General features: G+C 42.3%; 1 protein-coding gene across 2 annotated transcripts; it reads left to right on the top strand.

Moving 5' to 3' along the window:
* Positions 1 to 39,614: 39,614 nt before the first annotated feature.
* Positions 39,615 to 120,264, top strand: GNB1L (G protein subunit beta 1 like). Of its 2 annotated transcripts, none has more exons than XM_075832448.1 (7): positions 39,615 to 39,684; positions 43,143 to 43,267; positions 52,327 to 52,452; positions 59,797 to 59,953; positions 96,436 to 96,534; positions 118,542 to 118,625; positions 119,730 to 120,264. In XM_075832448.1, exons 2-7 carry the CDS (start codon positions 43,152 to 43,154, stop codon positions 119,994 to 119,996), a joined length of 849 nt encoding a protein of 282 aa, XP_075688563.1. In that variant the 5' UTR covers positions 39,615 to 39,684; positions 43,143 to 43,151; the 3' UTR covers positions 119,997 to 120,264. The 2 variants fall into 2 exon arrangements, with proteins under 2 accessions (XP_075688563.1, XP_075688555.1); XM_075832440.1 differs by having other exon boundaries at positions 118,542 to 118,757.
* Positions 120,265 to 144,179: the final 23,915 nt, after the last annotated feature.

Here is a 144,179-nt window from a genome sequence, read left to right as displayed (position 1 = left end):
GCTGTATCATGTTGGGAATAAATAGACAGAATATTTTAAATTAAAGACGTTGTCCAGGATTATAAAAAAAAAAGGGTCTAATAATTTTCCAAAAAGAGCAGCACCCTTGTCTATGGGCGGTCTTTTGTATGGCAGGATATTGGTAGTACTAAATAATTGGAAGTGTTATACCTGGTGTACACCACCAAAAGTCATACAAATTGTGTGAGGAGGGGGGAAAGAGAGGATAGCTGGTATAACAGTAAATTAAAATATAACCTTTATTGGTAACCCTGGGGAGTATAGGTTGGGTACCCCCTATTTTTTAGCCAACCTAAAGAGTAAATTATTGGGATCAGACTACTTATTCTGATAAACGTTGCCCTAATGTGATTCACTTAAGTGAGTCAGTTGACGGGGGGGAAAAAAGGGACATAAGGGCAGGAAGTGTGAGATCAGTTGATGTGAAATTAGCCCGGCTGTAAAGGTATATTATACCATGGAGGGATAGGGTGAGCAGTCCCTTAAGAACACCCTATATATTAAGATACATCCCACTAGACAACTAGAGTTCCAATATTGGAAGGAACTATATTTGAAATTAGTCGAGTGGGATTTGGGGGATATAGACAAACATAATTAAGCGCTCAGTGGTATAACGTATCAGTATTGTGCTGTAATTGTCGACAGTAAAAGTGTACTAAATGCTCCAGTTAGAGAGCACGCTGTTAGATGGCTGTGCAACAACACAGCTGGCTAGATGTTAGCGTGCTTCCTATCAGCTGTGTGATTGCACAGCCAACAGATATGTATATCGTAGCTCAATGTGAGTGGTGTACGATACTACCGCCTCACTGAGTTAAACTACAGGTCCGGTCACTGTATTCAATAAACCGGATGGGGGAGACGCTGACAGAGGGGGTGAATAGTCCAGTGTAAGCGGCTGGAGTTAATGCTGCTCCACTGGGCTGCACTGTCAGTCCGGTCACTGAATTCAGTGGACCGGATAAGGAGCGGAGTCTAAAGTGTCCCTCAATAAAAACTGTCCCTACCGAACAGCCGATCTCGTTCGGACACGCGTTTCGCCGAGTGTATCGGCTTCCTCTAGAGGGCTTAAGTAAATCACATTAGGGCAACGTTTATCAGAAGAAGTGGTCTGATCCCAATAATTTACTCTTTAGGTTGGCTAAAAAATAGGGGGTACCCAACCTACACTCCCCAGGGTTACCAATTTATCCCTATGTACTCTTTTATATACATACTCAATAAAGGTTATATTTTGATTTAATGTTATACCAGCTATCCTCTCTTTCTCCCCTCCCCACACAATTTGTCTTTTATATGGCAGCTCATCCCCATTCAAGTGGAGGCAAAACACAACCCATGGACAAGAGTGGCGCTGTTTCTGGAAAAAAAAAATAGCCACTTTTTTCTAATCCTGGACAACCCAGATATTGCTTATAGAATGCAAAATGTTACCGTGATTTGGCTGCTATCAATGTTCGCGGTTGACTTAACGAAGCAGTTCTAGTAAATATAACTATTGCTTCCATGGAAAACCTTCAAGGTCTTCAACACGGATTTCAATGCCCCAGGGTTCCCCATTGAAGTCAATTGGGGACAAAAACATAGCATAAAGTAGAGTGAATGCTATGGGTTTAAAAAAGCGTGAGTATGCCCTGAAATCTGTATACTTATCTGACACATTGTGAGTGCAAGATGTTTAAAACCCGTTCACTAGAATGTAACTTGCTGCTGTAGATTACTAGATCACAAACACAAAATCATATGTCAACTGTTTATTATAGGAATGTTTTGTTCTCCGAAAAAATAAAGCATCATTTATTACTGCTCATTGCATAAAATACAGAAATGCATAAGTATTCAAAGAAGTTACTTTATATCTATCAAAGTCACTGGAATATCTCCAGAACATAGCACATATAAAGGGCAGGATTTTAATTCTACTATATGAATGGTCAGTGTGTACTGTAAATATTATATTTCCAACTTTTTTCACAAGGTGACGTTAAACTTGCAGAACCAATCATAGAGAATAACAAAACTAAATCTAATACCAGTCAAAAACTATATCTAATATTACACTGGATGTCATGAAACCATAATGCAATGCAAACACCAATCCAATGGTTATGAGTCTAAGGGCTCATATACACATTATTGTTACATATAACCTCCGAGTTGTACAAATTCGTGATACAGCATCCATACAAGTGTATGGCCCTTAGTGTACCTCCCCTTGCTCTTGCCTATTTTTCCCGCTTTTAACACATCAACTTCAAGAATTTACTATTTACTCGCTGCCTAATATATCCCACCCCCCCCCCCATTGACAGGTACCATTGTATTAAGATAAACCACGTCATTAATTTCACCGGTCAGTGGTTTTAATGTTATGGCTGATCAGTGTATATTTTCTTCCATTACAGATTAGTAATAAAGATCATTACTCAAAATCCCTTCATGTGAAAAAAAATTAATAAAAAATTAAATAAAATGAAAAACAAAAATTGAAAAACGAAGCACTTTTTGATCCCTCAATAAATAAAATAAAATAAAATAAATTCAATAAATGTTGTCACCAAATAATATAAACATATTTAGTGTCTCCTTACCCATAAGGGGTAGTTCACACTAAGTTTCTTTGTAGGCCAAAAAAAATCTGTCTCAAAATTTCTTTAGGAATTCCTTTTGAACTGCCAGCTTAGTTTAACGCTTCCTTTTTCACAGTGTTCGACCGTTAAAGCTAATGTAAGGCCCACAAGTAAAAAACGCTGTAAAAAACACCCAGAAAAAAAGTGGCGCAGGTTTTTTTATCTGCCTTATATTGATTTCAACAGTAGGTCAGAGGCAGAACCGTGAACAGAATAAAATGCAGCTTTTTGACCCGCGTGCGACCAAAAGTCACCCGCGGGAAAAAAAATGGCTAGACTTAAATTTTGTTCCTAAACAGCACTTCACTTTAAAAAAAAAAAAATGAATTCTTTATTTATGAACGAGTCAAAAGCCCCAATGAAGGCTCAGGCCCCTGCAATAGTCAAGACAACATAACATAACATGAAACAATGAAAAGACAGGACTTCATTTTAAGGATACTTTCACATGTAATTTTTACCGTGGTTTAGTTGCTATCAATGTTTGCGGTTCACTTAAGGAAGCAGTTCTGATTTCATACAGAGTATCAAACCGAAAAAAAATGGTGCCATGCTCCATACGTACAGAGATATTCTACCCTAGAAGCATTACCTCTTGGGGAGAATATGTCTGTATTTACAGCCGCACACAGGGCATATAAGGCAGCACACTGAGGCAGTGCAGATTCATACGAAGGAGCCATACGACCTCCGTGCACTGCCGTCAATGCTCCGAGAACACGGTTCTGACATGTGCATGATTCCTAAAAAGATTATATGTACAGCCAACCCATCTCAGTTTGTGAGTAAGCTTGAGAGATAAGCTGAGGAAGTCAGTGTAAATACTAATTTAATCCAATGGCTCCAGCTAATAGAGGGGGGCCTGGTTTACCAGACCCTCTTCTATTCAGCCTAACATGACCTATAACATAAATAATTATATATATTCCACTGATTTATCTTAATACAAAGCCTAGAACAGTGGTCCTCAACTAGTAGTTGGGGAGCCTCGTGACCTCCAGTTGCGTGGCTCACGATAGGATACCTGAGTTATGACCATATGCATTGACTACAATAAGAGTCGCAAATTGACTATATTTAAGACATATCCTAACCTCTGAACCGTGCCAATTTAGATGGTATAAAACATATTTTCTTCTGTATATATCACTTAAAACATGCAATACCACTTGTACCACTTTCTTGATCTCCGCCACATGTTTCTCCATGTTTAGACTGGCTCGCCACCATCACTCCACGTTTAATGTGGCTCACAAGATCCAAAAGGTTGGGGACCTCTGGCCTAGAATTACCTCAAATGCAAATCAAATGGGCTACCCTCATGAACACAGCGGACTCTAAGCAACACGACTGCTGTATTCTTTATTAAGCTCTATTAGCCAAATGGCACAATATTTTTTTGTGCCATTTGGACTAATAGTAGAGCGGACCTGTCCTAGTAATATGCTGCTTTTACGTAGGGCTGCATAGTATGATGACAGATCCGCTTTAATGTGTTTCAAGAGAACATTCCCCACATTATTACACCCCCCCATTAGTCTCAACTGTTATGAGTTAACACTCTCCAAAAATGGTACAACTGTTTGATAAATCGGACACTCGTCACCTGTGACCAGGGCCTCAAGGGGCTCCTTTGCGGTGTCTCACACACAGCAATAGAACTGTATGCATTGTAGATATTGGCGAAGATTTTACCTATGTAATACTGTAATTAGTACTGCTGAATTTGATGATTAAGGGTAGTAACACATTAGATGAATGTGGGCCGAACCTGCCCATTTTGGCAGGACTGGCTGATCATCTAACATGTATGACTTTGTCCCGACGGCAGACGTTGGGAGAAAGTGATTCAACACGCAGACCCTTCTGTTTGCACTGGAGATATAATTTGCTCCCCAGTCCAAAGAAAGAAAACAACATATATAACACATGACAGGCTTAGATACAGTGCCTCAGCAGTACACTGTCCCTGGATATACTTAATATGAAAATCAGCACTGTGGAGCCAACAAATAATTTGTGGCCCCTATAGCCTCCACACAGTAAGTATCACTTTTAGTTCCCCAACACAGTAATAATGCACATGTGCTCCTCTTAGTGCCCCAAACAGCAATCGTGCCCCCTTTGTGCCCCCCACTAAATAATGTCCTCTTGTATGCCCCAAATCAGTAATAATGCCACTTTTACACCCCTATACAGTATTAGGGTATGTTCACATGCAAAACGAAAAACGGCTGTAAAATACTGAGCTGTTTTCAAGGGCAAACAGCCCCTGATTTTCAGCTGTTTTTGAAACCACAAACGCTTTTTGCAGCCGTTTTTAGAGCTGTTTTTCTATTGACACAATGAAAACGGCTCCAAAAACGGCTCAAGAACTGACATGCACTTCTTTTTACGGGGTGTTTTTTTTACCCGCCATTTTTTCAAACGGCCTTGTAAAAAAACGCTCCGTTGGATGAAACGCCGTTTTTCCCATTGAAATCAATGGGCAGATGTTTGGGCGCGTTCAGCTTCAGTTTTTTCAGCTGTTTACGCCCCGAAAACGTCGTGTCAACATACCCTAAAGGCGCCCTTTTATGCCCTCTCAGTAATAATTACCCCTTTTATGCCCGCACTCAGTAATAATGCACCCACTCAGTGATAATGCCCCTTTATATGCTCCCTCTCAGTAATAATGCCCCCATTTCTGCCCCCACTCCTTTGATTTTTGCTGCTGTTTGCTCTAATAGCGCATATGAGCTGTACATAAATACCTGGACAGCCCATACAAATAGGAGACTTCCAGTGTTGTAAAAAAAATTAATTGATGCTTCTGTGATTTTTTTTTAAGCTAGAGGAGCTTGTGTAGGCTATTATAAAATGTATATTATGTCATTATTATCATTTTACAGTTCACAGTAAGTTCTGGAAATGTGTTCATACCAGTATTTTGAATTATAGATATACTGTATGTTACTTATCTTCATGATTCATTTTAGTTTTCCGATTTTTACATAAATTTTTTTTGTCTGTTTGTGATTTTCTAATACGTTTTAAGAAAAAAATAAAATCTGTTGGCAACCCAGAAACAACTTCACTAAAAACTCAGTATATCTTATCAAACTATGTATATCTTTATAACATAAAATATGTTCATACTGCCTAAATTAGGAAGATGGCTGTGTACATTCCATAATGTACCCCAAAGTCCATAATTACAGGTGAGGATTGTCATTTCCAAGGCACACTTGACACTTCCCCCTTTTTTTTTTACATAGAATTGTTTTGAGACAGGTGCACAATATTCTCTGATGAATTTTCTGAGTAATTGGATTGGTTAATATAATGTACCGCCAGATGCAAAACTCGCGCTCTGCCCCATTCCTCTGTATCACTCTAAACAGTCCCTTACACTCCTAAATCTAAGGGTTTTGTGTCTCTCCTTTTTCATTTTCCATGCCACATCATCACACAACGCCTAGAAACTCACCTCTTTCCACTTCCAACCTGTACTAAGGTCTACGCCAAGTGCTGTTCCAATATTGCTGCCCCCTGACAAGGTTACAAGAGCTTATTCAGTCTCCCACCTCAAAGATATAAGGGGTGGGAGACTGAATAAGCTGTAGTAACCTTGTTATATATACCCCTTATTTGTTATAGACTGTAAACTTCAAGTTTATACTGCATTTGTATTTGTTCTGTTATACTATAAAGTGTTTATTGGTTTTATTTATGTTTGTTACGAATATGTTACATGTAAATGTTTTACAATCTACAGGTACCATATTAATAATAATTGGCAAAACACACACAATATAAGTTACTATATAATTGTACATTTTCCAGTATTTTAGTTCCTGGAGGTAGTAAAGCTACTATTGCAATGCTGTATTCATTATACTTTGTCAATTTTAGAATACATATAACTTCAAAATTCTACTTTCGTCTCTATACGTTAAATTATTTGATTATTGATACATTACTGTAAAGATATTATTATTTTGATAATATTTACTACTGCATTTCCTATATGTATTCCTAAATTATGACTTTATTTTTTACCTCTGTAAACTTTATAGAGTCCGTATAAAGTGATGACCAACAATAAGTGCCTGGTGAAAACATTCTGTGTATGGTGGAAAACTACTTAAACAATGCTGAGAACTTTTGCGCCGTTGTTATGTGATGAGTTTGCTTTTTCAATGCATCACTGGAATTCCATCCTAGGATCCGCATCTTTGAAGCCGACACTAAAATTACTGCCCAGTCTCTTCCAAAGTCAGATACTGATAGAAGATTCAATGAAATCGAAGGTCGCCAGACTAGGTGAGTGTTGAAAGATACCTGGCCTATGATACTATTTCTGATTTAATAATGCGAATAGGAGGCTAGGCCTTTGTAATAATTAGGACTAATTACTGAAGAGGTGTTGACAGATTGCCTAAGAGGAAACAAACTGCCTTTATCCACTGGCTTAGAGTCAGATTACTAGTCTTGTCTTATCTGTTTCCCAGAGAGTAGAAGCCTCAATCAGTGACTATGTCTTCAAAGGGGAAAAGATCCTGACAATATACAGGATTTAGGATGGGGCTATGAGAAGTAGCTTTTACTCTGTGTTGTTAAATTAATTCTCTTCCCCCCCAATTATTGTGCTCCCTGATACAAAAGGTTGAGTTACCAGTGAGGGATTTTTCATTTTAATTCTTTCACAAATTGTAATGTCTTCTGTGATTCTTTCTCATGTTAGGCTGGTAAGAACAGAATTACCTTATTCTTCTAAGGAAAGAGTCTGTTCTTAAAGGAAACTTTCTATCTGTAAATACTGTCCGTAAAAGGTCCATATTTCAGCCGTATATATGGATCCGTAAAGGGAGGCTGTAAATGATGTCACCAACATGTTGCCTAGCAACGCTTCAGTAAATACGGACGGTTTACGGATGCACATCCGTAGGCGTCCGTATTTACGGAAGCTCCCATAGACTTCTATGGGAGTGTCTGTGCCGTAATTACTGACAAGAATAGGACGGGTTCTATAATTTTTTCAGTACGGACACCCATTTTTAAATATACTGAAAGATGTCCGTGGCCAATGGAAATGAATGGGTCCGTAATTACTGTCCATAATTATTGACGAAAAATACGGTCGTGTGCATGGGGCCTCAGATGTAATTTCTAGACTTAACTTGTCTATTACAGTGTTGAATCTAATGATAATATTATTACTGATGTAAAACAATATTTCCCTTTCTGTGTTGGCTGTGTTGGAGATACACACACACACACACACACACACACACACACACACACACACACACACACACATCTATATCTATCTATCTATCTATCTATCTATCTATCTATCTATATATATATATATATATATATATATATATCTCTACATATATATATATATATATATATATATATATATATATATAAATATATATTAATATATATATACACTGTTTGGTGTCAATTCTCATGTCCTGTAACCTAATGACACCAGAATACTGTCTCTGTTTGAATAGCTTTCAGTGAGTGCAGTCTAAACACAGAAAATTCATAAATTTAGCGAGATCCATTCTTGCAGAACATACATTGCATGAAACATAAATTTGTTAGAAAGTTGTCTCTTGGAGGCTATAAATAGCGGTGACAAATTGTCCTGAATCATCTATTCTGTAGTTAGATATAGAGCAGAAAATTATGCTTTTTTTTACGAGCCTCTATTTTTGTGTTGTTAGTAAGACTATGGAGAAGAATAAAGCACTATGTGAAGTGGGAAATATATTATCTGTATATATTGTAATAAGGGCATAGCAAACTATTAACCACCTAGGCAATTGTGCTGTCCTTTTTATGAGACTATAACCACAAAAATGTACCTCCATGATGTTCACATTAACTTCCAGGATTATACAGGACTTCCATTCAGAAAGTGACAAGTGTATGTTTTCCATGATATATTTCTGTTCAGAAGCATAGATCACATAAACTAGTTCAGTTCACTTTTCAAGTGATTTACTTTACTGTTTTATAAGGTATTACAAGCTGTCTGACCTCTTTAGGAAAAAAAATACCCCCAGAAATAGATCTGAAATGCTCAGAAAGTATACAAACACATTTAGGCTCAAGCTAGAAAAACTATAATAATATTGTAACTTACAAATACAGATTTTTATATAAAAGAATAAATAGAAACTAATAGTCAACATTGTGCCTACATCGGACAACGTGATTGGTGCACCTTAGAACTAGTTTATGGGTGCCATTGTAACACTCTGCAGCCACCCCCCCCCCCATCCAAGAGAAGTAGAGGTGTATGTGACTCATTGTCAGTGTGGTGAAACCTGTCTTGTCTCTTGAGACCTAGTTCGATACAGTGACTTGCTTGCTTAATTAATTATTTTAGTTTATTACGGTATGACTGGAAGTGGCAAAATATAAAGAAATTAAGGGGATTAATTAAAATACTTCTAGCTCTAAATCAATAGATTATTGTTGAGTGGTGAAATATATCCAACTTAAAAAATATTCTGTCTAGAAGTAGAGAATTATAACATTATAAATATTTTATATTGTTGCACACTATAATAAAAGAAAGATAACTGCATCTAAACTACAAGAACAAAAAACACAGAACAAAAATAACCCTCATTTATGTACTGGTCACTGCTATCCTCAGTTATTGATATCTCTGCTCTCAGGTCCTGTCCTGCCACAGTCCTGTGTTGGCTAATAAATGCAAACAGTCTGCAGTACTGCCACTATCTTGTGTACGCCAGAAGGGAGAAACGTTATAATTTTTTTAAGCAGCCAGTGTATGTCAAACACAGGAAGAACACACAAACTCAATGCAGATGCTGCTCTTGGTCAGATTCAAACCCAGGACTTCAGCGTTGCAAGGCAACAGTACTAACCACTGAGCCACCATGGATTATGAGTTGATTCTGCGCCTCTTCCATAACCTTAATCTTTATGAGATTTATTGTTCTAATTATCTCTAGACTGTGATTCCATTACTTGCCTTGTTTTCTATACATAGAAATAATTTCGGATATCATGCCACCATTATGTTTTAGCTGAAAACGTATTCAATTATGTTAAATATTTTTTTCAGATGAGTTATATTACAATATTGATAATTAGAATAAAAATAAAGGGGAATAAAATAAATTATGTTGACAAAACAACCAAACATAATTTCAGTGTATTACATGTTTTAATAAACATACTAGAATGTAGCTGGCGAGCATTTGGGCTCAAGGTTCTAGTGAAAAGTTGTACTAATGAAAATGGTCCGAGCATGTCGTAATCAGCTCATCTAATGACAGACTGACAAGTCCGTTGCTGCCAATTTCTTGCACAATAGCGGGCTGTTTAGCTGTTCTGGAAAATGGAAAGGTAAATCAATTCAGCTCCATAGATCGCTGAAATCAAAAATAGCGTGACAAAGTTATGGAGTTCGTCTTTTAAAAGCTGCCTGAAGCTTTACAATAGAATGACACTTGTACTGTAAGGGTATGGTTTAGAAAATAATAAAATGCTCACCATGCTCAAATAGTATTTTATTTACTGAAAATGTATATATACCTCAAAAGGGTATCTCCAACTTTGAACACCATTTGACAGTTTATATTTAGAATTATTGTACATCAAAAGTGGAGTAAGGCAACATTCAAACAGCAGGACCTTTGTCAGTATTTTGCAAACCAAAACTAGGAGGTGGTCCAAAACACGGAAGTGTTGCAAATCTTTCCATTATAGTTTATCTCTGTTATGTTCCATTTCTGGTTTTGCCTCTAAAACACTGTAGTAAAATACTGCTGTGTGAATGTGCTCTTACTTTGTAAAAAAAAAAATGCCATTGGATGTCATCAAATACAACCCTGGGGCAGTTATACCAGGGCACAGACTGTAGCGAAGCGCCAGAACAGAAGCTAAAGTGGAACTGGAGTAAGATCAGAAAAAAAAAATACTGATTGCAGAAATCCATTTCACTTTTATCACCTAAGGAGTTAATCCCATATTATATTTATAGGATTCCCAGCGTCGCCCAGTGCGTTGAAAAAGATTGAGGCTATAGATAGACAGATTATATGATTTCTAGAACATCAACGAGCACTTACCCTATTACTAAATAAACATTATTTAATATACATATCTGTCACTTTCCTGCCCTATAATGTTTTCTTCTGAAACAATCTTTATGTAGTTAAGTAAGAAAACAAACATGCTTTTTCCAGTTTGAAACTTCTATTTTTCTTCATCAAAACCCACGGGATGTCGTGGAGGGGATAATGCTCGAGCCAGAAAAGAATAGAAAAAAAAAAAAAAGGAAAACTTGTAATTGACAAGTGTATAAACACGGCCTTATAAATGGAAATCCAGATTCTGCTCTTACTCAACATGACTGCAGGCAAGTCACAGGCTTGACTGGACAAATGTCAGAAAGATATATATCACAGAATTATACAAGACTAAATGAATAATGGGGTCATTAGGAATGCATAAATTAGCTTAACAGTAATAAACTAGGAAAAGCATCATGGTTCAAATATGCGCACGGCATCATTTCGTTTGCGAATAATCTTGTTTATATAAATTGCTTGGTTATGATAAATCGCTGACAAATAATGTCATCCTTTGGCTATAAAAAGCCGTTAGCACTTCTTTACTTTTTACTGCTTATATTCTTATAGGTATATTAACAATTTACAGGCAATGAAACTCTACATAGTCTCCTTGCCCTGATTACATGACATACTTTAGGATAATTCGTAGTTTTTTTTATACCGCATAACCACATCTGCTAATGTTAAAGTGGATGTCTTATCACAGACAGCCCCTTTAATAGTCGAGCCGGCTCCTGAGACACCGACAAAATCAATTGTTTGTGGCTGTTGCAGACTACTCCTTTGCAGGGGCTGATGTAGGATAAATGTAGTATTACATAGCGGCAATTCAGATGAATGACCATTCGTGTATAATAGTCCGCCAGAGTTGGAGCCACTGCTTGTTAATGTTATAATGGGGCCCCCTCCTCTATGACATCATGATACCCTAATATGGACAGAGGTTGTTCTGATGGGACAATCACTTTAAGTAGCAAGTACACACTCACAGAAACATATAATATTACCAATAAAGGGGCAGATTATGCTCCAATCAGTATGATAAAGATTTCATCATTGAGCCACAGTGACCACTGAAGCATTATAAATAAAACACTATTGTTATGTAAAAAATGTATAACGCATAAACCTCGACATATACAATTATATGCCATAAAGTTGCAGATGTCATCCATGGGCTGCAATGTTAAAAAAAAATGTATATTGTGTAGTATATGTTGTTTTTTTTGCAGTAGCCAACTGTATAGGAAACCAGGCTGTCCTTTCCTATATAGTAAAAAAAAAGTAGAACTGCCCGACGGATGACGAAAGGACACTCTTTTGGCATCTGTCAGGTCTATAGGGGTATGGACCCATTCAGTGTATACGCCAGGAGTATTTCCAAGCACATACGCTGAATGTACACCCCAAATGTGGTGTGAATAGAACCTTATATACTAGTTTGGGAATACTTTCAATCACACTGACAGACTAAAGCCGCCATCAAGACTGTAATTGTAAAGAGAAGAGCTCCATAGTTTAAAGGGCTTGTCTTGTTTAGAAAACCCATTTTTAAATAATCTATTAAGAAATTCTGAGTTAATAGAGGGGAGTCTCCTATTAAGGACCCTCATCTATTAGGAAAAAAAAGAAAGTGGCTACAAGGAGCGTCTTTCTCTCTTTGGTGGACTCAGTGTGTCCATGCATTACATGGACAGTACATCGATTTGAATGGGCACTGAGTAGTGCTTAATTTCCCCTGTGGTGGCGCTGCAGCGGAACTGAATCCTTGCTTACAGGTATAGGGCTCTTTCACGCTAATGTTTCACAGGTTTGTCTCCTCTTCTTTTCCTCTTTTTCTTTTTATTCTGAATTGTCAGGTCGATTTTCCCTCCCATTTCTTTAGCTAAAAATGGGAATGTATCCCAACCGTTCAAAGAACAAAAACATTCCTGAATACAATATATTTTCTGCTTTTAAAGGATAAATGCGCTGAGAATGAAAACATCCCATTAATGGCACTAAGCTTATCAATGTTCTGTTCGATTGCAATGTTATGGAGCATAGAACCCTAAGCTCAGGCAGAAGTTAAGTACTTTTTGTTATTATGAGACACTCCAGCTATGTTTTCCAAAATATTTGTTTTTAGACTTTTCTTTTTGCTGAATTTGTACTGGATGGTGCACGTGTCCTCAGTGTCTGCTGCTTATTAGGAAATAATGCTGTTAAAGACTTTACACATACACTATACACATGAATTTAATTCTAACGTTTCCATGCACTGTGTGACAATATGCATTTAAGGGTGCCTGCCTTGTGCTAAGTGCATGACATATATGTTCCCAGAGACATAACTTGAAACCCCTAGGCTCCAATGCAAAATCTGTATCAGGCCCCCAAAATATCAACCGTCATTTATTATGCTGGTCTCCTTCAGGCTCCAGGGCTCGGGTGCAAACGCAAATACTGCACTCATATAGGGAACATAATTATGCCCCAGTATGTTCCCTAAAAAATGTAGTTTAATACATGATTGGTAGGAGCTGAAATTTTAAAGCAACCCAACCAACAAAGCCAAATACCTAAGTTTCCATACAAACTACAGAGCTGTGTGCACAGTGTGTACAGAGGCACACGGAGTCACTGTAGCTCCATACTACAAAGCCATAGGCACTGTGCCGCCTTATGGTGCCTCCGTACAGCAACGCATAACAGGGTTATTCTCCCCTAAAATGGAAATACTTCTGAGGAAGAATACCTCTGTAATAAGTTCTCCGATGGAGCATGCCTTGATGCTGCATTCATACAGAATCCACCAGGAATACACTCTGTATGCATTCAGATGAAATTGGAGAGGCATTACAGAGGTACAGTACGGTCACATAGACTGTGGGGCCGTAATATGTAGGCCATGATCACACGGAATGTTTTTACAAGTATTTTCTTACAAGGCTTATGATTTGCAAAGAAAATTGATTTAAAAAGAAAATACGCAGCGTAGATCATACGAGGCATTTTATTACGCTGCTGAATTCCTCATATGATCTACATAGCATATTTCCTTTTGAAATAAATTTTGTTTGCAGGCGTATTTCAAGGCGTAACACAAGCGATTTATGCTCAGAAATACGCCTGAAAATATAGAGTTTACATATTAATTTATAAACTTAATGTTCTTACATTTGAATTCTATAAATTCACACATTTAAAAAAAATATTCTTTAGATTAGGGTATATTACAGTTGTGTTCTACAGATGAGGCATGTTATGCCAATGTGTACAAAACAGCCCACTGCATATGATCATAAGTAGACTAATAAATACCAATAAGCAGGACATTTTATTCTATCCGTATATTGTTATTGGATCAGTCCGTTTTTTGTAACACAATGTAACTTGTGGGCAGTTTTAATACAAGTGTTAATAGTCCTCAGTATTTCCCAGTGTGTGATAATTGTTCTTAATAAACTGGCTATGTAAATTATAACTTTCATTTCACATGCGACGAATGCGAATGATACTTAATATCCATATGCAAGATGATATTTATGTTTTCTTCTGGCACATGTTAGCCCGAACGACAAACATATTGGCATCCCATTTATTGAAAGAAGGATGTTGACTAAACTCAGATTCGTGTCTTAAGTTATATTACATGCTTGTGTGATAAAATACAGTTCTATAATCATTTTTTCTTTTATTGCTAAATATTTATCACCAAAATAATCATATGGGAGGTATTGACGTTATTTTCTATTTGACACATCAGAGCTGTGTATAGGACAGAGTCCCTGCAACTCCGTGCTACAGAGCCAAAGGTACTCCACGTGCTGCCATATAGTACTCTACACAGGATTCTCTCAAAGAATATCTTCGTAATGCAGCATACGAGAAAGCATGGCAAGATTTTTTTTCTGAATTCAAAAACATTTGTGGGCCCCAGTATCAAATTGGAGGCATATTTAGGAACAGTAGGGCCCAATAGAAGTCTATGGGTGTGTTACTACAACTAGGAGGTAGTACGATGCTGTATTTCGGCCATGTGTATGAGGCTTTGTATGGTGATATGCGGCTTTCTTTCTATCACTACATGTAAATGGTAGAAAGTGACATACAGTAGATTATGCACGACCTGGGACACAAAACTCTGGCAAGCAACTTGACCTTGAAGAAGTCTTGCCGAAAGGTAATACCCCATTAACGGGTCTAATTGATGAAAACTAGTGCAGACAAGCCTGCAACAAGATTCTAACAAGATACCAATTTTTTTTAGCGCAGTGATCTATTTGGGTGCTATGGGCAACTCCTGGTTTTATTTGCAAGGACTAATGTTTTTAGTGACATGTCTCTGAGTGACCTGGTTTTAATATAACTTCTACTGCCATACCTGGCTGCCAAATAATAAGATATGTGTTGTGGTGTTTCCTCATCCTGACTAATGTGTCATGACAGGGTTAATAATAACCTCTAAAGCCATAAAGAAACCACATGGTCCCCTCCAAAATATCTTGAATGAAGTTTTCACAGGAGAGAATGTTTTTCAAAGTGAGGAATAGTCAGTTAACTGGAAGTCAAAAGGTAGAAATGACAGACAAAAACACTGATTAATAAAAAGAATTGCTGCCTGACACATATGGGCTAAGAATGATGAATGTTTATGTTAATGCATGGCTTTTACATATTAGAATGATTAATGCTTATGTTAATTTATGACTTTTACATATTGATTAATTGCATTTGTTTTACTGGCTGAAGCAGTACAAGTGGCAATGAGATCCATATGTTTGCTGGCAAACTCCCTTGAAAAATCATTCTAATGGCTTTACATTTGTATTCTGACTAGATCAGTGGCTGCTATGTCCACAGTACCCAGACTGGAAAAGGGAAAGAAAAACAAGTTTCCAAAGTGTTCTGCACGGAAAGTACTATTGTTCTGGGGCCTTGTGAAACAAAAGACTTTCATGTATTGGCGTTCGTTCCTATCTGCCGCCATTGACTTGTTGCTCTTTCTCCATCTCATTGACCATACTAGTATTACTTTGCCAGATAAAGCAAACAAATGGCTTCATTCCCCTGAGATTTGTGTAACAAGTTTCATAGGTTCTTCAGTTACATGTACTTTTAAAAAAATACAGAAAAATACATAGAATACTTTAAGGGTATGTGCACACACAAACTCAAAAACGTCTGCAAATACGAAGCTGTTCTCAAGGGAAAACAGCTCCTGATTTTCAGATGTTATTTAAGCCACTCGCGGTTTTTACGGCCATTTTTGGAGCTGTTTTTCTATAGAGTCTATGGAAAAACGGCACCAAAAAACGACTGAAGAAGTGACATGTACTTATTTTTCGCTGCCATTTTTTTTCTTTTTCAAAACGACCGCGTAAAAAACGGCCCGTCAGTACAGAACGCAACTTTCCCATTGCAATCAATGGGCAGATGTTTGGACGCGTTCTGCTTCCAATTTTTCGCCCGTTTACGGCTTGAAAAAAATCCGAAAATAAGCCGTGTGAACATACCCTTATTGGTCTCAATGTCTACTTATGATCCTATAGATATGGCAGGGATGCTTTACCATGAAGTAAATAAGATGGATAGATGCAGGTATGAGTTATCCTACTACAAAAAATAATTCCCATTAATATTCTAAATGAAAGGGAACCTGTCACATCAAGCGTTCTGTTCACTCTCTAGGCAGTATGTTGTAGAGCGGGAGGTAAGCAGAATGATATAAAGTTTAGGGGGAAAGGATCAGGATTAGGCTCCCTGCACACGGCCGTAGCCGTAAGCCCGGATCACGATTAAGGCTACGGCCGCGGACAGTCACCCGCATTTGCGGGCCGTGCTCCCATTAAAAAGTATTGGAGCACGGTCCTAGAAAATAGGACATGTCCTATTATCTGCAGATCCTTTCTACGGCCCGGACACCTTCCCATAAATATACGGGAAGGTGCGGTGGGCAATAGTAATGAATGGGTCCGTACTTTGATCCGCAATAACGGTTCATAATTGTGGATCAAAATTACTGCCATGTGCATGGGGCCTAACCTGTAATTTATTGATTTATATTCCTGCTCACTGTGGGCTTAACCCCTTCCCACCACAGAATTTTTTCTTTTCGATTTTTACGTTTGTTTTTTCCTCCCCACCTTCCAAAAGCCATAACTTTTTTATTTTTCCGTCGATATAGCCTTATGAGGGCTTGTTTTTTGCGGGACGAGTTTAAGATTTCCACGGCACCATTTATTGTACCACATAATGTAGTGGGAAACTGGGAAAAAATTCTTTATGGGGTGGAATAGCAAAAACAGCGATTCCTCAATTTTTTGGTGGGGGGGGTTTAGTTTTTACGGTGCTCACTGTGCATTAAAATGGCATGTAAACTTTATTCTGCGTGTCAATACGATTACGTCGGTACCAAATTTATACCGTTTTTTTTATGTTTTACTACTTTCACAAGAAAAAAACTGATGTTAAAAATAAAATATGAGTTTTGTTGCCATATTCGGAATCATAATTATTATATTTTTCGTAGATTATGTGACATGAGGGCTTATTTTTTGTGGAGCTAGCTGTAGTTTCTATTGGTACAATTTTGGGTTACGTGAGACTTTTTGTTACATTTTTTGTGTGAGATGAAGTGACCAAAAGTCAGCGATTCTGGCGGTGAATTTTTTTTACGGCGTTCACCATGCGGGCTAAATAATGATATATTGTAATAGTTCTGACTTTTACGGACGCGGCGGTGCCAGTTATGTAAATTTTTTTTACATTGCGCTTGGAGGGAAATGGGAAAAAGTTTTTTTTTAAACTTTTAATATATATATTAACCCCTTCACGACTGCCATACGGCTATATACGTTCCAGCTGCCAATGCCCTGTGCAGTTGTCACGTATATAGATGTTTACGGCATGGAACGGGTTTAATAAGTGAAGTGCTGCTTCAGTGTGAGCAGCGCTGCACTCTCATGTTGGCCGGGTCTTTGAGAGCCCTGGAATACACCCCCCACTGTAGATGGTGCCACCCACAACCCCCTGTAGGTAATGCAAAGCCCTCTGTAGATAGCGCCACCTAATCTCCTACCAGCATCGGAATCCCTGGTCAGTGCTCTGGCCGAGGATTCCCCTCCTTCTCTCCATCCCTGCTGTAGATAGTGCCACCCACCTGCAGATAGCAACATCCCGCGGTAGATAGCATCGCACCCCCACTGTAGATAGCGAGCGCCACCCTCTAGGAATCTCTGGTGTCAGATCGCAATGGCCGGGGATTCCGCTTCTAGAGAGAGCCCCTGATGTCACTGTCCATTTGGACAGTGACATTAGTGGCTCTCTCTAGGAGCAGAATCCCCGGCCGACACTCTGGCTGGATTCCGCTACTGGAGAAGCCCCTGGTGTCACTATCCATATATAGACAGTGACGTCAGGGGCTACTCCTGGAGCAGAATCCCCGCTCTGGCAGGGGATTCTACTTTTAGAGTTAACCCCTGACGTCACTCACCCATATATGGACAGAGACATTAGGGGCTCCCTGTAGGAGCGGAATCCCCGGCCAGAGCAATTTCGCTCCTACAGGGAGATACAGTGGTGCTAGTTACAGGAAGGGGGTGCCACTAAAGGGGGGGGGGTGGCGCTATTTGCAGGGGAATGTTTATAAATACAGGAGGGCGGCGCTATTTGCAGGGGGTGGCACTATATACAGGGGGTGTGGTGCTATCCACAGGGGAGTGCTATATACAGGGGGTGTGGCACTATCTACATAGGCACTGTGGCATTATACTGGCACTACCTACAGGGGACACTGTGGCGATATCTACATGAGCACTGTGTGTGGCACTATGTGTGCACTATCTACAGGGAGAACTGTGGCACTATGTGGGCACTGTGGCACTATTTACAGTGGGCTCTATGTGGGCACTGGCACTATGTGGGCAATGTGGCACTATCTACAGTGGTGTTGCATCACTATCTACATGGGCACTGTGGTGTTTTCAGGTGGTTGGGACAAAAAAAAAACTAACGATTAAAATTCATCCATTTTTTTAATATCCATGAAAAAGGGATGGCAAATCGCAGTTAAAAACGGTCAGACAGCCGGGAAATGGATTCAAATTTTGAGACTTTTTGATGCAAAAATAGTCATAAAAAACTGACAGTTGATCCGTTGTTGACTGCCATTTTTATTTTGTTGTGTGTATATAGCGCTCTTCACTCTCCCCTCCTGGGTGACGGTGAGAGAAGAGGACTAATTGTTACAGAGTTGTACAGTGTATGTATGTATATATATATATATATATATATATATATATATATATATATATATATATATATATATATTATAAATAAATATATATATATATAAAAAAATTACAAAAGTGTTATTTTTCACAGTGATTTGTCTGCTTGCATCAATGGTTGAGACCGCCTACTGGACAGTGAGCTGGAATAAAAAAATAAAATAAATTACAGGTTACTCTGAACCTTTCCACTCAAAAAATATTTATCAATCTGTTCAGCTCTTCCTGCCCAACAACATATTGCCTGCAGATTAGGCAGCATGCCTGACGTGACAGGTTCCCTTTAATGATGAAAAAGTTATTCCATCACTCAGCCAATCCGAGCATGCATGTTTAACCCCTTCACGCTCAGTGACGTACTATTTCGTCATGGTAACCACATCATTCGCGCTCCATGGCGGAATAGTACGTCACGGGAGGAACAGCCATTTCGGCCGTTTTCTCAACACATACAAGAGCTGTGACAGCTGCTGTCTCGTACAGCAGTTGCCACAGCTCCTATAGCGGGGACCGATCGCTGTGTCCCCGTTGATTAACCCCTTAGAATCCACGTTCAAAAGCGATCACGGCTTCTTAGGGGTTAAACCACCATCGACGGCCCGCTATATGATAGCAGGCAGCGATGGTTTCTATGGCAACCGGACGCCTAATAATGGCGTCCGGCTATGCCATCCACGGAAGCCTAGTTGTTCCTGACAAAGTCAGGACCCACTATGCTTGCTGTCAGTGAGTAGCTGACAGCTCTAATACACTGCACTACGCATCTAGTGCAGTGTATTAGAATTGTGATCAGGGCCTCCTGCCCTCAAGTCCTCTAGTGGGACAAAGTAATAAAGTAAAAAAAAAAGTTTAAAAAGTTGTGTAAAAATTAAGAAAATAAAAGTTTTAAAAAGTAATAAAAGTAAAAATCCCCCCTTTTCCCTTATCAGTCCTTATTAATAAAAATAAACAAATAAACGATACATAATTGGTATCGCCGCGTCTGTAACGGCCTGAACTACAAAATGATTTTGTTATTTATCCCGTGCGGTGAACGCTATAAAAGAAAATAATAATAAAGCCTACCAGAATCACAATTGTTTGGTCACTTCACCTCCCAAAAAATTGAATAAAAAGAGATCAAAAAGTCGCATGTACCTAAAAATGGTAATGTTCGAAACTACAGTTCGTTACGCAAAAAACTAGTCCTCACACGGCATTCTTGATGGAAAAATAAAAAAGTTATGGCTCTTAGAATATGGCAACACAAAAAGAAAATTATTTTTTACAAAAAGTATTTTATTGTGCAAACGCCATAAGACATAAAAAAACGATAAACATCTGGTATCGCCGTAATCGTATCGCCCCGCAGAATAAAGTGAATATGTCATTTATAGCGCACGGTGAACACTGTAAAAAAAATAGAATAAAAAAACAATAGTAGAATTGCTGTTTTTTAGTCACCACGCAACTTAAAAATAGAATAAAAACTGATCAAAAAGCCGCATGCACCCCAAGAAAACTACAATGAATTCCTCAAGGGGTCTAGTTTCCAAAATAGGGTCACTTTTGGGGGGTTTCTACTGTTTTGGCACCACAAGACCTCTTTAAACCGGACATGGTGCCTAATAAATAGGAGGCCTCAAAATTCACTACGTGCTCCTTTGCTTCTGAGGTCGGTGCTTCAGTCCATTAGTGCACTAGGGCCACATGTGGGATATTTCTCAAAACTGTAGAATCTGGGCAATAGATATCGAGTTGCGTTTCTCTGGTAAAACCTTCTGTTTTACAGAAAAAATTGAATAAAAAGGATTTTCTGACAAAAAAAAAAGAAATTTCACATCTACTTCACTTTAAATTCCTGTGAAACACCTAAAGGGTTAATAAACTTTCCAACTGCTGTTGTGAATACTTTGAGGGGTCTAGTTTCTAAAATCGGGTGTTTGATAGGGGTTTCTAATATATAGGCCCTTCAAAGCAACTTCAGAACTGAACTGAAACCTAAAGAAAAAAAAAATGAGGCAATACTTTGCTTCTTAAATTATACTGATAATGAGCAGTGCCCACCCCGAGATGACCCCAGTTTTTACCGTTTGTATAAACGGAGACCCCTATTAGACAGTTTGAGTGCCCGGTTTTCCCAAGCATACACCCCCGAGAAGTGTATTTCTATTGATGAGTCCTTGGTAGATTTTAAAGGGAGGGTTCAATTCCGCGAGTACCTGCCGGGTAAGAGGGCAAGGTATGTCGTGAAAATGTATAAGCTCTGCGAGAGTGCATCAGGGTATACGTACAAATTTAGGATACATGAAGGGAAGAACACCAGTATTCAGCCCCCAGAATGCACCCCACTTACTGGGAGTTAATGCAAAAATTGAGTGGGATTTGGTGCACCCACTGCTGGACCAGGATTACCACCTCTACCTGGATAATTTTTATACCAGCATCCCACTCTTCAAGTCAAGTGCCCCGCTTCCAGAAGTCCTGCGGCATGCGGCACTGCTAGAAGAAATCTGAGAGGCCTCCCTAAGACTCTGCTTGGGCAAACACTCAGAAGGGATGAGAGCAGGGCACATTCTAGCAGCAAAATATTGTGTGTCAAGTACAAGACAAGAGGGATGTCCTTGTATTGACAACAATACATAGCCACACCAGTACCCACGTACCTGTATGAGGTACCAGTACAGAGACCCCCAAACCAGACTGCATCCTGGACTACAATAGGTACATGGGAGGGGTGGACTTGTCAGATCAAGTCCTGAAGCCCTACAGCGCCATGCGGTGTGGCATAAGAAATTGTCCGTGCACATCATACAGATGGCATTGAACAATGCGCACATGCTACGTCGATGTGCAGGCCAGAGGGGAATTTTCCTGGAATTTCAATTTTTAGGGACCAAGAAGGGGGGCTCCCAGTGCGTCTGGTAGCGAGGCCACACGCATCGTACCAGGGCAACACTTTCCAGAAGTTCTCCAAACTGGCAAGAAGGGAAAAAGTCAAGAGGTGCAAAGTCTGCTATAAGAGGGGTATAAGGAAGGACACAATATACCAATGTGACACATGTCCCGAATAACCAGGGCTCTGTATGAAAGTGTTTTCAAATTTATCATACATCCCTTGATTTTTAATCTACCCCAGTTTTACTTACTTACAGCTTATCCCCCTCATCTTTCCCTTCTGAGCCCTGCTGTGTGCCCAGGCAGCTGTTAACAGCTACATGTAGGGTATTACCTTACCCGGGAGAACCCACATTACAGTTTATGGGGTGTATGTCTCCGGTGGCACATGCTGAGCACAATATATCGGACACTGAATTGGCATATACAGTGGAGGAAATAAGTATTTGATCCCTTGCTGATTTTGTAAGTTTGCCCACTGTCAAAGACATGAACAGTCTAGAATTTTTAGGCTAGGTTAATTTTACCAGTGAGAGATAGATTATATTTAAAAAAAAACAGAAAATCACATTGTCAAAATTATATATATTTATTTGCATTTTGCACAGAGAAATAAGTATTTTGATCCCTTTGGCAAACAAGACTTAATACTTGGTGGCAAAACCCTTGTTGGCAAGCAGAGCAGTCAGACGTTTTTTGTAGTTGATGATGAGGTTTGCACACATGTTAGATGGAATTTTGGCCCACTCCTCTTTGCAGATCATCTGTAAATCATTAAGATTTCGAGGCTGTCGCTTGGCAACTCGGATCCTCAGCTCCCTCCATAAGTTTTCGATGGGATTAAGGTCTGGAGACTGGCTAGACCACTCCATGACCTTAATGTGCTTCTTTTTGAGCCACTCCTTTGTTGCCTTGGCTGTATGTTTCGGGTCAATGTCGTGCTGGAAGACCCAGCCACGAGCCATTTTTAATGTCCTGGTGGAGGGAAGGAGGTTGTCACTCAGGATTTGACGGTACATGGCTCCATCCATTCTCCCATTGATGCAGTGAAGTAGTCCTGTGCCCTTAGCAGAGAAACACCCCCAAAACATAGTGTTTCCACCTCCATGCTTGACAGTGGGGACGGTGTTCTTTGGGTCATAGGCAGCATTTCTCTTCCTCCAAACACGGCGAGTTGAGTTAATGCCAAAGAGCTCAATTTTAGTCTCATCTGACCACAGCACCTTCTCCCAATCACTCTCAGAATCATCCAGATGTTCATTTGCAAACTTCAGACGGGCCTGTACATGTGCCTTCTTGAGCAGGGGGACCTTGCGGGCACTGCAGGATTTTAATCCATTACGGCGTAATGTGTTACCAATGGTTTACTTGGTGACTGTGGTCCCAGCTGCCTTGAGATCATTAACAAGTTCCCCCCGTGTAGTTTTCGGCTGAGCTCTCACCTTCCTCAGGATCAAGGATACCCCACGAGGTGAGATTTTGCATGGAGCCCCAGATCGATGTCGATTGACAGTCATTTTGTAGGTCTTCCATTTTCTTACTATTGCACCAACAGTTGTCTCCTTCTCACCCAGCATCTTACTTATGGTTTTGTAGCCCATTCCAGCCTTGTGCAGGTCTATGATCTTGTCCCTGACATCCTTAGAAAACTCTTTGGTCTTGCCCATATTGTAGAGGATAGAGTCAGACTGATTAATTGAGTCTGTGGACAGGAGTCTTTTATACAGGTGACCATTTAAGACAGCTGTCTTTAATGCAGGCACCAAGTTGATTTGGAGCGTGTAACTGGTCTGGAGGAGGCTGAACTCTTAATGGTTGGTAGGGGATCAAATACTTATTTCTCTATGCAAAATGCAAATAAATATATATAATTTTGACTATGTGATTTTCTTCTTTTTTTTTAATGTAATCTATCTCTCACTGGTAAAATTAACCTAGCCTAAAAATTCTAGACTGTTCATGACTTTGACAGTGGGCAAACTTACAAAATCAGCAAGGGATCAAATACTTATTTCCTTCACTGTATGTATAGAAAATTGCAAATCTCACTCTGCACCATCTGCTGCGCATTATCTTTTACACAATACTTGTGGGGTCAAAATGCTCACTACACCTCTAGATGAATGCCTTAAGGGGTGTAGTTTATAAAACAGGGTCACTTCTTGGGGGTTTCAACTGTACTGGTACCTCAGGGGCTTCTGCATACATGATTTAGCACCACAAAAATCCCCAGTAGGCTAAATGGTGGTCCTTTCCTTCTGAGCGCTCCCATGAGCCCAAACAGCAGTTTATCACAAATGGGGTATTGCCGCACTCAGGACAAATTGGGCAACAAAATGGGGTATTTTAGTTTTTGTAAAAATAAGACATTTTGAGCCAAAACTACGTCTTATCTGAAAAAAAATGTAATTTTTTTTTTAAATTCACAGCCCAATTCAAATAAATTCTGTGAAAAAACTGTGGGGTCTAAATGGTCACAACACCCATAAATTAATTCCTTGAGAGGTGTAGTTTCCAAAATGGGGTCACTTCTGGTGGGTTTCCATTGCTTTGATACCTCTGGGGCTCTGCAAATGCGACATAGCACCCGAAAACCAATCCAGCAAAATCTGAACTCCAAAGAACACAAAGCCCTCCTTCCCTTCTGAGGCCTCCCATGGGCCCAAATGGCAGTTTATCACCACAAATCAGGTATTGCCGCACTCAGGAGGAATTGGGCAACAAACTGCAGTATTTTGTTCCCTGTGAAAATAAGAAATTTTGATCAAAAATGACATCTTATTGGAAAAAATGACATTTTTTAAATTTCACAGCCCAATTCAAGTACGTGCTGTGAAAAAACTGTGGGATCAAAATGGTAACAACAACCATAAATGAATTCCTTGAGGGGTGTAGTTTCCAAAATAGGGTCACTTCTGGTGGGTTTCCATTGCTTTGATACATCAACACCTCTTCAAACCTGGCATGCTGCCTAAAATATGTTCTAATAAAAAAGAGGCCCCAAAATACACTAGGTGCTTCTTTGCTTCTGGGGCTTGTGTTTTAGTCCACGAGCGCAGTAGGGCCACATGTTGGACATTTCTAAAAACTGCAGAATCTGGACAATACATATTTAGTAGTGTTTCTCTGGTAAAACCTTCTGTGTTACAGAAAAAAATTGAATACCATTGAAATTCAGCAAGAAAATTAAAATTTGCAAATTTCACCTCCACATTGCTTTAATTCCTGTGAAATGCCTAAAGGATTAAAGAAAACTTTCTAAATGCTGTTTTGAATACTTTGAGGAATCTAGTTTTTAAAATGGGCGGTTTTATGGGGGTTTCTAATACATAGGCCCCTCAAAACCACTTCAGAACTGAACAGGTACCTTAAAAAAAAGGTTTTTGAAATTTTCTTAAAAATATGAGAAATTGCTGTTTATGTTCTAAGCCGTGTAACGTCCAAAAAAAATAAAATAATGTTCAAAAAACTATGCCAATCTAAAAGTAGACATATGGGAAATATGAACTAGTAACGATTTTGGGAGGTATAACCATCTGTTTTACAAGCAGATGCATTTAAATTTAGGAAAATGCTATTTTTTCTAAATTGTCTAAAAATTTGGCAATTTTTCACAAATAAACACTGAATATATCGACCACATTTTACCACTATAATAAAGCCCAATGTCTCACGAGAAAACAATGAGCCTTAAAGGTCACCAGCATTTCACCTATTGAACTTTACTTATCCCTCACTGGCCACTGCAATCAAAAGTTCATTGCCGTTATCCCCTCTCCTAAACTCCTCCGACTGTAAATAACGGTCTGTAAACATTTTGCGCCTTTTATCGTAATAATCCGGTGTCCCTTTGTGCGCACACACCACAAGAGGACATCAATGCACAAACCCTGGATTTTGTGTGCTGGGGGAAGGAGAGGAGCTGTCAATCAAAAGTAAGGAGGCGGGATTAACTCGGAAAGACTAGAGGAATGAAGATTTGACTCTTTTCAAACGAAGATATGACTCTTTTATGCTCATTTGCACACGGTGTGGGAACACTAAAAACGGAATACTAAAGCTACAGAGCCGACTAAGAAGACAATTATAGGTTATATCGAAATGATTTTTCACCCCCTACCACCAGGTATTGCTGGTTATTAGGTGGAATGCTGGTGACAGGTTGCCTTTAAGGCCAAACAAGGCTGCGTCCTTAAAGAGGCTCTGTCACCAGATTATTAGTGCCCTATCTCCTACATAATCTGATCGGTAGATAACAACCGTGGTTTTTATTTTGAAAAACGATAATTTTTGAGCAAGTTATGAACAATTTTAGATTTATGCTAATTAGTTTCTTAATAGACAACTGGGCGTTGTGAAAGAAGCTGGGCTGGAACAATGAGAAGTGTATGACGCTAATTGGTCACTGATTGGTCAGCGTCATATACTCCTCTTCTACAACGCCCATTGGTAAAAAGTAAAAACACGCCCAGTTGTCTATTAAGAAACAAAATAAATCTAAAATTGTTCATAACTTAGTCAAAAATGATCGTTTTTCAAAATAAAAACCACTGTTGTTATCTACATTACAGCGCCAATCAGGTTATGTAGGAGATAGGCCACTTATAATCTGGTGACAGAGCCTCTTTAAAGGGTTAAAGGAGAGTTGGGAGAGCAAGCTGTTGGCTGAATGAGCACTTGGCCAATAGCTGTCTCATGTTCATGGCCAAGTAAGGCTCTCTTCACATCAGGTTAGAGCCCCACGTTCGATGTATGCAATAGGAAAGCTCCCCTCTCAGGGTATGTTCACAAGACAACGCCAAATACGTCTGAAATTACGGAGCTGTTTTCAGGAGAAAACCGCTCCAGAATTTCAAACGTTTTTACAAGTGCACGCGTTTTGCTCGGTGTCTTTTACGGACGTAATTGGAGCTGTTTTTCATTGGAGTCAATGAAAAACGGCTCCAATTACGTCCCAAGAAGTGTCCTGCACCTCTTTGACGCGGCCGTAATTTTACGCGCCGTCTTTTGACAGCGACGCGTAACATGACAGCTTGTCTGCACAGAACATCATAAGACCCATTGCAAGCAATGGGCAGATGTTTGCCGACGTATTGGAGCCGTCTATTCAGGCGTAATTCGAGGCGTAAAACGCCTCGATTACGTCTGAAAAGAGGTCGTATGCGCATACCCTCATACACCAAACATATCCATAGGCCTCCATTCACTTTAGTGTCTTCTGGCATACAACGGGCCGGTATACGTTGATTTACCTTGTTTTTTTGCTGTATAGAATAGCGTACTAAACTACGCTATTCTACACAGATGGATACAGTAAAAAGTAAAGTATACTGCACTGTACCATTTTTTTTACATATCTATTAGCACCATATCTTTCTGCCTAAACAGTGTGATAAGTCACAGGGAATATGACGGGAGATCCTACCCAATGCATAGCTTGACGTAGGGGTCTTACAAAATGTAAACAGAGCCTAAGGTCACCTACCTGCCATTTTTACACAGTTTTGCTTATGTTTGCAAAAAGCCGTTTATATATATTAGAGATCAGCAGTTAGGATTTGGTTTCATCCAACGGGATGGGACATCCCAATCTGAACTGGGAATCAAGTTGTCACTGTTATGGTGGTCCTTTGACTGTCCGGCAACTGTCACATACTGGTACAAAATGTATATAAAACAGCCCATATATACTGTGTGTTACATTCTTGGAAAACTTTTATATATATATATATATTAATAATGATTATTGTAAATGTTTGCGTAGATAACATACATAAAAAACAAATCATAAATTTTGATAAGAATGCAAGATCCTAGTGGGTTTAAAGGGAATGCGTCGCTAGAAAAATATATATATATTTTTTTAGTTAAACTGTTAGTATATAAATGATTACACATTGTTCTAATTTTTTTAATTTTTTCACAAGTCAGGAAATATTATTAAATTTCCATGTGCTGGTCACTAGAGGGAGTAATTCCCAAAATTGCAGCATTGGCATGTGGTAAAGCAACCTCATTGCTTTATGCTGCAAAATTGGAGAAGACACACTCGCTCTAGTGTGCTCAAACAACCCCCCTCCTTTATCCTGGCTAGTGCCTCCTTCAAGCCACCATTTTTTGAGCGAATGCACAGTGTAGGAGGATTAGATACAGTGGTAATCAGACAGTATAACACGAACATACACACACATCACATACACAAACATAATTTACCTGCTCCTGCCTCCGCTTCTAGTTCTTGCTTCTGAACATATGGATGGAAGCCGAGACCGGGAGTAGACATCTTACTGTCCGGCCGCGGATTCCGGTCCACATGAAAATGGCGCCGGATGTCGCTCAGCCGAAAACCTTCCTTTTGGACTGTGTGGGAGCAGCGCATGCTCCGTTCCCACACAGACAGCGTACACTATAGTGAATGGAATGTCTCCCGTATTCCATCTCTGTATGTGTCGTTAATCGACGCATACAGAGATGAAAAAAAAATGGCAGCCCCCATAGAGAAGTAAAAGAAAGAAAAAAGAAAATAGTACAACACAAAAACACAAATAAATTAAAAAAAAATCTGCTTCCTCTGCTGTAACTACCACAGAAACAGTAACGAAGTGCAGAGATTGTGAATAGACATCCCGTGGATTGTCTATTCACTGTCTAAACACTTGAGTATTGTTAATGTGTTAGTATAAGACAGCACATAGCGATCTAACAGGATCCCTATGTGCTGACTAAATGAATGGAGAGGAGTGTATGATGCTGATTGGTCACTGATTGGTCAGCGTCATACACTCCTCTGTACAACGCCCACTTGGTCTAAAGTAAAAACACGCCCACTTGGGCATTAAGAAACTCATTAGCATAAATCTAAAATCGCTAATAAAGTGGTAAAAATAGATAGTTTTTCTAAATAAAAAGCATTACTGTCACCTACATTACAGCGCCAATCTCCTTATGTAGGAGACAGGGCACTTATAATGTGGTGACAGAGCCTCTTTAATTTTAATATTTGATCAAAATTTCCAATAGCATGTCTTTAAGCCCTTGGTGCTGCAGCCGATTTTTGTTTTTTTTGCTCCCCGCCTTCATTTTTCCTTCGACATAGGTTTATGAGAGATTGTTTTTCTGCGGGACGAGTTGCATTTTTTAATGGCACAATTTATTGTACTATACAGTATAATGTATTTAGAAACTTTTTGAAAATGTTTTGTGGGGTTGAATTGAAAAAATGTGCAATTCAGACATAGTTTTTTGGGTTTAATTTTTCCAGCTTTGACAGTGCGGTAAAAGTTACATTAGCTTTATTCTGCAAGTGAGTACAATTACAACAATGCCAAATTCATATAGGTTTTTTTTATGTTTTACTACTTTTAACAAATAAAAAATGTGTTAAAAAAAATTGTTCTGTGTCATATTCTAAAAGCCATAACGGTTGTATTTTTTTGTCGATAGAGGTGTATGAGGGCTGTTTTTTTGCAAGGCGAGCTGTAGTTTTTATTGGTACTATTTTGGCGTACATACAACTTTTTGATCACTTTTTATTAAATTTTTTGGGCGCTCCTACCGTGACCAAAAAACAGCAATTCTGACTTTTCTTAATTTTTTTTATCTAACGGTGTTTAACCCTGTGGGTCAAATAATGTTAAATTGTAAGGGTATATGCACACATAGTGTTTTCAGGCGTATTTTGGGGTGTTTACGCCTCGAAAAAGCCTGAAAAAACGGAAGCAGAACGACTACAAACATCTGCCCATTGATTTCAATGGGAAATACGGCGTTCTGTTTAGACTGGGTGTTTTTTTATGCCTCATTGTCGACAAAAAGGCACGTAAAAAGACGCCCGCGAAAAAGAAGTGCATTCATGTTTTTTGAAGCCGTTTTTCATTGACTATATAGAAAAACCGCTCCAAAAATGGCCGTAAAAAACGCACGTTTGCTTAAAAAACGGCTGAAAATCAGGAGCTGTTTTCCCTGGAAAACAGCTCCGTATTTTCAGACCTTTTTGATTTTGTGTGTGCACGTACCCTTAGGGTATGTTCACACGAGGGCGTCCGTTACGGCTGAAATTACAGGGATGTTTCAGCCTGAAAACATCCCCGTAATTTCAGCCGTACCGGCATGTGCAGGCGCTTGAACGCCGCGTCAATTACGGCCGTAATTAGCGCTGCTATTCATTGTAGTCAATGAATAACGGCTCTAATTACGGCCAAAGAAGTGACAGGTCACTTCTTTGACGCGGGCGTCTATTTACGCGCCGTCTTTTGACAGCGACGCGTAAATATACGCCTCGTGTGAACAGACAAACGTCTGCCCATTGCTTTCAATGGGCAGATGTTTGTCAGCGCTATTGAGGCGCTATTTTCGGGCGTAATTCGGGGCAAAAACGCCCGATTTACGTCCGTAAATAGGCCGTGTGAACATACCCTAATAGTTTTTGACTTTTATGGACCTGGCGATACCGATTATGTTTAATTTTCTGTTCTTTAAATCATTTTATGTAAAAATGGGAAAAGGTGTTTTATTTTAAAAGAGGATTCATTCTAACGATATTACTTTTACTGAAGTTTTCAAGTAAACAAAATAGCAAATGTCACACTGTATAATCCGTTATTACAGGTTGTGTTCTGTAAAGTATGACAGGATAAATGAGGAGCCTAATATCTAGTTTCGTTTTTAACAGGACTTTAGAGAAGTAGTGATGTGAGTTTTAGATTGTAAAGCTGGATGCCATCTTTGTCATTTTTATTTGCTGCGCCATAAGAGCACCGGGACGTCGCAGTGTGTTTCTGCTGCGTCCTGATGCTGGGGCAGGGCTTACCTTATAAAATGCTCCTGTTTTCACCAGTGTGCAGACAAAGCCCTTGAGAACAAACTGAAGTGCGTGACAAGCTGCTGCTGGTGGGGGCGTCAGGAGTCGATGTGTCGTGTGTGGGTGACGGGCAGGAGCCTCCGCAAGTGCGAGTGGGGCCGAGAGTATGCTGCCAGTTGAGGCCTAGTCCTAGGCCAGAGACCTGTTCAGGACATACTCCTGTATCAGGGAGGGGTACTGTAAAGGATCTGCCAGACACAACTTCTGTGTCGACGCCCATAGGTAATCAGTCTGCACCTGCTTCTATGTCTGTGAGACTGATTCCATCTTCCACCACCCAGGATGGCAGACTTAGGAGTGGGAGAGCCTATCACAGCCTGGCCAGACGGAGCTAGCTCCCGCCCTCTGTCTATTTATACCTGCCTTTCCTGTTCCTCCTTTGCTTCTGATTCTTCTCTGTTTGTTTCCTGGCCCTGCTGCAGCTTCTTGAACTACTGATGTTATGGCAGGAAGGAGGTGAAAGGAACAAGTGAGCCCTAATCTACCCACCGCCCTGTCCCTGCCTACTTGCAACGACCCGCCCTAGGCGACGGGGTACAACTTGGCGGCGGTCCCTACGCTGTCTAAGTGCAAGGGAATACAAACAGGGAACAAGCAAGGGAAGGGGCAGTAGCCCACGGAACGCCGCGAGGAAACGGAGCGGTGAATGAGCCAGTCGGGATCAGGATGTAGTGGAGTATACAAACGGGAGCACGTAGCAAGCCAGGGGCAGAGTGAAGCAGGATAAACGGAACTGAAGCAAGGCAGAAGCACGGCAGAAGCAGGCTGGAGCAAGGCAGCAGTGGGGCCAGGAATCCAAGAAGAATAACAAGCAAAGAGGAAGAGAAAACGGCAGGTATAAATGGACAGGGGGCGGAGCTAACTCCGACTGACCAGGCCGCGATAGGCTCTCCCACTCCTGAGCCTGCCACCCTGATTGGTGGGAGCCGGTGTCAGTCTCAGAGGTCTGGCCTCAGGTGTCGACTGATTAATCCTGGGAGTATACCCAGACGTAGTGCCTGGCAGATCCTTTACAACTGATCCTCTGCTTGTGATTGACCTTGGCTTTTCTGACCACTCTTCTGCTCTGCGTTTTTGTACCTCGCTCATCTCCTGGTTTGACTCGGCTCCTTCACCCCGCTTGTTGCTCACGGTGTTCCCATGGGCAACTTCCCCATTTCCCTGGCTTCTGTGTACCCTTGTCTGTTGTGCACCTATTGAGTGTAGGGACCGTCGCCCAGTTGTACCCCGTCGCCTAGGGCGGGTCGCTGCAAGTAGGCAGGGACTGAGTGGCGGGTAGATTAGGGCTCACTTGTCTGTTTCCCTACCCCGACATTACATAATCACAAGCCCATATACCTAGTCTACCCTGGTCCCTGACACTACTATGGACCCCCTTGAGACCCTGGCTCAGCAAATGTAGGTCCTCTCCCTACAGGTCCAGGCCCTGGCTCAGAGGGACAGCCAGCCTGATGCTACCTTGGTAGTGCCCCTCACCTCACCTCTTGAACCCCACCTCAAGTTGCCTGACCGGTTCTCAGGGGACCGGAAGACTTTTTTCTCCTTTCGGGAGAGTTGTAGGCTCTATTTTCGCTTAAAGCCCCACTCCTCTGGTTCTGAGAGCCAGCGGGTGGGTATAATGTCCCGGCTCCAGGACGGGCCCCAAGAATGGGCCTTCTCCTTGGCTCCTGATGCCCCTGAACTTTCCTCCGTTGATCTTTTCTTTTCTGTTCTCAGGCTCATTTATGACGAGACTGACAAGACTGCCTTTGCCGAGAGTCAGCTGGTGACCTTACGTCAGGGTAAGAGACCTGTTGAGGAGTATTGTTCTGACTTTAGGAAGTGGTGCGTAGCTTCTCGGTGGAATGACCCTGCCTTAAGGTGCCAGTTTAGATTGAGTCTGTCGAACGGCCTGAAAGACCTGCTAGTTAGCTATCCCTCTTCTGACTCCCTAGATCAGGTTATGGCTTTAGCGGTACGACTTGACCGACGTCTCAGGGAACGACGACTTGAACGTGTTTCTGTTTTCTCCTCTGACTCCCCCATGATGCCTCCCGAGGTTCCGTTGCTTCGTTCTTCCACGGAAGACTCGGAGGTACCTATGCAACTCGGGGCCTCCGTGTCCCCCCCAACAGCGTAGAGAGTTCCGCAGGAAGAATGGTCTCTGCTTCTACTGTGGGGATGACAAACATCAAGTGAACAACTGTCCTAGGCGTAAGAATAAGCAGCCGGAAGAACTTCCGCGCCTAAGTGACCATCGAGGAGGTCACTTGGGCGCACAGGTATTTCCCGTAAATATGAAACGTAATAAAATCTTGCTTCCCTTTCAGGTCTCTTTTGGTGGTAGGTCTGCTACCGGCAGTGCCTTCGTGGATTCAGGGTCTTCTGCTAATATCATGTCTGTGGAATTTGCTATGTCTCTAGCTATGCCATTGATTGATTTGCCTAAACCTGTCCCGGTAGTGGGTATCGACTCCACTCCTCTTGCTAATGGTTATTTTACACAGCATACCCCTGTTTTTGAACTCCTTGTTGGCTCCATGCATTTGGAGCAGTGCTCTGTACTGGTGATGCAGGGATTATCGTCCGATTTGGTTTTAGGCCTTCCCTGGTTGCAGTTGCATAATCCCACTTTTGACTGGAATACTGGGGATCTTACCAAATGGGGTAATGAATGCATGACGTCATGTTTTCCTGTTAATTCTATTTCTCTCCCTGAGGAGGTGAACACGCTACCTGAGTTTGTTCAGGACTTCACTGATGTTTTCTCTAAAGAGGCCTCCGATGTGTTACCACCTCATAGAGAATATGATTGCGCAATTGAATTGGTACCAGGAGCTAAGCTCCCTAAGGGTAGGATATTTAATCTCTCTTGTCCCGAACGTGAAGCCATGAGAGAGTATATCCAGGAATGCCTGGCCAAGGGTTACATTCGCCCCTCTACTTCTCCGGTAGGTGCTGGCTTCTTCTTCGTAGGGAAGAAGGATGGTGGTCTTAGGCCATGCATTGACTACCGAAACTTGAATAAGGTCACTGTAAGGAACCAGTATCCCCTTCCTTTGATTCCTGATCTCTTCAATCAGGTTCAGGGGGCCCAATGGTTCTCTAAGTTTGATCTACAGGGGGCTTATAACCTTATCCGCATCAAAGAGGGGGAAGAGTGGAAGACTGCGTTTAACACGACCGAAGGTCATTTCGAATACCTCGTCATGCCCTTTGGGTTGTGTAATGCTCCCGCGGTCTTCCAGAATTTCATAAATGAGGTTTTAAGAGACTACCTGGGGGTATTTCTTGTAGTGTACCTTGATGACATACTTGTGTTTTCCAAGGACTGGTCCTCCCACATTGAGCATGTCAGGAAGGTGCTCCAGGCCCTTCGGGAAAACAAACTGTTTGCTAAAACCGAAAAAAGTGTGTTTGGGGTGCAGGAGATACCGTTTTTGGGTCAAATCCTCACTCCTCATGAATTCTGCATGGACCCCGCCAAGGTCCAGGTTGTGGCGGAATGGGTACAAAACCTGCCTCCCTGAAGGCGTTACAGTGCTTCCTGGGGTTCGCTAATTATTACAGGAGATTTATTGCTAACTTCTCAGTCATCGCTAAGCCTCTTACGGATCTCACTCGCAAAGGTGCTGATCTCCTCCACTGGCCTCCTGAGGCTGTCCAGGCTTTTGAGGTCCTTAAGAAGTGCTTTATCTCGGCCCCAGTGCTGGTTCAGCCTAACCAAATGGAGCCATTTATCGTGGAGGTTGACGCGTCCGAGGTGGGAGTGGGGGCTGTCTTGTCCCAGGGTACCAGGTCCCACCACCATCTCCGCCCCTGTGCCTACTTCACCAGGAAGTTTTCGCACACTGAGAGTAACTATGATATTGGCAACCGCGAACTCTTAGCCATTAAATGGGCATTTGAAGAGTGGCGCCACTTCCTGGAGGGGGCTAGGCACCAGGTTACGGTCCTTACCGACCACAAGAATCTCTTTTTCCTAGAATCTGCCCGGAGGCTAAACCCGAGACAAGCTCCATGGGCGTTATTTTTTACCAGATTCAACTTTTTGGTCACCTATAGGGCTGGGTCTAAAAATATTAAGGCTGATGAACTGTCGCGTAGCTTCATGGCCAGTTGTCCTTCGGAGGAAGATCCTGCTTGTGTTTTGCCTCCAGGTATAATCATTTCCTCTATTGATTCTGATTTAGTCTCTGAAATTGCGGCTGATCAAGGTTCAGCTCCTGGGAACCTTCCTGAGAACAAGCTGTTTGTTCCCCTGCAATTCCGGCTAAGGGTGCTTAGGGAAAATCATGACTCTGCACTATCTGGCCATCCAGGCATCCTGGGTACCAAGCACCTCATTGCCAGGAACTATTGGTGGCCTGGGTTGCTCAAAGACGTTAAGGCCTACGTCGCCGCTTGTGAAGTTTGTGCTAGGTCCAAGACTCCCAGGTGTCGACCAGCGAGCTTACTATGTTCTTTGCCCGTTCCCCAGAGACCTTGGACCCATATCTCCATGGATTTCATCACCGATTTGCCTCCATCTCAAGGCAAGTCGGTGGTGTGGGTTGTAGTAGACCGCTTCAGTAAGATGTGCCACTTTGTGCCCCTCAAGAAACTACCCAATGCTAAGACGTTAGCTACCTTGTTTGTCAAACACATCCTGCGTCTCCATGGGGTCCCTGTCAATATTGTTTCTGACAGAGGGGTACAATTTGTTTCATTGTTTTGGAGAGCCTTCTGTAAAAAGTTGGAGATTGATCTGTCCTTCTCCTCTGTCTTCCATCCTGAAACTAATGGCCAAACTGAGAGGACTAATCAGTCTCTAGAACAATATTTAACCCCTTAGTGACCAGCCCATTTTAGGCCCTAATGACCAAGCTATTTTATTCGTTTTTCTATAGTCGCATTCAAAGAGCTATAACGTTTTTATTTTTTCGTCTACATAGCTGTATGAGGACTTGTTTTTTGCGGGATTAGTTGTGCTTTTTAATAGCACCATTTTTGGGTACATATAATTTTTATATTAACTTTTGTTAACCTTTTTGGGGGGGATTATAAAAAAACCCTGAAATTCCGCCATTGTTCTATGCGTTTTTAAATTGACGCCGTTCACTATGCGACGTAAATAACATGTTACCTTTATTCTATGGGTCGGTACGATTACGCCGATACCACATATGTAGAGGTTTTTTTATGTTTTACGACTTTTGCACAATAAAAACACTTTTGAACTAAAATTATTTGCTTTTGCATCGTCGCTTTCCAAGAGCCGTAATTTTTTTATTTTTCCATCAATGTAGTGATTTTTTGGGCTTGTTTTCTGCGGGACAAGACGTAGTTTTGAATGGTACTGTTTTGGGGTACATGAGACTTATTGATTCATTTTTATTATGACTTTTTTGGGGGGCAATGGAAAAAAATTGCAATTTCGCCATGGTTTTTTGCGTTTTTTTTTTACGGTGTTCACTTTGCGGTTTAAATTACCTATTAACTTTATTAATGGAGTCATTACGGTCGCAGCGATACCACATATGTGTACTTTTTTTTATTTTTTACACTTTTACTAAATAAAACCACTTTTTATGGAAAAAAATGATTTTATTTATTTTTTTACTGTACTTTTTATTAATAATCTTTATTTCACTTTGATGACTTATTTTATTAGTCCCACTAGGGGACTTTACTGTGCGATGTTCCGATCGCTGCTATAATGCTTTGGTATATTTCGTATACCAGAGCATTATTGCCTGTCAGTGTAAATCTGACAGGCAATCTATTAGGACGTGCCTCCGGCGCGTCCTAACAGGAATATGTCCAGGGCAGACCTGGGGGCTTTTATCAGTCCCCCGGCTGCCATGACACCCCATCGGAGACCCGCGAATTCATTCGCGGGCCGCCGATGGGTGACAGAGGGAGCGCACTCCCTCTGTAAACAAAGTTAAATGCCGCGGTCGCTATTGACGGCGGCATTTAACGGGTTAAACGGCCGCGATCGAAGTAAACTTCGATCGCGGGCGTTGGAGCAGGAGCTCAGCTGTCATCAGACAGCAGAGCCCCGGCTCCTGCCTGCACGGGAGACCCGTGCAGGACTTAGACTAGGCTGACGTGAAAAGGCGTCAGCCTAGCCTAAAGCCCATTAGTGACCGACGTAAAAAGGCGTATTAGTGGTCACTAAGGGGTTAAGGTGTTTTATCTCTGACTGTCAATATGATTGGGTCTCAATGCACTTGCAATTCATTCCCCTCGCCGAATTTTCCCTTAATAACCGGGTCAGTAACTCGTCAGGGGTCTCCCCCTTTTTCTGTAATTTTGGGTTTAATCCACGGTTCTCCTCCGTTTCACCTGGTAGTTCCAACAATCCCGAGGTAGATGTCGTTCATCGGGAACTGTGCACAGTCTTGGCCCAGGTTCAGAAGAACCTAGAGGAGTCCCAGAGCATACAAAAAACTCAGGCAGATAGAAGACGTTCTGCTAACCCCTTGTTTGTGGTCGGGGATCTGGTGGTGGCTATCGTCAAAGAATTTGCACCTTAAAGTCCCGTCCAAGAAGTTTGCTCCCCGGTTTATAGGGCCATACAAGGTCATTGAAGTCCTTAACCCTGTCTCCTTCCGACTGGAGTTGCCCCCGTCTTTTCGAGTACACGACGTGTTTCATGCCTCCCTCCTTAAACGCTACTCCCCGTCCCTGGCTCCCTCGAGGAAACCTCCGGTCCCTGTTCTCACCCCTGAGGGGGTAGAATTCGAGGTGGCCAAGATTGTGGACAGCAGGATGGTCCAAGGCTCCCTCCAGTACCTGGTCCATTGGAGGGGATACGGGCCTGAGGAGAGGACTTGGGTACCTGCCCGGGATGTTCACGCTGGGGTATTGCTCAGGAGGTTCCACCTTCATTTCCCCAATAAACCAGGTCCACCTAGAAAGGGTCCGGTGGCCCCTCATAAAAGGGGGGGGTACTGTAAAGGATCTGCCAGACACAACTTCTGTGTCGACGCCCATAGGTAATCAGTCTGCACCTGCTTCTATGTCTGTGAGACTGACTCCATCTTCCACCACCCAGGATGGCAGGCTTAGGAGTGGGAGAGCCTATCACAACCTGGCCAGACGGAGCTAGCTCCCGCCCTCTGTCTATTTATACCTGCCTTTCCTGTTCCTCCTTTGCTTGTGATTCTTCTCTGTTGGTTTCCTGGCCCTGCTGCAGCTTCTTGAACTACTGATCCTCTGCTTGTGATTGACCTTGGCTTTTCTGACCACTCTTCTGCTCTGCGTTTTTGTACCTCGCTCATCTCCTGGTTTGACTCGGCTCGTTCGCCTCGCTTGTTGCTCACGGTGTTCCCGTGGGCAACTTCCCCATTTCCCTGGCTTCTGTGTACCCTTGTCTGTTTGTCTGTCGTGCACCTATTGAGTGTAGGGACCGTCGCCCAGTTGTACCCCGTCGCCTAGGGTGGGTCGTTGCAAGTAGGCAGGGACTGAGTGGCGGGTAGATTAGGGCTCACTTGTCTGTTTCCCTACCCCGACATTACAGGTACCATTGGAAGTGAGAGCAAGCCATTATTCCCCTGCCTGAACTGATAATACTGTACTAAGACTGTGCTTATCAAGTCTGAAAAGTGTAAGGGTGTATTCAGACACTGCAATTGTGGTGCAGTTCTTGCCATCTGTCCAAATATGGAACGTTTACATGGACGTCAAAACCGCATCAAACAGGTGAAGCGCATGGTTTCAATGTACTTTATCTGTACATGTCACACGGTCAAAAGTAACAAACCCTAATTCCTGTTTCTATAGTCTGGTGTGCGCAACACTGTAAAGATTAAAGTAAAGCTAAAGCCAGAGTAAAGATTTTGTTTTGCCACCACTCTTGGTCTCCATACCAGCTGTTGCCTGGCAAACCTATCGGGGCCGTACACCACCTTGGCCCACATTACAATCTCACGACAAGAAGTCTAGCCCTTCTTTGAAATCCTAATTTTACAATAATAAAAATGACATATGTATATAATATATATAACTAAAATTTTGCTGCATGCATATTACAGCTTTTGCTGTGTTCACAATACTGACACAAAGTTGCTCTGCTGCATTTTCATGACACAGGTAGACACAGCTCTGCTACATATGCAGATTATATACCCGCACACACGTTTCTACTACATATGCAGGTTATAAACCCACACACACAGCTCTGCTACATATGCAGATTATAAACCCACGCACACAGCACTGCTACATATGCAGGTTATATACTCGCACACAGCACTGCTACATATGCAGGTTATATACTCGCACACAGCTCTGCTACATATGCAGATTATAAACCCACGCACACAGCACTGCTACATATGCAGGTTATATACTCGCACACAGCTGCAACATCTGCAGATTATATTCCTGTACACACAGCTGTGCTACATATGCAGATTATATTCACACACACATAGCTCCACTACATATACAGGTTATATACCCGCACACAGAGCTCCGAAACATATGCAGGTTATATTTCCACACACAGCTCTGCTACATATGCAGATTATATACCCGAATACACAGCTCTGCTACATATGCAGATTATATTCCCGCGCACACACCTGTGCTATATATGCAGATTACATACCCGCACACACAGCTCTGCTACATATGCAGATTATATACCGGAGCACACATCTCTGCTGCTGACATTTTACATCTACATAGTGGTTATACATTTATCTAATGATAATAATCTCTGCACACAGGATCCCACCATAACTACAGAGGATCATGAAGAATCCAACATGTTCAATCTGCTCATGTGGTTATACCAGAGCCTGACTCCTCCCAGACATGTGACTGATCACATGGTCATGACATCACCAAAGGTCCTTTATCCAGTAGTACATAGACTGCTTAGTTAGTATCACGGGCTGGAAGGATGCCGGTGACAGGACTGGCATAATCTAGTGGTCAGTAGATGATGTAGCAGCAGTACCTCACACTTCTCCGTGCCCTAGGAATGTAGGGAGATGGAAACTATCACTCATATAGGAGCATGTGTGTGTATGTATATATATATATATATATATATATATATATATATATATATATATATATGATACATAACTGCTCGTGTGTATAGGGACATTTCGTGGCTCCATGTTTCGGCAGATGTCTCACCTCAGACCAGGTCACTGGCCACGCACTGAGCCTTTGGTGCATAGAATGGTGGCTACTCTGATATACGTGTTACATTAGGGATGGTTCACCCACTGGTATTGGTCACATCCTTTGATAAGCACTGCATGTAGATGACCTGTAGCCACCGCTTTCAATTGACTTGACATAAAAAGGTCTTTGCACTTATTAATACACCTCTGCTGTAATTCTCACAGGTTTTCATGATGTGCAGAGCTGCTGGAGGCTTGTAAGGCTAGGGCTACATGGAGACTTTGGCCGTGACACAGGTACTGTAAGCGAATGGGGCTGCGTTTCGATCAGCAAGTCGCCATGACCGTCGCAAGACATCAAGATTTGAAGGCTTTCTTGTGACTGTCTAGTTACGGTCACCACAACTTGTGGGTTGCAACGCAGCCACAAACACAATACTGTGATGCGCGCCGTGGTTTCACAGCAATCTTTGGCCACGTAACCCGTTTTGTGGCAATAGTCACCATGTAGCCTTATCGGTTGCAGCTGAAATGCCGCTAGATTCACAGCTTCCCCGCTAGCGCACATACATAAGGAAGCGCTTGTGCAGAACAGTTTGTATAATCGCTTCTACATATGTGTGCATGCGCTTACGGGAAAGCTATGGATTAAGCGGACACGTGATTAATGACTGCTCCTTCTATGATGTGAAATAAACCCTACTTCGTGTAACTGATTTATTTTTCTCCAGTTATGAGTGCGCCATTTACGTGTTATTGGAATATTGCTACATATAAATATACTGATCGATCCGGATTGCAGAGAAAAGTCACGTGTGAGGGCAGACACTGCGCCAATTTAAAATATCCAAAACCCTTAACATAAATGATCACGTTTGTAAAATTGTTTCATTGTACTTTTGATAAATATTTAGGGCCAGATTACTTAGAGTGGTATTTCATAAGCCCGTAAGAGTAAGATGGGAGTTAAAAAGCGCACGCCTCTTAATAAATCCGTTGCATTTTACGCTGTCCGTGCATCTGAAAGTCAGACCGGAGCTGCCATGGATTTCCGCTATAATATACACCAGATTCTGTCTTAAATTATAGTAAATCTATTGGGTTGTGGTGGCCCCACACCTTTTACTAAGTCCCAAGAGCCTCTGGAAAAGTGCATAAAGGTTAAAAAAGTCGCAAACACAGCCGTATGCCAAATTTATAACTTTTTTGCACTACGAAAGTGGTGCAAATCCCTTGATAAATGAGGGCCTTAGGGCTTATTCAGACGAACATATAATACGTCCGTGAAACGCGCGTCGCACGGACCTATGTTAGTGAATGGGGCCGTTCAGACTGTCAGTGATTTTCACGCAGCGTGTATCCGCTGCGTGAAACTCACGACATGTCCTATATTTGCCAGTTTTTCACGCATCACGCACCCATTGAAGTCAATGGGTGCGTGAAAACCGCGCACGGCACACGGACGCACTTCCGTGTGCCGTGCGTGATGCGCGCTACAGTAGTCAAAACTATGAATGAAAACAGAAAAGCACCACATGCTTATCTGTTTACAAACATAAAAACAGAGTGTTATAATGATGGCGGCTGCGTGAAAATCACGCAGCCACGCATCATACGCTGCTGACACATGGAGCATTTATGGACCTTTTGCGCGCGCAAAACGCACACGCTCGTGTGAATCCGGCCTTAATGTTTTGAAGGAGGTGTTGTCTCATCTGCAGAATTACTTTTTCTAATGAAGTCGGCCTGACGATCAATGATCGCTGCAGGTCAAGATCCCGGAACGCCAGTGATCAGCTGATATTACTGGGTAGTTTCATCTGGCCACGCATTTGTCTTGGTGCGTCCACTTCAGAGGGACAGAATACACGATAATAAGCCTTGGTTCAAACTGATGTCAAAGATTTTCATTTACAGCAGCCATGACGGATCCTTTGTGATCTGTTTTGTAATGCATCCTGTTGGATCCCATTGACTTCTAAGGAGTCTGTTTCCCTATTAGGGTATGTTCACACGGGCTATTTTCGGCCGTTTTTCGGGCCATAAACAGCCGAGAAATCGGAAGCAGGCAAAGTTTTTCAAAACGGCCGCGTAAAAAAACGGCCACGAAAAAAGTGCAGGTCACTTCTTGGGACGTTTTTGGAGCAGTTTTTCATAGACTCTATTGAAAACAGCTCCAAAATCGTCTGTAAAAAACGCAGCGAAAATCGCGAGTGGCTTAAAGAGGCTCTGTCACCAGATTTTGCAACCCCTATCTCCTATTGCAGCAGATCGGCGCTGCAATGTAGATTACAGTAACGTTTGTTTTTTTTTTTTAAAACGAGCATTTTTGGCCAAGTTATGACCATTTTTATATTGATGCAAATGGGGCTTGCAAAAGTACAACTGGGCGTGTTTAAAGTAAAAGTACAAGTGGGCGTGTATTGTGTTCGTTACATCTGGGCGTTTTTACTTCTTTTACTAGCTGGGCGTTGTGAATAGAAGTGTATGATGCTGACGAATCAGCATCATCCACTTCTCTTCAGAACGCCCAGCTTCTGGCAGTGCAGACACAGCGTGTTCTCGAGAGATCACGCTGTGACGTCACTCACTTCCTGCCCCAGGTCCTGCATCGTGTTGGACGAGCGAGGACACATCGGCACCAGAGGCTACAGTTGATTCTGCAGCAGCATCGGCGTTTGCAGGTAAGTCGATGTAGCTACTTACCTGCAAACACCGATGCTGCTGCAGAATCAACTGTAGCCTCTGGTGCCGATGTGTCCTCGCTCGTCCGACACGATGCAGGACCTGGGGCAGGAAGTGACGTCACAGCGTGATCTCTCGAGAACACGATGTGTGTCTGTGCACTGCCAGAAGCTGGGCGTTGTGAAGAGAAGTGGATGATGCCGATTCGTCAGCATCATACACTTCTATACACAACGCCCAGCTAGTAAAAGTAGTAAACACGCCCAGATGTACATACACAATACACGCCCAGTTGTACTTTAGCAAGCCTCATTTGCATAAATATAAAAATGGTCATAACTTGGCCAAAAATGCTCGTTTTAAAAAAAACAAAAACGTTACTCTTATCTCCATTGCAGCGCCGATCTGCTGCAATAGGAGATAGGGGTTGCAAAATCTGGTGACAGAGCCTCTTTAAAAAACGTCTGAAAATCAGGAGCTGTTTTCCCTTGAAAACCGCTCCGTATTTTCAGACATTTTTGAGTTTGCGTGTGAACATACCCATATAGTGACTTTATATTCTTTCTTGTTAGATACTGAAGATGGCTCTTCCGCCCCCGGATCCGAAATTTGATCTTAGAGGTGTTAGCGCAGAAGTCAACTGCTTGCACTTCAGTTGTAACGCTCACAAGCCATGTCCATCGCTTCTTTTTTCTGGGTGAGTAGTGATGAAGAGGTTCTTCACTTAATTTTTTTTTCAGATGTTCTGATGAATACCTCAATCTTAGATAGGGAATTGCACAAAGCTTGTATGCTTATTCTCTGCTTTTAGCATGTGAGACCGGCTGCTAGAAATACATTTCCTAACATCCACAATCTTTAAGAACTTACATAACTTTTCAGAATAAGCTGTCATATGTGGGTACATTAGGAATAACACTATTTCTGACCATTATAGGACTTGTATTCTGCATTATTTAAAAGTTTTCCCCTCTGCAGACCCGATTTCTAATTGGCACTTGTCTCTGACCTAGTGGGTGGAGCCTAACCGCTATCATGTCTTCTTTACACTGCACACAGAATAGGAGAATCCTGCTCTCCTATCTCATATATATATATAGGGGATTATACAGCAGCATTATCCAGCACTGGGTGACATAACTCTCACCAGCAGCTTATTTCTCCTCCTGCTCCCTCCTCTTCATAGACTTCTAAGGTGTGTGCTGGCGTGCGTACACTCCTTACTTCCTTCCCTATTGGCAGGCAGTGAAGAGAATATAGGAAGGGAGACGCCTAGTGGCAGCAACTTCACACAGAACATAAGGCTGACACATGCTGAGTGTGGAGCCGCCTCAGCCCGTGAGCCTGCTCCATACGCCTCCTTACCACCCTGACGTACAGTTACATCATCGGTCGTCAAGAGATTAAGGAAAAAACATTTGTAAAATGCTACATGAACACGTCCTAAAAGTATTTAAGGGGTTTTCCAGTCCCTTAAAAATTGATGGCCTATCCTCAGGATAGGCCATCAATAGCTGATAGGTCGGGGACTGACTCCCAGGACACCTGCCGGTCAGCTGTTTCCATCATTTCTACTGCTCACTGTGAATCGACATGTAGCGGGGATTCATAGGTATTGCAGCCTTCTACTCCCATTCACTTCAATGGGAGAAGGCTTTGAGTAATGTAACTGAGGATAGGTGATTTTTTTTGCACCCTTTGCTTCATCACTTTGCCGTCCTCTGTGAGTTTGTGTGATCTACTGCTTTGTGATCACTGATCTGTTGTTACTCTTAGATACTTACACTTCACAGTTATGTCGCTTAGAATTGACCAGGGCAGATCAGAAATGTCACAAACTAAATGTAGCACTGTCATAGGATGCCACCTTTGCCATAAGTTAAAGTCACTGAGCTCTTTAGAACGACCCATACTACTACTATCAATGTTTGTCTATTGAGATTACATGACTGTGTGCTTGATTTTATACTTCAGCTTGCGATGTGCGTGGCTGAAACACAGTAACCTTAATAATGTGGAGTGTTCACATACTCTTGGCTATATAGTTTATATTAACCCATTCTCGGCCAAGGATGTATCTCATAGTTATTTCTTATCTCGGTTGTTGCTGTGGGAGGCCGGATGTCAATAACGGCTTTTGCGCCTGCGTTATCACTTTGCCGTATATTCACGGTGCTGGTCCTTAACAGCAGGCTTTTTAGTGCTGTCGATGTATAGTGTGGTCAAAAGGGCTTATGAGGGACACTTTGCTGTCGCTATTTATAATGGGGGGGGGGGGGGTTAATTAACAAAATGTATTCTAAGCCCTTCGTCTGCCGGCTGCCTGTGTACTATGCAGAGGAAAGCGCTCACTGGTTAATGCAGGGTCCTGTCACACAGGCATGTATTAACCAATGAGCGCTTTCCTCTGCAGTAAAGTACCAGGAGTGCACACAGAAATCAAAAGGCCCCATAGCAAAAGTAAGAATTGCACACACCCTAAAAAAAAAACAACCCATATACCGTAATTGTTGCTAATAAGCTAATCGGAACATAATGAATGTGTGGACCTAAAAAAAAGTCATGTACATACACATATAATATGAGGCCACAGGGCTCTTTACACATATTTCCCCTCATAAGTTCCATGCACCAATAGTGCTAGTGACAGTATGTCCCATTTACTAATAGATGTTCCCCTCACAGTGCCAGCCACACTAAATTGACATGCTGCGGATTAAAAAAAAAAAACCACACCGCAAGTCAATTTATGAACGGTTTCTCTGCAGATCTTTTTCGCAATGTGTGGGTGAGATTTGTTAAAATCTCACCCACACTGCTGCCACTCTAATACGCTGCAGATTTTCCGCAATGAAACCGTTGTGGAAAATCTGCAGTGTTTACGCTGTGTGTGTCTTTACCCTTAGTGTTTGTTGAGGGGGATGGGAAATTATATACATTTTATAATCCCCAATTTAATTTGCGTGCAGAAATCGGTTGGTGCATTCCTGCGGTTTTGACGTTTGTTTAACCCCTTCCCGCTTTATTAGGTCATAGTAAGTGCTTAGTTCGGACTCCATGACATAATAGTACGTCACGGGAGGATCGGCCATTTCGGCCGTCCTCCCGGCACATACAGGAGCTGTGACGACTGCTGTTTTGTACAGCAGTTGCCACAGCTCCTTCAGTGGGGACCGATCGCGGTGTCCCCGCTGATTAACCCCTTAGAAGCCGCGTTCAATAGCGATCGCAGCTTCTTAGGGTTTAAAACACCATTGATGTCCCGCTACATGACAGCGACAGCGAGAGCGGGCAGCGATGGTTGCTATGGCAACCAGAGGCCTAACAATGGCCTCCGGCTATGCCACCTACGGAAGCCTAGATAAGTCAAAGTCAGGACCCACTATGCTTGCTTTCAGTGAGTAGCTGACAGCTCTAATACACTGCAGTACGCATGAAGTGCAGTGTATTAGAATAGCGATCAGGGCCTCCTGCCCTCAAGTCCCCCAGTGGGACAAAATAAAAAAGTTGTGTAAAAATAAAAGTTTTACAGTAATAAAAGTAAAAATCCCCCTTTTTCCCTTATCAGTCCCTTATTATTAAAAATAGAAACAAACTATACATAATTTGTATCGCCGCGTCCGTAACGGCCTGAACTGCAAAAGTATTTTGTTATATATCCCGCGCGGTGAACGCCATAAAAGAAAATAATAATAAACCGCACCAGAATCACAATTGTTTGGTCACTTCACCTCGCATAAAATGGAATAAAAAGTGATCAAAAAGTCGCATGTACCTAAAAAACAAGTCCTCACACAGCTTTCTTGATGGAAAAATAAAAACGTCATGGCTCTTAGATTATGGCAACACAAAAAGTAAATGATTTTTTATAAAAAGTATTTTATTATGCAAACGCCATAAGACATAAAAAAACGATAAACATAGGGTATCGCCGTAATCGTATCGCCCCGCAGAATAAAGTGAATATGTCATTTATAGCGCACGGTGAACGCTGTAAAAGAAGGAATAAAAAACTATAGTAGAATTGCTGTTTTTTAGTCACCGCGCCACCTAAAAATAGAATAAAATACCTTTTATCGGAAAAATGGGATTTTCAATTGCACAGACTAATTCCACAAAATGCAGCAAAAAAAACCTGTGGGGTCTAAATGCTGACTTTACCCCTCGATAAGTTCCTTGAGGGGTGTAGTTTGCAAAATAGGGTCACTTTTGGGGGGTTTCCAGTGTTTTGGCACCACAAGACCTCTTCAAACCGGACATCGTGCCTAATAAAAAGGAGGCCTCAAAATCCCCTAGGTGCTTCTTTGCTTCGAGGGGCCGGTGCTTCAGTCCTTTACGACACTAGGGCCACACGTGGGATATTTCTAAAAACTGTAGAATCTGGGCAATAAGTATTGAGTTGCGTTTCTCTGGTAAAACCTTCTATCTTACATTAAAAAAATTGAATATAAAGGATTTTCTGACAAAAAAAGAAATTTGTAAATTTCACCTCTACTTTGCTTTAAATTCCTGTGAAATACCTAAAGTGTTAATACACTTTCTAAATGCTGTTTTGAATACTTTGAAGGGTCTAGTTTCTAAAATGGGGTATTTTATGGGGGTTTCTAATATATAAGCTCCTCAAAGCCACTTCAGAACTGAATTGTACCTAAAAAAATAGGCGTTTGAAATGTTATTCAAAATAGAAGAAATTGCTGCTTATGTTCTAAGCAGTGTAACGTCCTAGAAACATAAAAGAATGTTCAAAAAATGATGCCAACATATAGCAGACAATGGGAAATGTGAACTTGTAACTATTTTGGGTGGTATAACCATCTGTTTTACAAGCAGCTGCATTTAAATTTAGAAAAATGCTTTTTTTCCCACATTTTGTCTACATTTTGATATTTTTCACAAATAAAAACTGAACATATCGACCAAATTTTACCACTAACATAAAGCCCAATGTGTCAAGAGAAAACACTCTCAGATTTGCTTGGGTAGGTATAAGCATTCCAGAGTTATTACCATATAAAGTGAAATATATCAGATTTGAAAAATGGGCTCGGAACCTTAAGGCCAAAACTAGGCTGCGTTCTTAAGGGGTTAACAAACATGACAGTGTATGTAGACATGTGTTGTATTTTTGAACTCCCCACATCTTAGTTTTTTACAGAGTACATTTTTTTGCATAAGGGGTCTGCTTGAGTATGCATTTTAGTCCCAAAGTTTCATTTTCATACATTTTTTGCTTATGATCTCTGATGCAAATTTGCGAGAAGGTGATTGTGTGTATTAATTATTAAGTTGTATTTTTGTACACGATATGCAGTGCGCTCCCAAGAAAATGTAAATTTTGGCAGTATAGTAGATGTCTGCCATATGCAGTATATATTTTTTAACACGTTTGTTAATGATGGTGAAATAATGCATGATCTCTATTTCAGCGTTTTTGAGAGCACAGGCTTTTGTTGAAGGAGACATATGTGGCATATATAAACTTTGCACACCTTAAACCAGGGGTCTCAAGCACGCGGCCCGCGGGCCGCATGCGGCCCCTGGGACTGTCATCTGTGGCCCGCGGAACACAGAGCCGCTAGTGTCGGCTCTGCTCCGAGACTCTGGAATTCCCTGACATCGCTGTCCACATATGAACAGCGATGTCTGGAGCTTCCCCAGAGCTGGAGTCCCGGGCAGAGCGCTAGTACAGGCTCTGCTCCGGGACTCTGTGGAATTCCCTGACATCGCTGCCCATATATGGACAGTGTGTCAGGGTCTTCCCCAGAGCGGAGTCCCGGGCAGAGCGCTAGTATCGGCTCTGCTCCGGGACGCTGCGGAATTCCCTGACATCGCTGCCCATATATGGACAGTGTGTCAGGGTCTTCCCCAGAGCGGAGTCCCGGGCAGAGCGCTACTGTCGGCTCTGCTCTAGGACGCTGTGGAATTCCCTGACATCGCTGCCCATACATCAACAATGATGTCAGGGGCTTCCCCAGAGCAGGAGTTCCAGTGATGTCAGGAGCACAGCTGGAGTCTCAGTCTACAGGGGGCACCGCTGTGGCGGCATCTACAGAGGGCACCGCTGTGGCAGCATCTACAGAGGGCACCGCTGTGGCAGCATCTACAGAGGGCACCGCTGTGGCAGCATCTACAGAGGGCACCGCTGTGGCAGCATCTACAGAGGGCACCGCTGTGGCAGCATCTACAGAGGGCACCGCTGTGGCAGCATCTACAGAGGGCACCGCTGTGGCAGCATCTACAGAGGGCACCGCTGTGGCAGCATCTACAGAGGGCACCGCTGTGGCAGCATCTACAGAGGGCACCGCTGTGGCAGCATCTACAGAGGGCACCGCTGTGGCAGCATCTACAGAGGGCACCGCTGTGGCAGCATCTACAGAGGGCACCGCTGTGGCAGCATCTACAGAGGGCACCGCTGTGGCAGCATCTACAGAGGGCACCGCTGTGGCAGCATCTACAGAGGGCACCGCTGTGGCAGCATCTACAGAGGGCACCGCTGTGGCAGCATCTACAGAGGGCACCGCTGTGGCAGCATCTACAGAGGGCACCGCTGTGGCAGCATCTACAGAGGGCACCGCTGTGGCAGCATCTACAGAGGGCACCGCTGTGGCAGCATCTACAGAGGGCACCGCTGTGGCAGCATCTACAGAGGGCACCGCTGTGGCAGCATCTACAGAGGGCACCGCTGTGGCAGCATCTACAGAGGGCACCGCTGTGGCAGCATCTACAGAGGGCACCGCTGTGGCAGCATCTACAGAGGGCACCGCTGTGGCAGCATCCACAGAGGGCACCGCTGTGGCAGCATCCACAGAGGGCACCGCTGTGGCAGCATCCACAGAGGGCACCGCTGTGGCAGCATCCACAGAGGGCACCGCTGTGGCAGCATCCACAGAGGGCACCGCTGTGGCAGCATCCACAGAGGGCACCGCTGTGGCAGCATCCACAGAGGGCACCGCTGTGGCAGCATCCACAGAGGGCACCGCTGTGGCAGCATCCGCACGGGGCACCGCTGTGGCAGCATCCGCACGGGGCACCGCTGTGGCAGCATCCGCACGGGGCACCGCTGTGGCAGCATCCGCACGGGGCACCGCTGTGGCAGCATCCGCACGGGGCACCGCTGTGGCAGCATCCGCACGGGGCACCGCTGTGGCAGCATCCGCACGGGGCACCGCTGTGGCAGCATCCACAGAGGGCACCGCTGTGGCAGCATCCACAGAGGGCACCGCTGTGAAAGCATCTACAGGGGGCACCGCTGTGAAAGCATCTACAGGGGGCACCGCTGTGACAGCATCTACAGGGGGCACCGCTGTGAAAGCATCTGCACGGGGCACCGCTGTGGCAGCATCTGCACGGGGCACCGCTGTGGCAGCATCTGCACGGGGCACCGCTGTGGCAGCATCTGCACGGGGCACCGCTGTGGCAGCATCTGCACGGGGCACCGCTGTGGCAGCATCTGCACGGGGCACCGCTGTGGCAGCATCTGCACGGGGCACCGCTGTGGCAGCATCTGCACGGGGCACCGCAGTGGCAGCATCTGCACGGGGCACCGCTGTGGCAGCATCTACAGAGGGCACCGCTGTGGCAGCATCTACAGGGGGCACCGCTGTGAAAGCATCTACAGGGGGCACCGCTGTGAAAGCATCTACAGAGGGCACCGCTGTGACAGCATCTACAGGGGGCACCGCTGTGGCAGCATCTACACGGGGCACCGCTGTGGCAGCATCTACACGGGGCACCGCTGTGGCAGCATCTACACGGGGCACCGCTTTGGCAGCATCTACACAGGGCTCTGCGGCAGCATCCACCGAGGGCACTGTGGCACTATCTAAAAAGGGGCTGCCCAATCTTGACATGTGTGCTAACTGAGCCGCCGGACTGCCTTTAGTGACACTTAAACTGGAAAACTGGATTGTTGAAATAAGCACGTGGAGAAATCTCTCAAATTTTAAACCTAGCGGTATTATTAGAGTAATATAGTGTTATAGTAGTTCAAATAACTAATTGATTAACAATAATTTTGTATCGTACCAAATTTGAAATTCATTCGGCCCGACCACTTCACATTTTTTGGCAGCATCTACAGAGGGCACCGCTGTGGCAGCATCCGCAGAGGGCACCGCCGTGGCAGCATCCGCAGAGGGCACCGCCGTGGCAGCATCCGCAGAGGGCACCGCCGTGGCAGCATCCGCAGAGGGCACCGCCGTGGCAGCATCCGCAGAGGGCACCGCTGTGGCAGCATCCGCAGAGGGCACCGCTGTGGCAGCATCCGCAGAGGGCACCGCTGTGGCAGCATCCGCAGAGGGCACCGCTGTGGCAGCATCCGCAGAGGGCACCGCTGTGGCAGCATCCGCAGAGGGCACCGCTGTGGCAGCATCCGCAGAGGGCACCGCTGTGGCAGCATCCGCAGAGGGCACCGCTGTGGCAGCATCCGCAGAGGGCACCGCTGTGGCAGCATCCGCAGAGGGCACCGCTGTGGCAGCATCCGCAGAGGGCACCGCTGTGGCAGCATCCGCAGGGGGCACCGCTGTGGCAGCATCCGCAGAGGGCACCGCTGTGGCAGCATCCGCAGGGGGCACCGCTGTGGCAGCATCCGCAGGGGGCACCGCTGTGGCAGCATCCGCAGGGGGCACCGCTGTGGCAGCATCCGCAGGGGGCACCGCTGTGGCAGCATCCGCAGGGGGCACCGCTGTGGCAGCATCCGCAGGGGGCACCGCTGTGGCAGCATCCGCAGGGGGCACCGCTGTGGCAGCATCCGCAGGGGGTACCGCTGTGGCAGCATCCGCAGGGGGCACCGCGGTGAAAGCATCCACAGGGGGCACCGCGGTGACAGCATCCACAAGGGGCACCGCGGTGACAGCATCCACACGGGGCACCGCGGTGGCAGCATCCACACGGGGCACCGCGGTGGCAGCATCCACACGGGGCACCGCTTTGGCAGCATCTACACGGGGCTCTGCGGCAGCATCCACCGAGGGCACTGTGGCACTATCTAAAAAGGGGCTGCCCAATCTTGACATGTGTGCTAACTGAGCCGCCGGACTGCATTTAGTGACACTTAAACTGGAAAACTGGATTGTTGAAATAAGCACGTGGAGAAATCTCTCAAATTTTAAACCTAGCGGTATTATTAGAGTAATATAGTGTTATAGTAGTTCAAATAACTAATTGATTAACAATAATTTTGTATCGTACCAAATTTGAAATTCATTCGGCCCGACCACTTCACATTTTTTCTATATGCGGCCCACTTACCCGGCTGAGTTTGAGACCCTTGCCTTAAAATATTAGTTTTACATTGTTTTTGTGTGTAAACCTGTTTTTATGTGATTTTTAAGCGCAAATGTATGTTCTGGTGATTTTATGAATCTATGTGCATAGAGACTTAGGCATAAATGATATGCATAAACTCTGCACATATCAAAGTTTTAATTTTAGGATGTGTGGTACATCTAATTTTCTGCTTGGGTCATACATTCAGCCACAAATATCAATTTGTAAATATTTTTTTTAATGAAAAATTGCACTATGACTAAAATTACATGACGGTTCCGTTCTGTGTGAGGTGTCTACATTCAGAAAATATTCAGGTATAGGGGTCTAGTATGGGTTTATGTCATTTAGGTTTGTGAAAGTGTGAAAATTGTTGTTTCTACCAGAGGAGCAAAATGTCCAAAAAACCCCTGGCAGTGAAAGGGTTGATATGTTTAGATACATAAATTAATATATCTTAATTTTTTTCCCCTGTCCTAATATGTTAAGGTCATCCAGTGGACAGATTCATGTTTGGAATCTAAGTACGAGGAGAGCAGAGGCTGTGTTAAATGGACATGGTGGCAGATCTGTCGTCTGGATCCATACCCTTTCTGATAGAGACAGAATAATGAGGTAAACAAGTTAGATGAAAGAATTAGAAGTATGAGTCTTCACACTTTTCCTCCTTTTAGGTTCCACTTCTGGCCAACAAAAAATGCCCCAAACGGTGTGAACCTGGCCTTTGGGTGATGGTTTTAGGCTCATTTGTAAGGCTGTACAGCAGATGACTAACTGGTAACTATTTTTAAGGACACTGAGACAGATTTAAAATAGCATTTAGTATAAACCTCAAATTTATCGAGCCACTTTGTCCATCACGTGACTTTCATGTCATATTCCTGATGTTGTTCAGTAGCTTGCCCCGTGTTCCTTAACTCGTTTCCGGCCTCCCACTGTCTTTTGACGGTGGGCGGTGCAGGTTGTAGAAAAGGCTTATGAGCGCTCATGCTCTTCTAAGCAGGAGCTATTACTAACAGCTCATGTACTGAGAGCAGCCTGAATACAGCTGGGATTGGAGGAAACTCTTATCCCAGCTCTTGAACCGTTTGCAATCCGTGACCGCGGCATGATCAAAGGGGTCTCACTACTTCGATCGTGTCACCAGAAATCCGATGACACAATGGTTGACTGAGGGAACACTCTGCGTTCAGACCTGGGGACCTAGAAAGGAACCCAAGGATGTCTACTGTAAGCCTGCTGTTAAGGCTCACTATGTGTTGCCCTAACAGCAGCATGTGTCCTAGAGACACAGTATAAAGTATTAGCATACAGGAGTATGCAAATACATTAGAAGTATCAAATAAAGTTGTTAAAAAGTTATTCCTTCATGGGATTAAAAAAAATTATAATAAAGAAATGTAACATAAAATATATTTTATTGCCCATACATTATATAAAAACCAAAAAATCTACAGATATTAAAGGGAGTCTGTCACCAGATGTCCGTATTGAACTACCAACAGGCTATTATAGATTAGGCTTACCTGATTCTGACGTGCATTATGTCTTTCCACAGAGTGCCTCCTTTGAAGAGAAAAAGCTTTTATTACATTTATGCAAATTAACATTTTGGAGCAACGAGGGCGTCACCGTTGCTCCAAAATGTTCTCTCGTCATTCCCCAGTTCAGCCCTCCTCCCTGCTTCCTTTGATTGACAGGGGCCAGGCAGCGTACTAGGCGAGTTCACGCCTGGCCCCGTATCTTAGTGAACGCACGCGCGTCCCTACATGCAAATCGGCGCATGCGCAGTAGTGCCGATTAGAGTGTTGACTTAAAGGATGTACTGAGCGTGCGCTGCATCCTAATCGGCGGACGCGCAGTGTAATCTTTATGCTCATCGTTCTAATTGTCACTACTGCTCATGAGCCGATTAGGATGTAGGGACACGCGTGAATTCACAACACTACGGTGCCAGGCGTGAGCTTGCCTAGTACGCTGCCTGTCAATTAAATGAAGCAGGGACACCACACTGTTCTAGGTGGTCCAATGCTGGGAGATGGTGACATCTCTTCTGAAAAACGCAGCAATTCAGTCCACTTTCTGCAGCAGGAATTTACATGCTGCGGTACGAAAAATACGCACCACAGGTCAATATCTAGTCTGAATTTTTTTACGCAGCGTGTGGGTAAGATTTGTTAAATCTCACCCACTTTGCTGCTACTGTATTCTGCGTATTTTCTGACCGCAATTTCAGACGGAAAATACGCAGCTATTTCGCTACGTGTGGCCAAGCCCTTTTGTAGGAAACCCCCCCCCCTATATGTGACAATAAGAGAGCACGTATCCTCCCTTATTGGTAAGGGCGGTTATAACGTGCAAAAGTTTGTTTCACCTGCCTAGGATCACTCGAAGGCGTTCCAAATGGAGATATGACAGTAAGGGTGCCTATACACATTAGAGGAAAGTCGTCCCAACCTGCCAATTTCAGTGGGCTGGATGACTGTAATGTGTATGGGGATGTCCCAACCCTTTCCCAACAGCAGATGTTGGGGGAAAGAAGGATTGGGCATGTTGTAATTTAACATGCTTGATCATTTGTTCTCGCGGGAGACAAGCTGCTGCCAGAGGGATCTGCCAATGGATCATTCTCCTCTCCCCATTGAAAACACATGAAATTAAGTAATACTTTTCAACCTATTCCCGACTTTAAACAAGTGTTGCCAGAGCTATGATCCCAGTATAATTTTGAAAGCTAAGATTCTGGGCATACCAAGAAGCTCTAGTTCTTATATTCTACCCGAGCATAGTGTTTTAATTTCATGACGTATAACATACATCATTGGCAGTGAAAGGGTTCATTCTTTTGATTGATTCACGTACCATATTTACAGTGTATGTAATCTGCCACTAAATTATTAGATATGTATTGACTTGTATTGTAATGTATTGACTTAATGTATACTGTACTTGGATTTGCTTCTCTGTCAATGCCTACTTATCCAGTGTATTTGATTGTAGATGTTTTTGAAGTGTATATTATAATAAGCACAGTACTAATAAAAAATTAAAGTTGCTACTGAGGGACTAATATTCCTTTGAAGAGGCAGAGCCAAGACATTTAGCTGTTAATCAAAATAATATTCCATTTGTAATATCCCCTAGTTTAAAGAGGCATTCTCACCTTAGACATTTATGCCATAAATGTCTGATAGATGCGGGCCCCAGCTCTAAGACCCGCACCTATCTTGAGAACGGGGGTCTCCCGAACCCAGTCCTGTCTGGTGAGTCGGCCTCGGGATGAATGTAGGGGTGGCCGTGCTTGTACGTGGCTTTTTTCATTGATTCATATGGGCGTTACAGAACTGCCTCACCAGGCGAGTCGGGTGACCCTCTTTCTCGACATAGGTGTGGGTCCCAAAGCTGGGACCTGCATCTATCAGACATTTATGGCATATCCCGTGGATATGCCATAAATGTCTATGGTGGGAATAACCCTTTTATGATCCAAGAGGCAACAACAATGTCACTTTTTGTACATGGAGTCTTCTCTGAACCAGACGAACTTAACAGTATTACACCTTAGAGTATCGGAGCTTGGTATTATGGAATTTAGAAAACAATGTTTCAAGCAACCACAAGACAGTATGAAGTTACCCTTTACAGTTTTGTACAAGTAATTTTTCTCGTTTGTATTTTTGGGGTCACAGAGATCAACATGGGTACAGCTGATGCCTTAGGAGGTGGACACTAAGTAAAAAATGTGTTAGTCCTCCAACTAGCTATATCCCTCCTGCAGGCACTGAGCTAAATTATGCCGGGAATACAGGGCTGACTAGATATCTCTGTTCCCCCCAAACAGAAAAGGAAAACAGTGTGGCCTAACCTCACTGTTGTCTGTCCTGTCTCGAGAAAGCAAGACACTCTAATCCTCTGTTGCCCACCAGCGTAGGGTCACTCAGGGGCCGCATCACTTTTAATCAAAGTGTTTCCTCACTCCAAGGAGATGTAGGCTGCAGGAGTGACCCAGCTGGACATCTAGGATCTGGCACTATCTAGAGAGGTATGTAGTAGTAGATATGGGTAAGCCCTCACCCCCCTCAGACCTCCCATTTTCAAACAGGCCTTTCAGGTCTCCTCTGCTCACATCCTCCGTTTTTTTGGCACACAGTTTGTGTCTCCTTCGGAGGCTTCCCAACTGCCATTTTCTTTCCATAGTGGGCACCTTTTTGCTTGGACACCCCCTCCTGCTTTTTCCTTTCCTTTTTCTGCCTTGGCGCTATTTCGGCAGATCGCCAAACTCTGTGGCGCTCCACAACAGGCACCAATTATTTAGCACCTGGCTTCTGGCCTCGCTAGGCCGTGGGTGGGGTTTTATTCAACAGGAGGGAGGATGCTGCTCCCATGGGGCGCACTCTTTCCAGTGGTTCTCATTGGCAGGTGGCCTTTTTAGGGGCAGTTCCTTTTTTGGCGGCAGCTCTTCCTTTCTCTCACTGACTGCAGTACCAGAACAGACACCACTCTCTGCACTTCTAAGGATCTTGTAGGCTCTGCCCTTGCCATTTTTCTCCTCCAATATTCCATCCTGCAGCCCGTTGGTCCCATCATTTATTCCTAGTCAGTAGCTGTACAATTTTCTAAGCAGTAGCTCTCATCCCCCACTATTCTCTGCATACCGGGATGTAGCGGTGTGTGGCCACCATGTCTGAACCCAGATTTGAAAGCCCCTAAGCTGGAAACGGTTGCCCATTTTGCCTGTTTTCAATGTAATAACAAATTTTAGTGTGGTCAATCTGAACCCCTCCGCTCCAACTTCTTGAGGCCTAGACAGCTCGTCAGTGAACCAATTCCCACATTGCCCCCCACCGTGTCCCAAATCAGAGTGGGTGTGCTCTCTGTCTATGTCCATATTAGAACTTTCCAAGGCATCTAAGTCCATTATTGGTATGTTGGGAAAACTGTCACCATAAGCCCAGGCTGGTCCATCACCGTAGGATTCTTCCTCCGCTGACCTACTACGCAGCAGACCATTCAAACGAGCAAGAACTGCCGGTCTCGTCAGCATTCAATTTCCTCAACCTCAGCTGCCTTCCCTTCACCAAAAGGCCTGGGCTCTGATTTTTCCTTAAAAGAAGTGGATCGATCTGAGTACAAGGTCTTTGACTCAGATTCAGCACTCGATGAGGTACAGCCATCAAAACCTTCCTTAGTGCTGGCGATAGACGTTCATTCCGTGGGTCCAATTCCAGTTCCTGTACATCTTTCCTTTTCTTCCTCGAATCATTAACCAGGTCAAATTGGAGGGAGTACCGGTATTCTACTCGTCCCTGATTTGCCCCGTAAGGCCTGGTACACAGACAGGTCACTCTCAAAGCTGATACAATCTGGCGTCTGCCCTGTGACACGATCTACTCTCTCAAGGTCCACCCTTCCACCGGAATTTAGTTATGCTTCGTTTACCGTCGTGGCTATTGAAGCCGCTGTACTGAGAGTTTGTGGTTTGTCTGAGCGGGTCATCCTAGCAATTCTGGAAGATAGGAAACCTTTGTCATCTCAAAATTACCACATGCTTTTTTCCACTAGTGTGAAGAGAAACCGTTCCAACCGATGCAGTTCTCCCTCGCTCGTTTGCTCACTTTTAAGGATTTTGCCTTATCGGGTATCTTTCCTGGTAGCAAAATTGGTTGTTCAGTTTTTTGTTTTTTTTTGTAGGGAGTGGCACATGTTTCCTTCCTACCACCATCTGGTTCCTTGGGACCTTAATCTGGTCCTTTTGGGTGCTGCAGTCTTCCCCTTTTTAGACTCTCGACAGCATTTATTTTTGTTTTCTGTCTTGAAAAGTGGCCTTTCTGGTGGCCATCACCTCCATTTGGTGTGTCTCTGAATTGGCGGCCTTATCTTGCCAGTCTCCTTTTTAGGCTTTATATACCAAGACAAGGTGTTTCTTTGCCCAGTTCCCTCCTTCCTGCTGAAAGTGGTATCCGCATTCCACCTTAAAGGAACAGTGTCATCACAAATTATTTTTTTATATGTTAAAGATGTTAGTGCTTTATTAAAAACGTTTATATTCATTTGTGTGTTTGTGTTTTACTTTTTCTTATTTTTACACTTTTTCTTCCCTATGGGGGCTGCCATTTTTTGTTCCATTTCTGTGTGTGTCGATTAACGACACATACAGACATGGAATACGGCAGCCACAGTCCCATAGGGACTGCGAACGGCTCCCGTCCCATTGACTGCAGTGTACGGCGTCTGTGTGGGAACTGCGCATGCGCCGCTCCCACACAGTCCTATTCGAAATTGGCGCCGTCCGGCGCCATTTTCCTGTGGACCGGAAGTCGCGGCCGGACAGTAATATTACTACTTCCGGTCGCGGCTTCCGGATTTGTGCACTTGCACCAGCGGCAGCAAACGGAGCGGACGGGCCGGAGGGAGCCGCGGCGGCAGGAGCAGGTAAGAGATTTCAATGTATGTTCGTGTTTGTGTGTGTTTACTACTGTATGTAAACCTACTACACTGTGGGTTAGCTCAAAAAATGGCGACACACAGTGTAGGAGGTTACACCGTTCAAACCCCTCGTTTATCCCGGCACTAGCCAGGATAAAGGAGGGGGGGATGCTGAGAGCTCACTAGAGCGAGGGCTTTTAACCCAATGTTGCAATGCTGCAATTTTGGGAACAGCTCCATCTAGTGACCAAAAATGGGTAGTATTATAAATTAGAAATAATTTATAATATTTCCTGGACTCGTGCAAAAAAATAAAAAAAATTTGAACAATGTTTAATCACCCACACACTAAATGTTTAATTTTTAAAAAAAAAACATGTTTTTCTGGCAACACATTCCCTTTAACGAGGACATAGTTGTGCCTTCTTTTTTTCTCTCTCCTTCACATCCAAGGGATAGGACTTTTGTCAAGCTTTACCTGGTTCGCACCTTGTGCATCTATCTGGCACATACAACTTTTTTACATCGCTTTCACTCACTTATCATTCCAGAGGTCCGGAAGCAGGGAATGGCAGCTTCCAAAACCACCATATTCTGATGGATTCAGTCAGCGATTGGTGAGCCATACCTTCCTATAGGCTAAATAACTGCCTTTCCAGATAACTACTTGGTCTTCTCTTCACACCTTTTTTCATTTGTTACAGGGTACATACTTTTGCATCCTCTGACGTCTCTTGGTCACCGGGTACTGCAGACAGCAGTGCATTGAGCAAACTTGTTGTTTCTGTTATTGGCCCACCCCTGTGCATTGCTTGGAAATGTCCCACACTTATGTCTGTGTCCCCCCCCCCAATGACATGGACGAGAAAATGGGATTTTTGTTCACCATAAAATCCTTTCTGATCACGTACGGTGTAGAACACAGCACCCATCCATTTTGGTTCTCTTTCGGTAGTATGGCCGTTTTGTCCTCACAGGTGTTTTTTCCCTCGGGTTCTCACATAGTTTTTCCTGTTTATGATTGTTCTTATTGTTGCATTAGTGTTTGCACTCTCTGCTTCTCCTAATGCTCTTGTATAAAACCGGTTTAGCTCTGCGCCTTCAGCAGGAATATAGCTGGTAGGGGGAGCTCACTCTTTTTCACTTAGTGTCCGCCTCCGAGTGGCAGCAGTTATACCCACAGTCATCCCTGTGTCCTCCAATGTACTGTACGTGAAATGAAAAGGATTTTACGGTGATTAACAAACATCCAATTATTTGGTTGGTGGATTACTATAGAGAATATATTGGCATGCCTTGGCACTGCATCTTCCAAGGAATGTAACTAGACCCAGACTTTAGTCACAAGAAATATAATTACAAGGCATAAGTTATATAACATCTTTAATAATGTCTTCATACTGTCAATTAAAAAACCCAAAAATAAAACAGAGAACAAAGCTTTTGTTATTCTCCAGGCAGTTATTGGTAGCTAGGAAATAATTATCAATAATCTGCCAGAATTAATATGGATGTTCACTCTCTCCTTCACAGTCAGGGTAGAGATCTACAGATATGTACATGGAATTTAGCGGAAGGAAGGAACGAAGTGATGGGGTCTATACCTGTAGATAATCTTGGTTTCTGTAAATGTTCTCTATTGAATACTGAACGCTGTCTACTAGCAATGCCAGGAACAGAAAGCTCCCAGGTAGGAAGTACTGATTTTTAGTTGTCTACTTTATATTAAACTAACTTAAAGGTAATGTGTTGTCAGAGATTAACCTATGCTTTAAATCAAGTGTTTAAACATATTTTTTAAGAATTTTTGGTTATGTTTTTTCTTTAATTTTATATATATATATATATATATATATATATATATATATATAATTTATTTATTTTTTAAATCCTAAAATATTGCAGTCTTTAATTCTGGCCACTGAGCCTTCTAATAGACTGACACTTCCTGTTCTGCAATGAGCACTTTTCAGAAGTCATCTCATTATCATCACAGACAGGAGTACAATGACGGACAGGATAGCTGCTAAAGTGTCCTTTTGGCATAGTGTAAACCGCTGCCAAGGTAGGAACTGGAATGTGCGCAAAACAAAGTGTCACCTGAAGAATATTTAAAGGTTCAGTGTCCAACACCGTATATATGGATAGTAAAGGACCACCAATCCTCAAAGTATTGTCAGCTTTACCAGAAGTACTGTCGGTTTTCAGAGGTCAGTGAAAAACCGGAATATAACCATCTAGAGTTCATACTCGTACTGATCCTGAACAGCTTAAATTCCTCAAAAAAAAAAAAGCACAATGCCCATATCACCAGTTATGAGAATGAATATTCCAGCTGTATATGGCAGATCACGGTCATAATAACAGGCAAATACAGACAAAAATATAAAAAAAAATCAGTTTATCAAAAGATATGATAATTATTAACTTGTGAAGGTTTTCATCTAGGAGTGTAATAAGACTTTTGAAAGCTCAATATAACAATTGTTGTTTTTTACAGATGTGTGAGCTAGTTCAATTTTTTTGCAGTAGGTAGCAATCTAGAAACACACCTGTTACGCTTTTTTCTGTAGTACAGAAATATTCCATATGTTTTATTAATTTAGGGATATAATGGGAATTTTTAGTTTTGTTTTAGTTATTTTGTGTTCCAGTTTGTAATGGGGCAATAAAGCAAGTAATATGTGGGTAAATTCATCAAATTAAAAGGCAAAAGTATCAGTAAATAAATGTGAAAAATTTAATAAATAAACAAAATTATTAATCTATACAGGAGTGGAAGTTTTTAACCCCTTCCCACACCTTGCCTTTAATGCACGTCAATGTGTGCAGTTCGTTCGCGCACCTTGACGTGCAGTTACGTCTGCACTTTATAAGTTAACCGCCGCACGGCGCAACACCGCAGCGGCGGTTAACTTTACAGTCTGTCTGCCCTGATTTACGGGCAGACTACAAGGGACCAATGAAAGCGGTCCCTTGCTGCAGATTGCTCTGATTGGTTAGTCTGTTCAGACGTTCCAATCAGAGCTTAGTACCTTAGAAGAACAACGTCACAGGCTCTGATTTCCTGTTGGAGTCAGGAAGTTAAGGAGATCGGAGCCTGTGGACGTCGTGTGAAGAAGAAGTGAAAACCCCCCCCCCCCAAAACACACATTAACCCCTTGATCACAGCCTTTAACTGTGATCAACCCCTCCTTTGCTCTCCCAGTCTATAAGGGAGCTTTAAAAAAAAAAAAAAAAAATATATATCATAAAGCTCTAGAAAAAAGTTTAGTCAGTGTTAGTCAGCGTCAATTTAGTCAGTGTTAGTCAGCGTCAATTTAGTCAGTGTTAGTCAGCGTCAATTTAGTCAGTGTTAGTCAGCGTCAATTTAGTCAGTGTAAGACCGTCTGTTGGTCAGCGTCGGACCGTCTGTTAGTGTCAGACCGCCTGTTTGTCAATTAATCAGCGTCAGTTAGTCATCGTCTTTTTGTCAGTGTAGTTTAGTCACCGTTAGCCAGTTTTAGTGTCAGAAAATAAAATTAGCATACGTTCGTGTTAGGTCAGTGCGTCAGTCAGTGTGATTGTCAGTCAGCGTCAGTCTTTTTGTCAGTGTTAGTGAGAGTTTTAGTGTCATAAGATAATATATATATATATATATATATATTAGTGTACATTAGTGTTAGTATTTAGTGTTTTATGTAAAAAAAAGTTATTATACATTTGTTGTATACAGCACTTTAGTATACAAGTCCACATATACAGTTAGTAAAAATGATAGAAAAATGGCCCGCAAAACCTTTACTGCAGAGGTGGCATATGATATGCTCGCTTCAGACACAGATACTGCGAGTGATGCTGGGTCCGCTTTTGTTCTGTCCTCCTCAAGCGACACCGAAGAACCTCCTCGCAGTCGCAGGAGGGTTAGTGTTCAGGTTACACCTGCACCTGAACCCAATTGGTTGCCCCCAACCTCCTACACCCCCCAAGTACCGGACTTTACTGCTGCTGCAGGGGTCCAAGTTCAGACAGCAGGGCTGTCCGAAATTGAATTTTTCAAGCTCTTTTTTTCAGACAGCCTTGTGGACAAAATTTTTGAGCAAACAAACCTTTGCGCTCAACAATTTATTGCTGTCATCCCCGAAAGTTTTTATGCCAGGCCATACAGGTGGCATCCCACCGACAAAGCAGAAATGCTGCAGTACTGAGGATTGGTCCTAAACATGGGCCTAACGAAGAAGCCATCGATGAGGGCCTATTGGTCTACGGATATTTTCTACCACTGCCCCTTATACCGCACCACAATGCCCAGGGCTCGTTTTGAGGCAATCCAAAAATTCTTACATTTCAATGATAATTCCCAGTGCCCCCCCCCCCCCAGAATGGCCCAAATTTCGATCGACTCTACAAAATTAGACTTCTTATTTCCCATTTGGCCCAAACATTTTCGTCGTCCCATACCCCAGGAAGAGAAATTGCCATTGACGAGTCCCTGGTGCATTTCAAGGGAAGGGTGAAGTTCAGGCAGTATTTGCCCAACAAACGTGCCAGGTATGGCATCAAGATCTATAAGTTGTGTGAGTCGGAGTCGGGCTACACACATACTTTTAGAATATATGAGGGAAGGGACAGTCAGATTGAGCCCCCAAACTGTCCACCTGTCCTGACCACAACTGGGAAGATTATCTGGGACCTCCTGCACCCACTGTTTAATCAGGGGTACCACTTGTATATAGACAACTGGTACACAAGTGTACCCCTGTTCAAATGCCTGGCGGAGCAAAAAACAGTGGCGTGTGGGACTGTCCGCAAAAAACTGAGAACAGCTCCCAAAAACACTTCTAGGCCAACCCCTGCAGCGTGGGGAGAGCAGGGTGCTCCATAGCGAAGGGGTCCTTTTTAAAAAATTCAGGGACAAGAAGGATGTCCTAATGCTGACATCCATTCATGACGCCACCTGCTCCCTTGCAACACCCACCACCACGTTACGGCCTGTCTGCATCCAGGCCTATAACAAATACATGGGGGGGGGGGTGGACTTTTCTGACCAGATGCTCAAGCCGTAGAATGCCATGCGGAAATCAAAAATGTGGTACAAAAAATTGGCGGTGTACTTTGTCAAAATGGCATTGTACAACTCCTTTATAATATACAGGAGCACTGGTCAGGAGGAGACTAACCTGGAGTACCAGGAGAAGGTAATCAAATTCCTTCTCTTTGGGAATGTGGCAGAGGTAGGGGAAAGTTCTACCTCTTCAAGTAGTGATGTCCCCAGGATAGTTCCAGGGCAGCACTTTCCTGGTGAAGTGCCGTCCACAGAAAAAAAAAAAGCGCCCCCAGAAAATCGGTCGTTTCTGTGCCAAAAGAGGCACGACATACCAGTGTAACACCTGTCCCACCCACCCTGGACTATGTATAAAGGAGTTCTTCCAACTATATCACACCTCTCTGGAGTTATAAATTAAATTTGTATCTGCCCCTTTCAATTATAATTATCGTCCCTTTCATGTAATGGCAGGAAGGAGGTGAAGGCAAAGTGAGCCCTAATCTACCCACCGCCCTGTCCCTGCCTACTTGCAACGACCCGCCCTAGGCGACGAGGTACAACTGGGCGGCGGTCCCTACGCTGGCTAAGTGCACAGGAAGACAAACAGGGAACACGCAAGGGAAGGGGCAGTAGCCACGGAACGCCACGAGGAAACGGGGCGGCGAACGAACAGTCAGGACCAGGACGAAGTGAGTACACCCGAGCAGGCACGGAGACAGAAGCAAGCCAGGGCAAGCAAGCAGGTCAAGCAGAACTGCAGCAAGGCAGAAGCACGGCAGAAGCAGGCTGGAGCAAGCAGCAGTGGGGCCAGGAATCCAAAAGAATTACAAGCACTGAGGGAGAGCACAGGGCAGGGGGCGGAGCTAACTCCGAGAGACCAGGCCGTGATAGGCTCTCCCACTCCTGAGCCTGCCACCCTGGTTGGTGGGAGATGGTGTCAGTCGAGCAGGTCTGGCCTCAGGTGTGGATTGATTAATCCCAGGAGTATAGCTAGATGAAGTACCTGGCAGATCCCTAACAGTACTCCCCCTTTTATGAGGGGCCACCGGACCCTTACTAAGGGGACCCGGTTTAGTGGGGAAGAGGAGGTGGAACCTCCTGATCAATACCCCAGCGTGAACATCACGGGCAGGTACCCAAGTCCTCTCCTCCGGCCCGTATCCTCTCCAATGGACCAGGTACTGGAGGGAGCCCTGGACCATCCTACTGTCCATAATCTTGGCCACCTCGAATTCCACCCCCTCAGGGGTGAGAACGGGAACAGGAGGTATCCTCGAGGGGGACCAGGACGGGGAGCAGCGTTTAAGGAGGGAGGCATGGAAGACGTCATGTATGCGAAAGGATGGGGGGAGCTCCAGACGGAAGGATACAGGGTTGAGGACTTCAATGATCTTATAAGGTCCAATAAATCGGGGAGCAAACTTCCTGGACGGGACCTTAAGGCGCAAGTTCCTGGACGACAACCAGACCAAATCCCCGACGACAAACCGGGGGTTAGCAGAACGTCTACTATCCGCCTGAATCTTTTGTGCGCTCTGGGACGCCTCTAGGTTCTTCTGAACCTGGGCCCAGACAGTGCACAGTTCCCGATGAACCTCCTCTACCTCAGGATTATTGGAACAACCAGGGGAGACGGAGGAGAACCTTGGGTTAAACCCGAAATTACAGAAAAACGGGGAGACCCCTGACGAGTTACTGACCCGGTTATTCAGGGAAAATTCAGCAAGGGGAAGGAATGAGACCCAATCGAATTGACAGTCAGAGATGAAACACCTTAAATACTGTTCCAGGGATTGGTTGGTCCTTTCTGTTTGGCCGTTAGTTTCGGGATGGAAGGCGGAGGAGAAGGACAGATCAATCTCCAACTTTTTACAAAAAGCTCTCCAAAATAAGGAAACAAATTGTACCCCTCTGTCAGAAACGATATTGACTGGGGCCCCATGGAGACGCAGGATGTGTTTCACAAACAAAGAAGCTAACGTCTTGGCGTTAGGTAGCTTCTTAAGGGGCACAAAGTGGCACATCTTGCTGAAGCGGTCGACTACCACCCACACCACCGACTTGCCCTGAGATGGAGGCAAATCGGTGATAAAATCCATGGAGATATGGGTCCAAGGTCTCTGGGGAATGGGCAAGGAACGTAGTAGGCCCGCAGGTCGGGACCTAGGGGTTTTGGACCTAGGGCAAACCTCACAAGCGGCGACGTAAGCCCTAACATCTTTAGGCAACCCAGGCCACCAATAGTTTCTGGTAATGAGGTGTTTGGTGCCCAAGATGCCAGGATGACCAGATAGAGCGGAGTCATGGTTTTCCCTGAGTACCCTCAGCCGGTATTGCAGGGGAACAAACAGTTTGTCCCCAGGGACGTTCCCGGGAGCTGCACCCTGATCAGCCGCGATATCAGAAGCTAAATCAGAATCCGTGGCAGAGACGATTATACCAGGGGGTAAAATACAAGCGGGATCCTTCTCGGAAGGAGGATTGGCCATGAAACTACGTGACAGAGCGTCAGCCTTAATATTCTTGGACCCAGCCCTATAGGTAACCAAGAAATTAAATCTGGTAAAGAATAGTGCCCACCGAGCTTGTCTAGGATTAAGCCTCCGGGCCGATTCTAGGAAAACCAGATTCTTGTGATCCGTAAGGACCGTTACCTGGTGTCTGGCCCCCTCCAGGAAGTGCCGCCACTCCTCAAAAGCCCATTTAATGGCTAGAAGTTCGCGGTTACCAATATCATAGTTACTCTCCGTGGGCGAAAACTTCCTAGAGAAGTAAGCACAGGGGCGGAGATGGGTGAGGGAGCTGGTACCCTGGGACAAGACGGCCCCCACTCCCACCTCGGAAGCGTCAACCTCCACAATAAATGGCTCCTCTTGGTTGGGCTGAATCAGCACGGGGGCCGAGATAAAGCACTTCTTGAGAGTCTCAAAGGCCTGGACGGCCTCAGGGGGCCAATGGAGGACATCGGCACCCTTGCGGGTAAGGTCCGTAAGAGGCTTAGCGACGACCGAGAAGTTGGCAATAAATCTCCTGTAATAGTTGGCGAACCCTAAAAAACACTGTAACGCCTTAAGGGAGGCAGGTTGGACCCATTCCGCCACAGCTTGAACCTTGGCAGGGTCCATGCGGAATTCATGAGGAGTGAGGATTTGCCCTAAAAATGGTATCTACTGTACCCCAAAGACACATTTTTCAGTCTTCGCAAACAGATTATTCTCCCGAAGGACCTGGAGCACCTTCCTGACATGCTCCACGTGGGAGGACCAGTCCTTGGAAAACACCAGTATGTCATCAAGGTATACAACAAGAAAATTACCCAGGTACTCTCTCAGGATTTCATTAATAAAATTCTGGAAGACAGCAGGGGCATTACACAACCCAAAGGGCATGACCAGGTATTCGAAATGACCCTCGGGTGTGTTGAACGCAGTTTTCCACTCATCCCCCTCTTTGATGCGGATAAGGTTATATGCCCCCCGTAGATCGAACTTAGAAAACCATTGGGCTCCCTGAACCTGATTAAAAAGATCCGGAATCAAAGGAAGTGGGTACTGGTTCCTTACGGTGACCTTATTCAGGTTACGATAATCAATGCACGGCCTAAGACCACCATCCTTCTTCCCCACGAAGAAGAAGCCAGCACCTACAGGAGAAGTCGAGGGGCGAATGAAACCCTTGGCCAGGCATTCTTGGATATACACCCTCATCGCTTCACGTTCAGGACATGAAAGATTAAATATCCTACCCTTAGGAAGCTTGGCACCAGGCACCAAATCGATAGCGCAATCGTAATCTCTATGGGGGGGCAACACCTCGGAGGCCTCCTTAGAAAACACATCGGCGAAGTCCTGAACAAACTCAGGAAGCGTGTTTACCTCCTCCCGGGGAGAAATAGAGTTAACAGAAAGACATGACATAAGACATTCATTACCCCATTTGGTGAGATCCCCAGTATTCCAATCAAACGTGGGATTATGCAACTGCAACCAGGGAAGACCTAATACCAGATCAGACGATAATCCCTGCATCACCAGTACAGAGCACTGCTCCAAATGCATGGAGCCAACCAGGAGTTCAAAAACAGGAGTATGCTGAGTAAAATAACCATTAGCAAGGGGGGTTGAGTCGATTCCTACTACAGGGATGGGATAAGGTAAATCAATACAAGGCATCTTTAGAGACATAGCAAAATCCACAGACATGATATTAGCAGATGAGCCAGAATCCACAAAAGCACTGCCGGTGGCAGACCGGCCAGCAAACAAGACCTGAAAGGGAAGCAAAATTTTATTGCGTTTCACATTAACGGGAAATACCTGTGCGCCCAAGTGACCTCCCCGATGATCACTTAGGCGCGGAAGTTTTCCGGCTTCTTATTCTTGCGCCTGGGACAGGTGTTCAGTAGATGCTTGTCGTCCCCACAGTAGAAGCAGAGACCATTCATTCTGCGAAACTCCCTACGTTGTCGAGGGGACATGGAGGCCCCGAGTTGCATAGGTACCTCCGAGTCCTCCGTGGAGGGGCGAGGAGACGGGACCTCGGGGGGAATCGCAGAAAAGTCAGAGGGGAGCACACTGAAGCGTTCTAGCTGACGTTCCCTGAGACGTCGGTCAAGTCGTACTGCTAGGGCCATAACCTGGTCAAGGGAGTCAGGCGAGGGGTAGCTAACCAGCAGATCCTTCAGGGCGTCAGATAATCCTAACCTAAACTGGCACCTTAGGGCCGGATCGTTCCACTGAGAAGCTACGCACCACTTCCTAAAATCAGAACAGTATTCCTCAACCGGTCTCCTACCCTGACGTAAGGTCACCAGCTGACTCTCGGCTAAAGCAGTCCTGTCAGTCTCGTCGTAAATGAGTCCGAGGGCAGAGAAAAAACGATCAACAGAGGAAAGTTCAGGGGCGTCAGGAGCCAAGGAGAAGGCCCACTCTTGGGGCCCTTCCTGGAGTCGGGATATGATGATACCCACCCGCTGGTTCTCGGAACCTGAGGAGTGGGGCTTTAGGCGGAAATACAGTCTGCAACTCTCCCGGAAGGAGAGAAACGTCTTACGGTCCCCTGAAAACCGGTCAGGTAACTTGAGGTCGGGTTCTAGAGGTGAGGTGAGGGGTACTACTAAAGCAGCGTCACCCTGATTGACCCTTTGGGCCAGGGCCTGGACCTGTAGGGAGAGGCCCTGCATCTGCTGGGTCAGGGTCTCAAGGGGGTCCATGATAGCGTCAGCGTAGGAGAAATGGTAGACTAGGTAAGGGCTTGTAATTATGTAATGGCAGGAAGGAGGTGAAGGCAAAGTGAGCCCTAATCTACCCACCGCCCTGTCCCTGCCTACTTGCAACGACCCGCCCTAGGCGACGAGGTACAACTGGGCGGCGGTCCCTACGCTGGCTAAGTGCACAGGAAGACAAACAGGGAACACGCAAGGGAAGGGGCAGTAGCCACGGAACGCCACGAAGAAACGGGGCGGCGAACGAACAGTCAAGACCAGGACGAAGTGAGTACACCCGAGCAGGCACGGAGACAGAAGCAAGCCAGGGCAAGCAAGCAGGTCAAGCAGAACTGCAGCAAGGCAGAAGCACGGCAGAAGCAGGCTGGAGCAAGCAGCAGTGGGGCCAGGAATCCAAAAGAATTACAAGCACTGAGGGAGAGCACAGGGCAGGTAATAAAGGGCAGGGGGCGGAGCTAACTCCGAGAGACCAGGCCGCGATAGGCTCTCCCACTCCTGAGCCTGCCACCCTGGTTGGTGGGAGATGGTGTCAGTCGAGCAGGTCTGGCCTCAGGTGTGGATTGATTAATCCCAGGAGTATAGCTAGATGAAGTACCTGGCAGATCCCTAACATTTCATTTACAATTACAGCCCCTTACCATAACCATTTCTCCATTTAAAAATTGAACATCCCCTCCACAACAAAACTAAAAATACCCATTATACCCCTAGATGAATACCTAGGATTTGTAATACCGTGTAGTATCTGGACAATTTTTTAGGCCTATGCAAACATGACATGTGCCCAAAAATCATCCAAGTAAAATAAGGCCTCAAAATTCTTGTGGTGTTCCAATACTTTCTGGCCCTGCCATACACTACCGTTCAAAATTTTAGGGTCACTTAGAAATTTCCTTATTTTTGAAAGAAAAGCACAGTTTTTTTCAATGAAGATAACATTAATCAGAAATACACTCTATACATTGGTAATGTGCTAAATGACTATTCTAGCTGCAAACGTCTGGTTTTTAATGCAATATCTACATAGGTGTAGAGAGGCCCAGTTCCAGCAACCATCACTCCAGTGTTCTAATGGTACATTGTGTTTGCTAACTGTGTTAGAAGGCTGATGGATGATTAGAAAACACTTGAAAACCCTTGTGCAATTATGCTAGCACCGCTGTAAACAGTTTTGCTGTTTAGAGGAGCTATAAAACTGACCTTCCTTTGAGCTGGTTGAGAATCTGGAGCATTACATTTGTGAGTTCGATTAAACTCTCCAAATGGCTAGAAAAAGAGAGCTTTCATGTGAAACTCGACAGTCTATTCTTGCTCTTAGAAATGAAGGCTATTCCATGCGAGAAATTGCCAAGAAATTGAAGATTTCCTACAACGGTGTGTACTACTCCCTTCAGAGGACAGCACAAACAGGCTCTAACCAGAGTAGAAAGAGAAATGGGAGGCCCCGCTGCACAACTGAGCAACAAGACAAGTACATTAGAGTCTCTAGTTTGAGAAATAGACGCCTCACAGGTCTACAGTGAAGAGGCGACTCCGGGATGCTGGCCTTCAGGGCAGATTGGCAAAGAAAAAGCCATATCTGAGACTGGCTAATAAAAGGAAAAGATTAATATGGGCAAAAGCACACAGACATTGGACAGAGGAAGATTGGAAAAAAGTGTTATGGACAGACGAATCGAAGTTTGAGGTGTTTGGATCACACAGAAGAACATTTGTGAGACGCAGAACAACTGAAAAGATGCTGGAAGAGTGCCTGACGCCATCTGTCAAGCATAGTGGAGGTAATGTGATGGTCTGGGGTTGCTTTGGTGCTGGGAGATTTGTACAAGGTAAAAAGGGATTTTGAATAAGGAAGGCTATCACTCCATTTTGCAACGCCATGCTATACCCTGTGGACAGCGCTTGATTGGAGCCAATTTCATCCTAAAACAGGACAATGACCCAAAGCACACCTCCAAATTATGCAAGAACTATTTAGGGAAGAAGCAGGCAGCTGGTATTCTATCTGTAATGGAGTGGCCAGCGCAGTCACCAGATCTCAACCCTATAGAGCTGTTGTGGGAGCAGCTTGACCGTACGGTACGTAAGAAGTGCCCATCAAGCCAATCCAACTTGTGGGAGGGCCTTCTGGAAGCCTGGGGTGAAATTTCTCCCGATTACCTCAGCAAATTAACAGCTAGAATGCCAAAGGTCTGCAATGCTGTAATTGCTGCAAATGGAGCATTCTTTGACGAAAGCAAAGTTTGAAGGACAAAAATTATTATTTCAGATAAAAATCCTTATTTCTAACCTTGTCAATGTCTTGACTATATTTTCTAGTCATTTTGCAACTCATTTGATAAATATAAGTGTGAGTTTTCATGGAAAACACAAAATTGTCTGGGTGATCCCAAACTTTTGAACGGTAGTGTATGTCCAGCAACCGCAGATGAGGGCAAAGTTGGTATTTCTAAACTCAGAAGAAATAGCCTGATAAATATTGAGGTGCTTTTCTTCACTTGCATGCTCTGTGTCTGAAAAATCTGTCCTATAAATGAAGCATTTATGAAAAAATTTAAATTAATTTTGTTCACTCCAGATTTCCACAAGACTCCGCAAAAAAACTGTGCGGTCAAAAAAGTGATGGCTGCCCTAGATAAATTCCATGAGGGGTGTAGTATTCGAAATTGGGTCATTTCTGGGTGTTTTCCATCATTATGGGGGCTCAGAGTCTCTTCAAAGATCAAATGGGGCCGTTGAGCCAATCATGCAAAACTTGGGCCTCGAAAATCTAAGGCTGCTCCTTCAATTCCAGGCACTGCCATGTGCCCACACAACATATTTGGACCACTTTGGGGGTATCTCTGAACTCGGTTCAAATGGGCCAATAAATGTTAAGGTGTTTTTATTCACTTGCATGCTCTGAACAATCTGTCCTATAAATGAAAAAAAATGTAAAATATTTTTTTTCATGCTAGATTTCGACAAGATTCTGCAAAAAAAAAAATGTGTGGTCAAAAATGTGATCACACACCGAGAAAAATTCTTAGAGGTGTGTAGTTATCAAAATGGGGCCATTTCTGGGGGTTTCCCATCATTATGGGGGCTCAGAGTCTCATGCAAAACTTGAGTCCTGAAAACCTAAGGCTTCTCCTTCACTTCCATGCACTGCAATGTGTCCACACAACATATTTGAACCTCTTTGGGGGTATCTCTGAACTCGGTACAAATGGGCCAATAAATGTTAAGGTGGTTTTCTTCACTTGCATGCTCTGTCTCTGAAAAATCTGTCCTATGAATGAAGCAGTTGTGAAAAAATTTTAAATGTTCTTTTTCTCGCCAGATATCCACAAGATTCTGCAAAAAAATTATGGGGTTAAAAAAGTGATCACACCCCTAGAAAAAATTCCTTGAGGGGTGCAGTTTCCAAAATGGGGTCACTTTTGGAGGGTTTCCACTGTTTTGGTCCCTCCAGGGCATTGCAAACGCGACATGGCACTGAACTATTCCAGCAAAATCCGTGCTCCAAAATCTAAATGACGCTCCTTCTCTTCTGAGCTCGGCTGTGGGTCCAAACAGCAGTGTATTACCACATATGTGGTCTTGCCGTAATCGGGAGAAATTGCTTTACAAATGTAGTGGTGCTTTTTCTCCTTTATTCCTTGTAAAAATGTAAAATTTAAAAGTAGATTTAAATCTTCACACACGAATTCAAATACATTTCGCAAAACAATTGTGGGGTCAAAATACTAACTATACCGCTAGAAAGATTCCTTGAGGGGTGCAGTTTCCAAAATGGGGTCACTTTTTCTCTTTTTTTACTGTATGGGCAGCACAAGAACTCTACAAACCTGACATGGTGCCTAAAATATATTCTAAAAAAAGGAGGCCCCAAAATCCCCTAGGTGCTCCTATGCTTCTGAGGCCGGTGCTTCAGTCCGTTAGCACACTACGGCCACATGTGGGATATTTCTAAAAAGTGCAGAATCTGGGAAATAAATATTCAGTTGCATTTCTTGGGAAAAACCTTCTGTGTTACAGAAAAAAATGGATTACATATGAATTTTGGCAAAAAAAATGAAATTTGTAAATTTCACCTGTAGTTTGCTTTAATTCCTCTGAAATGCCTAAAGGGTTAAAACACTTTCTGAATACTGTTTTGAATACTCTGAGGGGTGCAGTTTTCAAAATAGGTTGATTTATGGGGACTTTCTAATATATAAGGCTCCCCAAACTAACTTCAGAACTGAACTGGTCCCTGAAAAAATAGCCTTTTGAAATGTTCTTGAAAATATGAGAAATTGCTGCAAAAGTTCTAAGCCTTGTAACGTCCTAGAAAAATAAAAGAATGTTCCAAAAACGATGCACATATAAATTAGACATATGGGAAATATAAACTAGGAAGTATTTTGTGTGGTAATACTATCTGTCTTCCAAGCAGATAGATTTAAATTTCAAAAAATTGTAATTTTTGCACATTTTCTCTAAATTTTGATGTTTTTCACAAATAAATATTGAACTTATCGACCAAATTTTTTCACTAACATAAAGTACAATATGTCACGAGAAAACTATCTCAGAATCGCTTGGATAGGTAAAAGCGTTCCAGAGTTATTACCACATAAAGTGACATATGTCAGATTTGAAAAATCGGCTTCATCCTGAAGGCCAAAACAGGCTCAGCCCTGAAGGGGTTAAAACAATTTTTTATACCAATGTCGGTTTGGAGCGGCATGTGTATAATTGATAACGTAAATCTTTACGAATTCCTCGTTTGAAGCGCCGGCGATATCTTTTTTGCGCCAATTATTTTTTTGTGTAGGAGGCACCTCTGAAGAAAAATGTTGCCCTTGTATTGTCCTTGAGGCTTCACTGACTGATGCTGAATGTTCTCCTTCTTCCTCACTGCCTTCAAAAATGTATTTTCTTTTTATGTTTACCTGGTATTCCAGGTATCTACTACGATGGCTGGCAGATCTGTACGAAATGTAAAAGTTGTACATCTCTACCTGTACTAGATGCATAACTAATTTTCTATACCAGGTCCTGGATTTCCTCGTTATAGGGCTTAATCATCTGGTCGAAAAGATCAACCCCCCCATATGTATTTATTATACGCCTGTATCCAAACAACTTTGGAGTCTCAGCAAATCTGCCACTCGAGAGTGCGTGTGTCATTGTGTATCATTGTGAGAATATAGACATCTTTTTTTATTCCTATAAGTCAAGAAGAGCACCTGTTACTGCACATTCCCCTTCTCACCAATTTGTAGCTTTTGGCCTAGGAGGGTCTTTGCGAGGTCTCTCTGATTTTTCCGTACTGTTCCACAGGCTACAAGGTTTGTTTTTTACGGTCAAACATTTAAAAAGTGGAACGCTGGTGTAAAAATTGTCTAGGTACAAGTGGTAGCCTTGACTTGATCTAGCAGGAAAAGTAAAAGATCCCTCATAATTTTACCACTTGTACCTAGGACAGGAAGACCGTTTGGGGGCTCAATCCCTGTGTCTTTGCCCTCATAAATCTTTATTGTATACAGTGCATTCAGAAAGTCTTCAGACCCTTTCACTTTTTTCACATTTTGTTATATTGAGTCCTGGTGCAAAAATAAACAAATCACGGTTTCCCCCATCATTCTCACTTAACCCCTTGAGTACCCAGCTCATTTTGGCCTTGAGGACCAGACCCATTTTTTCAAATCTGACATGTCACTTTATGTGGTAATATCTCTGGAATTCTTTTACCTATCCAATTGATTCTGAGATTGTTTTCTCGTGACATATTGGACTTTAGTGAAAAACACCAAAATTTTGAGAAAATATGAAGAAATTATGATTTTTCAAATTTTAAATGTATCTGCTTGTAAAACAGATAGTAATACCACACAAAATAGTTACTATTTCACATTCCCCATATGTCTACTTTATGTTTGCATCGTTTTTTGAACATCCTTTTATTTTTCTACGACGTTACAAGGCTTAGAACTTTAGCAGCAATTTCTCACATTTTCAAGAAAATTTCAAAAGGCTATTTTTACAGGGGCCAGTTCAGTTCTGAAGGGGTTTTGAGGGCCCTATATATTAGAAACCCCCATAAAACACCATTTTGAAAACTGCACCCCTCAAAGTATTCAAAACAGCATTAAGAAAGTGTTTCAACCCTTTAGGCGTCTTACAGGAATTGAAGGAAAGTAGAGCTGAAATTTTCAAATTTCATTTTTTTTTACAAAATTCATTTGTAATACATTTTCTTCTGTACCACAGAAAGTTTTACCTGAGAAATGCATCTCAATATTTATTGCCCAGATTCAGCAGTTTTTAGAAACATCCCACATGTGGCCCTAGTGTGATAATGGACTGAAACACAGGCCTCAGAAGCAAAGGAGCACCTAGTGGATTTTGGGGCCTGCTTTTTTTAGAATATATTTTAGGCACTATGTCAGGTTTGAAAAGGTCTTGTGGTGTCGAAAACAGTGGAAACACCCAAAATTGACCCCATTTTTTAAACTACACCCCTCAGGGAATTTATCTAGGGGTATAGTTAGCATTTTGACCCCACAGGTATTTTGCTATGTTTATTGGAGTTAGTCTGTGAAAATGAAAATCTACTTTTTTTCTGCAATTTCTCCCGATTACGGCAATACCCCATATGTGGTAATAAACTGTTGTTTGGACCCACAGCAGGGCTCAGAAGGGAAGGAACGCCATTTGGATTTTGGAGTGCTGATTTTACTGGAATGGTTTTCGGTGCCGTGTCATGTTTGCAATGCCCTGGAGGGACCTAAACAGTGGAAACCCCCCAAAAGTGACCCCATTTTGGAAACTATACCCCTCAAGGAATTTTTCTAGTGGTATAGTTAGCATTTTGACCCCACAGGTTTTTTGCTGCATTTATTGGAATTAGTCTGTGAAGATGAAAATATACTTTTTTTCTGAAAAAACATAGACTTTTCACACTTTTACAAGGAAAAAAGGAGAAAAAGCACCCCAACATTTGTAAAGCAATTTCTCCTGATTACGGAAATACCCCATATGTGGTCATAAACTTCTGCTCAGAAGGGAAGGAGCACCATTTGGATTTTGGAGCGCAGATTTTGCTGGAATGGTTTTCAGGCGCAATGTTGCATTTGAAGAGCCCCTGAGGTATTCGTAAAGTGGAAACCCCCAAGAAGTGACCCCATTTTGGAAACTACACCCATTGAGGATTTTGTTTTAGGGGTGTAGTGAGCATTTGGACTCCACAGATGTTTCATAGAAGTCATAAACATTGGGCAGTGAAAATGAAAAATTGCATTTTTTCCAATAAAAAGTCGATTAAGCCCCAAACTTTTCATTTATACAAGGGGCAATAGGAGAAAGAGCACTGCTCAATTTGTTACCCATTTTCTCTTGATTACAGCAATACCCCATATGTGGCTGTAAACTGCTATATGGGCACATGGCAAGGGTCAGAAAGGAGGGAGCACCATTTGGTTTTTGATCACAGATTCTGCTGGAATATTTTTCAGGCATCATATTGTGTTTTCAGAGCCCATGAGGTGCCAATATAGAGGAAACTCCCAAGATGTGACCCAATTAAGAAAACGACACCGCTCAAGGTATTCATCTAGGGGTATAGTGAGAAATTTTACTTTTCAGATTAGGAATTAAAACAAAATTGGTAGAATTTTATTTTTTATTTATTTTACAAACGCGTGAGTTTGATGAAACATTTTGGGGATGTATCAAGCACCAATGAGAAAAAAAAGAACTCACAATTCATTCATTTTTTTTTCCTGTGTTCATTGATACCCTATATAGGACCTTTTTGTATTGAGGCACACGGTGAGGCCCGGAAGTGAAGGTGTACCATGAGGCTCTTCAAGGCCTAGTTTTTGCTTGGGTGATTTTGGGCCACCATGGTGGTATTCATCTAGGGGTATAATGATTTTTTTGTTTGTTTTATATATCCAATTGGTGCACAAGTGGACAATTTTTAAATGAAGGTGACATAAAATTTAAGATGAAGTTTATATGGACATCCTGAAAATGGCATGAAAAAAATTAGTAGTCCACTGAAGAATGGTAAATTCTGAAACATTCTTTCATGCAAAGCCCTGGTTTGGAGGGGCAAGTGCTGCATTGATATATCGTATCCTTTCGGATACCCCTCTTCGCGCACACGCGACATCGTTTTTGTGGATGGCTCTTTTTTTCCGTTGGGGGGACTTCACTGGGGAAGTGCTGGCCAGGGACAATTCTATTTGCCTCACTTCCTGAAGCCCTGCTACTCGCTCCTTCCTCTTGGTCTTTAAAAATTAATTTTTTAATTACTTTTTCAAGGTACTCGAGGTACCTAGAACGATTATATAAACAAAAAGAACAATGATCTCTGGACTAAAGAGCTCAGTATATGTAAATATATATATCTATATACGGTGCCAACCAGACATGGAAATGTGAGGAAAAGAAAAAACAAAAACCTGGTAAAAAAGGCACTCGGCTCAATAAAGTCGCAATTTAATTATCAAAAGTTTATTAATATATATGTAAAATTATGCAATCTTGCACAAAAACCTACAAACAGACATCACAAACCCGGCCGGGTAATGAATGGCAAAGAAATCAGTTTTAAGAAAAATTCTCATTTAGCATGGCCATATAACAAATAGTATCAAGTAATAAGTTACTTCAATACAGGCCACACAAGTGGATGAATCAGATACAATGTAGTGAGTGGAGGCAACATACTAACCAAGGTAATTTACAAATGACATAACATCCATGGATATAAGCGATCCTGCTGATCAGATAGCAGTATACAGATGGGCTTACTAGCAAGGATATACATGCAATGAACCCATAGAGCACATGAATAGATGCAAGAGTATATACTTATCAGTAGGTAGTATATGTGGAAGTCCATAGGGTTCTCTACAGATGAAAACGAACAGGTCACTCCATGAGAAGATAAAAGAACGATTGCCAGCACTTCGGTACAAAATAAAAGAATTGAGGAGGGCCATTTCAATTAAATATACGGACAGTTTTTTTGTACCAAACTTTTGTCTTTCGCATGGCACAGTATGGCTTCATTAGTTGATCTCCCAAATCCACCCCTCCCATATGCTTGTTGTAGGCCTGTATGCATACAGGCTTTGAAACAGTGGTGCTTGTTCCACGCACTGAAACTGGGTTTGTGGTGTTGCCATGTATTGTGGAGAGCATGAGGACCTCTTTTTTGTCCCTGAATTTTACCAGGAGCACATTTTCATCATATCGTGCCCTGGTTTCGCCAACTGACAGTTTCTCAGCAAGAAAAGGCTTTGGGAGGTATTTTAGTTTCCTGCGAGCAGTGCCACAGGCCATTGTTTTCCTTTCAACAAGGCACTTAAAAAGCGGAACGCTAGTGTAGAAGTTGTCGAGGTATAGGTGGTACCCCTTATCCATCAGAGGATGCAGCAGGTCCCACACTATTTTACCGTTTGTGCCAAGAACTGGGGGGCACTCTGGGGGACTAATCTGCTCATCGTCAGCAAAGTGTAAAAACTTTAAAAGGGCCTCAAAACGTTTTCGCGGCATCACAGCACGGAATACAGGTGTATCATACAAAACATCTGTGGACCAATATGATTTGATGGTTGGCTTTTTTACAAGGCCCATGTGGAGCAAGAGCCCCCAGAAGGTTGCAATTTCATTTGCATTGGTTGGATGCCAAGCTTGGGTTCTGGCATAATGGGATGTCGGATTTTTGCCTAAGAATTTTTGTGCATATAAATTTGTTTGCACAACCATTAGGTCAACTAAAGTATCCGAAAAAAAACATTTAAAAAAATGTATTTCCTGAAAGTCAGTTGGATTTATTTTTATGCCAGGGGCAGAGGTAAACGCAGGAATTTCAGGTGTGTAAGAGGTAGGCGGTAGCCATATGGGGTCACTGGTGCTGGGGTTACTGGTGCCGGGGTCACTTGTGCTGGGCTCATTCGGATCACTAGCCCTGCTTCGTTTCTGAGGGGGTTCCTCATCATCAGTGGAGGAGGATAACACAAACTCAGATCCACCCTCACTGGCGCTTTCTGTATCTGAACATAAAATGGCATATGCCTCCTCTACGCTAAATAGACGAGACATTATGGGTGTGCAATAACACTGCACTAATCCTGACGTGCAAAACTAAATTCCAGAACAGTATTGGCAAGGAAACTGTGACGTGCAAAAGTAGCACACAAAATGACTACTAAATTACTAAAACTTTATTTATTTTTTTTAATATTTTTTTTATGAAGATAAAATGTAGAAACCCACAAAACTACTACTCAAATATATGGTAGTAGTGGGTGAGGTTGAACTAGTGCTGATTGGCACTAAAGGGTGGGCAGTAAACGGTGCTGGTGGACGATAAAAGGTGCTGGTAGGATCTATAGCAGAACTAAAGGATAGGCAGTAAAGAGGGCTTATGGTCACTAAAGGGGGCTAATATACTGATGGGCACTAAAGAAAAGTATTATATAGGTTTGATTGTTACTAGGGAGGACTGATGGGCACTATCAAGAGCAGCAAAGGGTGCTGGTGGGCACTAAAGATTGCTGGTGGGCACTAAAATGGCTGGTGGGCACTAGAGAGGGCTGCTGGGCCCTAATGGGCACTAAAGAATATTATTAGTTATATTCTGAGGGATGATGGGCACTATAAAGGGCAGATGGGAACTATAAAGGGCAGATGGGCACTATAAAGGGCAGATGGGCATTTTCCACAGTATTTCTGTCACTCTCCGATCTCCTCACAGTTCTCACAGAAATGAGGAGATCAGAGACGCTGACAGAAGCTTTCTCCGGTTTCCTACGTCATAGATAACTGTGATTGATCAGTCTCTAAAGACTGACCAATCACAGCAATCGCCGACATCGGGGCATGCAGATCTGTCCCCAGCCCGGCAACAGAGGCGGTCAGCTATCACTGACAGCTGCCGCCATGTCGCTATCACTATGTGATTTCACATAGTGACAGTTTGATCCTTCGCCGTAATAGTACGGCGAAGGTACGCTGGAATAAGCGGCCAGCGACGTACTATTACGGCGAAGGTACGCAAGGGGTTAATTACCCATATGACAAAGTGAAAACAAAATTTAAAAAATTTATCAAAATTTATTAAAAATCAAAACTCAAATTTCGCATAGTCATAATTATTCAGACCCTTTGCTATGACTTTTGAAATTTAGCTATGGGGGCCTCGTATTTCTCTAGATTATCTTTGAAATGTTTATACACCCTAATTGGAGTCTACCTGTGGTAAATTCATTTGATTTGATAATTTTGGAACACACACCGCTGTCTTTATAAGGTCTTACAGGTGAGAATGCATATCAGAACAAAAACCCAAGCCATGAGGAGGAAAGAACTGCCTGTATAGCTCAGAGACAGGATTGTTTGGAGGCACAGGTCTGGAGAAGAATACAAAAAAATGTCTGCTTCAGTGAACGTCCCAAGAGCACAGTGGCCTCCATAATTCTTAAATGGAAGAAGTTTGGAACTTCCAGAACTCTTTCTAGAGCTGGCCGCCCCACCAAACGAAGTAATTTGGGAAGAAGGGCCTTGGTAAGAGAGGTGACCAGGAACCCAATGGTCACTCTGGCTGAGCTCTAAAGATCCTGTGTGCAGATGGTAGAAACTTCCAGAAGGTCAACCATCACTGCAGCACTCCACCAATCTGGGCTTTATGGCAGAAAAAAAGACTCCTCAGTAAAAGACACCTGGAGTTTGCAAAAAAGCACCTATAGGACGCTCAGGCGGTGAGAAACAAAATTCTGTGGTCTGATAAAACCAAGATAGAACTTTTTGGCCTCATTTCAACGCTTAATGTCTGGAGGAAACCAGGCACTGCTCATCACCTGCCCAATACCACCCCTACAGTGAAGCATGGTGGTTGCAGCATCATGCTGTGGAGGTGTTTTTCAGCGACTGGGACTGGGAGACTGGTCAGTATTCAGGGAAAGATGAATGGAGCAAAGTTCAGACATATTCTTAATGGAAACCTGATCCCGAGTGGTCTCTGGACCTCAGACTGGGCCGATGATTCACATTCCAACAAGACAATGACCCTAAGCACACAGCCAAGACAACACAGGAGTGGCTTAGGGACAACTCTGAATGTCCTTGAGTGGCCCAGCCAGAGCCCTGACTTGAACCCAATCGAACAACTCTGGAGAGACCTGAAAATGGCTGTCCACTGACGGTCCCCATCCAACCTGACAAAGCTTGAGAGGATCTGAAGAGAAGAATGGCAGACATTCCCCAAATCCAGGTGTACAAACCTTGTGGCATCATACCCAAGAAGACTGGAGGCTGTTATCGCTGCCAAAGGTGCTTAAACTAAGTACTCCGTAAATGGTCCATCGTGGGGAAAATGTTTGAGGGCCTATTGAGGGACTATATACAGGATTATGTGACAAAAAATAGTATTACAAGTGACAGCCAGCACGGTTTTACTAAGGACAAAACTTGTCAAACTAACCTGACTTGTTTTTATGAAGAGGTGAGCAGAAGCCTAGACAGAGGGGCCGCTGTGGATATATTGTTTTTGGACTTTGCTAAGGCATTTGACACTGTCCCTCATAGAAGTCCTCAAATCCAGGTGTGCAAACCTTGCGGCATCATACCCATGAAGACACGAGGCTGGTGTCCCTGCCAAGGTACTTCAACGAAGTACTGAGTAAATGGTCTGAATACTTATGTCAATGCAATATTTTAGTTTTTTCTTTTCAATAAATTAGCAAAGATTGCTAACATTCTTTTTTCATTTTGTCATTATGGGGTATTGAGTGAAAAATAACGGGGAAACATTTTTGCTCTCTTTTACCCACTGAAGACTTGATTTTCTGTTTCCCTTAGACAGCAATGGCACTCAAACTGGTCGTCTGCTGTTATAGCCCATCTGTGCTAAGGAGTTGTACGTTCGGACACATTAGTTGGAGCACCAGCGTTATATTTGGCTGCAATTTGTTTGACTGTGCGCCACCTATTCATCTGAATAATTCTTGATATCCTCCTCTGTTGTTGACATCCACATGATCCCCTTTCGTTGGATGTTTTGCTTCGATCACACCATTCCCGATATACTCTCGAAACCGTTGCACGAAAAAAAACCTACAAGGTCGGCAGTTTTTTAAATACTGGCCTCGGCTAGTCTTGCATCGGTTACCATGGCTCGTTCAACGCCGCTCAGATCACTTGATTTTCCAAGTCTAATGTGTATTCACACTGAAACTGATCCATGGGAAAACTTTCTCACCTGATTTTATGCTGCACTCCGGGATTGCGTGTCTAATTTCCATACAGGGAGGCTCCAATCATGAAAGGGCAGGTGTCCCTAGTAAAGTGGCCATTTAGTAGATAACACAGGATCACACCATTCACAAAAGGTGATGTACACAGCTCTCTCCTTCCCCTCCCTGCACAGTGACCTACAGGCTCGACTGGTCCATGTGGCTGTTTTAAAGAATCTCTCTAAATGTTTTTAACAGAACCTCAGGTAAGAATGCTGCCCTCATAATCAGGTACAGAAAATCTAATTAAGAAATCTACAATCAGAAAAAAGACTAGATCAGAAGATAAATGTATCAGTATCCGATTTAAATTAGTAAAAAAAAAATAATATATATATAGGTGATAAATTTCCTTTAAAGGGATTGTCCCCTATATATATATGCTCAGGGCAGGCATCAGCACCTTGCAAACCCGGGCAAGTGCCGGGGCCCACTACCCTTCGTGGGGCCCACTCGGACGCCGGCTGCAGACGCTGCATCGCTCCTCCAGGAGTGGAATCCCCGGGCAGAGTGTTGCCGACGGGATTCTGCTTCTGGAGGGAGCCCCCTTAGCTATGGCAGAGCAGGGAGGTAGTGCCCTACTCTGCCATTTACTAGGCTACAGACTCTCAGGCAGACCGCTAGTATGGGCTCTGCTCCGGGACTCCACCTCTGGGAAAGCCACTGTCAGTGAATAGCTGAAAGCTCTAATACACTATGTAGGTAGTGCAGTGTATTAGAATAGTGATCAGGGCTTCATGCCTGTCCCCTAGTGGGACAAAAAAACGTTAAAACAAGTTAATAAAAATGTTGTTAAAAATGAAAAAAAAAAAAAAAGTTCACGTTTAAAAACACTAACAGCCTTTTTTCCCATAATAAGTCTTTTATTATAGGAAAAAATGGAAAACATGAAATAAAGTACACATATGTAGTATCACCGCGTCCGTAACGACCCGAGCTATAAAAATATCTCGCTATTTTACCTGCATGGTGAACACCGTAAAAAAATAAAATAAAAAACAATTCCAGAATCGCTGTTTTTTAGTCACTACCCCTCCGAAAACAGAATAAAAAAAGGGATCTAAAAGTTGCATGTACCCCAAAATGATACCATTAAAAACCACAGCCCATCCCGCAAAAAACAAGCCCCCCCACAGCTTTTTTAACGGAAAATGAAAAACGTTATGGCTCCCAGAATATGGCGACACGAAAAATTAATTATTTGAAACAAAAGTGATTTTATTGTGCAGGCGCTGCAAAACATAAGAAAAACTATATACATATGGTATCGCCGTAATTGTACCGACCCGCAGAATAAAGTAAAATTGTCATTAATAGCGCATGGCGAACGGCGTAAAAAGAAAAGAATAAAAAACATCAGAATTGCAGGCTTTTGGTCACCTTGCTTGCCGAAAAATTTAATAAAAAGTGATAAAACAAAATCGCATGTGCCCCAAAATAGTACCAATAAAAGCTACAGATTGTCCCGCAACAAATAAGCCCTCGCACAGCTCTGGTGGAGAAAAAATAAAAAGTCCAGGCTCTCAGAATATAGCGATGCAAAATGTGCAGAATGTTCCAAAAGCGGATAAGATTGGGCACCATTTATCAGTGCGACACCGGCCACATATCTATCAATTATTATTTATTTACCCCATTATTATACCCTCTTATTATACCCTGATGTACCTCGCACAGCTTACATATGCCCTCACATCATAAACTGAAATACCAGCAAAACCTCAAACAAAACTACCACTAAGCAAAATCTGCGCGCCAAATGGCGCTCCCTCCCTTCTGAGCCCTGCAGCGTTCCCAAACTGCAGTTTACCTCCACATATATGGCATCGCCATACCCGGGAGAACCCGCTTAACAGTTTGAGGTATTTGTCTTCAGTGGCACGAACTGGGCACAACACATTGTGCACTAAAATGGCATATACCTGTGGAAATTTGCAATTTTCACTTTGCACCATCCACTGAGCATTCATTTCTAATAAAAAAACAAAAACCTGTGTGGTCAAAATGCTCACTACACCCCTTAAAAAATGCCTTTAGGGGTGCAGTTTCCAAAATGGGGGTCATTACTTGGGGGTTTGTTTTACTATTTGACCCCAGAGCCCTGCCATTGTGGGCTAATGCTGCGAAAATCGCCAAAATAGGCCTCATATGCGCCTTTCACTCCTAAGCCCTGTCATATGTCTAATTTTCACTGCCTCATTCTAATACAATCTATGAAACACCTGTGGGATCAAAATGCTCACTACACCCCTAGATGATTACCCTGAGGGGTATAGTTTCCAAAATGGACTCACTTCTCAGGGGTTTCTACTGTACTGGTACCTCAGGGGCTCTGCAAATGCGACATGGCGCCCAGAAAAACAATCCACCAAAATCTACATTTCTAGTAGCACTCCTGCCATTCTGAGCCCTGCGGTATGTCCAAACAGCAGTTTATTACCACATATGGGGTATTGCTGTACTCAGTAGAAATTGCTTTGCAAATGTTGGAGCGCTTTTTCTCCTTTATTCCTTGTGAAAATGAAAACAATTCAACATTTTAGTGGAAAGAATGTAGATTTTCAATTTCACTGCAAAAACCGTGTGGGGTCAAAATACGCAATATACCCCTAGAAATATTCCTTGAGGGGTGTAGTTTCCAAAATGGGTCATTTTTGGGGGGTTTCCGCTGTTTTGGTCCCTCCAGGGCATTGCAAACACGACACGGCACTGAAAACTATTCCAGCAAAATCTGCTCTCCAAAATCGAAATGGTGCTCCTTCCCTTGTGAGCCCTGCTGTGGTTAGTAAAGAAACTGTGGGGTCAAAATGCTAACTATACCCCTAGATATATCAGTGTCATACACTTCTCTCCATTCATGTAATCAGCACATAGTGATCCTGCGTTGTTCACTATGTGCTGTTACATACTCACACATTAACGTTACTGAAGTGTCTTGAGAGTAAATAGACATCACCTCCAGCCAGGACGGGATGTCTATTCACAATCCTGACACTTCGGTAACGTTTGTGTGGGACTTACAGCACAGCATCAGTATTCAGAAAGTGGACAACCCCTTTAATGCTGCTGGTTCATACGAGGAGGAGGCAGGGCTTGAAGGTCCTTGCAGATGAGTACCACTGTGCTGTGTGTAGAAATATCTGCGGTATTAGCTTACTGAACAGTCACATCTTACACATAGACTTCTATAAAATCCAACTGTTCAGTGAGCAGATAAAAATTCTTCACACACAGTACAGGATATGCTTCTTCCATAACATTGCACTGCAAGGACTTATAAAACACGGAGCTCAGTCTCCTACTTTTCATACACTGGCAGCTGCCTGCATTCAGACTATTAGATGCACCAGAAGATTAAAGCACAATTTTTAGGATAAAAAGTGCATCGAATAGTCAGAAAAATATGATATATAGCATCTGCTCTCTAACACATACAGTTCTCAAACAGCCAATACCTAAAACAACTAATTGAGATCAAATCACACCATCAAACTGTATTCAGAACTATATACAGCACGTTCCAATAGACCATCAATATAGCATTAATACACAAAACAAATTTTTTTTGTCGTCGGACAGCTTTCTGGCGTCCGGTAATAATGCTTGACTGTCTGTCCTTTCGATGAGCAATAGATCCGTATAGACCCTTTTGTTAGTACCGTAAAATCATTGTAAATAAAAATGTCCGTAATAATAATAATGGATTAAAAAAAATCATGTCCGTCTTCTCAGTAACACATTTTTTTTTAAATCTTTTTGTTTATTCAATTATCTGTGATTAAAGATTAATTTGTAAGGAGACAGTCTGCAGAATTTTGTTGTTGTGCAAGCAATAAGTATTGCAAGCAGTAAAGCAAGGAACATTTTTCTGATTTATAATTAAAAGAAATTTTTTTTTGAAGAAAGCAAACAAAAAGTGTAACCTCATATTCACACTTAAAATTAGGCAGAACTTTGATTGGGTCATCTATTATATTGATGCGTCTATCCTGTAAGGCCAACAGGATGAAGGCTTGAAAAATGTAGTTCAGAGGCAAAAATAAATGTATTACATTTTATTTTATCTAGACCACAGCTGCATTATTGAAGGAGGATGAGGGTGCAGCTAAGGCTCGACTACGCTATTGCTTCTGGCAAAATGGCGGGTCCGGTGCACAACAGAGACAAACGGAAACCATGGGCACCGGATCCGTCACCATTGAAATCAATGGTAATGGAAACGGAAACCTCTGATTTCCGTTCGTGTCAGTTTGTGTCTGTTCAGGGTCCCGTTCTGACGGAAAGCTCAGATGGAACGTCAGAACGGGACTCCAACGCAGATGTGAACAGAGCCTTAGTTAGGTGCATCTTCCTACTGATTTTAGCATTATGACTGAAACATTAACTGGCCTGTAAAAAAAATTGTCACGCTAGCACAAGCACAAAATATGTACTGGCAGCAATATAACAGGGAGCATAAAATCTTTACAATGTAACCGTAAACACCATATACCTTTCAGCCATAAGATTAAAACCACCTACCTAATATTGTGTCGGTCCCCCTCGTGTCTCAAACAGCATTGATCTATTTAGGCATAAAGTTCACAAGACCTCGGAAGATATCCTAAAGACGTTAGTAGCAGATTATGTCAATTCTGAGATGGGGCCTCCATGGACTAGACTTGTTTTTCCAGCACATCCCACAGATGCTCGATTGGATTTATATCTGGGGAATTTTTAGGCCGAGTCATCACCTTGAACTCTTTGTCATGTTCCTCTAACATTTCCTGAACAATTTTTGCAGTGTGGCTGGACACATCCTACTGAAAAAGACCACTAGGCCATTAGGAAATATTGTTGTCATGAAAGGGGGTACTTGGTTTGCAACAATGTTTAGGTAGGTTGTACGTGTCAAAGTAACATCCACATAAATGCCAGCACCTAATGTTTCCCTGCAGAACATTGACCAGAGCATCATACTGTCTCTGCCGGCTTGCCTTCTTCCCATAGTGCATTTTGGTTCCATCTTTTATGCATACGCACTTGGCCGTCATCATGATGTAAAAGAGAATGTGATTTATTAGACCAGGCCACCTTCTTCCATAGCTCAAAGGCCAGTTCTGATGCTGACGTGCCCAATGCAGCCGCTTTCTGCGGAGGACAGGGGTCTGCATCTGCACTCTGGCTGGTTTATGCCTACGCAGCCCCAATTGCAGCAATCTGTGGTGCACTGTGTGCCTTAAGGGCTTCATTAAATCTACTAAACAGTTTATTACTTTGTTTTGTATAATTTATTAGTTACTGCAGCCTTTCCTGCTGGTTTCTCCACCTGTCATAAGAGTCTGGATACTGAATACAGATTCTTATACGGAAGATCAGGACCATTTTGAAGTTATTACTCAGCATGTAACAGTGGGACCAGCAGGAACAGTGTTTGCAAATACTGATAGCAGAGAACATGGTGAACTGTATGTCAGACTCATGTAAATTGGTTCAAATGGGAGTTACACATTCCCTTAGTATAGGCCATCAATATTTGAACAGTGGAGGTCTGCCCTTAAGGGACCCCCATTTTAGCACAATCATGGGCCTATACCCCTTAATTGTTTCCAGAGGCAAATCGGCTCATCTATTCGAGTGTCTTTGCCTAGTATTGCAGCTTGTCCCATTCACTTGAGTAGGATGAGTTGCGATACCAAGTAGGGCTCCTTCATTGTGGTGATGTTCGGGTCCTGGAGGTCAGACCCCCTCAAATCAAATATTCATAGCCTATTGATGCTCCGTCAGCCAATCGGTCTCAATCGCGACTTGCTAGATGAAAAAAAAATCCACAGCAGGTCAAAATTTCCGGCACAATCTGTAAATCAGTGGATTCTGAAAAAGAACAGATGACTGTCTGAAACTGTTTAAATCAGACAACTTTCTTTTAATGTGCGTACTTAGCTTAAAGGGGCTATCCAGGATTTTAAGTGAATTAGACAGTGGTGCAATATCTTGCACAGCTGCTACAAAAGTAACTAAACCGTAATGAAGCCCAATGTAAACAATAAAGAGACTGCAACACTTGTACGAGCGCCGCGGCCCCTTCAAACAGCTGATCGCCGGGGGTGACGAGGGTCGGACCACCAATAACCTAATATTGATGGCCTATCCTAAGGATAGGCCATCAATTTTGAAATCCTGGATAACTCCTTTAAGAGAAGATGCCCCACAATTGTAGTTTTATGGGGAATACAAGTATTTACTAAACAGACATTTCAGGAGAGATGACAACAAAGCATCAACAATACATGAACATTTAGCACTGAATGTATATTGTTGTTTTTTTTCTTTTTTTAAAAGAAATGATACATTGATGTACCAAGATGTATTTGGGGTCTTAATTTGTTTCAATAAAATGGAAACGTAATAACCAAACGCAAGCAAGGTCTTCCAAATGTGGATACCCTTTGATACACAAGTATATTTCTTCCTGTCTTAGAGCATGAATTGAGTGGTAACAAGTACTTTCTGGCACCATCACTGTCTAACATATCCTCACTCTAACACATTAAGGATGAGATATGCATCTGATCTCAGGAAGCCTTTATGCTTGGCTTTTGCCCAATAAATGATTAATTTTATCTGTTCGCTTTTCCCTTGAGTTATGTGATATGGGCAGGGGCTTTATCTGTTTACGGCAGTATTTATGAGTTACACACCGTTCTATCTTTACATCACCAAATGCATTTCTAAAGATTATTAATTTTTGAACGGGCGTGCCTTAGTTTTTTCTTCCACAGCCACACAGGAACATTGCAAGCCTCTGGCAAGACTAGGGATCATTTCTCTAAATTAGTAATGATACGAAATTCAAGTTTAATATTACTTTTTAATACTTAGAAATCTGGCTCCTGCTAGAATACAGATCACAGAAGGGGCCTTACAGTTATGGCATATTGCGCCATATATATGTGTTATTAGTAGGGGTCTGACTGCTGGGACATGCCAGCGATTGCTAAAGCCAAGGAGATGTTTCCTGAGTAAAGCTAAGCAAAAAGGAGCCCCTTCCAGGAGTTAGAACCCACACTGATTATACAGTTATGGCATGTTCTATCGATATCCCATAAATATGTGGTGAGAAATCCTCTCACTCTCCCAAGAATAGCAATACCAAAGTGATGTACATTGCCCAACATACATAGTTGTTATAACACCCGAGAACAAAGGTGTCCATATTAATTCTTGCTTGTTAGCCACCGTTAGCTGGTATATGGGATCTGTAAACGGGTTTAAAATACCTGTGTGCAATATTTCCTCTTTTAGGTGGCTACGAGCAGATAGGGCAGGGCTAGAGAGACAGAAAATAACGAGGATGAATTATTTGTGTGGATTTTGAGCTTCTTATTTAGAATTATATTGACGCATAATTACATGGGTGCATGACGCCCATGTAACGTGCATCCATGTCATAGAGGGGTCCGCCTGACAATATGGGAGGGGCGGTAGGCATATACGGTGCATTAGGAAAGTCTTTAGACCCTTTTGCTTTTTTCACATTTTGTTATGTTGAGGCCTTGTGCTAAATGAAAAAAAATTCACGTTTTTCCCCATTATTCTGTACTCCATACCCCATAATGACAAAGTGAAAACAGAATTTTTTAAATTTTTGAAAATGTATTCAAAAGAAAAACTCACATTTTTGGACATAATTATTCAGACACTTTGCTATGACACTTTAAGTTTAGCTCTGGGGTCTCCCATTTCTCTAGATCATCTTTGAAATGTTTCTACACCTTGATTAGAGTCCACCTGTGGTAAATTTATTTGATTGGACATTATTTGGAAAGACACACCCCTGTCTATATAAGGTCTCACAGCTGACAATGCATATCAGAGCAAAAACCAAGCCATGAGGAGGAAAGAACTTCCTGTAGAGCTTCAGAGACAGAATTGTGTGGAGGCACAGATCCGGAGAAGGGTTACAAAAAACATTCTGCTGCACTGAAAGATCCCAAGAGTACAGTGGCATCCATAATTCTTGAATTGAAGAAGTTTGGAACTACCAGGACAACCCGTCCCACCAAACTAAGTAATCTGGGGAGAAGGGCCTTGGAAAGCGAGGTGACCAAGAACCCAATGGTCAATCTGGCTGAGCTCCAAAGCTCCTGTGTGCAGATTGGAGAAACTTCCAGAAGGTCAACCATCACTGCAGCAAGCCACTAATCTGGGCTTTTTGGCAGAGTGGCCAGAAAGAAGCCTCTTCTCAGTAAAAGACACATGAAAGCCCGCCTGGAGATTGCAAAAAATCACATAAAGGACTCTGACTCTGAAAAACATGAATCTGTGGTTTGAAATCAAGATTGAACTTTTTGGCCTCAATTCTAAGCTTCATGTCTGGAGAAAACCAGGCACTGCTCATCACCTGCCCAATACTACCCCTTCAGTGAAACACGGTGGTGGCAGCATCATGCTGTGGGGGTGTTTTTCAGCGGGACAGAGAGACTGATTAGGGTTGAGTGTGAATGGAGCAAAGTACAGAGATATTCTTAATGAAAACCTGATCCAGAGTGCTCTGGACCTCAGACTGGGCCGAAGGCTCACCTTCCAACAAGGCAACGATCCTAAGCACACAGCCAAGACAACACAGGATTGGCTTAGGGACAACTCTGTGAATGTCTTTGAGTGGCCCAGCCAGAGCCCTGACTTGAACCCAATCAAACCTCTCTGGAGAGACCTGAAAATGGCTGTACATCGACGGTACTCATCGAACCTGACAGAACTTGAGAGGATCTGCAGAGAAGAATGGCAGACAATCCCCAAATCCAGGTGAACAAACCTTGTGGCATCATACCCAAGAAGACACGAGGCTGTTATCGCTGCCAAAGGTGCTTAAACTAAGTACTCCGTAAATGGTCCATCATGGGGAAAATATTTGAGGGGCTATTGAGGGACTATATACAGGATTATGTGACAAAAAATAGTATCATAAGTGACAGCCAGCACGGTTTTACTAAGGACAGAACTTGTCAAACTAACCTGACTTGTTTTTATGAAGAGGTGAGCAGAAGCCTAAACAGAGGGGCCGGCTGTGGAACTAGTGTTTTTGGACTTTGCAAAGGCATTTGACACTGTCCCTCATAGACGTCTAATGGGTAAATTATACTATCTAAACCTATAGTCCTTAGTTTGTAATTGGATTGAGAATTGGCTCAAGGACCGTATCCAGAGAGTGGTGGTCAATGATTCCTACTCTGAATGGTCCCCGGTTATAAGTGGTGTACCCCAGGGATCAGTGCTGGGACCACTATTATTAAATTTATTTATTAATGATATAGAGGATGGGATTAATAGCACTATTTCTATTTTTGCAGATGACACCAAGCTATGTAATATAGTTCAGTCTATGGAAGATGTTCGTGAATTGCAAGCAGATTTAAACAAATTAAGTTTAATGTAGATAAATGTAAAGTTATGCATCTGGGTACCAACAACCTGCATACATCATATGTCCTAGGGGGAGCTACACTGGGGGATTCGCTTGTTGAGAAGGATCTGAGTGTACTTGTAGATCATAGACTAAATAACAGCATGCAATGTCAATCAGCTGCTTCAAAGGCCAGCCAGATATTGTCGTGTATTAAAAGAGACATGGACTCGTGGAACAGGGATGTAATATTACCACTATACAAAGCATTAGTGAGGCCTCATCTAGAATATGCAGTTCAGTTCTGGGCTCCAGTTCATAGAAAGGATGCCCTGGAGTCTGAAAAAATACAAAGAAGAGCAACGAAGCTAATAAGGGGCATGGAGAATCTAAGTTATGAGGAAAGATTAAAAGAATTAAACCTATTTAGCCTTGAGAAAAGACGACTAAGGGGGGACATGATTAATTTATATAAATATATTAATGGCACATACAAAAAAATATGGTGAAATCCTGTTCCATGTAAAACCCCCTCAAAAAACAAGGTGTACTCCCTCCGTCTGGAGAAAAAAGGTTCAACCTGCAGAGGCAACAACCCTTCTTTACTGTGAGAACTGTGAATCTATGGAATAGCCTACCACAGGAGCTGGTCACAGCAGGGACCGTAGATGGCTTTAAAAAAGGCTTGGATAATTTCCTAGAACCAAAAAATATTCGCTCCTATGTGTAGAAATTTTTACCTTCCATTTTCCCATCCCTTGGTTGAACTTGAAGGACATGTGTTTCAACCATACAAACTATGTAACTATGGTCTGAATACTTATGTCAATGCAATATTTTAGTTTTTCCTTTTCAATAAATTAGTAAAGATTACTAACATTCTGTTTTCACTTTGTCATTATGGGATATTGAGTGCAGAATGATGGGGGAAAAACGTGAATTTTTTTTATTTTAGCACAAGGCCTCAACTTAACAAAATGTGGAAAAAGTGAAAAGGTCTGTAGACTTTCCGAATGAATTTTTTTTAAATTATTTTTTTATTTTAATACATTTTTAGTTTTTTTTTATTACATTTTAAAAAATAAAATAATTTACTGACTTATTTAACTTGTTTGCCTTGGGGCTGGAGGATGTTGGGATGACATGATCTATGTTTTCCCAGCATTGAATTTTATGCAGATCACATATAATAGTGATCTAATGGCTGCTGGCCACTGTTAGCAGTGATTTGCATACAGAGCAATGGTGGGATGACATAGATCATGTTCTCCCAGCATACTCCATTCCTCCATGTCACAGTTGGAAGCCTGTGACATCATTGTGGCATCACAGGTTTCTATAGCAACGGTCCGAACACAGTAAGGTAGTTTCCTGCATTTGGGTCCCAGCACTTAACACAGAGCTCACTTTGTTTAGTGCTTTTTGGGATAGAGAGATGATAATTAAACTGTGTCAGCCCGATATTTTAAATGGCAGAGCGTCATGCAGCACAATATGCCATTAAAGTTAGAAATGTAGATATACATTATGCCCTGGCTAAATGGGGCTTAGGCAGCAAGGACATACACTATATGGGCAAAAGTATTGGGACACACCTAATCATTGAATTCCGGTATTTCATTCAGTCCCATTGCCACAGATGTATAACATCACGCACCTAGCCATGCAGTCTGCATGTACAGACATTTGTGATAGAATGGGTTGTTCTGAAGAGCTCACTGAATTAGAGCATGGTACTGTAATAGGATGCCATCGTCACAACAAGTCAGTTCATGAATTTTATACCCTCCTAAATATTTCACGATCAACTGTGAGTGGTAGTATTGCAAAGTGAAAGCATTTAGGAACCACAGCAACTCAGCCACGTAGTGGTAGACCCTGAGTAAAGTTACATAGCAGGGTCATTGAGTACGGAGGCGCATAGTTCATAAGTCGCCAACGCTCTGCTAACTCAATAACTGCAGAGTTCCTAACCTCCTATGGCATTAATATCCGGACAAAAATTATGCGCCGAATGCTTCATGGCATGGGTTCCCATGGCCGAGCCGCTGCATGCAAGCCTTACATCACACACAAGAGAAGAGGAAGTTGACACTACCATTAGACAATAATTTCACTGATGTTTTTTGTATATTGTTATCAGGGGTTCCTTAATAAACTCGATGGTGCTCAGCATATATAATAGTATTTATAATGTAAAAGCAGAGAAGGAAGGGTAGAACATGCGGCACACACCATAACGATAAAACTTCATTCCTTTATTATGACATCTTAAAGAGGCTCTGTCACCAGATTATAAATGCCCTATCTCCTACATAATCTGATCGGCGCTGGAATGTAGATAACAGCAGTGGTTTTTATTTTGAAAAACGATCATTTTTTAGCAAGTTATGAGCAATTTTAGATTTAGTTTCTTAATGCCCAACTGGGCGTGTTTTTACTTTTGACCAAGTGGGTGTTGTAAAGAAGTGTATGAGGCTGACCAATCAGTGACCAATCAGTGTCATACACTTCTCATTGTTCCAGCCCAGCTTCTTTCACTGCACAATCTCACTGTGCTGTGGATCATGCTGGGCTGGAACAATGAGAAGTGTATGTCACTGATTGGTCACTGATTGGTCAGCCTCAAACACTTCTTTACAACACCCACTTGGTCAAAAGTAAAAACACGCCCAGTTGGGCATTAAGAAACTAAATCTAAAATTGCTCATAACTTGCTCAAAAATGATCGTTTTTCAAAATAAAAACCACTGCTGTTATCTACATTCCAGCGCCGATCAGATTATGTAGGAGATAGGGCATTTATAATCTGGTGACAGAGCCTCTTTAAAATTTCTGACCTGACTTTCCTGACGTCTCCAGCGTGGTTTTAAAGCCCCGCTCGGTGCCATCAACACAGCAACCACTCAAACTTCCTGCGCACATCAGCCAATTCTAGAGCAATTGCTCCAGTACGTCAATGAAGGTCACGTGACCGCATGATGACAACATCGCGTCGGTCACCTGACTGTTCCGACGCCTTCCAAACTAATTCTCAGGGATACACCAACAAAGAGTTGGACCAAGTCTATTACTACCTTGTCATCCTACTGAGTCACGTGACTCGTGAAGGATCGACGGAGAGATAGACGCCCATGAAACGTCTCTTGGGCGGGGAAAACGGCTTTACAATACTCTCCTAGTGAAAGGTATATAATTAACCTCTGCTGGCGCGGGCAGGAGTTCTCGGGTCCAGAGCATAGAGGAAGTCATACATTTATTTTTATATAACACAATAGAGATTGTGATTATTGTTTTAATACACTTCTTAGTTATGCAGGATAGAGGGTAGGAAAGAAAGAGTTAAGTATTAAATGCACTAGTGGATGTGTTTAAGCAGAACATCCACTAATTACCCCTGGCTGTTATATAAAAATAAATGTATGACTTCCCCTATGCTCTGGACCCGAGAACTCCTGCCTGTGCCAGCAGAGGTTAATTATATACCTTTCTCTAGGAGAGCATTGTAAAGCAGTTTGCACCGTCCGAGAGATGTTGGGTGTCGTCTATCTCTCCGTCGATCCTTCGCAAGTCACATGACTCAGTAGGATAACAGTGTAGTAATAGACTCAGTCCTCTTTGTAGGTGTATCCCTCAGAATTAGTTTAGAGCGCGTTGGAACGGTCAGGTGACCGACACGTTGTTGTCATCATGCTGTCGTGTGACGAGTTCATTGACGCGCTGAAGCAATTGCTCTAGAATTGGCTGCTGTGCGCGGGAAGTTTGAGTGATTGCTGTGGTGACGGCGCCAAGCGGGTCTGTAAAACCACGCTGGAGACGCCAGGTAAGTCGGGTCAGAAGAAGCGCTATTTAGCATGAAACAGGCTGTTACCTTGTTGCCGTCTGCTACATCCTTCCTAAGAAGTGGCCTATTTTAAGATGTCATAATAAAGGAATAAAGTTTTATTATTATGGTGAGTGCTGCATGTTCTTCCCTTCCTTTGCTGCAAACCTTACATTACCAAGCACAATGCCAAGCATCAGATGGAATGGTGTAAGGCACCCCGCCACTAGACTCTGGAGTAGTGAAAATGTGTTCAGTTACGAATCATGCTTCTCTTTCTGACAGTCGGATTGACGAGTCTGTGTCTGCCTGACTGCATTGGGCCAGCTGTAAAGTTTGGTGAAGGAGGAATAATGCTATGGGGTTGTTTTTTAGGGGTTGGCCTAGGTACCATATTATCAGTGAAGGGAAATCTTAATGCTTCAGCATACCAGGACACTTTGGACAATTGTATGTTTCCAACTTTGTGGGAGCAGTTTGAGGTTCGGCCCTTTTCTGTTCCAGTATGACTGTGCCTCAGTGCACAAAGCAATGTCCATAAAGACATGGTGGGGTGAGTTTGGTGTGGAAGAGCTTGACTGGCCCACACGGAGCCCTGACTTCAACCACATCCAACACCTTTGGGATTAACTAGAATGGAGATTGCAAACCAGGCCCTCCCATCCAACATCAGTGTGTGCCCTCACAAATGCTTTTCTGGATGAATAGGCAAAAATTCTGAAAGACAAACTCCAAAAACTTGTAGAAAGCCTTCCCAAAAGAGTAGAAGCTGTTTTACTGCAAAGGGGGGACCAAATTCCTATTAATGCCTATGGATTTAGAATGGAATGTCATAACAGCTCCTGTAGGTATAATGTGTAGGTATCCCAAAACTTTTGTCCGTATGGTGTATACTTCTAGACTAGCAGTGCGTAGCGGTTAAGAAACCCTTCAGCATAAACCCAACTTTCCATCATCATAGAGGTGTGGGTGTTCGAAGTGGTTGTTTTTGTGCAGGAAGGTTTCTCTAAGCATATTCTGATGTGCATCTGTATTGACACTTGCACTGCATTATTTCAAGACTTTTTGTTTGTCTGGAAATTTACTGTAATATGTGTATACTGTATCTTTAATGATCTTCAGGTACCAGTAAGTATGTGTAAAAATATCTGCAATTACCTGAGCAAATGTTTGTTTACATTGTAATAGTTTTATAGCATATGCTCCATAAAATGTCTGTTATTTTTTCCCTTTTTGTTTCTAGGTGTAGTATAACGGTGTGATTGTTATGTAAAAGGAGGCTTCATAAACTATATAATCATTAGGTAGTTTTCTATTTTTATAGATCCTAATCTATAAAACTAATAAACTACACAAGGAGGACATGCCGTTTATTTTCTAATATGCTCTTTCCTTACAATGTAAACTTTACTTCTTTACTTCTTCTCCATTTTACAGGTTCAAGTTATGGACATGGAATCCAAAAAGATTATAAGCTCAATGCCTTCTACAGCAGATGGCGCATGGGGAATGGCTATGTGCATGAAACTTTGGCAGGTTAGCCTAGTCACTAAAGTTATTAGTTGATCTGTACAAATTTTCTCTAATCTACCTAGTAACTTCTGAGCTAAATGTACCCACTAAAAGAGTAGGTTCACCTTTTGAGCACAATTTTAGTTTAGATATCGCTAGATATCTTGTAGTGTTCCTTAGTCGCAGCCTGTACTGTAATCCGGGTCTACATTCACAATTCTGATGGTTGCTATTAGAAACAATTGACAAGCTTTTCGACAGACATATCTTTGACAGCGTGACGTGTAAAAATTATACTTCCCAGAATTCAAATCACCAGCATAAGTTTTGTGTAGGCATTTAACGAACAAAGAATGCTGGGAGATTTCAGCTCTGAAGCCCACAAAATTGTGCGGAACGGACTTTAAAAAAGTTTTGTCGTGTCCACATAGCATAAACTTTCATTAACTTATCATTTCTGTTGTCCAAACATAATAAGCAGTATAGGTAAAATTTAGCCTAGTGTTTAGTCATAAGGACCAGGATGAAGAATTATTCGACCTAATGACTCCCATGGGATGTCTGGTCATGCCGTCACGGATCACCTGGCAACAGACTTTGTGGATTCAAGGCATCCTTTGTTTCAGGGCATCTTGGCTTTACTTATCTTGTCAAGGGTTTTGAGTTTTTGACTCCGTCTGCTTTGAAAGTCCACAAATAAAAGTGTTGTCATCCCTATTTAATAACTTACACATATTTCTAATTGGATTTCAACCTAAAATGAATCACCTGTGTAGCTGTATGTTTTACCGTGCTGTAATTTCTTATACCACATATATATATATATATATATATATATATGTATATATATATATATATGTAAAAGACTGCATTATAATTTACAATATTTTAGACATCATCCCTAGTGAAGATATCATAAAATATTGCAAATGCTAAATAATAGAAGGATGTATGTTTTAATACCTTTTCTTAAAGTGTACTTTTTATAGCATATATCTTATTGTACAATTTTAATCTGCTTTTGAATATAGTTAGGCAAAAAAAAATACTAATTGAATGGCTATTTATAGAATTGTTAGGCTAGGCAGGAAAGTCCGTGTACATACTAGTCCTTTGCAATTAATTAGAATCTCATCAAAAAGTTAATTTATTTCAGTAATTCAATTCAAAAAGTGAAACTCGTGTATTCTATAGATTCATTATACACAGAGTGATCTATTTCCAGCATTTTTTTCTTTTAATGTTGATGATTATGGCGAACAGTTAATGAAAACCCCAAATTTTGTCTCTCAGAAAATGAGGATATTATATAAGACCAATTTCAAAAATTATTTTTAATACCGAAATGTAGGCCTACTGAAAAGTATGTACAGTATATGCCCTCAATACTTGGTCGGGGCTCCTTTTACATGAATTACTCCATCAATGCGGCGTGGCATGGAGGCGATCATCCTGTGGCACTGCTGAGGTGTTATGGAAGCCCAGGTTGCTTTGATAGCGGCCTTCAGCTCGTCTGCATTGTTGGGTCTGGTGTCTCTCATCTCCCTCTTGACAATACCCCATAGATTCTCTATGGGGTTTAGGTCAGGCGAGTTTGCTGGCCAATCAAGCACAGAGATACTGTGGTTATTAAACCAGGTATTGGTACTTTTGGCAGTGTGGGCAAGTGCCAAGTCCTGCTGGAAAATGAAATCAGCATCTCCATAAAGCTTGTCAGCAGAGGGAAGCATGAAGTGCTTGAAAATGTCCTGGTAGACGGCTGCGTTGACTCTGGACTTGATATAAGACAGTGGACCAACACCAGCAGATGACATGGCCGCCAAACCATCACTGACTGTGGAAACTTCACACTGGACCGCAAGCAACTTGGATTGATGCCTCTCCACTCTTCCTCCAGACTGCTTCCGTCTCTAAAGGGGTTGTCTATATGAGACAACCCCTATACGTTTCATGAATTTATAGGGTGAGGGTAAGATGTCTCAGAGCATTCCTTGACAGGAATTTACTTGCATTGAGTGAGCATCATCCACACTTATTTTGGACCAAAAGCACATAGGAAAAAGTTAGTGAGTCACTCACATAACCCCAGAAAATGGTACAATTGTATTAATAAATAGTACTCAACGCATCCGCTCTGTATACTTGACTGAAAACCACATCAGTATATATTTTCTCCATTTATCTCCTAATCTTATGATTTATGAAAAAACTATGGGAACAGCACAATTGTTCTTAACCCGTAAAGTACAGGAAAGATTGTTGTTAGGGTATTTTGTTTTTGACTGATTTTATTAAGTTTTCAGAACAAAACAAATAGAAGAACAATTGTCCACAAACATTGGACAGGTTACAATAAGTAATAACAATACAGTTTGTAATAGGAACACCATACACTGTAGTAATAACATCTATTTCACAGTTCTGTGAGTGTAGAAGACATTGAGACATCAAAATTGCATAATTGGTGAAAATAAAGTAAGTGATGAACTCAAAATTGTTGTAGGGTATTTTGGATGTATCTTAGGTCCGATATCTTGCAGTTGAAACCAGTATGGTCACCTCTACAGTTTGGTTTTCTTACAGTATAAGAGTTCATAAAGCTTTACTAAAAAAACTAGGGAGGCATGTGATGGTAAAGAGATTGTTATTTCTACATTAAAATAGTGATGGTAACCTGTATTATTATACATTTCCAATACCACAGTATTATTACAGGCAAGGCAGAGGGTTGAATCCAGCGATGTAGAGGATAAAATGGAAACTTTCCAAGTTTACTGAGTATCAAAGTTAAAACAGGGTCCAGAGGAAGGAATCCTGGTGTGCAGGTAGGAGAGTGTCTCGGTCCAGTCTTGGGGCCTACGCGTTTCAGACGTTGTGCACGTCCTTAATCATGGCTATTTAGCTAAATAGCTTCCTCTGGACCCTGTTTTAACTTTGATACTCAGTAAACTTGGAAAGTTTCCATTTTATCCTCTACATCGCTGGATTCAACCCTCTGCCTTGCCTGTCCTCATCCATCGTGTGCCATGTGCCGACACGAGATTCCGTGCGATGTCCACGACACACATGCCAAGTGTCAGGTGAGCTGCAGGATCCCTCCCATATCTCCTGCACAGTATTATTACTCTACCCTATCACTCTGTTAACATAGTAATATGACCAGACCAGGTAAGGTCCAGGGCTTGAACAAACATAGCACCAAGTAGTCTTGCCTCTACTCACCCTCCTGACCTGAGGTTTCTGATCTGACTGTGCTTAAATAATGCCATATATTGTATAGTATAAGGACAGCAGTCCGTATAAACTGTATAAGACTGCTTACCTGATAATATTAAAGAGGCTCTGTCACCACATTATAAGTGGCCTCTATTGTACATGATGTGATCGGCGCTGTAATGTAGATTACAGCAGTGTTTTTTCTTTAGAAAATGATCATTTTTGACGGAGTTATGACCTATATTAGCTTTATGCTAATGAGTTTCTCAATGGACAACTGGGCGTGTTTTACTTTTTGACCAAGTGGGCGTTGTGAAGAGAACTGTATGACGCTGACCAATCAGTGACCAATCAGCGCCATACACTTCTCCCCATTCATTTACACAGCACAAAGTGTTATTACTAGATCACTATGTGCAGCCACATACACACACTAACGTTACTGCAGTGTCCTGACAATGAATAGACATTACCTTCAGCCAGGACGGGATGTGTATTCAGAATCATGACCACTTCTCTGCACTTCTCTGTGATTTACAGCATAGCAGGTGTAGTCTCGCGAGATTACGCTGTAAACTGTCATTTCAAACGAGATTACGCTTGCCTTGCTGTAAATCTCACACAGAATTCTGAATACACATCACGTCCTGGCTGGAGGTAATGTATATTCATTGTCAGTACACTGCAGTAATGTTATAGTGTGTTTATGTGGCTGCACATAGTGATATAGCTATATCGCTATGTGCAGAGTAAATGAATGGGGAGAAGTGTATGACGCTGATTGGTCAGCGTCATACACTCCTCTGTACAACGCCCACTTGGTCATATAGTAAAACACTCCCAGTTATCCATTAAGAAAGTCATTAGCATAAAGTTAACATAGGTCATAACTCCGTCAAAAATGATCGTTTTTCTAAATAAAAAACACTGCTGTAATCTACATTACAGCGCCGATCACATTATGTACAAGATAGGCCACTTATAATGTGGTGACAGAGCCTCTTTAAGCATTTAGGGCAACAAACATTATATCGCAGTAGAGAATCCTCTTGCATCAAGCAAGTTTTTTTTGTTTTTCATCTGATTTATTGTTTAATAGGCTACGTAATTGTGCAGATAAGGAAACCCTGTGAGTAATCACACATCTAGAATTACTAACTAGAAAGTACATGATGTTTTGTAAATGTGCTGTTGATAGCTTTATAACCTCCAGGTATTTTACATAAGTGTCAGTTGCTAAAATGAAATATTAAAAACCAGTAATATGAGAAATTAAAGGGGACCTGTCACTTAGATCATGCTTCCCTATATGAGAGTAGCATGAGTTTATGACAGGGACATGCAGCGTAGGCAGTAAGGTTTCTGATCCGATCTTATTCACTGGGTCAGGGCCAATGTAATGTGCCAGGCTCAGGAGATGTGTCCGATGGATGTCTTCTCTAAGGCCATGTACACAATCCTTAACCCCTTAATGACCGGGCCTGAAAAGACCTTAATGACAGCTAAATTTTTCTGGTTTCGCCTCTCTGCCTTTCAGCAGCCATAACTTTTTTATTTTTTCATTGACGTGGCTGTATGAAGCCTTGTTTTATGTGAGAGAAATAGTATTTTTTTTCCACGCAGTTTGAGGGTAAAAAAAATATTTTTTTTACGGCGTGAATATAGGAAAAAGCGATTCTCTGCATTGTTTTTCTTGTTTCATTTTTATCCTGTTCGTGTTTCACACTAAATAACCTGTTAAATTAATTTGTCAGGTTATTACGGTCGTGTAGATACCCAATATGTGTAGTTTTTTTGTTTTTACACTACCGTTCAAAAGTTTGGGGTCACCCAGACAATTTAGTGTTTTCCATGAAAACTCACACTTATATTTATCAAAAGAGTTGCAAAATGACTAGAACATATAGTCAAGACATTGACAAGGTTAGAAATAATGATTTTTATTTGAAATAATAATTTTCTCCTTCAAACTTTGCTTTCGTCAAAGAATGCTCCATTTGCAGCAATTACAGCATTGCAGACCTTTGGCATTCTAGCTGTTAATTTGCTGAGGTAATCGGGAGAAATTTCACCCCAGGCTTCCAGAAGGCCCTCCCACAAGTTGGATTGGCTTGATGGGCACTTCTTGCGTACCATACGGTCAAGCTGCTCCCACAACAGCTCTATGGGGTTGAGATCTGGTGACTGCGCTGGCCACTCCATTACAGATAGAATACCAGCTGCCTGCTTCTTCCCTAAATAGTTCTTGCATAATTTGGAGGTGTGCTTTGGGTCATTGTCCTGTTTTAGGATGAAATTGGCTCCAATCAAGCGCTGTCCACAGGGTATGGCATGGCGTTGCAAAATGGAGTGATAGCCTTCCTTATTCAAAATCCCTTTTACCTTGTACAAATCTCCCACTTTACCAGCAGCAAAGCAACCCCAGACCATCACATTACCTCCACCATGCTTGACAGATGGCGTCAGGCACTCTTCCAGCATCTTTTCAGTTGTTCTGCGTCTCACAAATGTTCTTCTGTGTGATCCAAACACCTCAAACTTCGATTCGTCTGTCCATAACACTTTTTTCCAATCTTCCTCTGTCCAATGTCTGTGTGCTTTTGCCCATATTAATCTTTTCCTTTTATTAGCCAGTCTCAGATATGACTTTTTCTTTGCCACTCTGCCCTGAAGGCCAGGATCCCGGAGTCACCTCTTCACTGTAGCCGTTGACACTGGCGTTTTGCGGGTACTATTTAATGAAGCTGCCAGATGAGGACCTGTGAGGCGTCTATTTCTCAAACTAGAGTACTTATCTTGTTGCTCAGTTGTGCAGCGGGGCCTCCCACTTCTCTTTCTACTCTGGTTAGAGCCTGTTTGTGCTGTCCTCTGAAGGGAGTAGTACACACCGTTGTAGGAAATCTTCAGTTTCTTGGCAATTTCTCGCATGGAATAGCCTTCATTTCATTTCACATGAAAGCTCTCTTTTTCTAGCCATTTTGAGAGTTTAATCGAACCCACAAATGTAATGCTCCAGATTCTCAACTAGCTCAAAGGAAGGTCAGTTTTATAGCTCCTCTAAACAGCAAAACTGTTTACAGCGGTGCTAACATAATTGCACAAGGGTTTTCAAGTGTTTTCTAATCATCCATTAGCCTTCTAACACAGTTAGCAAACACCATTAGAACACTGGAGTGATGGTTGCTGGAAATGGGCCTCTATACACCTATGTAGATATTGCATTAAAAACCAGACGTTCGCAGCTAGAATAGTCATTTAGCACATTAACAATGTATAGAGTGTATTTCTGATTAATTTAATGTTATCTTCATTGAAAAAAGCTGTGCTTTTCTTTCAAAAATAAGTAAAAAATAGTGTAGTACCGTGTTAGCCAGAGACAATATGAAATGTTAAATACTTTTGTGTCAAAAAAGACAAAAGTATAATCGGTATGATACCTTTATTGGCTAACCATAAAAGTTCTATATGCAAGCTCTGCGCTCTGAAAGCTTGCATATAGAACTTTTATGGTTAGCCAATAAAGGTATCATACCTATTATACTTTTGTCTTTTTTGACACAAAAGTATTTAACATTTAATTTCAAAAATAAGGAAATTTCTAAGTGACCCCAAACTTTTGAACGGTAGTGTATGTAATGTGGGGGCAATAAAATATATTTTATGCAAAATAATGACTCTTTTTGTGGGACTTTTTTTATTTGTTTATTTTTTTGTTACTTTTTTTATATTTTTAATCCCATTAAGGGATAACTTTATTTATTACTTTATTTTTTACTTAGTCCTGTATTCTAATACATTACACTGTGTCACTATGACACAGGCTGCTGTTAGGGCAGCACATAGTGTGCCCGAACAGCAGGTAAACGGAACAGACGTCTCTGGGGTCCTTTGTACGTCCCTAGGTCTGACTGCAGAGGGATTCCCCGGTGTTTGATTGCATTATTGGAATCCCGGTGATGCGATCAAAGAGGGGGATTCCCTTTGATCGTGCCGCGGTCACAGACCGCGGCGATCAAAGGGTTAAACAGCAGGGGTCCGAATGTTTTCCGACCCCAGCTGTGTTCAGGAGGCTGCTCTGAGATCAGGAGCTGTAAGTTACATCAGTCTCACCTCAGTGCTCATCAGCCTCACTTACAGCGACGCCAAAAGACGTCGACGTAGACTGCGGACCTGCACCGCCTGACATCAAGACGGTGGGCGGTCGGGAAGGAGTTAATGGAGTCCGCTTACATTCCATCGGCAATGCATGTCAAAGGAGTATTTTACACCCCATTCACACGCTGTGGAAGCTATCAGCGTGGAATAAGGAAAGCTTAAAATCCACAGCATGTTTGTTATTGCTGCAAATTCTGTGCTGAAAAATCGCAGATTATCTCCATTCAATTACAATCTGGCTCATCCGTGTGTAGAACCGGTAGCCAATCCTTGACAGAAACTTCGACTTTCAGCTGAGGATTTCTGTCGGAAATTTTCTAAACAATCCACAGCCGATTTGCCTACGGCAAATGCGTGCTGTGTAAACATGGCCAAAGTCTTCATTTTCAGATAAATGAGTAGTATCATCAACAGAGTGTTTATCTTCCATCTTTTTTAGCTGCGTTGATTTATTTCTTACATGTGTGCGTGTGCATCCACATTATACATTCCCACAAAACTAAATGCAAAATAAAAGCGTATCTATCTTAGCCGAAAAAAAACCCAATAAATCTGTATATCAGATGTAGTGCAGCCAGAAATGTTGTGTCACACCTGCATATTTTGGGTTTTCCCCATCTCTGCTGGTAGTAAAGGCACATTTTCTCTCTCCTTTCTTGCTGAGCATTCAGACTCTTCCCGGTGTGATGTAAGCACTTGTTGTGTGCGCAAAGCCACTCGGAGAGATGGAGATCGTGCAGCTGCATCTCCCTCCTACCCGTCTAGTATTTACTAGCTTTCAGTACATAGACTTTTTCTAGTGAATGAGGAGACTTTTGAACATTTATAGAGAGCCTGGAGGCCGGGAAAGGGGAACTATAGGCTGCTGGAAGGTGAAAAGATGCTACTTTCTCCTAATAAGCTATATTATAAAGTTTTGTGTATTGATGTACACTACTGATATATGGAAAAATAACAAGGATAGGCACACTTAAAAGTCCAAAAGTGTCAGAGGGAATTCTCTTCTAAGGCCCGAAAACCGACAAGTTACTGTAATCTGCAGTTTTCTGTAAGAACCAAATCCCAATTTTAATGAAATCTATTGGATTTGTAAATGGACCACAAACGGCCATAAGATTCTGAGCTAAATGTGGAAGGGCATACACACATTTGTAATACAATAGCAATGGAATTTCATGTCACAGCGAAAGTGTTCTGAACATTGTATGAAATATGTTACAAACGGATCTATAACTGATTTGTGCTCTATGTACAATTTGATATTTGAGGTAAATCGGTTTTATTAACCAAAGTTTGACCTATAAAGTATAATTTTCCCTAGTTTAATAACATCATGAATTCATAAGAAATTGCTTCCTTTTTACAGTTTCTGGTCACTCTAAACGCGATAATACTGCAGCCAATTGTTATTCAGATACCCCGTATATTTTTTCGGAAAGACTTTCTATTGAGCCCATACACCATCTGCTCTGCTTTCCGAGAAAAGCCAATCAGAAACCAACCGACTCAGCGTTCACCCGAGTGCTTCTGCCACTTCGTTTTAGCGATCAGTGGAGGTCTGAGTGCGCAGACCCCCATCGATCAAAACTTATGACATGTCAGAAGTTTTCTGAAAGTTTAGTTACCCTTTAAAGATAAAAAGAAATGGACACTAACATTTCAAACAATGAATGCTAATCTAATAGTAGACCTGGTATATATCAACTTTGTAATTTACTTCCTGTTAAAATGAAATTGTTTTATCTATGCAAATTATGTATGAATTTACTGCCACTATGTGTCTCTCTTCCTGTAATCTCTTGTCCACCTCCTGTTGTAAAGCAAAATTGATGGACTGCGTAAGGTTGGCGGGGGGGGGGGTCTCTTCACTGCCTGCTGATACAAGTCTATGGAGAAGGGAAGGGGAGCAGGACAAGGGAGCAGAGAGAGAAAGTGAGACAGACACGCTGCCGATACAAGTCTATGGAGAGGGGAGGGGGAGTAGAAACTGAGTTGGTCAGACACACGTGCTGCAGCTTGCTGGTAAGTTGTATCTCACCATAGTGCTGTGTTCTCAGCTACACTGCTCATTACTGCTGTATGATCTGCTCCATGCTGCTGTATAATATATATATATATGTGTGTGATAGCTAGAGATAGGAGAGCAGGATTCTCCTCTTCTAAGTTTGCCGTGTATAGAAGACATGAAAGCAGTTAGGCCCCATGCACACGTGCGTATTTTTCATCCGTAATTACGGACCCATTAATTTCTATATTTTTACGTATGGGTGTCCGTGCCGTGGAAATGATAGAACATGTCCTTATGGCACTGACTCCCCATTGAAGTCTATGGGCGCTTCCATAATTACGGACGGCTACAGATGTGCACCCTTAGCCGTCCATAATTACGAAAGCATTGCTAGGCGATGCCAGGTTTTCAGATGTTGCATATCATTTGTGGTTTAATTCTTTTTGCGGATCCGTAAATACGGATGCACTATGGACCGTATTTATAGACACCGTTCCATACATGTGGATGATTTATGGATTTTTATAAATGACTACGGATCCGTATTTACGGACAGTATTTACGGATGGATGAAATATAGGTTGTGTGCAATTAGGGTTGTATTTACGGATGGATGAAATATACGGTTGTGTGCATGGGGCCTTAGGCTTCGTCCACTAGCTCAGAGACAAATGAGAATTAGTGATAGAGCCTGCAGAGGGGAACAATAGGGCAGAATACAAGTCATATAATGGCCAGAAATAGCGTTATTCCTCCTGTACAGGCATATAACCATTTATTCTGAAAAACTAGGCACACTAAAATTGCGTGTGTGTTTATGTATCTATATGTATTTTATGGAGGTGGTCTCAAAGAAAAAAGTTTACAGAATGCTGGATAACGTGTGTAATGCAGTCAGCAAACATGCGCAGTACACAAATACACTAAATGATAAAACACCCCAAAATTACTTAATCAGTGCCACAGTTTGCATTTTGCATATAGTAATATATTATGACATTTTCTGTGAATTCTCTGCATCTGGGAAGTATTTTCCTGCCCTATACCTAGTCTTGTAACTTATGTGTAACATGTAAACAGTAGTCTTTTACCTGTGGCTTTCCTGTTTACCCTATTGGAGACTTGTAGTGCATGATTGGAGTTTCATAACAGGTGGCGGGCCACAGGTTGAAGAACACGGCATTACAGAATAGTACTTTACACTCTTTTTTTCCTTTTTCTATCATGTCTTCACTCTACTTCTCTGTCCCCAGCATGGCTCCACTTTCATTCTCAGTCCCCAGCATGGCTACCCGATACTTAGTGCTATATCGTCAACTTCCGTTTTGTTATCGAGACCTTTTATTTGGTTGAAATGTATCAGTATCTATGTTCACTTATACATACTCACATAAGTATAGTAGATTCTGATTTGAATCCACACAAGCTCTGCAGGACAGCATTACAGGAAATGTCATTAGAATCTGGCAGTAGTGGAGACTAGGCTTTGGGCCTGCATTTTCAAGCATTCGTTTCTCATAATAGAAGCAAGCGAATTTCACATTTTCATGTACGCTAAAGGCTTTTTAGAATTGTTCTACTCTCTACAGGACATTTTATATTTTAAATCTATGTCTATGTAGGGGATTTAGAGCTTTTTATTATAAAAATAAAGCTCCCAACTCTAAAGATTCAATATGAAATTATTTAGCACACAATTTTTAACCTATTAATATTAAAAATAAACCAAAATGGTATTCAGGGGTGGACATTCACTTCAGCTTACTGTTAAGGCATTGATTGTTTCTAGATATTAACCCCTTGAAGTCTAAGCCATTTTTTGTTGTACACTCCCCACCTTCTATGAGCCATAACTTTTTTTTTATTTTTCATCAATGGAGTGGTGTGAAGGCTTGTTTTTTTTGTGCTGGAGGAGTTGTAGTTTCTATTGGCACCATTAAAAGTACCATACTGGGAAACTGAAAAATTCTATGTGGGGTGGAATTGGGAAAAAACTGTGATTCCTCCATTTTATTTTGGGTTGCGTTTTTATGTCTTTCACGTGCGGTAAAAACTTTATTCTGTTTGTCAATACGATTACGGCGATACCAAATTTATAGGTTTTTTAATGTTTTACTCCTTTCACAAATAAAAAACTATTTGTTAGAAAAAAAAATGTTTTTTCCATATTCAGTAAGCCATAACTTTTACATATTTTTAGCCGTTTTTCGGGCGTGTTTACAGCCCAAAAAATGGCTGAAAATAGACCGTGTGAACATACCCTAACAGTTAATGAAAACCCAAAATTTAGTCTCCCAGAAAATTTGATTATATAACCCCAATTTCAAAAATGTTTTTTAATACCGACATGTAGACCTACGGAAAAGTATGTACAGTATATACACTCAATACTTGGTCGAGGGGCCTTTTGCATGAATTACTGCATCAATGTGGCGTGGCATGGAGGCGATCAGCCTGTGGCACTGCTGAGGTGGTATGGAAGCCCAGGTTGCTTTGATAGCGGCCTTCAGCTCGTCTGCATTGTTGGGTCTGGTGTCTCTCATCTTCTTCTTGACAATACCCCATAGATTCTCTATGGGGTTTAGGTCAGGCGAGTTTGCTGGCCAATTAAGCACAGTGATACTGTGGTTATTACACCAGGTATTGGTACTTTTGGCAGTGTGGGCAGGTGCCAAGTCCTGCTGGAAAATGAAATCAGCATCTCCATAAAGCTTGTCAGGCGAGGGAAGCATGAAGTGCTCGAAAATTTCCTTCTAGACGGCTGCGGGGACTCTGGACTTGATATAACACAGTGAACCAACACCAGCAGAAGACATGGCCCCCCAAACCATCACTGACTGTGGAAACTTCACACTGGACCGCAAGACACTTGGATTGATGCCTCTCCACTCTTCCTCCAGACTCTGGGACCTTGATTTCCAAATGAAATGTAAAATTTACTTTCATCTGAAAACAGGATTTTGGACCACCGAGCAACAGATCGGTCAGATCAGCGGCACAGACGGGTTCAATTACATTCCAGTTATGAGTTTATGTGATCGGTAACCGCTCGATCTTGCATCGGACACTGAAACCTGGCGGATACAGGTTTCGGCGAAAAATACAGCTGCTCCTGTATAGAGGATACAAAGCAGCTGCATCTCAAAAAGTAAAAATAATTATTAATAAAAAGTATTTAGAAAGTTGAAGCAAACAAACTGATAGACTGAATGATTTTTATTTTAAAAAAAAACAACAAACTATTTCACAGGTGTACATAGGCTTTAAAATTTGCAAGGAAGAGGACATTCTATCTACCTTGACAGATTACTTTTGAGTACACTGGAATTATAAAAGTAGTGTAGGTGAACGTTTTTTTAATCTTTTTATTTTCTATTTTCACCTGGCTATCACTGACTATTGTTAGTGATCACAACTTTGTGTTGTGAGGTGGCACAAAGCTGCTCTACATCAGCACAAAATAAACAAACCCCCAAAAAATTAGAGGTAAGACCACAGCTTCTTAACATTCTTTTTGTCAAAGGAGCAGTTCTTAAAAATATTTTTTTTTTAAAAATGTAAAAATTTATCCAGACATTGTACAGACAGCAGGAATCTTACTACATAACAAACTAAAGCTTTAAACCTGACATTCCCCTGGGATATTTATCCTGGCTTGACCAGTTCCTGTCTGACTGGTTATTATGGTTCACTCTAGTGAGATGATAAATCCCTTTCTCGGAAAAGTGACACTTTATCCACTGAAGTTCCATCTCCTTCAGAGGCTAAAATAAATGAGGTGTCTGGTCAGCGTGTCATGCCCTTTGACCTCTGCCATCATTTATCAAATTATATCTGATTGGTTACAGTAATGGTCAGACTCCACGCCAATTCTTCAAGAAAAGTTTTTGATTTTAGAACAAAAACGCAACTTTATTATAAAATGGGTCTTGTACAATAATATCGTTTTGGAAGTCAAATGGATCTGCGGTATGTTTTAATAAACCCACAGATAATAGTACCGCACTATTTTTGGGTAGGTTTTATGTGTGATTAGCATTTAATTTCAGTAATTTATTTGTTTTGTGAAATGTTGAATGTATTTTGTCAGGTTTAGAAATATATAAACCATGTAGACATACATGTAGGAGTCTGGACATTTATAAGGCAGTTCTTACAGATAACCAGTTGCAATACGCTTATTCTGTATTATTCTTTAAAGTAGGGATGGTCGATTAATCAAATTAATACAATTAATTTGCCATTTTAAGTTAGTGTGATCCTGGATTTGCCCCGAATCGTGAAATCGTTACAGGCCCCACCCCCATAGCAGGAGAGAGAAAAACAAGCTTTATAAACAAGCAGACACACTGCACAGCGCATCTACTTCAGTGAATGCCGACTGAACAGGAGCAGCTGTGAGAGGACTGGGGTTGGCTAAGGCCTCATGCACACGGCCGTGCCCGTAATCACAGACCGCGATTGCGGGCACGGCCAGCCGCCAACACTCGCAGGCCGCATTTTCGTGCACAGCCCGCAAAAAATGAAAAGTAGGACATTCTCCATATTCCCCGGCACGGTTCTAGTTCTACGGCACGGACACCCTTCCGCAGCGATACGGAAAGGTGTCCGCGGCTAATATAACCGGGCGGGTCCGTAATTGCAGACCATATTGCGGTCCGCAATTACGGAGTTTTTTTTACGGTCGTGTGCATGGGACCTACTGTGTAAGGCCTCATGCACACGACCGTAAAAACTCCCGTTATTACGGGTCGTAATTACGACCCCTAATAACGGGCTCATAGACTTCTATTGGCGACGGGTGCCTTCCCGTTTTCTCACGGGAAGGTGCCCGTGCCGTTGAAAAAGATAGAACATGTCCTATTTCAGGCCGTAATAACGGCACGGACAGTCCATAGAAGTCTATGGAGCTCTCGTAATGACGGGTGGCTACATGTGTGCACCCGTCATTACGGCAGCGTTGCTAAGCGACGTCAGTAAATAGTCACTGTCCAGGGAGCTGAAAGAGTTAACTTATCGGCAGTAACTCTTTCAGCACCCTGGACAGTGACTACCGATCAGTATAAACCTGTAAAAAATAAAAATAAAAGACGTTCATACTTACCGACAACTTCCTGCTTCCTCCAGTCCGGTCTCCCGCCCGTTGCCTTGGTGACGCGTCTCTCTCGACATCCGGCCCGACGTCCTGGATGACGTTTCAGGCCATGTGACCGCTGCAGCCAATCACAGGTCAATCACAGGCTGCAGCGGTCACATGGACTGCCGCGTCATCCAGGGATGTCGGGCTGGATGTGAAGAGAGGGACGCGTCACCAAGACAACGGCCGGGTAAGTATGAATTTCTTTAACTTTTATTACAGAAAAGGCTGTCCCTTCTCTCTATCCTGCACTGATAGAGAGAAGGGGCTGCCGATTAGTGCAGTGCTATTTTGCCGCCAAAAACGTGCTCGTAAATACGGGTGGAATACGTGTGACACCGGACCCATATTTTCGAGCACGGGTTCGTAAATACTGGTGCAAAACGGGTGGAATACGTGTGACACCGGACCCGTATTTACGCCAGTATTTACGGGTGGGAAAAAATACGGTCGTGTGCATGAGGCCTAATACTGTGAGTCCAGAAATTGATTGTTTTATACAGAGTCCCGTTCTCCCGGGCAGCTTCTTAACCCATTAAGTTCCTGTTGCATTTCAGCTATGGCCACCCTGTAGCTTCTAAAGCCGTGAAATGCAGAAGGAACTGAATGGGTAAATTTAAGTGATTTTCGTTATCTTCAGTTATGATAAAGCAGAGAGCAGTGTCAGTGGAGGAGCCTCTGTGCTGGTGATATACAATGCAGCAGGGGTTTACTAGTTCTACTGCTGGTAATAAATCTAAGAGACTTGCCACAAAAGTTATGTCTTAAGAGCAGTCATAAATCTAGGGCTCATTTAGATGAGCTTAAAACTTGTCCGTGTGCTGTGCGTTGAAATAACGCACTGTACACGGAGCCGTTGATTTCAATGGAGCAGTTCAGACATGCGTGAGTTTTCACGCAGCGAGTGTCCGTTTCGTGAAATCACGGCATGTCCTATATTGCTGCGTTTTCAAGCACCTACGCGCCCACTGAAGTCAATGGGTGCGTGAAAACCACGCACAGCACACGGATGTGCTATGCATGATTTGCGCATCAATTCCATTAAAACAAAAAAGTGCTTTGCTAGTGAGTGAAAAACAAATGCCACACGCAAAGCATACTGATTCAATAACGCAATGCACACAGACAGATTTACGCACGGTTTTTACGCACGTAAATCTGTCACGCTCGTGTAAATGTAGCCTAAGGCCTAATTCACACGAACGTGTTCAGACCGTGATATACGGTCCGTATGTTGGTCGCATTTCCCGGACCGAGCACAGTGCAGGGAGCTGGGCTCCTAGCATAGTTATGTATGACGCTAGGTGTCCATGTCTCCCCGCGGATCTACTCCCACAGCGAGGCAGTGACTCCTGGCATCGTACATAACTATGATGCTAGTAGCGTTCCTCCCTGCACTGTGTTCGGTCCGGGAAATACTGCCGACATACAGTCCGTATATCACGAACCGAACACGGTCGTTTGAATTAGGCCTAAATGGCTTGCCACAGAAGTGATGTCCAAAGAGCAGTCAGATCACATGCAGACTTTGGGGATAATTTATCAACCTTTCTATACCAGAAAAGTCTCAAAAGGGCCCAAAAGTCACAATTTGCTGTCCAAATTGCTACTTGCCCTTTTTGCGCCACCCACGACACTTTTGTAGAAAGGGGCGTGACCTCTGGGAAAGAGCGTGACCACCACGGCCCAACTAATTTCTTATAATTTACGCCAGGCTAATTGTAATGTAAGGACACATTAAGTATGTATGTCTGGATCTTTCTAGGCGTACACGCTGAAAGTAGGGAAAAAGTGATGTGAAAGGGGCCTTGTGTATTTTACTTCAGGTCTCACTGTTCTCCTGCTGCTCATACAGTGAAGGAAATAAGTATTTGATCCCTTGCTGATTTTGTAAGTTTGCCCACTGTCAAAGACATGAACAGTCTAGAATTTTTAGGCTAGGTTAATTTTACCAGTGAGAGATAGATTATATAAAAAAAAAAAAAGAAAATCACATTGTCAAAATTATATATATTTATTTGCATTGTGCACAGAGAAATAAGTATTTGATCCCTTTGGCAAACAAGACTTAATACTGGGTGGCAAAACCCTTGTTGGCAAGCACACCAGTCAGACATTTTTTGTAGTTGATGATGAGGTTTGCACACATGTTAGATGGAATTTTGGCCCACTCCTCTTTGCAGATCATCTGTAAATCATTAAGATTTCGAGGCTGTCGCTTGGCAACTCGGATCTTCAGCTCCCTCCATAAGTTTTCGATGGGATTAAGGTCTGGAGACTGGCTAGGCCACTCCATGACCTTAATGTGCTTCTTTTTGAGCCACTCCTTTGTTGCCTTGGCTGTATGTTTCGGGTAATTGTCGTGCTGGAAGACCCAGCCACGAGCCATTTTTAATGTCCTGGTGGAGGGAAGGAGGTTGTCACTCAGGATTTGACGGTACATGGCTCCATCCATTCTCCCATTGATGCGGTGAAGTAGTCCTGTGCCCTTAGCAGAGAAACACCCCCAAAACATAATGTTTCCACCTCCATGCTTGACAGTGGGTACGGTGTTCTTTGGTTCATAGGCAGCATTTCTCTTCCTCCAAACACTGCGAGTTGAGTTAATGCCAAAGAGCTCAATTTTAGTCTCATCTGACCACAGCACCTTCTCCCAATCACTCTCAGAATCATCCAGATGTTCATTTGCAAACTTCAGACGGGCCTGTACATGTGCCTTCTTGAGCAGGGGGAACTTGCGGGCACTGCATGATTTTAATCCATTACGGCGTAATGTGTTACCAATGGTTTTCTTGGTGACTGTGGTCTCAGCTGCCTTGAGATCATTAACAAATTCCCCCCGTGTAGTTTTCGGCTGAGCTCTCACCTTCCTCAGGATCAAGGATACCCCACGAGGTGAGATTTTGCATGGAGCCCCAGATTGATGTCGATTGACAGTCATTTTGTATGTCTTCCATTTTCTTACTATTGCACCAACAGTTGTCTCTTTCTCACCCAGCGTCTTACTTATGGTTTTGTAGCCCATTCCAGCCTTGTGCAGGTCTATGATCTTGTCCCTGACATCCTTAGAAAGCTCTTTGGTCTTGCCCATGTTGAAGAGGTTAGAGTCAGACTGATTAATTGAGTCTGTGGACAGGAGTCTTTTATACAGGTGACCATGTAAGACAGCTGTCCTTAATGCAGGCACCAAGTTGATTTAGAGCGTGTAACTGGTCTGGAGGAGGCTGAACTCTTAATGGTTGGTAGGGGATCAAATACTTATTTCTCTGTGCACAATGCAAATAAATATATATAATTTTGACAATGTGATTTTCTTTTTTTTTTTTTATATATAATCTATCTCTCACTGGTAAAATTAACTTAGCCTAAAAATTCTAGACTGTTCATGTCTTTGACAGTGGGCAAACTTACAAAATCAGCAAGGGATCAAATACTTATTTCCTTCACTGTATATGCACCACACCATATATACTGTACATTGTATACTGGCAATGTACCATATATACCCTGTCTTTGTATTTTTTTTTTTCAGTTTATTTAACAAAAATCGAGATTCAAATCGAAATTGTCCATAGTGTTGAAAAAAAATCAAGATTCTATTTTTGGGCAAAATCGCCCAGCCCTACTTTAAAGTATAGGTTATTCTTTTAACACTGTCTTACGGTATACAGATCGTATTTATATGGGAAGTATAACTTTAGAAATAGATTACATTACTTTGTATCTTGTACTGATCTCAAGCTACAGCATACCTTATAGTACACTCTGAGGGTATGTTCACACACAGTGTTTTCAGACGTATTTCGGGCGTTTACGCCACGAAAAACGCCTAAAAAAAAGGAAGCTGAACGCCTACAAACATCTGCCCGTTGAAATCAATGGGAAAAACAGCATTTAGTTCATGCGGGGCATCTTTTTACGCCACTGGTTTAAAAAACGGAGCATTAAAAGACGCTCCGTAAAAAGAAGTAGCATGTCACTACTTGAGGCGTTTTTTGGAGCTGATTTTCTATTGAACACTATGAAAAACGCCTCAAACGAAGCTCCAAATTAAAAGAAGCTTAATTTTCAGCGTCAAAAAACGCCTGAAAATCAGAGGCTGTTTTCTCTGAAAACATCTCCATATTTTCAGAAGTTTTTTGTTAAGTGTCTGAACATACTCTAAGGGTAAGCGTTTACGGCCGAAAAGAGGCCGTGTGAACATACCCTAATTCACAAACGGCATATCAGTCTTTTTGGCCTGGCAGTATGAGTTCTTTTGGGCCTCTGCATTGCTTCCTCTGCAGCAGTGGTGTTGCATTGGCAGTGGCTGCCATGCGGTGCTGCAATCAATAGAGTAGGGACCCACTTTGAAGGGGTTGTCGTGAAGTGGCAAGTAGGCTTATATAATTTGATCAAAACATTAACAAAGAACCTCATGTTCATAAAAATGTTTTTGGCTTAGTAGCTATAGATCAATGTGTATATTGTGGCTGTGCGGTCCATGTTTCCTTCTTTATTACGTTCATATCAAATTGTGCTGACTTCTGGGCTGACATATCTTAGGCTAGATTTATACTGTTCTGCGTCAATGCAAGGTTTATTTGCGGGGAAATTCTATGTATACATCCAACATACCCAAAGGCTATCATTAGCCAGACACATGCCTTATAACTGTATTTAAAAGCGTACAACTGTGCTGTCTGTATCCTGAGAACTTTAGTCTTTTCAGGCACTGCACAGTAATGTAACACAGGAAAAACTTCCATGAATACAGGACACAGCATTGCATCAGCCTAGGTGTTAGGGATGTTTCTGTCACCAAACTGTTTGACTGAGTCCCATAAAAACCAGCAGATCCATTCATGCAGATGAGCAACTTTAAAAGTGATTACCATTAACCTATTTGCGCAAATGGGTGTAAATTACGTTCTAATTGCTGTCTTTTGACTGCAATAGGATGAAACGGTACACCCTGTGGATGGAAGGGGCAGAGGAACTGTGCACGCGCCATCAGCAGCGTGGGCTAGCTGTAATATACAGCTGACATCGATCTGCAATGTTTGACCCCTCTTCACCTCGGTCATTACCGACCTCCGCATCTAAGTGGCTACAGAGGAAGTAGGCTCCCTCTGTCATCCCATCGGTGCCCTGCAACACGATCGCGGGGCGCTGATGGGTTGCCATGGCCTCAGGCCTGCCATGGCAACTGACAGGCAATAATGCTTTAGTATGCTAAATAGCGCATTATTAAACAGAGTTTTTAATAATGTTCATACATAAAAAAAAAAAAAAAAAGGTTTTTGCCATAAAAATCAGGGCTTGTAGTTTTTGATTGCACCATTTAATGTATTCTAAAGTGTACTGGGAAACATATTTGTGGGGTGAAATGGGCAAAAAACAGCGATTGCGCCATATTTTGGTGGGTTTCGTTTTGACGGCGTTCATTGTACGGTAATAACTACATGTTCACTTTATTCTATGGGTTGATACGATTACGGTGATACCAAATTTATATTTTATGTTTTACCACTTTTATAAATAAAAAACTTTTTTGTTAAAAAAAATAAAATTAATTTTTCTGTCGCTATATTCTGAGAGCCATAACTTTTTTATTTTTCTGTTGATTGAGCAATATGAGGGCTTATTTTTTGCGGGACGAGCTGTAGTTTTTATTGGTACGTTTTTGTTCACTTTTTATTTTATTTTTTAGAGGCGTTAGGGCAGATTCAGATGAACGTTGCGTTTTTGCGCGCGCAAGCAACGCAGCGTTTTGCGCGCGCAAAAAACATTTGACAGCTGCGTGTGTCATCCGTGTATGATGCGCGGCTGCGTGATTTTCGCGCAGCCGCCATCATAGAGATGAGGCTAGTCGACGCCCGTCACTGTCCAAGGTGCTGAAAGAGCTAACTGATCGGCAGTAACTCTTTCAGCACCCTCGACAGTGAATGCCGAACACAATATCGTGAAAAAGTTCGTACTTACCGAGAACTTCCCTCCCGGCCGTTGCCTTGGTGACGCGTCCTTGGTGACGTGCCTCTCTTGACATCGGGCCCCACCTCCCTGGATGACGCGGCAGTCCATGTGACCGCTGCAGCCTGTGCTTGGCCTGTGATTGGCTGGAGCTGTCACTTGGACTGAATTGTCATCCCGGGAGGTCAGACTGGAGGAAGAAGCCGGGAGTTATCGGTAAGTCAGAACTTCGTTTTTTTTTTTACAGGTTCATGTTTATTGGGATCGGTAGTCACTGTCCATGGTGCTGAAACAGTTTAACTCTTTCAGCACCCTGGACAGTGACTATCTCCTGACGTCGCGTACCGGAAATTTTTTTGCCGGGTTCGGCCAAAACTAGTTCGGCCGAACCCGGTGAAGTTCGGTTTGATTGTCCGGGTTCGCTCATCTCAAAGACACTCCATTTGGATGTTTGGAAACAGAAAAGCACGTGGTGCTTTTCTGGTTCCATTCATCCTTTTGACAGCTGGTGCGCTGTTTCAGTCGGTTCGCACGGAAGTGCTTCCGTGCGACCTGCGTGGTTTTCACGCACCCATTGACTTCAATGGGTGCGTGATGCGCGAAATACGCGGAGATATTGAACCTGTCGCGTTTTGTACGCAGCGAACAAACGCTGCACACAAATCACGCACTGTTTGAACTGCCCCATTGACCTCTATAGGGCTGTATGTGGCGCGCGAAAAATACGCGGCCTGCACGCACGAAAATCACGCTCGTCTGAATCCCCCCTTAGAATGACAAAAAAACCAGCAATTTTTTCACTGTGTTCACAGAGAAGGTTTAAATAACGCTACATTGTAATAGTTCAGACTTGGGCTGCCATGACAACCATCGGCACCACGTGACCATGTTGCGGGGGGGGGGGTGCCGGAAAGAGCTGTCAGAGTGGGCCGCCCCCACTTTAACGCCTCAGATGCTACAGTCGCGATTGACCACAGCATTTGAAAGCTTAAACAGCCAGGAACAGTGCAATCGCTGTTCCTGGCAGTTAGTGCAGGGTGTCAGCTGTAATACACAGCTAACACCCGCAGCATATGAAGCTCGCTCAGCGTGTGAGCCCGCTCCATACTTCAACCCCCACACCAGGACATACCAGCACGTCCTGGTGGGTGAAGGGGGTTAAAAAAATCACTAGTCCCACAAACACAAGCCCATAAATGGTTACAAAAGTTATTATGGCTCTTGGAATGTGTCAACATTTTTTTTTCCGTGATATGTACTGTTATTTGTTAAAGTAGTAAACCATAAAACAAAAACTACATATTTGGTATCGCAGGTAATCGTACCGAGACATAGAATAAAGGTAACAAGCTGAAGCCTTCATATGGCCACATCAGCTGAAAAATGTAAGTTACGGCCCTCTGAATGCAGTTGTGAAAAAAATTGCTGCATTCTCAAGGCCCAAAAGCTGCGTCCTGTAGGAGTTATTAAGATCAATTGATTGCTACATTTAAACATACATAAACATCATAACTTTATTTGCAATTTTACTAAGATTTATTTGTCTTTTTTTTTTTTAAAAAGCCTAAATCTGGAAGTAGCCCTATGCTTTTTGTTGGCTATGAGGATGGCTCAATAGCCCTATGGAATGTCTTAGAGCACAGATTGGTGAGTAGGCATATATTCCACAAGGAGCCTGTTATGAGCCTTGACTTTGACTGTGACAATGCCAGAGGGGTCTGTGGATCCTCTGAGAATATATTGAACGTCTGGAGCCTAGATGAACAGCAGGACCTCAAGGTAAGATCTTCCATATTGTTGGTTTACTTTTCAGAAGTAAAATAGCAATTCTGCAGCTTGAGGAATTCAGTGGTTATCCATTAGCCAATTCATCACTGACTAGTTTTAGTTCAAAGGTCAGAGTGGTTTTGATGTGTGTTCTCCTTTAAGAAAAAATGTAATACTCATTTTACTTCCTGTAAGTTTTTTTTGTTTAGAAATTGACAAATCTACATAAACCAACTATTACCTAGGTGTAAACAAGAAATAATTGTAACAAATATCTGTCACTAATTCTATTTATATGACATTGTATATTGTTTTAGTACAGACTAGATCATGGATACGTGTGCACTGTTTTATTATTTGTTATGATTCTCTGCTTTGAAATGTATGGACTTCATCTCTTACAGTACATAGGCCTCTGCGCAGCTGTAAGGCTATTTGATCAGTACCATAAGCTTTATCTCATAGTTTTTACCTAAATGATCTTTAGTGAGCATTAATAAAATAAATATCTGTTCCTCCCACATAAATGATAGGGATTGTGAGCAATTTCAGTTTTCTTTTCCCACTCATCCATTGATAATGCAAAACAGATGTGGGAATGTTACATTCCAGGTACCTGAGCTAATGACATCATGTAGGAATAAACACAGTTCCTCGCAATTCTTGTTTTCCTATAAGCAACCCTTCTAACAGTCTCTACAACGGTGGAAGCCTGGGCTTCAGTCCAGGGACAGTTCCAATAGGAAAAAAATGTTTGGATTCCAGCAAGCATTAAGCAAGCCGAATTATATTAATAAGATGAGTCTGCATCAGGATAGCTGTTATTAGCCGCTGATGGTAGGCCTCCTTTTCTGTAAGCACAGCCTACTGATAACAATAGTTCACCGTAGTCTCCAAATACTGCATTCTTTGCCTGACCGGCATCATCCACAGCTGAAATAAAAAATATATATCTGAAAGTCGTTTTTTGTTTTTTTTTCCAAGACTTACAAAACACAAGAACTTGTCAATCCTGGAATTTCTGATGTCATAATACGTCGGGATAAGAAGATTTTGGCAACAGCTGGCTGGGACTATCGTATTCGGATTTTTGGGTGGAAGAAAGTGAAACCATTAGCCGTTCTTCAATATCATTCTGCAATAGTGCACTGTGTCTCCTTTTCAGATCACATCATTCCTGAAGAAAGACTGCTGGCTGCCGGCTCAAAAGATCAGAGAATCAGCTTATGGTCAATATATTCCCAAACCTAGAAAGCAACGGTATCTTCATTCTATGTATGTACAATTTGTTAATAGTAGTAAAGACACTTTAGGAAACCAAACCGCAGCTAAAAGTAAAACAAAATCCTTGATTTCCTTTGCCTATGATAGTCCTTGTGGTCTGACATAGCACTGTATGTCTTTTTTTTTAATATCTTTTGACGTATAAAATGGTATTTGTAATTAAATATTTTTATACTTATTCTAACAAACTGTTACGTTTTCTTATATTATCCATGATCATGACAACATATATTAAAAGTACATGTGCCAATACGGAATTATAAGGTGTGTGTATTTTTACGTTTTCTGTACAATTGCATGCAAAATTAGTTATTGCTTTAATTAAAGAAAGCAAGAATACGTAATTGCTTGCCGTCACAGCACTGACTGTTCACGTCCTAAGGGTATGTTCACACGCTGACCCAAAAACGTCTGAAAATACGGAGCTGTTTTCAAGTGAAAACAGCCCCTGATTTTCAGACGTTTTTTGAGCAACTCACGTTTTTCGCAGCGATTTCGCGCCGGTTTTCCGGCCGTTTTTGGAGCTGTTTTTAATAGTCTATGAGAAAACGGCTCCAAAAACGTCCCAAGAAGTGTCCTGCACTTCTTTTGACGAGGCTGTAATTTTACGCGTCGTCTTTTGACAGCTGTCAAACGACAACGCGTAAATTACAGGTCGTCGGCACAGTACGTCGGCAAACCCATTCAAATGAATGGGCAGATGTTTGCCGACGTATTGGAGCCGTATTTTCAGGCGTAAATCGAGGCATAATACGCCTCGTTTACGCCTGAAAATAGGTCGTGTGAACCCAGCCTAATAGACTATGCCACTCTCCAATGGAATTGCACATATGTGTAAAAGTGCGCAATGCGAGTCTTGCATGCGTTTGAAAAAAAATATAGCTATATAGTGTGTGTGTGTATATATGTGTGTGTGTATATATATGTATATATTTTATAACGGAGCTTTGACAGCTATAATGGATTTGTTTTCAAACAGCAAATTCTGTCAGATCTCATTGACTTGTACTGGGGTCCGTCAGTTTTCCATCTGTGACAAAACCTTACCTGTAATTGGATTCTCTTGAAATTTATAATTGAATTGCATCCCCCACTATATTTCCATTAATGCCTATTCCGTTTATGTACAGTTGAAGTATCTATGTTATTCTTATGCAACATTTTTATCGCTCTGGCTAACCTGCCCATTGGGATAGACAGAATCTAAGAAATTGGAATATTAACAGTCATCATGGAATAAAATGAATATCTTTAATTGAGATCTGCCTTTGAATACTGACAGGTCAATAGACTATTAGGCATATCAATGCTCACAAGGCAAGGTAACAATATATTCGCATACTAATTATCATAACCGTAATCCCAATAATAAACAATTCATGAGTCAAAGAGCTAGAGTTACAGGTTCTTACAGATCTGGTATGAAAATATGTTTTCTTGGTCAATATATGGAGGGCAACACTTCTTTCCCACTACAAACTTATACTTTGTATAAGTCTAGAAGCTGAGATCTTTTGTTTGCTTACATAATGCTTTGGAATACATAGTATTTCATAGCATTATTGTGTGTTAGTGCTATAAGGTCATGCTAGATGCCTCTGTCAGGCCACCGGCCGCCATTGAAACCCATCAGTACCCCACGATCGGGGCGCTGATGAGCTGAGACAGGGACCCCCCTCCCTCTCAAATTCCTTAGATGCCGCGGTCGCTATTGACCACAGTATTAACCCCTTAATCACCAGGCCTGAAAAGACCTTAATGACCAGCTAAATTTTTCTATCTTTGCCTCTCTGCCTTTCAGCAGCCATAACATTTTTATTTTTTTTTTCATTGATGTGACTGTATGAGGCCTTGTTTTATGCGAGAGAAATAGTAATTTTTTTACGGCGTGAATATAGGAAAAAGCGATTCTCTGCATTGTTTTTCTTGTTTATTTTTTATCCCGTTCACGTTTCACTCTAAATAACCTGTTTAAATTAATTTGTCAGGTTATTACGGTCGTGTAGATACCTAATATGTGTTGGTTTTTTGTTTTTATGTAATATGGGGGAAATAAAATATATTTTATGCTAAATAATGAGTTTTTTGGGGGACTTTTATTTATTGATTTTTTTAAACTTTTTTTTTTTATCCCATTAAGGGATAACTTTATTTATTACTTATAATGTATTAGCATACTCCTGTATGCTAATACATTACACCTTGTCACTATGACACAGGCTGCTGTTAGGGCAGCACATAGTGTGTCCGAACAGCAGGCAAACGGAACAGACAGCCCTGCGGTCCTTTGTAGGTCCCCAGGGCTGACTGCAGAGGAATTCCCCAGTGTTTGATCGTATCACCGGAATCCCGGTGATGCGATCAAAGAGGGGAATGCCGTTTGATCATGCCACTGTCACGGACCGTGGCAATCAAAGGGTTAAACAGCTGGAGTTGGAATGTTTTCCGACCCCAGCTGTGTGCAGGAGGCTGCTCTGATATCAGGAGCTCTTAGTTACAGCTCCTGCTTATCAGCCTCATCTACAATGATGCCAAAAGACGTCGTCGTAGACTGGGGACCTGCACCGCCAGACATGAAAAGACGATGGGTGGTCGGGAAGGAGTTAAAAGGGATAATCAAGCTGATCGGGTACACCAACCGCCGAAAATTTACTTGTGTTGGGTTAGGAGAGAAAGGAGCCCAGGCACCTCTGTCCCTGGGGGAACCAGCGGACCCTTATTCACGTCCTAATGGCACTTTCTATTAGGACGTAAAAAGGCAGCGCTGTGACTGGAAGCAGTTAAGGACACTGGCAGTGGCAAAAAAAAGAATTTGTTGTCCCTGTATCTCTTCCCATCCTCTGCAATTAGGGGTGGGGGTTAATATGATCAGTTTATAAGTTTCATGAGAAAACAAGACATTTAGGTGAAGCTTTAAAATGACCCGAGGTGTATAGACCGTAGTAGACCCTGATCTATCTGATGAGAGGACATCATCCAGGCTTTATATACCTGACTCGTCTCATTTTACTAATATTATGCAAACATCAACCGGTCTTTTTTATGTTGGTAGTCATTGAACATATACTGGCTGTTGGAAATTATATCTGTGAAGAAACCTTGTGTTATAAGCAGGACCATAACTTGGGAAAAAATTCTTTAAAAACATTGTGACCAGAACGGCCGTTTTCTCTAGGGTTCAGCACCTCTGTTTCCTTTTACAGTCCGCACATGATATGCTGTTTTTTACACTGACCATTTTTCAGCTGCTTACTTTTCCAAGACCAATACCAAGGTAAAATAGGTCCTTGGAATCCATGTGTAAAAATTTAATTTGTGTGTAAAACCTCTCTTTGGGCAAACTGCCAGTCAAGCAGCATGTAGTTCCCAGACCAGATGGCAACATCAATATTCCTTTGTGGGCTGCAGGCTCGTTGTGCTGAGCTACTGCAAAGGGGTGTAAATTTGTTCCCAAAACATTTGGCTGGCCTTGCTCTGTTTATAAATTTTATCACTCTTTAATTAAATAGACTTGCTGAATTTGTTTTATTTGGATTTCTTTAAACAGTGCTTTCCGTTGCGTGGGATATACCAGTACAGCATGCTGAAGTTCCTATTACATTTTGCTCTGCTGAATTTGGCTGGAGCTACAAATTGAAATAATCTCAATTGTTTTATGTTTTTGCTCACACAAAAAATAATAATTGTTATTAAATTCACTCCTCCTCGAAGACAAATAGGCAACCCCCGATATATAAAAATCTAAAATTTGGACTCTGACACTAAAGTGTTTATATTACAGTTATACACTATATCTTTATATATATATATATATATATATATATATATATATATATATATATACATACCTGTACTTTTTTCAGAAACTTTATGCCTTAATCAACCTTTGTCTGTTTTGTTACCCACATTTTTTACTATTTTAAGCTTTTCTATATTTTCATTTCTGTTTTAGTCAGTGGTTCATTATTTCCTTATGATTGTTAATGGTTTTGTAAAGTAAAAACATGTCAAACTATCTTGGGGATTGATTTCTCCCTCTTGAAAAATATATTTTACCATTCAAATTGCAAATATCTGAATCATACTTCTCTTCTGAAATGGCTAATCACATGTTCACCTAGGCTGCAGTCGGAATAATAACCATTGTCTTTTCTGGACCTTTTCCATGCGTTTTTTGATGGCATGCAGACTTGGCATTACACTAAATAGAGACATTGAATTTCTGCCTGTATTATCTCAGGAGTGCATCTGTTTCAAACTATCTTTCTCCAACCCACAGGAAAGGGAATTGAACCAAAGAAGTTTTTTGTGCAGAAATAAAAGAAATATGTGAGGAAGTGTCCAAAAATATCAGTCAATTACAGTCCCTCTTCTGATGTAGCTTGTCCCTTGCTACACCTGATGTACCTCCATAAGTAATATTGGAATCTGTACACCAGTTCATTATGTTATTTTAGATGTGTTCTTGTCATGGAAGAGGTCGTCCTTAATTGTAAAGAAAACAAAAAAAAATTAATGTTCAAAACACAACTACAGTAGTAACCAAAGCGAGAGGATTGAAGGTAGAATGTTTTTGTTTCCACCATAAATGTACAATTAGCCATATGGATTAGTAAATTAGTTGTTAGAGCAACAACCAAAGTTTGGTAGTTATGTTTTATGTACTTACAGAAATTGGCATTTTTCTATACTTCACCATTTTTACCAAAGTGACAACAGGAAGTGCAATCGTCCCTCTGTGGTTATCACGTTTAAATTAGATTCTAAGAAACTGATAGTAAATATAATGGGACGCTGGGCCTCCCTGTGCAGCCGCGTCCCTCTTTTTGTCCAACCGCCAGCACACTCGCCATAGGAGCATGCCGTGTGACAGGTGCATGTCATCTGGTTGGTTCTCAGCCAGCGCTGACCTCAGATTTGTACGACTAGGTTTTCTTTTGAATCTTGTACCAAGCTTTCGAAATTCCATCTTTAAGGCATTGGCGTTCTTATTAGAGATACGACCTGAGGATTCCCTGTGGAAAGTCTATATCCCTGTGAGGGGCATTTTAAATCACAAAATCCCTTCGACTCTACCCTGCCGGGTTAGCCCCAAGTCAAATCTAATTATGGCGCAGTGTGACCATGCTCCTGTCCTGAGCATTATTAGCCGATCGGTAATGAAGTGTCTGTCCTAACAATGTTAAAGGCAAAGGATTTTTGTCTAACCAATACTTTGTGCCCATCTAGCTGTTGCACGTAATGGCTCCCTAGACAGCCGCCTATGCCTTTTCTTGGCCTTGCCCCTACCTCCATTATAACACTATTGTTCCCTAGTGTTGTGATTTAGATTCAACAACCCTTATTGCTGTCCAACTGTACACGGCATATACACTAAAAAGCAGATTACCATTCTGTATTTAAATTTGTTTTATTGAAAAAGGAGTAAAATTAAAGTGGTACAAATAGACCAAATATGAACAGTACATTTGTTACACGTGTGGTTATACAATGTCCGAAGACAATTATTCATTACATCACATAGCAAGGCATATAGACGTAGTACCTATAGGGGTATTGCATATACCTTAATAACATAGCTCAGAACATACAACCATATTTAACACCTTCCCAACCGCCCACTGTCTTTTGACGTCAGGCGGTGCGGGTGCTTAATCTACAGAGACGTCTTTTGGCGTCGCTGCAGATCAGGCTGATGAGCGCTCGTGAGAGCGCTCGTCCTCTAAGCAAGAGCTGTTACTAACAGCTCCTGATCTTAGAGCAGCCTCCTGAACACAGCTGGGGTCGGCAAACATTCCAACCCCAGCTGTTTAACTCTTTGATTACCGCGGTCCGTGACCGCGGCAAGATCAAAGGGTATTCCCCTCTTTGATCGCATCACCGGGATTCCAGTGATGCGATCAAACACCGGGGAATCCCTCTGCAGTCAGCCCTGGGGACCTACAAAGGACCCCAGGGCTGTCTGTTCCGTGTGCCTGCTGTTCGGGCACACTATGTGATGCCCGATCAGCAGCCTGTGTCATAGTGACACAGTGTAATGTATTAGCATACAGGAGTATGCTAATACATTACAAGTAAAAAATAAAGTTACAAATAAAGTTATCCCTTGATGGGATTAAAAAAAAAAAAGTAACAAAATAATGAAATAGAAAAAGTCCCAAAAAGAGTCTTTATTTTGCATAAAATACATTTTATTGCCCCTACACTAAATAAAAACAAAAAACCTATGCATATTAGGTATCTACACGACCGTAATAACCTGAAGAATTAATCTAATGTGTTATTTAGTGTGAAACCTGAACGGGATAAAAAATAAACAAAAAAAAACTATTCCGAGAATCGCTTTTTCCTATATTAACGGCGTAAAAAAAAAATTTTTTACCACCAATCTGTGGGAAAAAAAAAATACTATTTTTCTCGCATAAAACAAGGCCTCATACAGCCACGTCAATGAAAAAATAAAAAAGTTATGGCTGCTGAAGCGCAGAGAGGCAAAAACAGAAAAATTGAGCTGGTCATTAACGTCTTTTCAGGCCCGGTCATTCAGGGGTTAAAAGACAAAAAATATAAACAGAGCATTACAACCTGCTAAGACTGGAGGGAACCAGCGACCTCAATGACCACGAGGGGAAACAATGTCATTGCAAAGGCACACCAGGCATCGCAAACCTTTGGGAATTTTTGGGGGCACCTCTATTCTTATATATGATTTTTTTCAAATGGAATCACTGTGTTGACTAGTCTTTTCCATTCACTAACACAAGGTTGCCAACCCCTTATCCACTGCATAGCTATCACTTTCCTGGCAAATAAAAACAGTGTGGAGAATTTATTAACCTTTCTCTGCCAGAACAGACGCAAAAAGGGCCAAAAGTCGCAATTTTTGAATTCAAACTTTTGGACAACTTTTGGGCTTTTCATGCCGCCCTTGCCACTTTAGTAAAAGGGTGGGGCTTTCAAAAAGTAGGCTGGGCCACTGAAGTCCTATAAATTTATTATAAATCTTAGTAAATCTGACCCAGTGTCTCTCGAAGGAAGGTCCGTGTGTGGTGTGGCCACACATCTTCATCTAGCAGGTCTAATAAACAGACCTCTGGAGTCCTAGGTAAAGTAATTATCAATATAGCAGTTAGTACATTCAAGACCTCCAAAATGATTGAATATATGTACATTCCCAGGCTATATGGCAGAAGTCAGCACCCGAAAATGCGCACCTATGACACCTAGTATGAGGTAGCCTCCTAATCCTGTATAAACGTTGGTGCGATAATTAACATTGATGAAGGAAATAAATTTGAGTCATTCGATTATTTACTGCAGCGGATACGTATGGTGGCGTTTCCAAGGCCTCCCCCCAGTCTTCGGCTGGTAAAGTAGGGATTTGCATTTTCCATCTATTCTCTACAGCAAGTTGTGTGGAAGGAAGTGTGGCATCTAAGACATGTAGAAGACTGATATTTTAGACCCTAGGGACCTTGAGAAACAAGGGTCCTGATCAGAGGCTATTAGGACAATGGGCAGTCTGTGTTGGGAAATTGGTTGTGCAGAGCATGTCTCAGTTGTAAATATCTTTTTTAAAAAAAACAAAAAAAAGGCGTTTATCGGTAGTTGAAACTTTTCTTTCATTTGTGTAAAGAATTTAAGAGAGCTGTCTCCATAGACAATACCTAACATAAGTATATTCCACATTTTCTAGAAAGAAACCTCCTGCAAGGTAAATAAATTGGAGAACATAGATTTCTCCTACAATGGCACTTCCGGCAGGAGAGTAGTGTAACTGGAGAATTTTTGGGCCGCTCGCCAGACTTATACAGCTATTTTATGTGACAGCAGAAGTTTACGAGGGTAAAGAGTAGGCTTTTCAAGTACTGCTGACAATGTGGACGTGTCCAAGTAATACGCTGAGTAGTATTTTGAGTTCCTATTAGAGAGCACTTCCACTCATCCATTGAGGAATCGTAATTGTCCTGCCAGAAAATATAAATATAAATCTGGTTGTAACGCCCATGGTCACTGACCACGAACTCCTTCCATCCGGACGACGCCCTTCTCTCCAGAGATGTCTGTACATGCCGTCCTGTTCCACAGTGACCACCAGGGTGCGCTCGTGAGCTCAGTCCGGACAAGGAACCAGGTCGCACACAGTTGGGAGATTGAGCTAATTGCTCCCAGAGCACCCTGGACTATAAGTAGGGCTGTGCCCCTCCCTGCAATGCCTAAGCCTTGTTGTCATCCTAGTCTGTCTATGCAAATGGTCTCCTAAGTTTTTTCCAGTTCCCAGTGTTACCTGTAACCGGCTCATTTCTTTCCACTGACCGGCCTACCGTCCGCTTCCCGACTGGCCAATCTCTTCGTCCAACACATCTTCCGTCTGCACGACTTGCCTCTGCATATTGTTTCGGATCGGGGGGTTCAGTTCACCTCAAAGTTCTGGAGAGCTCTCTGCGTACTCGGTGTGAAGTTGGACTTTTCCTCTGCCTACCATCCCCAGTCCAATGGTCAAGTCGAGATAATAAATCAGATTATGGAGATCTGCGACACCTTATCTCCAGGCAGCATGATGACTGGGTGCAGCTGCTTCCTTGGGCTGAGTTCTCCTACGACAAACACACTAGTGAGTCCACCGCTACAAGTCCATTCTTCATTGTCCATGGCCAACTCCCTCGAATACCTCTCCCTGTTTCCACTACGTCCCATATGCCTGCAGCTGACTCTCCATTCAGGGACTTTCTACAAATCTGGCAGCAGACCCTATCTTCTATTCTGCTGGCGGTCGAACGCATGAAAAGAAAGACAGACACAAGAAGATGAGAGCCTCCCCAGTTTCTTCCAGGTGGCTGTCCTCTAGGAATATCCGGCTAAGGGTGCCATTGTACAAGTTTGCTCCCAAGTTCCTTGGACCCTTCGATATTTTGCAACAAATCAACCCTGTCTCCTACAAGCTTCGGCTGCCTCCTACCCTCAAGATCCCCAACTCCTTCCATGTCTCCCTGTTGAAGCCTGTGATCTTGAACCGCTACTCCAAGACTTCCACTACTGCAGTGGCTCCCAGCGGTTCATCAGATACTTTTGAGGTTAAGCAGATCTTGGACACTAAAAAAGTAAGAGGAAGAACCTTTTATTTAGTGTATTGGAGGGGGTTTGGTCCGGAGGAGAGGTCCTGGGAGCCAGAAGAGAATCTCAATGCTCCTACCCTCATTAAGAAGTTTCTCTCTCGTTCTTGTCCCAAGAGGATGGGGCGTAAGAGGAGGGATACTGTAACGCCTCCTTGTTCCACAGTGACCACCAGGGTGCGCTCGCGAGCTCAGTCCAGACAAGGAGCCAGGTGGCACACAGGTGGGAGATTGAGCTGATTGAGCACCCTGGAATATAAGAAGGGCTGTGCCCCTCCCTGCAATACCTGAGCCTTGTTGTCGTCATCCTAGTCTGTCTATGCAAATGGTCTCCTAAGTGTTTTCCAGTTCCCAGAGTTTCCCGTTCCTGCTACCTGTAACCTGTATCCCACGCTATCCTGGTCAAGTGCCGTGTTGAGCTGAAGTCGTGCTGTGCTGTGTTCCACGCCTAGTCCCAGCCGAGCCTGTCTTGCTACTGTCGGAGCTACCACAGGTACACTATACGAACTATAGACTGTGACCTGTTGTCCTGCTGCCATACCGTCAAGGCGGTACTGCCCAGTGGGTCCACATACCCAACGTGACACTGGTAGATCCATTCCCCCTAGTATTTTAGGTCTCTCTAGAGTAGTTATACTCAATTTGTACCGTGAGTTGCCCCAAATAAATGAGGTGAGTGCAGATTGAAGACTGGAGAAGAAAGACTTTGGAAATGGGCCCGATGTGTGTTTCAGTAAATATAAACCTTTTGGTTAAAGGATAATTTTTATTGCGTTGGTGCGACCTGGCACACACACCCAGTAATTATCACACAGGCGGTTATAGACAGGAATGTGGGGGTAATACACAGGGATGATGGGAGTTATATACAGGGATGATGGAGGTTATATACAGGGATGTTGAGAGTAACACACAGGGATGTTAGGGTTATACACACAGATGATGGGGATATAAACAGGGATGATGATGTAATACACAGGGATGATGGGGGGTTATACACAGGGATGATATAACTCTATCATACTTGTATACAACCTGTATGTAACCCACATCATCCCTGTGTATTACCTCATCATCCCTGTATATAACCCTGATCATCCCTGTGTATTACCTCATCATCCCTGTATATAACCCGCATCATCCCTGTATATAATCCCCATTATCCCTGAGTATTACTTTGGTCGATGAGAGGAGGAACTCCCGAGGGAGAGGAGAAGGGGGCGTGTACTAGCGGATGTTTTTATGAGCTCTTCAGAGCTCCGCCTCTGGTCTCATTGCCTGTAAACCTAGTTGATGGTGCGCCGTGCTTCAGCTCTGCCGGAAGTGCCTGTTGAGCAAAGACATGGAACGTCAGAGGAAGTGAAAAGTTTACTCTGGGTGCGGTCACGTGACTGCACATTAGAAGTAAGTAATGCCACAAGATATAAACAGACATTATATTAGGAAGTTAATTGTACATGTCACATTAAGTTAAAATATAAATAAAATGTATTCCTGGACAACCCCTTTAAAATTATCTACCCGGGAAGGTTATACAGTGTGGTCAGCCAAACCAAGTTCCAGAGGAACATACTGGCCAATGTGTCCTAGTTAATACTGGCCTGACAAGGGTCCAAACTCTTAAAGAATAGAGATGGCTCTAGGCAGTGTCACCACAGGGCGCGACTTAAACAGAATTAAATCATCAGCATATAAGCCAACTCTATCCCCCTGCCACCCATGCCTACGCTGTGAAACATAGTGTCTTATCTAATACTACTGCCAGAGCAAATAAAAGGGGTAATAAGGGGCACCCTTAAAGGAACAGTGTCATCACAAATTATTTTTTTATATGTTAAAGATGTTAGCGCTTTATTAAAAACGTTTATATTTATTTGTGTGTTTGTGTTTTACTTTTTCTTATTTTTACACTTTTTCTTCCCTATGGGGGCTGACATTTTTTGTTCCATTTCTGTATGTGTCGATTAACGACACATACAGACATGGAATACGGCAGCCACAGTCCCATAGGGACTGCGAACGGCTCCCGTCCCATTCACTTGTGTGTACGGCGTCTGTGTGGGAACTGCGCATGCGCCGCTCCCACACAGTCCAATTTGAAATTGGCGCCGTCTGGCGCCATTTTCCTGTGGACCGGAAGTCGCGGCCGGACAGTAATATTACTACTTCCGGTCGCGGCTTCCGGACTTGTGCACTTTCACCAGCGGCAGCAGACGGAGCGGACGGGCCGGAGGGTGCCGCGGCGGCAGGAGCAGGTAAGAGATTTAAATGTATGTTCCGTGTTTCTGTGTGTTTACTACTGTATGTAAACCTACTACACTGTGTGTTAGCTCAAAAAATGGCGACACACAGTGTAGGAGGTTACACCGTTCAAACCCCTCGTTTATCCCTGCACTAGCCAGGATAAAGGAGGGGGGGATGCTGAGAGCTCACTAGAGCGAGGGCTTTTCACCCAATGTTGCAATGCTGCAATTTTGGGAATAGCTCCATCTAGTGACCAGAAATGGGTAATATTATAAATTAGAATTAATTTATAATATTTCCTGACTAGTGAAAAAAAAATAAAAAATTTGAACAATGTTTAATCACCCACACACTACATGTTTAATTTAAAAAAAAAAAAACATGTTTTTCTGGCAACACATTCCCTTTAAAGAGTACCTCTACCAAGATCGAAAAAGGGAGAACATTGAACATTAATTAGAATATTCCGCGCTGGGTTTACTATACAATAAAGAGACCAATCTCATAAATTTAGGACAGATGCTAAACCTCTATAAGATGACAAGTAAATATGGCGTCTCTAAAGAATCAAAATCTCTGGGTACATCAAGTGAAGCCAAGGCCCATTTCTTCTTACCAGCTACCCTCACCTGCGCAACAATCAGCACCCTTCTAATATTATCTGTTGCACTCCTGCCTGACTGATCTGGGTGTATAGATTATCATTCTTATTGAGTTTGCTCCTGTTTATGTTGATAATCTAAGCATTCTTCCTATCTCATAGCAGTGTTGAGTCATGAGTTGCCCATGTTTAGCCAATTTTATAGACAATCCGTTAATTGTAATAGATTAATGAATTCAAATTAATTCATATCAAGAAACAGCAAAAAGTTGTCAAACTTTTTATAGATTATTTTATTGTTCCAGCAAGTATTTCATTCCAGCTAAATTGGGATACATTCTTGTTAGTGTGGATAATGTTTTTTGATCAATGATATACAGATTTGTGTTCTCTTTTCAAGGAAAGTGATTTAAATAGTAAGTTCACTTTCATCAAGCTTTTGATAGGTCATAGAGACATATCAAAAGATTTGATCGGTGGGGATCCAGGTGCTGAGACCCCCATCATTGCTGAAACAAAGGTGCAGAAACGCTCAACTGAGCGCTTTGCACCTTCAGCGATGATCTGCTCCTTGTCAGACTGAAGATGGCTCACATAGACGTTCTATATAAGCCGTCTTCAACCTGACGATGAGCATCGATCACAGCCGAAGGTGCAAAGGGCTCAGCTGAGCGCTTCTGCACCCTCATTTCAGCAATGGTAGGGGTCTCAGCCCCCGGATCCCCACCTATCCAAACTTTTGATATGCCTCTATGACATATCAAAATTTTGATGAAAGTGTATTTACTATTTAAACAAAGTTACCAATTTTTTTCACATTACACTGTTAGAGCAGTAGTAGGTGATACATTATTTGTGTTAATGTTCTCACCTAATTGTACAGAAAAAGTTATAGCTAAAGTTCCACAAAGATATGATATAGCAAATGACCTGTAAAGTGTGTCATCTTATCAGTGACTTAGGCCTAATTCACACGAACGTGTAATACGTCCGTGCTATGCACGTGATTTTCACGCACGTCGCACGGACCTATCTTAATGAATGGGGCCGTTCAGACTGTCAGTGAATTTCACGCAGCGTATGTGCGCTGCATGAAACTCATGACATGTCCTATGTTTGGCCGTGTTTCGCACAGCACGCACCCATGGAAGCACTCCGGGTGCCGCGCGTGATGCGCTCTACAGTAGTAAAATAAATGAATGAAAACAGAAAAGCACCTCGTGCTTTTCTGTTTGTAAACATAAAAACAGAGTGTCATAATGATGCCGGCTGCGCGAAAATCACGTAGCCACGCACCATATGCTGATGACACACAGACATTTTGCGCACGCAAAACGCAGCGTTTTTTGCGCGCGAAAAACTGACACGTCCGTGTAAATAAGGCCTTATGCAATATTGTAGACCAGTCACCTGCCATCTGTGGATTTCCAGTTCTTGTCAAACTACAACACCCAGCATGCCCTGACAACTTGTGCAGAGCCATAGGTTTCACACCACTGTTGTAGTTTTTCTAAACATATACACATTCAGGGAAATTTATCAAAACTGGTTCAAAGGAAAAGTGGAGTAGTTGCCCATGGCAACTAATCAGGTTGCTGCTTTGTTTCCAGAGGGCCTCTGAAAAAAATGGTGCAATCTGATTGGTTTCCATGAATAACTCGACTTTTCCTAATAAATCTCCTCCAGTATGCGTAGTACTTATGTAAAGTATGTGTCATTTCAGCATAATTTTTTATTTTTTTTGCAGATATTCTGCACTGAAATGAAAAGGCATGGGCTGCCATCCCAAATGTTGAAACAACAAAATAAATGACTGTCCTTTTTTCTTTTCATATTACTGTTTTACAAGCATATGCATAAAAAGCTGTCAATTGCCAACAATTTCTTTATCGTATCTCTAAATAAAAGTGGATATAAAAAAAGATTCAGAGGCAGAAATACCACGTATAATGATCCCTTTCAGATACACTTTGTGGTACCTTACTTCTGATTTGGGAGGGAACTTGGGAAGGCTTTGCATTCCCTAGTGTGGAATATGTGAGAACAGGTCTGCTATTTCAATGGTCCGATTTTTTAGATATCTACTTTTATGACGGCATCTGAGTGGGATGGGAGGATTTGTTTGGGAATTTAAAAACTAAAATGTGTTTAGAGAGCCAAAAAATAAAGGCTTGTGAAATGCTCACTTTGAAGTATACTATGTTTTCACTGTTATTTCTACTGTAAAATGTGATTCATGCATTCTGTTATCTCAGTATTTTGTGTTTTTGATTGCATAAAAGATGTAAAATCCCCAAAAAAAGAAGTTTAAAAAAAAAAAGATTCAGAATGTATCTTAATAAACTTAAAGGTGTTGTCCGAGATAAAAATGACTGTGTTAATGCTTGTAATTTATAAATGTAAATACATTTGTAATATACTCACATTTTCCAGATCCTGCTGTGGGGCACTCGACGGATGACGTCACTCTCTGGCTGCTGTGTTGATCTTCAATTCTTTTCCGGGTATACGACACGTCACTTGTGACGTGCCCTGTATGGGCTGTTCTGTTGTAACGCGCATGAGCGGTCCCTGCTGTTATCTCGAGAACAGCAGGGACTGCGAGAACAGCAGGGACTGCGCATGCGCGTTACGGGCTGTGAAGCAGAACAGCCCATACACGGCACATCACAAGTGATGTGTCGTATACCCAGCAAAGAATTGAAGATCAACACAGCGGCCAGAGCCAGTGCAGAAAGTGACGTCACCCGTCAAGTTCCCCACTGCACGATCTGGAAACGCGGTAACTTTGGAAAATGTAAGTATATTACAAATGTATTTACATTTCTAAATTACAAGCATTAACACATAGTCATTTAGTCTTGGATAACCCTTTAATAACCATAATTGTTTTGACTAGTTGAATATTTCAAGTGTTCACACTGAGTTTTTGGCAAGTTTATTGACGTGGAAACCGTGCCAAAAAATGGCTGAAAATGCCTCCCATTGATTTCAGCGGGAGGCGGAGGCATTTTTCCCCACGAGCGGGAAAAAAACATTCTCGGGGAAAAAGAAGCGTCATGCCCTTTCTTCGGGCGTTTCTGTCTCTGACCTCCCATTGACATCAATGAAGGCAGTGAAAGCGGTTTTCGATGTTTTTTTTGCCTGCGGCGGTCAATGGCCACAGCCGAAAAACACAGCAAACAGAGTCCAGGCAGGTCAAAATCTGCCTGCAAAAAACTCTGTGAACAGTCCCGGAGGGTGAGGACATTTGCAAAATTGTACGGCCTTTAACAATTTGTATTATCCGCCCACCGCACCTGGGTGTGTTTTTTTTGGCCATATGTGGACACTGCTATGTGTGTCTTTACCCTTAGCGTCATACTTCTAAGTATGCACTGTAAAGCACTGAAAGTCTTTTTAAGTTTTGCCAAAAGCAGAAAATACATTGATGTAGAATATTCGAGCACATATATCTACACACATATCTAAATACAGATCTAACAGATAAGACAGTAAGCAGAATTAGAAAAACATGGCTACTTACTTCAAGAAATAGCGCCACTCCTGCTCTGCTCCATTGAAGTGAATTATGTTGAGCTGTAATACCAGACGAAACCTGTAAACATGTGTGGTGCTGTTTTTGGAAGAAAGCAGCCATGTTTCTCTAATCTGGTACAACCCTTTTAAGTGTCATCATCATGGCGTATAGTCAAAATACAGTCGTGGACAAAATTGTTGGTACCCTTCCGTTAAAGAAAGAAAAACCCACATTGGTCACTGAAATACCTTGAAACTGACAAAAGTAGCAATACATTTTAATTTACTGAAAATCAACTAATGTAAATCAGACATTGCTTTTGAATTGTGGTTCAACAGAAAAATTAAAAAACAAACTAATGAAACTGGCCTGTACAAATATGATGGTCCCCTTAACTTAATATTTTCTTGCACAACCTTTTGAGGCAATCACTGCAAACAAACGATTCTGTAACTCTCAGGATAAGGCCACAAGGAGCGGCCCTGACATGGTCGCAACGCGGCCAACAACCGTGCTGACACTATGTAGGCGCGGCTGTCAAATACCTTGTTAGGGTATGTGCACACGATAGCAGGCATTTACGTGTGAAAAGACAGACTGTTTTCAAGAGAAAACAGCTGCCTCGTTTCACACGTAAATGCTCCTCCTCGTAATATACGAGGCGTCTGAGACGCTCGTAAATCTTGAGCTGTGCTTCATTGAGTTCAATGAAGAACGGCTCAAATTACGTTGCAAAGAAGTGCCCTGCACTTCTTTGCCGAGGCAGTCAATTTATGGAACATGTCCGTTCTTTCGCATTTTGCGGGCTGTCAGTCAGCGGCCGGCCGTGCTCGCAATCGCGGGCCGGGATTGCGGGCACGGTCGTGTACATGGGGCCTTAAGGAGTATTCTGGTTACATGCTCATGCGCACTGCCGCTCCATTCATTCTCTAGGGGGCTCTGGAGATAGCCGAGTGCAGTGTTTGGCTATTTCCGGCGCAGCCATAGAGAATGAATAGGGGGTAACTTGTTGTAACCTGCAAAATCGTGCAGCCACAAAGGGTGTATTAATTCATGGCCGCACGATTTTGCAGATAAAGGGATCGTTTACCCGCATTAACATGCGGCCACTAACAGGCTGTTTGACAGCCGCACCGACCTTGGTGCCGGCGCGGTTGTTAGCCGCGTTGCGACCGTGTCAGGGCCGCTCCTTGTGGCCTTACCCTTAATAAGACTTCTGCACCTGTCCACAGGTATTTTGGCTCACTCCTCGAGAGGATACTGCTCCAGCTGTCTCAGTTTGAAGGTTCCTTCTCCAGACTGCATGTTTCAGCTCCTTCCACAGATGCCCAATGGGATTTAGATCAGGGCTCATTTACATGTCTGATTTACATTAGTTGATTTTCAGTAAATTAAAACGTATTATTACTTTAGTCAGTTTCAAGTTATTTCAGTGACCATTGTGGGTTTTTCTTTCTTTAACAGAAGGGTACCAACAATTTTTTCCACAACTGTATATCGGAGGTCAGGAACAAAATCTGGAGCCTGAAAAGCAATTTTTACTAATGCCATTTAACCCTTTTGCTGCCACAGGTTTTTCGACTTTTTGCACCTCTGGTAGCCAAGACAATTTTCAAACTTTTGACATGTACAAAAAAAAAACGAAATTTCAAAATAAAGAATCATACTCAACCCCATGTTTTCTGAAATTATACACCTGGCACATTATCAAAATGCCCCTCAGCACTTTATACACATAGGCACCGTCAGGCAATTTCGTGTCAAAGTGCAATCTTTTAGCCACAAATGTCATTTTGTACACATTTTTTATTAAAGTGTGAGCCAAGCAGAAAATTAGATGCACCACACATCAACATTTTTTTTTTAGAAATAATTGACCAAAGAATGAAAATTTCATATAGCCATGCAATATTTGGCCATCATCCACAAATGCGTTAAAAATGTAAACTGCACATGGCAAACCGCTACTATGCTACATCTTTTGAGAGTGCACAGCAAACAACTTAATAATATATACAAATAACCACCTTCACGCAACTTTGAATCAGTGATTATACGCAAAATTTGCATAAAAATTCAACTTTGTGACTACAATGTGTACTCAAGTAGACCCGTTATGCAAAAAAATTAGCTTTACAATGAACCGTAAGATGCGAGGATTTGGTATATACCACACATGTCTACGTTCCCAGGTGCATGTGTTAAAGAAACGGCAAAACCACAGGAATGCGCCAAACAATTTTCGCATGCAAATAAATTTGGGGATTCTATAGGCATATCATTTTTCCATCCCCCTATACTAACTAAGGCTGTGTTTTCACGGTCAAATCCCGATTTTAAAAGATTTATGGCCCAAACCGTAAAATATAAATATACTTAACATTGAAAGTTGTTCTTTGGTCACGTGCTGCAGCTCGCCTCCAGTTCTTGTAGGGTCTGTCCATAGGGATGGACAGGCCACATTGTTCAATCAATGCCATGGGATGTTATGTCACTGGCCTGCAGTGATTAGATGATACCCAGTCCTCTTTGAATACATAAAGTAGCAGCTTCCCCTACACGTTGACAGATGACTGGCTGGTCATATGACCACAAATACACTGTTCAGTGTTCTGCCACATTTTACAATTGGGGAAGCAACAAACAGATAAAATGACAAGCAATGAAAACAAATGAAAAAGACAAAAGGAGAATGAAACCTGCCTGCAAGAGCTCACGATAATTTGTAAGGTTGAAGTAAAATTGTCTAAAAAAAAAATGCTTAATAGTAAGCTAAAAAGCAAAACACAATACTCCCCTGAGACTATATTGTAATATAACTTTGTAACTCAGAAATTGTTTAAAGTGAAGCTCCAGGCACATCTTTATAATGATTAAAATGGACCGACTAGGGTCATTCAACATATCAGGGCAGTTAATTCTTCCACTCTGGTCCCATGCAAGTCCTTAAAGTGCTCTATACACTATATTTCCTGACACTGCAGAAAGAAACACAAATGGGCTGTAAAGAAGAAATTGCCAAAATGATGCCCCCTACTCTGGCATACCTCAGTGTCCTGTAGCTATAGACAGGTTGCAGCTCATAGAATTTCTTCTCTGCCCGTCCCCTGCAGTCACTCGGCACCTAATACTCAATACTTTGAGTTCTTTGCACCAATTTCAGATAATACTCCCTGCCGTCTCATTTAAATGCAGAAGGAAGCAGCTAAAATGGAGCAGGGAATTCTCAGTATTCTTAGAATCAAGTGCAGGGGACAGGCAGTGCAGGAAGTATATGAGAAGCAGCTTCAGCCAATAGGTGCAGAGCAGGAAGTGATGTCAGAGTGGGCTTCAATGTTTTGACAACTTCTCACCTTTCCTGTTGTGATAAGGACCTACAGTGTGCAGAGCACCTTGGAAATTTGCATTTAAAAGACCAGAATGAAAAAACGAACTGCCCTGGTATGTTTTATTGACCCTAGTGCCTCCATTTTACTCATTATGAACATTTAAGAAACATTTCATATAAAGTAGCTGCGAATATCGTACGTAGCGATTATTAGAAGCAAAATGGGCATGCAGTATCATTGTGATAATTCTTACATGTAATTATAATAAGACCAACGTAAAATTGATTAATTTTACGGAAATCCGTTTGATGCGGGAGTAGAATTTTAACATATAATCCTAGTCTAACATTGAATATGTAGACTTGCATTGATACGGCCAGACACTGAGCAGTTATTGTTGGGTTGTGTGTGCTATTGTCTTCTGTCTTATTGCAATTTGCGATAGTAGATTTATAATAGACCCCATCCTGCTGGTTAGACTAAAATACAGGTCTATTCAGATATGAAGCTCCTACCTTCCAGGTGCCTATAGTTTTTTCATTACTTGTGCCATCTAGATAATGAATCGGTTTAAAAAGTGACAACTTCTTTTCTGTCTGAGATACATGCACAGAGTAGTTGTCATTCGACTTCTCTCATTCTGTTTTGTGGTTCATATAGAGTATTTTGCTCTGGGTGAGAGAGTTTTAGGTGAAAGCATTTCTCATAGTAAAAAGGATTTGAACTCTGGTGATTGGTGATGGAATGGAGATGTCTTATTATAGTATACCTCCTTTAAGAAATAGGAACTTCACAGTGCTCTTAGACGCTCATGCATAGTATCTTTCTGAAGTCTTACCCTTCAAAGCTCAGCCATTTGGGCTACAGACCTCTCCTTCCTAATTCTCGAACAGGAAGTTGTTGTCTGCTGTCTTTAAGATATAGTGGAGCTGCAGCCCGGTCACTATTTCTTCGCACTTGCCAGCTACATTACCCTTGTTATTCTGCACACTTCTCTTCCCCCCCTATTGGTACACTCATGTGATAATACCCCCCACATAGCAGTGATTAAATCAGTGCTGAGGCTGCTGTAATCACAGGACTTTATTACAGAAACACAAACAGTTTGTATAGTTGGGTAACATATTCAAGTTATTTTTTTCTTTTTATTTCTTTAGCTTATATAGCACTAACATGTTCTACAGCACTGTACAGAGATATTGACTATTCACATCCCTGTCCTGACTGGGGCTCACAGTCTAATTTCTAATCTAAGACACACAAACAATTTCATGGGAAGCCAAATAACCTATTAGTATGTTTTTTTGGAGTGTGGAAGGAAACTAGAGTAGCCAGAGGAAATGACATACAAACTTCATGCAGGTATTAAAATCAACCTAAATGTGATATATTGCACGTCAGCACCTTTCCAGTGGAACTGAAAGGAGAAGCATCCACCATTATGTGAAAGCTCATTTTTATGTTTATATAACTAGGAAAGGACCCGGTGAAACTAGCATTAGAAGCCAGAGGACAAAAACCTATTGGTACATTCAGGAAGCGATCTTGCCAGTATACACATGGAAAGTGTATACTATTAACCATATTTAAGACAAGACCATAGTTAAACCAAGTATACCTTGGTGCATTGACCCACAATACTTAGTACACAACCTACAGAGTGCGTGGTACAATTAGCACAACAGATGAATGATAGAAAAATACTAATTTTATTGGAAATAACAACAATAAAAGATGAGTCATGCAGAGCATGAATAAAACATCTATCAATGCAGAGAACAAATGCAAGCAATTAAGCAAGAAAAGGGCATGAACAGTGTAATAATATACACATAAGGTGTCAGTCTATCCAAAAGACGGATGTAAGACCCCAGTGAAATAAATCACTCTATAAAAGTACAAGTGTAATGCTCAAGTGGCAATGAAATACAATCATAAATGCCTTGAAAGGCCTAAACAGAGCTGCACACTGATGATAGAAAAAAACATACCCATGTTAAATCCTCTGCAGAGATAGAACGTCAGACCCGACGCGCGTTTCTGCGGAATGCCTTCGTCCGGGGGTGGCGTCTCTCTAGCGGGGGCCTTTATTTTAAAGTTCGTCCATCCAATCAGGTAAACATGAAAGTAATCACTTATTGCAGTGAGCTTGCCTGTTCTGGCGTCATGCGCCAGGTGTAAAGATGGCCGACAGCGTACTTCCGGCCACGCGTCATCGAAATGGGCGTGGGTCAGCGACGTCTGACGCCGCAAAACCACGCCCACCACGACACAGACACGGACGGACCGCAAGACAGCCCAGCCCCTCCCCCTGACGTAAACGCTCGGCAAAGCACACATTACGATGTAAGTTAAGTCAATGTATATATGAATACATTTCTGATTGAATAGCTAAACCGAGGAGTGAATATATAGAGAATTGAGAAGGAGATTGAATGCCCATTTAGAGCAGTAATTCAATTGCTGTAATTATCATACATGTTGGCACTACAATAATATGATATAGTGATCTGAAAAATGTGAGAAAGAAAATCAAGCAAAGCTAAAAGTGATGTTAATAGTAACTACGAATTTTTGCAGTTCATTATATAATATAGTACAGTACATCTGGGTATGGCAGCCTTTGCACTCTCTGATTTAAGTACAGAAGGATGGATGAGTGAGGCTAAAAGTGTCTTCTCCGAGTGTGAACTTGTGCATACAGCACAGGGTGCGTCCCTTAAATCCACCTTTAAAAACCTCACTAGATTACATAAGGATTATACAAGGAGTTGGTGGGAAATTCAGAGTCTGGAGAACTATCTCAAGAATAAAATAGTACCGAGAGGCCTGAGAGTCCCTATTGCCCCAGCCTCTAGATTAAAGACACCTAATATAAAAGAGTGGTGGGAGCAGGAGATCACAGGGAGTTCACTGAGATTAATGCAAATTTTGGTTGAGGAAGAGAAAATCCAGTTTGATCATATCAGTGCTGAATTGAAAAAAGAAATTGAGACAGTCAAGACTCTGGTAGATACCCCAGGTTTTGATAAAAAGGACAAAATCTTACAACAATCCTTGGAGAGGTTTATTAATCATCTAAAAGAGCGTAAGCACTTTCAATTCCAGAGAGATCTGCAGGAGTTTAGAGAGAAAAAGGCTTACGATTTTGTTAATCAACAACAACAGCAGCACCAGCAGTCTAATAGGGGTTTAAAAGAATCTGACCCCTCCACATCTGAGAGTGAAACAACAGACTCTGAAAGAGTGGGTCCTTTCTTTGGGACTGGTGGTGGTAGACAGAAATATAGGGGAGGTGCCAGAGGCAGGAGTAGAGGGCAGGCTAGAGCTTCTTCCAATAGTGGCAGTAATTTTTTATCCAACAATCCTCCCATTTCCCGCTACATGCTGAGGGGACAAAAGGATTAATAAAGGGAAGAGGAACGGATAAGTTACAAATTATTAATTTATCTGAATATAATCTGAGTGCATCTGAGATCATGTTATTAGAGAAGGGGCTTTCATTTGTCCCCACAGTGAAGTTTGATTCATTTACCTGGATCAAGAATTTAAATCTGTTTGCTCGTAAATTAAAGTGGATTAAGTTTTTTAAACATCACAACCGCAAAAAATTTATGGAAATGGGTTTAGAAGAATCGGATCTGGAAGGCCTAGAAGCCTTGGAAGGGTTGCTTGAGGAAGCAGGTAGAGCCCCAGGACTAGGGCCTTTTACCAATCTAAAAACTAAAAGTAGGAAGTTGCCGCCATTGGGAGATTTCACTAATGTGGATTTATTTGTTGACATGGTGGGAGATGAGATTAGGGCTTTGAGTCAGGATATGAGGGGCATGGATAACAATCTGTCTTGGTCTGAATGAGTAGCTCTTACCACCTTGGAAAAAAGACAAAATATCATTTTAAAAACATCCGATAAGGGTGGGAACATCGTGGTCATGAGCAGAGATGACTATAAAAGAATGTGTGAGGACATTTTGCTCAATCCTGACTGTTATACCATTTTAAAGGTTAATCCCACAGCACTGTTCAAGAAGGAACTTTTGGTTATTTTGCGTGATGCAAAGAGCAAGTCTCTGATCAGTGCTAGTGAATTTGACTTTTTGTTCCCACAATTTCCCATCATGGCATGTTTCTATAGCCTGCCCAAAATCCAGGGTAACCTCCCTTACGTGGCAGACCTATTGTGTCAGGCATTAACAATTTAACCCAGAATGTGAGCACATATATCGACCAAGTGTTGCGTCCATTTGTATTGGGCCTTACATCATATGTACGTGATACTATGGATGTTTTGAAACAAATTGAGGGTATCACATTGGAACACAATACATTTTTGGCCACCCTGGACGTAGAGGCTTTGTATTCTTCTATTCCACATAGACTTGGTTGTGAAGCAGTGGAGTATTTCTTAAAATCTAGAGGGACTCTATATGGGGCTCATAACCAGCTTGTCTTGCAATTGCTACATTTTGTGTTGGAGAGAAATGTACTTATCTTTGAAGACCGCATTTTCCACCAACAACGTGGTACAGCAATGGGGAGTCCGACTGCTCCCACCTATGCAAATTTATTTCTCGGCTGGTGGGAAGAGACAGTAGTATTTGGGGACAGATTTGCTAAATGGACTTCATCAATAGGAATCTGGATTAGATATATTGATGACGTGTTGCTGTTTTGGAATTCAACAGAGGAGGAATTTAACACTTTTGTGGCAGCCCTTAATGTAAACGATCTACGGCTAAGGTTTACTTGTGAAATCAGCGATAAAGAATTATCCTTTTTAGACCTTAAGATCATCAAAACTAATGAAGGCACAATACATACCAAAGTACATCGTAAGGAAACAGCTACCAACAGTTTCCTTCAATGGAACAGTTGCCACCCTTATCCCCCCAAACGAGGGATCCCTAGAGGCCAGTTTATGAGAGTACGCCGGAACTGTAGTTCGATGGAGGATTTTGAGATACAGGCGCAGGACCTCACAAATAGACTAAAGGATAGGGGTTTCCCTAAGGGGGTAATCAGAAAGGCCTATGAAGGAGCAAGGGATGCAGATAGGCAGAGTCTTCTTGTCCCTAGACTGCGAAAAGAAGAAAGAGTCACGAGACTTATAGGCACTTATGATTCTAAACAAACTGAAATCATGAAAATTTTAAAAAGATACTGGCGTATCTTAAGTGCTGATGTAGACTTGGCGGACCATATCACACAGTGGCCTTCAGTAACGTTCCGTAGAGGTAAAAACATTAGGGACAGGGTGATGCAGAGTTGCTTTGACCCCATCACACATAAAGGAACTTGGCTGGATAGGCAGGTACCGGGCACACAGATGTGGCAGTTGTAAAG

This window comes from Rhinoderma darwinii, chromosome 1 (genome assembly GCF_050947455.1).
Source record: "Rhinoderma darwinii isolate aRhiDar2 chromosome 1, aRhiDar2.hap1, whole genome shotgun sequence".
NCBI classification, from domain to species: Eukaryota; Metazoa; Chordata; class Amphibia; order Anura; family Rhinodermatidae; genus Rhinoderma; species Rhinoderma darwinii.
Note: the sequence above shows the minus strand (reverse complement) of the source record. Positions and strands in the feature narration are given on the sequence as shown.

What these genes read in the sequence shown, in the direction of transcription:
- GNB1L (XM_075832440.1), top strand. Translation starts at nt 43,152, where the DNA reads ATGGCTCTTCCGCCCCCGGATCCGAAATTTGATCTTAGAGGTGTTAGC. An exon ending in TGTGCATGAAACTTTGGCAG is followed by an intron (nt 96,535 to 118,541) that starts GTTAGCCTAGTC and finishes TTTTTTAAAAAG; the next exon opens with CCTAAATCTGGAAGTAGCCC. An exon ending in ATGAACAGCAGGACCTCAAG is followed by an intron (nt 118,758 to 119,729) that starts GTAAGATCTTCC and finishes TTTTTTTCCAAG; the next exon opens with ACTTACAAAACACAAGAACT.